This window comes from Chelonia mydas, chromosome 3, assembly GCF_015237465.2.
Source record: "Chelonia mydas isolate rCheMyd1 chromosome 3, rCheMyd1.pri.v2, whole genome shotgun sequence".
Taxonomy (NCBI): Eukaryota; Metazoa; Chordata; order Testudines; family Cheloniidae; genus Chelonia; species Chelonia mydas.
In genome coordinates this window covers 25,890,437-26,034,615 of record NC_057851.1, presented here as the reverse complement: position 1 = coordinate 26,034,615, position 144,179 = coordinate 25,890,437, and the positions used below count along the sequence as shown (strand labels likewise).

Sequence of the window (144,179 nt, the reverse complement as noted above, 5' to 3'; positions counted from 1 at the left end):
ATCCAGAAGCTAGATCACAGGACAATTTGATCAATTACTTACCTACCATTTCATCAAGGTCTCCTTCCCAGTGGAGATACGGTAGTCAACCCTTGTTACCTGTTTTCCAATTAATTAAATTAACACCAAGATCCTACTAACACTCCTAACTGTCTAACATAAACTCATATATCTATGACAAACTGTATAGGCTGAGTGCATTTCACAAAACTTGCACAATTTGTGTCACTAATGTCTGTATACACCTAGAACTCGAAAGGCGGTATGAAACCATTAGCTATGGTTGACACCTGTGTAGTGTTGTACAAGCTTAGTTAACAATAGTAACTCATTCAGTTTTAAAGCTACTTTACAACAATCTTGGTTGGAACCTGTTACAAAACAAGGACATACACAGTATCTGAAGAAATGGGTATTCACCTACGAAAGCTTATGCTCCAATACATCTGTGAGTCTATAAGGTGCCACAGGACTCTTTGCTGCTTTCATAGATCCAGACTGAAATGGCTGCCCCTCTGCTGCTTGACACAGTACTTGTGACAATCTTTAGAACCCATGCACATGCACACTTCCTTGTGAAATAGACACCCAGTTTCTGTAAGTGCTCAATTGACTGATTTAGGTCATCACCCCAGAAACAGTTTGTGTGATCTTTGATCTTTGCTCTGCCATCAGATTTCAGCTCAGAAGTTGTTCAGAGCAGGATTTGTCACTGCAAACACAGAAGGGAGCAAAGAATGGGCATGATTATAGTCTTTTCCTGGTGTGCTAGCAGACCACCTGAATTACTGGAAAACAGAAAGAGACAGTTAAACATGTTTGTCTGAGATAAGTAATTTGTGTCACCAGGTGTTCCCTTCCAGCTGTTCTTCAGCTTTTGGGAAGCAATGTGCTGAAAGAATCAGGCTGTTCTAGCCTATTTCTATTGGGTGGTCCAACTTGGTTCCTCTTCTTGAAGGTGCGTGGGTGGACCAATCAGATAATGATGCATACTTCTTCTGAAGATTTGAAATGTCCAAATATAATGAGTCATCCTCTGTCACCATCCAATCAGGGAACAGGACATCAGCTTTTGAGTTCTTGCAACTGGGACTGGAATTTTCCAGTCTCTTTGTGCAACATGTCTTATTACACCACCTTATGTAAGGTAAGTTAGGCCAAAATTGTTGGTACAACCTGTTTTTAGTGCTGCTGAGTGCTGCAGAGTTGTTAATGCTGCTTGTGCTGCTGTTCTTGGAGCTCCAGTGTTAGCTGCACTAGCAGAGAAGGCAGCTTGGCGATTCAGTAGACTTGAATATTGTTCTTAAAGAGAGACCATAGGCTCAGTTCAGTGTCTAAGGCTCTCAGGTTTATTCTCAGCAAAGCACAGTACTAGCACCCTGGTCAATGGATCACGGGGACACTAACACATGTATGCCCATGACAAGGTAAAGGCTAAGTCAACAAATCAGAATGCTGTCCCCTCAGCTGATACAAAGATACCATTCCTATGACTTCTCCTTTTATACATTGATACAAACAAGTTACATATTACACTTCAGATGTTGCTAGTTACCACTCTTATATTCTTGTACCTGTTAGTGTGAACAAAACATCCTCATCCATCATTCTGTCATTCCATCCTTATCTTACAAGGGGTCGGTGTGTTCCTCTATAATCTCTTGGGAATTTGTTTACATACTTACTTGAGAACTCTGGGTGTTCTTGTACCATCTCCTCCAGTCATAAATGTGCTTACTTGGTTAGTCAATACCCAATATGTTACTATTTTGCCAAGGCCAGGCCTACTTTGCTTCGCAGCCTTTGGTTCATACTGTCAGTTATGCATAGGGCTCCAGTAAGGCCAATATAACCACCTTAGGACATATCTTGAACACCAGCTGGTTTATTCCAGTTAGCAACTTACCTCTATAAGTTGCATTCCACAGGCTCCTTATGGTATATGCCTTGGCCAGCTTTGCAGTTATACTTGCTCAAGTTGCAGCTTCTCCATGAACTCTCTGCTAGCTGCTGAATTGTACAGCTTAAAGTTCAGATAAAAGTTTATACAAAGTTCCTCCTCATTCTTTAATGCTCTTTGAATTTGTTTTAACAGTCCATTGTACACACAAGGTCACTTTTTCTCCAGCAGGCCAAAACAGCTGTATAAATCTTCCATTTCTGTTCTCCCTGTTCTAACAATGGTGGGAGGGGCCTCGATACATATGGCTGAGCTGAGTCCATGCCTTATTAACCGAACAGTTGCATTTCTGATTGTTCCACTCTGTGGTCAAGCGTCCTTACAAACACATATTTGGTTTGAGTTCCTTTTATTTACTGCCTCACCTCTTTCAGCACAGGTGTATTTCACTAACTTGATAGCATAAGCATGTCTGATTGCAAACATTAAGTTTAATTCTTATCACTTAAACTAAAAGAAATCAGTATGAGTGCAACCCCTTTCTTTCCTAACAGGGTTTCCCAAAGCTGTATCATTTATAGTTGATTACCCTTTTACATACATTTTAATTATAATATTATATTCAATCATGTTCCCTCTTTTACAACTGTATCTGGCACATCACACAAAATCAATATTTGATATTAATTTGATATGATTTTTAATTCATTTACTTATTTACAGTTGGGGGGAAAAGCAAGTCTCTAGGTGCACCAGTGGTACACTGTTGTGAAAGGCAGTTTCCTAAGACCACTGAAGAAATCTAGCTGTTAGACCTGTGGTTTTTATTCTCTTAGCACTCTGTTCTATCTTTTCTAAAGGCCATGATGCCTGGGCAATTCTCAAATAGGAATAATTCATAACTTTGGGTCCTTAGTTACTACACAGTGTGATTAAGAAGGTCACAGAAAACCACAAGACCAGTGTATATATTAAAGCTACTCAAGGTTAGTTTAACTTAAGCTTTTGGTATTTTTCCAATTTGTTATTTTCCAGATGAATCAAATGCATGTAATTTGATTTCTGCATAAATTCTATGCCATCTTATATGTTGTTCTCTGACCCCTTTGAAAGATGTGCTGTCCCTTCTGCTATGCAACTCGAAATGTCACTGCGTCACATGTGTTTTCATGGCTGGCAGAATATTGATTTCTCACCACTGACTGAGATGTGTAACATAGCTCTAAATTACTTTTAAAGTTTCAGCTAACCATGAGAAGAAAGTGGCATACTTTACAGTACCATTGAATTGCTTGTTTAGCACATTAACTTTTTGTAACAATGCATCAGACTCTCTGGGTCTTGAACCTGGGTCTGTGCAAAATCATCACACTCCAATCCTTCACCTGTCAGCTCACAGATAGCACCTAGGACTGGGGTCCATGAAATCCAACTGGGGCACAAGCCCCACCCTTGCCCTCTGATCAGGCCGCAGCCCCTACTTAAGTCAGAGGAGAAGCCAGAAAGTTGTCCATAAAACTGGACTTCATACTGCTACAGTAGCATTAAAACTCAGCAACTGATCTGTCTTTCCTGGTGTCCCATAATACAGGCCTTCATGGCATCATGCAATGTGTCAAACCAAGACAATGTCAAACCAAGACAATGTGCCGCAAACCCTGTGGTCTATGCCAAACTTTAGACACTCCATCCTGACCATGGGCCGGTATTACATGGATTTTATCATGGAGCTCCCACAGTGCAACGGGTCCATGGAAATCTTGGCAGTGGTAGATCACTTCACTAACATGGACCGTATAGTTCATGTGTTTCATCTCCATGACCTACCAGATAGCATCACTGCCAGTCGAGGGTCACAATTAAGACTGATTCTGGCATGAGGCCCTAGGTCTTTTTGGGGTCTGCCCACACCTTTCCTCTGCCTACAACCCTCAGTCCAAAGGTCAGACAGAAAGGTCAATCTGATTTTAGAGCAATACCTATGTGATAAATGAAGGGGTGGGGTAGAGCTCCCTTTTATGGACACCCAGCCAGCCAGTTAGCGGTAAAATCCCTCTTGGTAGCTGTTCTCTGCTTGCTTTACCTATAAAGGATTAAAAAGTCCCCCAGGTAAAGAAAAGGAAGTGGGCACCTGACCAAAAGAGCGAAGGGGAAAGTAGAACTTTTTTAAAATTGGGAAAGAAAACTTTCCCTTTGTCTGTTGTTCTCCAGAGAAGGAGACATGGAGCAGCAATGCTATATGCTGTGTCAGGTTTGAACTAGGTATAAAAATTCATCTTCTATACCTAGAAGGAATCACTGGGTCAGGGAATGTTTAATTAGATGTGATCAGGTTTATTTCTTTATTTTGGCTTGTTGGTCTCCTCTGTGCTAACTCCCGGGTGCTTTTGTTTGCTTGTAACTTTTTCAGCTGGACCCCAAGAAAGCTATTAATTTTTGGAATTGCTCTTCTAAAATCTAGCAAAAACCTAAGTTCTAGATGTATTTTCTTCCTTTTTGTTTTGATAAAATTTGCCTTTTTTAAGAACAGGATTGGATTTTTGGTGTCCTAAGAGGTTTGTGCATATGTTGTTTAATTAACTGGTGGCAACAGCTCATTTCCTTTGTTTTCTTTCTCAGCTCTTCCCCGGAGGGGGTAGGGGTGAAAGGGCTTGAGGGTACCGCACAGGGAGGAATTCCCCAAGTGCTCCTTCCTGGGTTCAAGGGGGTTTTTATATTTGGGTGGTGGCAGCATTTACCAAGCCAAGATCAGAGAAAAGCTGTAACCTTGGGAGTTTAATACAAGCCTGGAGTGGCAAGTAATTTTTAAAATCCTTGCGGGCCCTCACCTTCTGCACTCGAAGTGCCAGAATGGGGAATCAGCCTTGACAACCTATGATGTAATATTAACCACCATCAAGATGATTGGTCTTTGCTATTGCCCAAGAGGAGTTTGTGTACAATAACGCAGCTCATGCTTCCACAGGAAAAAGCCCTTTCTTTGCTAACTGTGGGTACCTCCCCAATTCTACCTACAACCACCTATGATCTCTCCTTGCCTGACCACCTCAGACTTGGTGCAGAGGATTCATCAAGTCCAGGAAGAAGTAAGGGGCTACTTGGAAAAAGCAAAGGCCGACTACAAGTGACATGCAGACCACTATGATCAATCAGTCCTCACCTATTCAGTGGGATAAAAAGCATGGCTGTCGACAGAGCATCTCTGCACAAACAGATCCTTCCATAAGTTGGAATTCCAGTTTCTTGTCTGTTATTGGATCTGCCACCAAGTTAACCTGGTCACTGTTCAACTACATTTACCCCGATTGCTTAAGATCCACCTAGTATTCCATATATCCCTTCTGAAACCCTATATCAAGAACTTGTTTCCACACAGGACCAAACTACCTCCCCCACCAGTGTGTGTATAAGGCCACAGGAATACATTGTGCATGAAATCTTGGATTCCAAATGCCAATGGGGTAAACTTTTTTTTACCTGATCAACTGGAAAGGCTATTGATCTGAGGAGCGTATGTGGAAGCTAGCAGAAAAAAACATGCACAGTCCCTCCCCAGCGCAAGCCTTCAGTGAGAATCACCCTTAGAAGCCTGAACCCATGGGACCTAGAGGTAGCCACTTGGAGAGGGGGTGATGTCAGGCCCCATGGCCCCAAACCTGGGTCCAAGGGGGTGGTGGGAGCCATCACACTTCAATCCTCCATGTATCCGCTCACAGAGAGCATCTGGAACCAGGTTCAGGAAGCCCAAATAAGGCACAACTCTGAACCCTACACTCTGATAGGGACAGCTCCACAGCTCCTGATTGGGCCGCAGTCCCTATTTAAGCAAGAGAAAGAAGCAGGAAGTTGTCTGTGCAGCTGGGCTTCATTCTGTCATGTAGGGTGACCAGATGTCCTGATTTTACAGGCACCTATTTCTCCCCACCCCCTGTCCCAATTTTTCACACTTTCTATCTGGTCACCCTACTGCCATGGGTCACTGGTGTGATGTTTATTTGTTACTTCCTTCTTCTCCAAACCTCCTGGGATCCTGACCTTTGGTATCTGGCTCCTGGTTTCCTGCCCACTGGTTCCAGTGCCTGAACCTGACCTCCTGGTATGCTGACTTGGCCTGACTCTTGGTAACTGACTCTTGATCCCTGCCCTCCAGTTTTTCTCTCGATCCTGATTTTCTGGTGTTCCAGCCAGGCCTGAATCCTGGTAATTGTTTCATGGCCTTGACCCTCAGCCTGTGCCTGATGCTAATCCTTAAATCAGGCTGCCCACACCCTGGCATGACACAGCTGTTGTTAGAGCACATTAGCAGCCACCCGAGATTGATTGGGGTATCCTAGTATTTATGGTGCTGTCATCAGATGCCAATGTTAGCCAGCCAATTTTGGATTTCCAAGAGACTATGGCCCTGATCCAAAATCTACTGAAATCAAAATGGGAAAGCTCCATTGATTTCAAAGTGCTTTGGATCAGGCCCTCTGATGCTGTTTTAGAAAAACTCTTTGTAGGGGAGGGAACCAAAATACTACAGCACAGAGTGTGCTGAAAGCACTTGTTCTGCCTCAGTTACAAAATTAAAATGGATAAGTAGGGTCTAATTTTCCTGTTATCAGTCTATCCCTGATCCCAGACTTTTTGAATAGGTGTTTAATCAGTGAGAGTTTTGCATGCGGAAATAATTCAGAGCTTAAAGTAGCAAGTGTGTTGGGGCTGGACTGTTGCACATAGCAACCTCCTTGTATAAAACAAAATATAGCTTGTTCATATATTTTTCTCATAGTACTTACTTTGGGCTTTGTTCTGCCACCCTGATTCACACTGAGTATTACTCCATTATCCCCACTGAATTAACTGAAGCTACTTGAGTAGTAAAGTGCCACTCACTGTGAACGAGGGTGGCAGAATCTACCATTAACTGTCACTTTTGGGTTGAAAATAGCATAGACGTATAGATCCCTCAGAAGGCTATGGTGGTGATTATCCTACTGTGCGATGCTGTTATGTACCACAACCAGTTCACAGCGCTGTTATGTATATATGTAGCCACACCTTTGTGCCGGGATTCCAATGTGTGTCATCTCCCACATATCGAAAGCTGACTTTTTATAATTTTTTTAGTCTTAGCTCTTAAAGGATAAAGGAGTGTGGAAGGAGATTGGGTGTAGCTAGGTGGATCTTCCTACTCCACTACTGGAGGAAAACCTGGTGTACAGCAGCCATTTTGTACAGCCACAGCACTAATTAGATAAGCAGCAAGGGTGACTGACAGTGACCAGTCTATGACCAGGAGGGAGACCACTGCTTATGACTGAATCTGCCCTTCTGCACATGTCCACCCAGGGCTGGCTCCAGGCACCAGCTTTCCAAGCAGGTGTTTGGGGCGGCAATTAGAATAGGGTGGCAGTCCATGTCCTGTGGCGCCAATTCGGTGGCAGATCTGCTGCTTTTCCCGCCTTTTCCCGCCGCTGCGGCTTTTGGGTGGCAGCTCCATTGCTCTTTTGGGTGGAGCAATTCAGCGGCAAAATTGCTAGAGCTGCCCCTGTGTCCACCTCCCCACTGTTTTCAGTCATTGTGGGATCTGGACCACAGTAGGCAAATTCTGAATTGTGATGAGTTTTACCAGCTTGCCTTTTGATCTTCCACACAAGTTCCTCTTCAAGCTGGCCAGTGATGAAATTATCTTTTGTCTTAATTCCCTCCAAACCAGGAAGGCCCTAAATTTGTTCAGCTATCTGCCAAATCATTCGAACCTTATCTGATAGGAACATCTCTTTTGTTTTAATAAATACAATACCAGAAGGCTGTAAATGTTCTTTTCTTAAGGCCTATGCTCCCCACACTGAAATCTGTTGTTTTTATTATGATTGTTGTTTAATAATTATATCACAGCATATAATGTGGTAGACAATGCCTGACCTCAAGCAGCAGCTTTTCCAAGCCGAATTACAGTACAGCTATCCAGCTAAATGCAAAGATCACTCTTACACACTTTCCACATGCTCTGTTTTCTCTAATAGTAATAAAAGGAGTGGCACCTTAGAAACTAACAAATTTATTTGAGCATAAGCTTTCGTGAGCGACAGCTCACTTCATTGAAAGCCGCAGCGGCGGGAAAAGCGGCGGACCTGCCGCCGAATTGCCGCTGCGGGACATGGACTGCCACCCCGTTCTAATTGCCACCCCAAGCACCTGCTTGGAAAGCATGCATCCGATGAAGTGAGCTGTAGCTCACGAAAGCTTATGCTCAAATAAATTTGTGAGTCTCTAAGGTGCCACAAGTACTCCTGTTCTTTTTGTGGATATAGACTAACATGGCTGCTACTCTGAAATCTAATACGAATAGACGTCTCTTCCTAAATTAAAACCTGCTCCTGGGTGTTTTGAGCTGAAGCTTAATACAGCAGGGTGTATTTTGTCAATAAATAGCTCACAAACCCCAATGGAATTCTAACTGAAATGTAATGAGATATCTGATTTGGTGATCAGAAAACTTTCATCTATCTGAACAGCTGCTTTTGATGCAGCTTTCGCCTTCTGTGAACAGCAAGCAGTTGAGATATATGAACAATTAAACTTTTCCCCACAAGTTTCAAGATATGCGGGGGGGGGGGGGACGCGGAGGAAGCGTTTCTATAAATTACTTTATTTTCCCCATTTGAGGTTATGTTATTACATATTATTGTTACACTGGCAATGTATTGTGGTGTTTGATTAGACAACAGTATAATCTCAAATAGAATGGCACCATGTCAAAATGCTAGCTTCAAATACTGCAATATGCCTATGAGAAAAAAATCAGGGTGAGATGTATCCTGATCACGCAAACACCTGCATTTTCCTTGTGGGTGTGCGCTCCTCTTGCTATGCATGCAGAAATAACACATTATTGAGTATGTGCAGAATTATTGATCCCCAGGGAAAATTGCTATTGATTTCTATGGACGCTGAACTATTGGAATGATTCCAGGGTAATTCCCACATTTTGAAGGGATATTTTCAAAGTCTAATGTTCCAGAGATGCCACTAATGACTGAATTACATCATAACAAAGATTTAATAGCTACCATCTCCCAAACCAATCCAATGTATAGTCTTTTTGATACCCAACAACCAAAAATATTGCCGAATCAGCCTTGCACTAGTGTCTGGTGAGAACTGTATTTTGTAAAGTATCAGGGGGTAGCCGTGTTAGTCTGTATCCACAAAAACAACCAGGAGTCTGGTGGCCCCTTAAAGACTAACATATTTATTTGAGCATAAGCTTTCATGGGTAAAAGCTTCACTTCTTCCATGCATCTGAAGAAGTGAGGTTTTTACCCACGAAAGCTTATGCTCAGATAAATCTGTTCGTCTTTAAGGGGCCACCGGACTCCTTGTTATATTTTGTAAAGAGTTTCTAAAGGTAACTCTTACACACTTACTCATTCAGGAATTCTCCAAGATGCTGGTATTACATTGGTGTCACATATGTCCACCTATTTGTGGGACCTGTGATCGATTGGCCCGAAGGAGAAACTAATATACTCAGAGGACTGGAAAAAATATATATTGTTGTACCATGATTTTAAAAGGGTAAATATGATAACCTGGGTAACTATTGGCCAGCTAGCCTGACATAGATCCTAGGCAAAATCATGGAAAGTCTGACATGGGATGCAATAAGAAAAGAATTAAAAGGATGGTCATAGTTCCTCATGGCACTTATTTTGTACAGTGTTAATTTTTTTTAATAATGTCTGTATTAAATGGATTAAAATAGTTAACTGCTAGATCTCTAAAAGTAATTCATAGCTTCATAGACTCCAAGGCCAGAAGGGGTCATTGTGATCATGTAGCCTGACATCCTGAATAACACAGGCCATAGGTCTTCCCCAAAATAATTCCTAAAGCAGATCTCTTAAAAAAAATCCAATCTTTACTTAAAAATTTTCAGTGAAGAAGAGTCCATCATGGTTCTTGGTAAATTGTTCCAATGATTAATTCCCCTCACTGTGAAAAACTTACATCTCATTTCCAGTCTGAATTTGTCTAGCTTCAGCTTCCAGCCATTTGATTGCATTACACCCTTCTCTGTTTGACTAAAGATCCCATTATTAAATTTGATTCCGATGTAGATACTTTCAGATTGTAATCAAGTCATCCCTTTAAACTTCTCTTTGCTAAATTAATAGATTGAGCTCTTTAAGTCTACAACTATAAGCATGTTTTCTAATCCTTTAATCATTTTTGTGGCTCTTCTCTGAACCCTCTCCAATTAATCAACATTCTTCTTGAATTGCCGGCACCAGAACTAGACACGATACTCCAACAGCAGTCACACCAGTCACAAATACTGAATAATCTCTCTACTACTACTTGAGATTCTCCTGTTTATACATCTGTGACCTGATTGTGCCCTGCATTCTGATCACACTAATAGTAATTAGTTCCCCAGTAGGAAACTGACAAGGGTAATTACTCAGGCTGCCCAGCTGAGCCAATTACCCCATCAGCCCTGGGCTGATAAGAGGCAGCACAGGAAAGTTGTGGAAGGAAGGAGAGAGGGAGGAACAGGGTTAGCTGCTATTGGAGTTACAACAGTATAACCAGAACAACTCAACTAATGCCAGTGGAGTAACTCTGATTAAACAGCATGATTCTGAGAGCAGAATTTGGCCCCAAACTAGTCATTCAAAGGCTCTCTTTACAGCAGAAGCATGAATGCCTCTTTTATTTCCTTATTTCATTTGTTAGACTTACTGCCTTCCAGTCAGAGCAAGATCTCACTTAGCTGGAAAGAAGGGGCCTACAGGAAAGAATGATTAGGAATGATAAGACTAGCATAGTCCCTGGTGCCTATTTTTACCACCATTAAAATATAGAACATAGGTGGTGCTTCAAAATTAGAACGTAAGTGGAACAAAATGTTATTGGATGCCATTTCTCAAAATATTGCTTAGCGTGCACTTTATCATGGAGATGGGGGTGACTTGCTATGAAGATGCAGCTATATGCTGGCATTGTTATCTTGTATGGAGATGGTTCATCAAAACTTTTCCAGTGGCAGAAAGTTGGAACTGTTCATTTCAAAAGATGATATTCATCCTTTGAATGAAAGGTTACTGAGATATCTAAGTTTAATAAAAGCCATATGAAACACAAAGGTCAGGGATGATGCTATCTTTGCAGCACTGTATTGATTTTAGCTTACAGTGATAAGCTATACCATTATTTATTAAAGATTTAATAAACCACTGGCTAGCAGTAGGTTTATACATAACTACAGCTAGTTTAAAAAAGCAAACAAAACTCCTTATGCTACTATTAGAAAATAATAACAGCTACTTTTCTAAATTATCTCCTTTTAAAATTTACCTTCTGATTTCCCTTGCAGGAATTTTAAACTTTTGTGGTGGGCTGTAAAATGTATGGAATATATTTCATGCTTAAAATAAAATATGAGTAACTTAGCAGATGTTGAAGTTTTCCTTGCATTTTACTGTGCTCAAAGGAGCTGGATCCTGCAAACCCTTAGGTACATGCATAATTTTATTGTTTAAGGGCTAGATTCTGATATCCTTACGATGGGTTGCTCATATCTCCACAATTAGTCCCATTCAAGTCAATGGGATAAGTCATAAAATAAGGTGTTACTCAATGTAAGGGTGTCAGAAAGTAGACCTAAATTGCAGGATTATACCTTTCAAAATATCCTGGAAGAAAGAAGAATGTCCAAACACATTAGAAATTTAAAATCCTATCCCCCCCCAGCTGCAGTTGGGATGAAATGGAAAGTAATGCTTGCAGGAAGACTTTATGGAATTCTGGTCATGTAACTAGACCACTGCAGGGTGTTCTTACAATAAAAGTTAAATGGTGCACCTCTGTATTGGCACATACTTTGATTCATTTTTTTACACAGGAAAGCAGCAAACCTGTAATAACTTATTTAATTCCTTAATAAAAGCTACCAATATAGAACAGCCATAATGCTTGCTTGCAGCTCGGCATGTAAGTCCATATAAAAAGCAAACAACAAACCAAAGTGCCTGCGGATTGTTTCCCAGAAAAGCCATTTAATTTGGATAGAGATCTTCTGCTTCATGAACATGCCAAATAGAGGACTACCATGTGGATTTTAAGCAGGCCTCTTGTCCAGGGCCTGGGAGGTACAGGGAACTTGCCACACAAGCAGATAAACTGAGCTTGTAAAGTGAAAGCACAAGATTCTGGATGCCCCAGCACAGACATAAAAGTAGGATTCCTCAAATCTTCCTCACTTCCTGGCACACACAGCTGTACACGAGAAGCAAGACTTTTGTACTTTTGCATTTTCTGATACATTTTCGGTGGGTGAAATCCTGGCCCCATTGAAGTTGAAGAGAAAACTCCAGTTGACCTCACTAGTGCCAAGATTTCACCCCATTTTTACTTTGGTTGGGGAAATTACCTTTTTTCTCCAAAAAAGTTGTTTCCATTTCATAGGGTTTGAAACAGACTCAATTTCAATTTAGTGACTTTTTTTAAGTGAAAATATTATTGAAATTGTTCTCAAAAGATTTCATTTAGCAAATCCAGGGTTTGGTAAAATGTCAATAACCATATCAATAATGTTTTCAGTAAGTAATGTTTTTTGCTAAAAATTCCAACAACATTTTTGGGTCTCTAGGCAAACTCTTGAAGTACAGATCTTCCAGTTAGCACCCCTTTGTAAGAGCAGGGATTTCACAGCCCAACTGCTAAGGCCCTGAGACCAATGCCAGCTCCCCTCTACTCCCAAGTAGAGCTGGTCAGGAATTTTCTGAAGAAACTGTTTTGTTTTGTTGTCAGAAAATGCATATTTGTTGAAACTGAAACATTTTGTGGAAATGCATTGGTTTTGAGGAACTTACAACAAAACACAGGCAGGGTTCTCTTGGTCTGATTTCCTGCCAATTAACTTGCTGGGCTGCTGGCGATACCTGGGCTTCCAGGGTCCATAGTTCCAGGGCAGCTCTGCTACTTGAAGTGCCTCAAAGTCAGAGACCAGGGGGCTTCCAGGACTCATGGCTCCAAGGCACCTCTTATTCTGGGAGACCTGGCTATAGCCAGGGCTTAACTCTTTGCTCTACAGAAAGAACAGCTGCAGACCCTGGAGCCTAGAAGCATGGGCTGATCTGGAAGCTTTGGGGCTTGGGATCCCAGGCTCAATTTGGTTTCAAAAATTTCCATATGAAATGTTTGGATTATTTTAGAATGATTTATTTCAGATTTTCCCTTCCACAGGAACTTTCAAACATTCTACGTCTCATTTCAGAACAGAATGAAATTTCAGACTTTTGGAATTTCCTGACGAATGGAAATTCCAACTTTTGAACAGTCTGCACCTTACGCACACCCTGTCTCAGAGCTCCAACCTTATGGGCACTGTGGTTTAAAGTTTACCCCGTCAGAGACCTGTCATAGTTGAAGCAAAGAAGACACAGATTTTGCACAGGGTTTCTAAAACAACTACTCTTTACTGTAGACAGCACAAGAGATAAATAGATTGAGATAGAAAGAATAGAGCACCTGAATACCATTCCCTGCCTCAATTTCCTCCCCACTCTTGAGCATTGTTTGGAATTTGGTTCTGTACGGTGTCCAGGATCCCCTCGTGCAGCTAATGACTTCTTCTCTGACATACAGAGTTTCTCTCCACAGCCAATGTCCATCAGCCTTGCCTGGACTTGCAGTCAGAAAGTCCCCTCTGAGTCCAAAATCCTATCTTTGTTCCTCTCTTCTGCCCCAAGCTTTTTCTTTCTTTCTTTCTGACCTACCATGTCTCTGTATTTTTAAAAACAGGCTGTACTGACATCTCATCTCTTTGTTCCTTCTCCTTGGGAAACTTGGAAAACCCTAATGCTCTGCAGTGAAGTTAGAGAAATCTATTTATTTTTATCTAGGATGCAGTTATTCATGTGTTCTTTCTGGGCGATTTATATTAAGATGCCGATTGAGCCAGAAGCTATGGAGTATTGTTTAAAGTGGAGATAACCATAGATTTGCCCTCTTCCTTTGTCAGCAGCCTGATCTCCCTTCCCCAGCCCATGAGTCCTTACATCTACTCCCTCCAAATTTGAGCCAGGGGTAGTATGACCAGATGTCCCGTTTTTAAAGGGACAGCACCATATTTAAGCCCTTGAAAATGGGCAAATTGTCCTATATTTTCTGTCTCCTCACCACCGTCAGTACTGGCGGGTCCTGCTGCTGGCCAGATGCCTGCTTGCTAGCCACCCACCCACCAGCAATGAGTGGGGGTCCAGTGGCCAATAATGGGGGTGGGTGTGAAAGACTGGTGGCAGGGCCAAGATGCAGCACGTGGGGCCAGCCGCTCCGCTTGCTCGTCCGTCAGCACAGCCATTGCTGTGTGCCAGCTCTTGGCCAGAAGGTCCCCGCCCCCCGTCCCATTTCCGGATGGCACTGGCTGTGTGCTGTAAAGGCTGGTGTGTGCAGGCAGGTGCCAAGCAGTGACCGGTTATGTGTCACCTCTGCTGCCCACCCATTGGACCTTTATGTGCTCCCCCTCTTGCTGTCCTATCCCTGCTTTGCCCCTTCGCCCCCCTCAGACCCGCTGCAACTCCATATTCCCCCTGGTGGGGCGCGTCCCGCTCCCACCACTATGTGGAGAACCAGCCCCTGGCTGGAGCACTCAGCTCACCAGCAACCTGGCTGGCAGGCTCCTTCCTTCCTCCATTGCCTCTAGCTGGGCCAGTGACCTGGGAAAGCCCAAGACCCTCCGGCCTGGGGCGCTGGTTAGGAGGAACCGAACCCTGCATGTGCCAAAGCCCCGCACAGTGCTGGCACAGGGAAGCCTCTCCGCCCCTCAGCTAAGCTCTGGAGTGGTGGTGGGGGAAAGTGATTTACATCCTGTTCATGCCCTGAAACTGCATGGTCCACAGCAGCCCCCCGGACACGGGCTTAGCACCCTCTTCACCGTCCCCCCCGCTCTGGGTCCTGCCCCCAGGGAGCACGGGGCTGCTCTGTCCCTGAGGCACCCTCCTGTGATGAGCCACCTCTCTGGCCAGGTTTGCTGAAGCCCCTGCAGTCAGGTTCCCTGGGCCCTGGTGCACAATGCATCCTTAGGGCTTAACCCCTTCCTGCCTGCACTGTAGCCATGGGACAGGAGACGGCTGGGTTATGTCAGTGGCCAGCAGCATCCTGGAAGTGTTAGCTGCCTTTCAACTCTGTGTGGGCAGGAAGGGACAAGCTGCTTGCACCCACATGGGAGGCAGGGGTGGAGAAGAGATGAGGTCTGTAAAGATATGGACCAGGTCATCCCTTCCCCCATTTCTTCTCTCCTGAAGCTGGAATCAGGCCTCGTCCCTTCCCTCTCACACTTTGCTGAAAGCCTGCTGCTGGCCACATTCTGGTGTGAACCCTGACAGAAATCTGGGGAGGGGGACATGTGACCCTGTGTGCCTCCCACGTTGCCTCGGGAAGACACAGCACCAGGTACCAGGAGAGGGGTATGGGAGTGTGTGTGTGTGTCACCCCTCCCTGTGTGAACCATAAAGCCTTAAAGATAAGAAGGTAAATAAAAAGAACCCAACTAAGCAGTATTTCTTTTCAGCAGGGGCTCAGTCAACTTGATGTTAATTTGAATGTCTGTACTGCATAGTTCTGATTGATTGCTGTTAAGCTTGCTTGAACAAGAGTAATTTTACCAGCTGTCCCGTACTGAGCGTAGGGAAATATGGTCACCCTAGCAAGGGGTGTTGCAACCATTTAAGTATAGGGTGTTGCAACCTGGTGTGCAGTGTTGCAGCATCACTCATGTTTAGCTCAGCTAAAAAGTGGTTGGTCCATGGCCAGGTGGTGTCAGGAATTCAGCTGACTGTGGGCTTGGTCACCTAGCAACCCAATGAGCTCGGCAAGGCCCAATAAATCCTCACTAAGTGGCTGTGCTACCTGATTGGATGGAAGGCCCATCAGCTCACCATTTAAGCGTCTTAATACCAGCAACACAGCAGCTGGTCAATGCATTCTATGCCCACAGCTGTACCAGACCTGCTTCCTATATGGATCCTTGCGCCAACCCATTCCTGTGTCATCCCCAGCCCTGCACCCTACTTTCCTCTGAACTCCTGGCTCTGACCACTGGCTTGTTTCCTGACTATGATGCCAATTCTGCCTTTTGGTTCTGTTCTAACTCTGACCATTGGCTTGCCCCCTGACCATGCTTCTGGGTCTGTCTTCTAAATCTTCTCTGACCAGTAGGCCAGTCTCCTGCTCTGACCACTAGGTCACACTGCCTCTGCCCTGTTTTGTGACTGGTACCTCCTTGCCCCCTGGCTCTGCTGCCTATGGGCAAACCTATTCACGGACAGACGCTCTGGTGACACCCCCTACCAGTTAGTATAAGAAATTTGAGGTAAATATGCAGTAAAAGACAGCTATGGGAATGCAGCCAGTTCATAAAATAAAGTTGAATTTATGAACCAATTTCCCAGATCACAGTTTTTGATTGACAATATAATTGATAAAAATTCCAGTAACATTTCTGATTAAAAATATAGAAATAGATTGGAAAAATGAATACTTTTCATGATCTTTTTTGTTTTAAAAGACCATTTTGATCAAAAATATTAAAATATTTCAATCAGCTCTACTTTTAAAATAAGAGCTATGGTAAAACACTATAGCCATAAGTTAAATTTGACCAAAACTTTCTCTGGATTTTGCAGGAAAATGAACATGCTGAAAAATCTCATCTGTGGCACTAGATTAGAAAAAAAAACATTGTATTTTACCGGGTCAGGTGCATGTAAAACCTTCTCAAATTATCCCTGGCAAATTCTAAAACTCAAAAAGATTATATATATATATATATATATATATATATATATATATATATCTATAAAACTCCACATGCCTTGTAAACAATTAATGTCATTGTTATCTTAAGATGCACTGAATAACTAACACCTATTGATTTTGAAAGGCTTTGGATCAAGCCCCTACTAAAGATACACTTTTCACTAACTCTAGAGCTTTGAACAGGGTTTTTTTTTGTTTGTTTGTTTTTGAAAGCTGTGAAAGAGAGTCTCTAAAAGCTGCTCAGCAAATTTAAGCTACCACCTGTGACATAAATAAAACTCCTCCTCTTTTCACAGAAGTGCTATGGGGAAAATGTCTCTATCCTTCCAGGTCAGAATAGATTTTTTTAAAATAAAATGTGAGGCAATATTAAAAACACTGGGATTGTTCATCTTGGAAAAGGGATGACTAAAGGGGGATATGATACAAGAATGTTGTAAACAAAGTGAATAAAGAATTGTACACAGGTTTCAGAGTGGTAGCCGTGTTAGTCTGTATCAGCAAAAAAAAAGAGGAGTACTTGTGGCACCTTAGAGACTAACAAATTTATTTGGGCATAAGCTTTTGTGGGCTAAAACCCACTTCATCGGATGTATGCAGTAGAAAATACGGTAGGAAGATATATATATACACAGAGAACATGAAAAAATGGGTGTTGCCATACCAACTGTAACGGGACTAATCAATTAAGGTGGGATATTATCAGCAGGAGAAGAAGAAAAAAACTTTTGTAGTGATAATCAGGATGGCCCATTTCAAACAGTTGACAAGAAGATGTGAGTAACAGTAGGGGAAAAATTAGCATAGGAAATAGTTTTTATTTGTGTAATGACCCATCCACTCTCAGTCTTTATTCAAGCCTAATTTAATGGTGTCCAGTTTGCAAATTAATTCCAATTCTGCAGTTTCTCATTGGAGTCTGTTTTTGAAGTTTTTTTGTTGGAGAATTGTGACTTTTAGGTCTGAAATTGAGTGACCAGGGAGGTTAAAGTGTTCTCTGACTGGTTTTTGAATGTTATAATTCTTGACGTCTGATTTGTGTCCATTTATTTTTTTGTGTACAGACTGTCCGGTTTGGCCAATGTACATGGCGGAGGGGCACTGCTGACACATGATGGCATACATCACATTGGTAGATGTGCAGGTGAATGAGCCTCTTATGGTGTGGCTGATGTGATTAGGTCCTATGATGGTGTCCCCTGCATAGATATGTGGACAGAGTTGGCAACGGGCTTTGTTGCAAGGATAGGTTCCTGGGTTAGTGGTTCTGTTGTGTGGTATGTGGTTGCTGGTGAGTGTTTGCTTCAGGTTGGGGGGCTGTCTGTAAGCGAGGACTGGCCTGTCTCCCAAGATCTGTCAGAGTGAGGGACCATCCTTCAGGATAGGTTGTAGATCCTTGCTGATGCGCTGGAGAGGTTTTAGTTGGGGGGTGAAGGTGATGGCTAGTGGCGTTCTGTTACTTTCTTTGTTGGGCATGTCCTGGAGTAGGTGACTTCTGGGTCATCCTTTTGGCTCTCTCAATGTGTTTTTCACTTCAGCAGGTGGGTATTGTAGTTTTAAGAATGCTTGATAGAGATCTTATAGGTGTTTGTCTCTGACTCCAATGAGAAACTGCAGAATTTGAATTAATTTGCAAACTGGACACCATTAAATTAGGCTTGAATAAAGACTGGGAGTGGATGGGTCATTACACAAAGTAAAAACTATTTCCCCATGCTAATTTTTCCCCTACTGTTACTCACACCTTCTTGTCAACTGTCTGAAATGGGCCATCCTGATTATCACTACAAAAGTATAACTGGATGCAAAAAAGAATTGGATAAGTTAATGGAGGCTAGGTCCATCAAAGGCTATTAGTCAAGATGGTCAGGGATTCAACCCGATAGTCTGGATGTCCCTAAATCTCTGATAGCCAGATGCTGGGACTGGTCAGCAGCAGATGGATCACTTGATAATTACCCTGTTCTCTTAATTCCCTTTGAAGCATCTGGCATTGGGCACAGTTGAAAGACAGGACACTGTGCTAGATGGACCATTAGTGTGACCCAGTATGGCCATTTGTATGTTCTTATGTTCTTACTTTTCATTGGCTTCCAGTCAGGTGCCATAATCTCTTGAAACAGTTATAACTGGATGCTATTCTTCCCTAGCCTCTCAAAGTTAACACATTAAAAGCTTTGCACTCAAAGTCTTGTCAATGTAAAAAGAGAGAGTTTGTCTATCCATCATGGGTAAAATTCCTTTACCCAACATAAATTATGGTTTGGTTTTTTTAAAAAAAATCCGTTTCTTGAGGAAAAATTGGGAGAATTTAAAATGAGGGATGTTATTACTTGAACACTTGGTGATAATATTCTTTTTCCTATATCTCTGGAAGAGGTTCTAAGTTTCATGTTCAGTTGTCATTCCAGAAACATCTGAAGAGTCATCTTGACTTAATTCTTCAAGGACAAAATAAAGAGATGAGAGACATGGCTCCATGTCTAGTTGGCAGCCGGTATCAAGCGGAGTGCTCCAAGAGTTGGTCCTTGGGCCGTTTTTGTTCAGTGTCTTCATTAATGATCTGGAGGATAGCGTGGGTTGCACCCTCAGCAAGTTTGCAGATGACACTAAACTGGGAGTAGTAGTAGATATGCTGGAGGGTAGGGATAGGATACAGAGGGACCTAGACAAATTAGAGGATTGGGCCAAAAGAAATCTGATGAGATTCAACAAAGACAAGTGCAGAGTCCTGCACTTAGGACGGAAGAATCCCATGCACTGCTACAGACTAGGGACCAAATGGCTAGGCAGCAGTTCTGCAGAAAAGGACCTAGGAGTTACAGTGGACGAGAAACTGGATATGAGTCAACAGTGTGCCCTTGTTGCCAAGAAGGCTAACGCATTTTGGGCTGTATAAGTAGGGGCATTGCCAGCAGATCGAGGGACATGATCGTTCCCCTCTATTCGACATTGGTGAAGCCTCATCTGGAGTACTGTGTTCAATTTTGGGCCCCACATTACAAGAAGGATGTGGAAAAATTGGAAAGCGTCCAGCGGAGGGCAACAAAAATGATTAGGGGACTGGAACACATGAGTTATGAGGAGAGGCTGAGGGAACTGGGATTGTTTAGTCTGCAGAAGAGAAGAATGAGGAGGGATTTGATAGTTGCTTTCAACTACCTGAAAGGGGGTTCCAAAGAGGACGGATCTAGACTGTTCTCAGTGGTAGCAGATGACAGAACAAGGACTAATAGTCTCAAGTTGCAGTGGGGGAGGTTTAGGTTGGATATTAGGAAAAACTTTTTCTCTAGGAGAGTGGTGAAACACTGGAATGCGTTACCTAGGGAGGTGGTGGAATTTCCTTCCTTAAATATTTTTGACAAAGCCCTGGCTGGGATGATTTAGTTGGGGATTGGTCCTGCTCCTGAGGTCCCTTCCAACCTTGATATTCTATGATTTTATGATTCTGTGATTAAATGTAGTGTAACATCCTTTATTTTTTTGTAATTTCAGACTTGTTCAAAGTTTCTCTTTTTAGTTGAAAACTCTTTGGGCCAGGGATTGTGTTCTTGGCTGCTATTGGAATTCAAATAAAAATAATCTCTTAGAAGAAAGTTTGAAATTATCACACATATTATACCACACAGTCTAGAATCTGAGGTAGCCTTTCAGGGCTGATGATGAAATTTAGCTCATTTGTCCTCCCACAATCCATTGTCTCTTTATATTAGAGGGAGGTGAGTGAACCATTTTTATTTAACTTCTTGCAATTGAATTTTCTTTTCAAATACAGTACTGTTGATTGTCTGATAAGATACACCATTAAATCTATCCATTTACTCTTATTAGAGAAGTGTGACATTATTGTACTACGGTGATTTGAAAAAGTTATTGTACCCTATACCTGGTAACAATAAAGCATATTCTAGCTCTCTAGTTAAATATACATAACATTATAACCTGATTTTTCTTTCTTAAGCAGCATTTATATTTATTTTCTACTGAATATATGATACATAATACTTGCCAGGCAACACAACTTATAAATTTAAAAAGAATTGAATATTGTCACTTTACCCTTCACTTCACTTTCCAGAAATTTTGATCAGCTAGGTATTATTTGTTGTGATGAGCATTATCTTTCACATTTTTCTTTTGGAATTTCTTATCACCTTCTATATAAACACCTAAAATATTTACAGTTTTTCTTTCTTTCTTTTTTTTAAAGGCAGAGTAGATAGTGCCTTGTAGAAATCAGAAATATTTCAGACTTCTGAATGTTACTTTTGGCCTCAAGCAGAACTGTTGCATGTGAAGTGTGCAATGATTTCCATATCTATTCGGCATTCTAATTTGTTCACATAGTTTCAGTGACCTTTACTCTCTTTTTGTTAACAAGTGAAATGTATAATGTACATACCCCATTAAAATGCTTCTTTCTGATCAGTCCATTTTTCATTTCTTTGGTTGAAAAATGAGATTAACTTTGTTCATGTTTCCACTGGGAAGTGGATCACAACTTGCAAAGAACATGAGAGTGGTTTATAATGTCAATGATAGGGCAGACTGAATAATAAATTTGACCATTTTCCATTTCATGTCCATTGTGACATTTTAAAACGAACTGCAAGTATTTCCCCTGGGCATCATCAGGTTTCAATATACTTCTGGAATTCAGTCCCTCAGAATTGCCAGTCTCTCTCATACTCTCTCTTATTGCTTAATATCAAACTCAAGGTGGAACCTCACATATTGTTGCATTTATATATCTTTCTAACACAAGAAAGTCTCCCAAACAAAGTTTAAACATGTGTCTTCTAATAAATTCTTGAGTCCAGGTCACTCCAACTTTTTCTCAATGGGTTCCACTATCTGATTTGGTGGACTCAGCTAATTAATTGTGTTGGTGTTGAAACTTGGGCACTGCTGGTTAATGGACATGGTAAATAATATCTTGGTTGCCAGAACTGTGACAAAATCTTTATGTTTGTAGTTCATACAAATGTGTCCTACTGGCCTTGACAGTCAATCTGCTTTGGTGTATGTGGGCCCAGTATCAGTTCATAGCAAGTAATACAGATAAGTATTGCAAGATCAGTGATCTGAAGTGATTGTATCCTCAAACTATTGATTTCATAAAACTCATAACACTTATGTTGCATGTTTAACAATAATAATCAAATGGGTAGACAGTGTATCCTGGGAATGAGTACAAAAAATTGTCAGGTTGTTGCAGCTGTCAAAATCTCTCAACTGGAAATGGACATGCTTCACATTTTTCTGTGGATGTAAAACATTTTACTCTATGGAGGAGTCTTGTGAAATTAAATCATTTTACACAAGGGAGTGGCAGTTGCATATCTCACAGAAAGGAAAGATTCTTATTAGATTTCCTCTCATAAATGGGTTGCCTTCCTTGGAAGATTTTACCTCATGGTTCATTTATGGTGGTCTCCTTTTGAAGACTTCACTTCACATAGAGTCCTTCATATCAAAGTAAAGTAGCCCTCACCCCGATCCACCCACCCACACTTCTGTTTAACAACAGACACTGATGTGGTCTTACAGCCGGAGTTCAAAGATTGCATGTGAGGAAATAATAAAACAGAGAATTAGATATTGTTTGCAGTCTAGTGCTCAAAGAAGTGACAGAGTGACAGGTCAAAATATTTGGGACATATTAACAGACCTGTGAAGCCATGCTGCAGTCTGCAGCACATATTATGATGCACATCAGATGAACCCTGGAAGACAAAAATGTGGGGAAAATGCAAATCCTCGTGTATTTTTCCCCAACATAGTATATCAAGTGTGAAATGATATTTTCCACACTGGTGATCTAAAATATAATTTACAAGGAAAGTTGCCTGTAAGTGTGTAAGCCTCTTCTGCCCCTACCATATATCAGCTTCCTCTGATAATAGCCCTACTATTTAAGTATTTTAGATGGAGAGGCATTGAATAGAAGTAGGGCTGGATGGATGGTTCAGAAGAAAACTAATGACCAGAAAGGCCTTTTTTTCCTATCTGTGCCTGGACAGGACATTTTATCCCATATGTGGACTCTCCTATTGTGATCCATGTCTTTGTTACTCCAAGACTGGACTACTGCAAAACGTTCTGTCATGGGATACACCTCCTATTCAATCAGAAGCTGAAGCTAGTGCAGTGGCCTGCTTGTTAAGCAGCATAGGTCACCATGAGCACATGATGTCAGTATTCTATTAGTGCATGATCTACACCAGATGCCTATGGGCTTCTGGGTGGAGTTAAAAGTGCTGGTTTGGACAGATCCCTAAATGGCCTGGGAGCTGCCTTTCTGAGAAACTGTCTCTCAACTCATTGCCAAAGTGGTGCAGCCCTGATCAGAAGTGCCCTCGAGTGGGGCCTCTTTTGTTTGCAAGGGAAGGAGCTGCTGAATGAACGTTATCTATGAGGACTTGGAAATGTAGGAACCCATTTTCTCCCTCGGTCCTAAATACCCTGAAACTCAACAGATTTTGGCTATGCTGCAATTACTTTTATTTTATTTTAAGCATAGAACTGAAGTAGCTGAATCTGAGATATGAGGAGATGTTGTTGTGTAATGTTTCCCGATGACTGGCTGTTTTATATGGAGCATGTCGAGTAGGATCTGCTGGTCTCATTCACTTTTAATATTGTGGATCATATTTTTTCATGTATGGCAGGGTGCCCAAAGCCTGAAATTGGCTTCTTTCATGATCATTAAGTTGAAATAAATAAACAACACAATAAATAATGTTACTACAGCAATTTCTTGGCACAGTGTGCCAAGTCTTGGCACAGTCCCTCTCATTGTGTGACTTGGCAAGTCTTGAACAAGTGCCTCCTGCCAATCAGTCATGGGAAGCAGTATCTCTGAAAGAGCCAATTTGCACAGTGCAGGACCTGTTCAGTGATAGCAGCAAAAGAATTAGGAGGCAGATAGAAATCATAAAATGAAAACTACTTTTTATAGGTCAGCTTTCCCCAGCACCTCAATAATAACCTACCAGGAGTGGCTATGCTAATGTGGATGGTTTGTTTGTAGTCCATGAACTCTGCTGAGTTCCCAAACCAGGAGTGCAATAAACAGTGAGATGTACTGATTCCCCCAGGAGGCTATATGTATTACCACAGTGCTCCAGTCAAATTGTAGCAGCTTTTACTCCAGCCCCAGAGGCACAGGCACATAAGCAATAAACATCACACTTTAGGACCAACCCTTAAAAGGCAACTGATTTTTGCTGGTTCTTTGGGTGTTCACAGGTTTTACTGTATTAAAATAAGTATTTACATAATTATGACTTATGATTATAATCATATCATATGTCTTAGTAAGCATAAGAAAGGACCCTCTTCTATGTGACAATTTTCACTTTTCCAGTGTTCTCCCTTTTTTAATTTCTGAAACAATATTTACTGATTGATTTATTATTACTTATTTGTATTATGATTGATTTATTATTACTTATTTGTATTATGGTAGTGCCTAGAAATGTCAATGAAGATTAGGCCCTCATTGTGCTAGGCACTGTAGCTCATAACCTCACTTGAAAGATGGAACCCTTAGTGAATATATCCTGATTCCTAGAGTGGTATGTGTATGTTTTTCTACTTAAGTTTGCTATTCCCTCTTTAATGCACTGCTTTAAAAATAGTCTTTATGCCTTTTATTCTAGGGGGGTAAAATTACAGTAAGACATGTTATCAATCACAGTGCCATATACCAAAAGGACAAAGAGCAGATTTCTAGAAGAGCAGAAAGCAAATTCTTGTCTCTTTTGACATTTTATTTATGACCCTGTGATGGTGCTAAATTGTTTCCTGCCTCATAGTGAAAGAGAGAAGAGAAAAAGGTTAAAGGTGGAGAAAATCCTTGGATTTTCCTTTTGTGTCTCTGTGAAGTAACAACGTTGCTTTCGTCACCAAAGGACCATGTCCATATATATATAATATAAATGAGAAATGTACTGAGTCAAGAGACTATTTATGAGCAATTTACATTCTGGTCAACTTAAATTTTGGCACTCAGTTTCACTGAGCCAATGAGAGTTTTGATGAAGGACTCACACATTTTGCACATAGATGTTCTAGCAAGCTATACACATTTTGAGGAGGTAGCATTTCTGGGCATGATCAAGGCCAATATTTTTGAGTGTCCAGTGATTCTGGTTCCCTCCATTTTTTGGGTGCCCAGTTTAAGACTGCTAGATGCTACTTCTACTACTATTAATAATAATAATTTTTCTTATCACAGGTGTAGGACTATTTATGGTAGCAGAAAAAACAATAAGATAATAATTTAAAAAATCATATAGTGACTCATCCTGCAATGAAACTTTTGCCATTGATTTCAATGGGCACACAGTCAAACCCACAATTTGTTTATTTTCAGAATGGGCACCCAAAAATAGGGCTGCAAAAATGAGCAGATACTTCTGAAAATTTTGACCATCACTTACAATTTATGTGTGTGTGTGTGTGAGAAATCAAAATCAGCCCAAATATTAGTATGGTTATAACCTTCCTAAACTAACAGATTCCTATACCTATGATGCAACAAATCTATTTTATGCAAATAATCCCAAACCTGAATTTAACAGATTAGGTTACTCTATATGTAAGAGCAACAGGCTACTCCTTACAAAGGAACAAGCCAGCAAGAAGAATTTTATCTGCAAGCCAGAGATTCATGAGCAAAGAAAAATAATAAACTGGAACCATTTTTGGTTTAAAACTTGGAATATAAATTCAACCATTTCCATATATTTTGGGCTCAGTTCCGGGTCATACTTTGACTTTTTTGTGGTGCACTCTGGGAGGATCTAGCTGTAGAACTGTTGTGTCCAGCTGCAAGATGATCATCTCAGTGCATGTGAAATCATCTGATGGTGTAAAGCAGGCTCCTATGCCACCCTCTTCTAGGTTACCAGTGTGAAGATGCTCATGGTGGAACGCTGTATACCTTTCCAGTTGTATAAATTCTGCAGGATTCGGAGATGTTGGACTCTTAACAGGATGAGTTGGCCCTTTAAGAGAAGCTCCAATGTTTATTCTGACTGTGCCTAGCTTCAACTCTGGCACAAAGAATTCTGGGTCTTGTAGCCCACATGGAACATGTGACTATAGGCTACAGCAAAGCCTACTGGGAAATGGGGGCAGGACTAAGAAATTACTCCCTTAGAGTTAGTCAGAAACATAGTAAATTGCTGAGGAGGTGGCTCTTGAGGTAACGAGTAATATAGGAAAGAGAAATAATAGTTCCTTGCAGACAGGAAGCCAGGGAAGGTGTCTGAGGAGGATTTATTAAAGGACTGCTAGGGAGACAGCCTAACTAGAACTGGTATTGTATAAAACAGGTCTGGGAAACAATAAAGCAGGGCAGTTTGGGGTCTGTGTCTGTGCTCTCAGCTGCTTTATGATTTAGGGATTCTAGGGGGGGCTCCCTGAGAGCTCCACTGTGAGAAGTGGTGCTGAAATCTCTGCAAGACAGGGAGAAGAAATCTGTGAACTCTCAACAAGCTACAAAGTACTATTGGCACCCCTGAAGGCAAACGCACACAGACATAGAGGAAAGGGGCTGACCCTTCTCATAGGTAACCTGAAGATCTGTTGATGGAGTCCCTGCAATGAGGGTTGAAGTACTCTGCTTTATTATTATTATAGCCTTTGTGTACCCTGGAAGGGATGGACTCCTAATTTGACTGGAGTGCTAAAGCACCAAAGCATCTGATGAAAGAAACTAATCAGCTGTGCATCTCAACAAGGAGGGTAGGTAACTTGGAACTTAAACCTGGCTTAAACATTGCTTAGCTTCGGCTAGAGTAAGTTTGATTTTTTGGGGTGCATGTGGGTGGGGGAGCTGTAAATTGGGTTTTTTTTTAATTAAAAAAAAGGCAGCTCATGTTTGGAAGCCATCCCTGGGGACATGGATCAGAGAGTAGGGGGAGCAATCAAATGAGCATGATAAATTGCTGTGCTGAAATCTATTATGGAGTTATATAACTTGTCAGCAGACCAAACTGCTGACTGCTAAATGCTGTAAATTCACCTTCAATGTGATTGACTTCTGTGGTTTACTGCAAAGCTGAAATTACTTCTATAACGAGGGTGTAGCCAATAAACCAGTGAGCTTTTTCTTCCACTCTGCAAAGATGTGCCCCATTTCCTGTTATAGCTTTTGGGTAATGTAGTACAATGGACATTTTCTATCGTAAGCAGTTCCATAATTAGAACTACTACTGTAGGGCAAATACAAACTGTTCTTTTTCCTTGTGCTGCATAAACTTGTATAGAGCACACAGCATACTTCTTTGGCTGCAGTTTCTTGTGAAACCAGATTAGTGGGCAATTTTCTTTCATTTTTACATTCTCTACCGCAGCCTATCACTGTAACAGGGATGTGAAGGCATTTATTGGACACAATTTTCCCGGGTGAAATCCTGGTCTCAGTGAAGTCAATGAGAGTTTTGCCATTTATTTCAGCATGGTCAGGATTTTACCCCAGGAGCTTCTGTATGATTGTACCTGGAGCTCTTTGACCTTGATGAGTCTCCCATGGTCAGTAGGGGGTATGGGGAGAATGGGTTTTTTTGTCCAGATCGGTTAGATAGAATCAAAGAGGTGCTGAAGCTGTAAACTTATCAACTCACTGCCTGAAGTGGAAGGCGTTGTGCACAGGTGCTATGAATCCCAATATAAATGTAGGTAGTTAGGAGGTTTTGGGATGCCAGGACGGATCCAAGCAGCTTCCTCAGCAATTCTTCATTTCCTGACAAACTGGAATTTCTCTGACAAGGTTCTTCTCCTTGGTGCCCCCTCTGCATGCTTTTGAAGGTGTTCAGCTCTTACTACTTTGGTTGTTTAGTCTCCTTCAGGTAATGTGGAGGCTGTACTGTATCTCCTGTCAGGTGAAATTTAGAAGCCCATTTTAACTGCCTGAGAACCCTGAGCCATAAGGATAACTGCAGGAGACTCTTTCGTGTTCAGTGTGTGAAATTTCTCACTTTTTATTTTGTCTGTTGTGGCATTTTCCAACACTAAATAAATTATGCCAGGGATACAAATCCCTTTAAAATTATTAATAACCTTCACTATAGAACCTACGCTTCTTGGACTTTAGAGGCATCATTGTGTTCTTCAAATGGAGTGTAGAGACAAACAGCTGAGAAACAGTGTATCTGTGCTCTCCGTGCTCCTACTATGTTTCTGAGGTCCTATAAAAGAAGTGCGTTTTTCAGAGTGACTGTTACAAGGTAGGGCAGTACTTGAAGGGACAGTCTCTTTGTTCATTACATACAGTACCTAGCACAATGGAGACCTGGACCATGGGGAGGGCTCCTAGGTTTTATTGCAATACAAATAATAGTTGGAAGGGGCCATTTTCTTCAGCGCTGACTCTTGATCCAGTCTAAATGTAGGGAGAAAGGAGTAACTGGAGGATTTATCTGCTTGCCCTCAAATAAGGATGGGTATATTGCTACCAGAGACCATAGTGAGACTGGGTTTGTTTGTTTGTTTTTTTGACCACTTGTTTTGGGACAACTGTAGTATTGGGCAAAAGGAAGCTGCCCTGTCTTATTCTCACTTACAGTTCTGTGGCTAAGGGAAACCCATGAATACTTGTTTCCCAAAGTTTAGACTGGAACCATTATTGCTATCTTTTCATTGTTTGGACTAGACTTAGAGAGGCTTTGGCCCTAATACAGAAGGTCTTATAGATGGTCTACTTAGATGATCCTAGTCTTCTGTCGTCTTGGTACCTCCCAAAAATATGAATGCTAAAAGACAGACTGGATAATCTAATGGGCCTCTTTCTACTCTGCCTCTATGTTCCACCTCTACCTCTGTGCCAATCCAGGGTTGTTCTGTACAGCATATTATCAAGCATTTTTTTCACATCTAGTTTTGGAAGACATAATCAGTGAAGTCTCCACCACTTGCCCCACTGTCAGGAAGTGTATTCTGATATTCACCTTAAATTTTTCTCTTTATTCTTCAGTCCTATCACTCTTAGTTATCCTCTCCTGTAGAATACTAAATTCCTCTCTGGCTTTTGTACCCCTCAAATATCTAGATACTTTAGGGACTATTTTAACGTTAAGTGACTTAGGCTTCTATGTGCCTAAAGTCATGTTTGATGAAAGATTTAGTCTTTTAAATCACTTAGGCACTTGAACATATTACCTTTACTGACTTCATGGCAAGGTCACTGTTAATTAGGATGAAAGATGTCTTACAAAGTTTGTGTTTTTACCATCATCTTCCAGGGCACAGCCACGTCAATCTCCAGTTTGTATATAGAATCATAGGGTTAGAAGGGACTGCAGGGGTCATCTAGTCTACCCCCTAGTTGTGTCTAAACTAACATAAAACTAACACTGATCCAGATTTTGCCTCATAGGCACTGGCTGGTATTGGGGCAGTGAGGAGTCTCACGCTGTCAGGGGAGTGCTAGAAGAGATTGTACCATGAGACATAAGCCATCTAAGATTCCCCAGAACTCAGAAGACAGTGCACGTGTGGTTGCCTCTCCATGAGTGGCCAGTCGAGCTGGCTGGTGTGGTGATAGGGATGCAACCTATTGGATGGTTTGTACCCTTAGAGAGGTGCCCAGGATAAGTCCCTGCAGCCTCCCAAAGACAGGGACTGATTGTGCTGACCCCTGCTTTGTGGGGAGTGGAAGAGGCACACATAGATAAGGGAGGCTCTTTCCACTCATTCCATTCAAGGGCCAAGCACAATCCAGCCCAGGGTTAGAGGCAAGAACTGGTTGTTAATTAGGAATGTTTTGGGGCATGGAGAGAATGTCAGTTGGGTTGAGCATTATATGAATGGTCTTTCTCAAATTACTCTATGTGGATTTACTTTTTGTCAAAACTTGTTTTATAATCTGTGTATCTAACAATTGTCCTAGCTTTTTTCAAAAATTGAGAAAAACAAGTATGTTTCCTTAATAGCAGTTCCGTGCACTTACACAATGAAGAGGTATCAACCTCCATGATTGCATTTGCGAATCTTAAGCACAGTTGTTCACCCTTTCAAACAGAAGGTGGTTTCCCTACTCATGTCCCGTCAGTTATTGCAATCCCTTTGTGAGCTTTTTACGTAAATAACAGCCATCTCTGTTTTATAAACACAGCCGGGCCACGGCTGAATAAGGTGAAAGGATACTTATCAATGCCTTTATTTTCTGTGTAGGCCAGGGGTTGCTCAATCAGGTACAGTAACAGTACTCATGCTTCTTCCTAACCCTGGTGGCTGTGTGCACTGTACATCAATAGTTGAACAGAAAGACTGTTTTGTTTTGCTTTTTTCATATAAAAAAGCTTTTTGGAATAACTGTTCCTTTTCCCAAACCAGTCAAGAGTATTATTCATTAAGTGTGTCTCACTTGTAAAGACACATACAAGATTTTGCCTTGTGAATCTCAAGGCTTGCCTATGTTCAGATAAAATCTGCAGTTCAGATTTTGGGGTGTGATTCACAGCATTCACCAAAACACTGTGCTGTAACTTCCCTGTGTGAATACTGCAGGTGCAAGCTGAAAGATTCCTACTTCACATTAATATAGCCCTGTTTGAAGAGGACTACGTTATTGTGAAGTGGGAACCTTTTTGTTTGTGTTCACATTGTCCAAATGCAGGGAGTTACAGTGCAGCACTTTGGTATGTGCTGCTGTTCACACCCCTGTAGTCTGAACTGTAGGGCAGTATAGATGTTTCTCTGAGAGTGGAAAATAGACAGACATTGTACAAAAACAAGCAATGAACATACCAAGAGAAAAAATTAGATCAGAATAAGTTTCTTAGGAGGAAGTTGAGCTTGAATATTTTTACTCAAACATAGATCTTCTAAAATTGTCTTGATTTGTATATTGTTTTTAATTATGTGATTACATCTGACTTGGTCTTCACTTTGTGGTAACCATGTTGACTTTCTATCACAGCAGTATCTAAGACTGTCACAATTATTTACTCTGAGCATAGAAAGAAGCTATTGTTGACTTTGATTGTTTGATGTAGAGACCGCACTCCTCTACATGTACAAAGACTTTAAAAATCTGTTAAATTTATCACAAGAATAATCTTTCTACCATCAGGTCATAAGGCTGCACTTGGAAATTACCAATCCTCTATCATCGTCCCTACTAAGGCTACCCCTCAGAAAGACTCAGGCTCTGCTCCTGCAAATGCTTAAGCACACACTTAACTCTAAGTGCAAGATTAGTCTCAGTAGGATTACTCTAGGAATTAAGTTAATCATGTGTATGTGTAAAATCAGAGCCTTAGTGAAAAGAATAGCTATGTCCATCATGATGAGGCTCAGGTGTGGTTGTGGAGGGCAAAGGGGGTGGTGATGGTGAAGAGTAATGGCAATCTCACTGCAGTTACTGTCATTGGACTTTGCCTTGACATATCAGTTCTATTTCTCTCCTTAATTCCCTCCCCGCGCACACACCCCATAATCTCGTCTCATTTCTTTGTACTGAGAAGACCAACTTCTTAAAAACTGAGTGATGTGGGGCCTTTAGGCAGTACCATCATAAATCTTTACTTAATGGCAGCAGATTAATGTCAGTGCTTAAATATTATGTCAATTGGGAGCCAATTTTAGGACCTAGTTGGATAGATCACATCCTCTCCAGCACCTACAACAAAAGAACTGCAGGACCTATCTACTAACAGTTTTCAATTAACTGCAACATGATCCTCTACTAGATTTCTGCCTTCCAGCAAGTCTAGAAGCAGTATGTAAATCAGTGGTAGAAACTTTCTGCAAACAATTTACTAAACATCAGACTCTTCGCAGAGACATATTCCCCTGTCCTGTTGGGAGTAAGGCATTAATGTGACACCAGCGCCAGTGTAGATAAGTGGACACAATATATTCTCAAGTAGAGTGGCTGGAATTCTCAAACCGTGGTTCAGAGGAGAATTTTATAATTCCCTTCACTTGCCAGATAGGCAAGTGGCTTAATTAAATTTGGACACTTAGCCAGTGCTTAATTTGTGCCAGAACTTGCTCTAGGCTTGGCAGTTCATAGCCCTGGTGCCTGTGGGCTTTCCCCATCAGTTATGAAAGTAAAAAAAAAATTGCTGAAGCCCCAGCACCTCTTTCATTACAAATTAAACGCTGTACTTAGCTAAATTTTAGGTGAACCTCTTTTACCTAGAAACAGGGATGAAACTTTTGATAAGTCTCCCAAGATACCTCATGCTTCTAGATTTTAGCATCTCAAGGAATTTCCTTCCTCTTGCTCCAGTAAAGATGTGTAATGGAAACTAATATCCCTAATTAGTCATGTTGCCCTTTTGTGGGTAACTATTGCCCAATCAGTGAAAATTTGAGTCAGTTAGAAATAATCAGTAATTTATAGAGCAAAATATTAAATCTAACTCTAATTTATTTACTTGCACAAATCATTTAGTAGGTACTTTGGGTTTAACTTACATGTTGTGGTTAATTAACCAACTTTGTAACCATGTGTAAACAATGGAAAATTTCAGCTGATTTGATGAAACTTGTATTGACGTGACACATAAAAATATTAATACCACTTCTTTATGAGTACAACGAGTAACTCACTGACTCTGAAAGTGGATGTTATTACAGCATAGATGGAATTATGAGCAGAAATCTCTTCAAGTATTTGTTCTTTGATTTTGTATTGGGGATTGTCATATGCCAATTGTATACCCGGAGAGGACCATTTCATATCTAGGGAAATATGGAAATTAACATGACTAAAAGGCATTTTGGGGCTTTAACTGCAGAAATTCAAATCCATATTTTTGCTGGAAAACAGGAATTGTAATGTGGTCAGAGAGGTAATTTTAAAAAGAAAATTGCCTAACGGTACAGGGCAGGATTCTCTAACACTACTAACATTGTGTAGTATTTATGTGAGACTACTTGGGTGACTAAGGACTGCTAGAACTGACTAAGGCTTGAAGAATCAGGCTCATCATTATATCTGGATAGTAATCTGTATCTGGCATTTTTACTTTGCCCATTCAAAATCTGAATCTTCAAAGAAGGCTTTTTAAATACAGTATCTCAAACAACACTCTAAAAATTGACTTCTAGTAGCATCCATTTCCTTTACTTGTACAACATTGAGGCTGTGGTCTCACTGAAGCACCTATGTGCTGCTGCAGTGGGGACAGGGGTGCTTCAGAACTCTGTCAGCAAACAGTCAGGGGATCTCCACAGCTAGCAGAATTCCAGCCCTTAGATTGATAGCTGTCTGGTCCTCTCAGCTGCAGAAACAGAAATCTGCAGCCTGTATCCAAAGTGGAATCAGCATATCCATTTCCTAAATCTGTAAAGGGCTCTATTTTCTCCTCCATAAGCCCATCTAAGTCAGGCAAGATGTCACCAATCTTCACTTTAAGTGCTGCCCCATTATCTCTCTCTAACTGAGACACAATCCCATTTTAAAGTGGCAAACTGATAGCTCAGTGTATGTTTCACAGGGTCTGTAGTCTGAGGGGTAACAAATGCTTCCCTCCAGATCTCCTATTAGATCTATAAAAATGTGGCAGACCAAATATTAATCTAATGGATGGCTTCCTTAGTAAATAAAACTGGAGTAGCAGTTTTGGCCTGTATCCAAAGTGGTTCCGTTATTGGGATCTAACCCTCCCAGCAGACCCATCTCTTGGTCCTGAGGCAATCAGCCACTGCATCCACAGAGCTCTTTTTAGCACTTCTATTTACAAACTTTCTCCTCCTTGCTCTCTGACTGGTTCAGCTATAAGGGGGTAACTAGAGTGTGACCTCCCAGGTGGGTTGTCCACAATGAAAACTTCCTATAAAATCTCAGAAAAGCTAATGAGCATGTCAAGTAACTGAAAAACCCTGTTCTGAGAGACAAGATGAGGTAATATCTTTTACTGGACTGACGTCTGTTGGTGAAAGACACAAGCTTTTGAGCTCTATAGAGGTCTTTTTTCAGATCTGGGACATTTACTCAGTGTCACAGATAAATACGAAGTGGAACACATTCTTTAGCATAAATAGTTAGCATTAACACCTCTGCGGTCATAGGACAAAAAAGGGGAGTTAGTGAGTTACAGATTGTTGTAATAACACACAGATCCAGTGTTGTCTTTAAGATCATGATTTTTAGTGTCTAGCAAAGTTATAAGAAAAGGAGTACTTGTGGCACCTTAGAGACTAACCAATTTATTTGAGCATAAGCTTTCGTGAGCTACAGCTCACTTCATCGGATGCATACTGTGGAAAATACAGAAGATGTTTTTATACACACAACCATGAAAAAATGGGTGTTTATCACTACAAAAGGCTTTCTTTCCCCCCACCCCACTCTCCTGCTGGTAATAGCTTATCTAAAGTGATCACTCTCCTTACAATGTGTGTGATAATCAAGGTGGGCCATTTCCAGCACAAATCCAGGGTTTAACAAGAACGTCTGAAGAAGGAGGGGTGGGGTAGGAAAAAACAAGGGGAAATAGGTTATGAATTTAAGCTACCAGGCTCATCTTTTGAAGGTGCTGCACAGGTTACCTCTGAGGATGGGGACTGAGAGATCAGATATGGAGTGATCATTTTGTGAAAAGTTGTCGCACACAGGTTATATGGTGTTTTTGTCTTATCACTTTTCTGTGGGAGTTCATTCAAGAGTGTACTGGTTGTCTTGTTTCACCCATACAGTTGTTATTGGGGCATTTAGTGCTCTGGATGAGGTACACCACATATTGTGATAGGCATGTGTACTATCTATGCATATTGTATGGGGTTTTGATCATTGTAGCACTGGAGATATGTCTACAAGTTTTGCATCTCTTGTCACAGCACAATCTGGTGCTACTTTGAATTAGTGTCTCCTGGTCTTTGGGGAGCTTGCTTCTGATTATGAGGTTTTTTTGAAGGCCACAAGAGGGGGGATTCAGGAAAGATTTCTTTCAGGATATGGTCCCAATGAGACACCCTGTTCTGGAAATTTCTGGGTCTTTCTAACTGAGTTCTCCTACCCTAAGCTCTTTGCACATGAACAGAGACACAGAGTATCCAACTAAGATCTATGCTTCCTCTCTGCTGCTTCACTCCCCCTCTGCTGTGAAAACAAAGTCATATGCTGCAGTGTAAAGCATTTGGGTTACACTGGCTTGGGCATAACGTTCACAAAAAGCCCACTGCAGAATGACTTCTGGCATTCTGTATCTGGAGATGAGACTTGGAGATGTGAACTACACTCCCGCTTGATCAGCTAAAGGCAACGTAAGTCCTAACTACGGCTGGTAAGATATCTTTTGATGAAACAGGTTTGGGTTGTTGTGTTTTTTGGGTTTTTTTTAAACAAAATACAGATTTGTTGAAAGAGAACTTTTGGCAGCAACATATCTCTTTTGATTAAACTCTTGTCGGGAAGGTTTCTCAGGTCCAAGGTGGAATTTTTGGTTAAAATCAAAGGGTATGTCTACACTGCAGTTAAACACCTGTGGCTGGCCTATGTCAGCTGACTCAGGTTCGCAGGGCTCAGGCTAAGGGGCTGTTTAATGGTGGTGTAGGTGTTTGGGCTGGAGCCAGGGCTCTAGGACCCTGTGAAGTGTTACTGTTCAGAGTAACTGACCCATATTCTACTGCTGTGAACATGTAACCCTTCTCTATTTCAACCATGCTGAAATGGCTAATCCAAGAAATTGGGAACCAGAAGCATACTAGAATTTCTCTCTCTCCCAAGAAGGGGGGAAGCAGATTCTTTCTGAAGCAGTGCTTCCTGGGCTGCTCCTGCAGTTTAAGCTACTCCTTGGGTCAAGGCTATGCCTGAAGTTGCATTCTAGCCCCAGGTATATACTAATAATTTAGAGCCAGACTCTGCTAACCTTTATTCACATTGACTATTATCTTGCTCCACAAGGATTCTCATTGGAATTAATAGAAGCATAAAATACTGCTCAATGTGAATATGGCTGATACAATCAGGCTCTTAGCATAGTTCTTGCAGTGGAATCCATGTTTATTTAGGTTTATATCTTCTAAGGACTCCCTTAAAATTCATCTTTTCCCAACAGAGGATGATGACTCCTTGGAGCTATTGAAAGTGTTGACTCAATAACTAATAATTCCTTAGGCTCAATAATAGCATTCCATCATGTGAATGACTACTTAGGGACTCTCTAAGGCGAATTATTGCCATGTCGCACAGTAGGAGCTCCAGAGAAGCCATTATGATCTATTGTATCCATGTACATGAAATTAACTGTAAACATTTTCTTCCTCTCGTTTTTAGAAGTAATCGGAGGCATTATATTAATGTCTTTCCTGCAGCTATGAAGAATCATGACTTGATAAATGGCACTGGAAAAATTTGTCATAAGAAGTCTTTTAAACGTATCCCTTTCAGAGTTTTTGATCCATTTTTATTCATAGACGTATTGGGGGTGGGGGGAGGGAAGCATCAGCAATTATGCTCTTGATTATATTGAGATGGAGATTTTAATACAGTGCAAGCTCCCAATAAACCTTCCATATCACTGAAGCTCATCTAGACTATTAGTGTTTTCCTTTGCATACCCTATATCTGTGTGAAACAATTAACTTTTTATCTGTTGAAAATAGCTTTTCTTTATTACAAAACTTAAAATTAGAATGAAAACTTGCTTTCTTATGACCCATCAAAAATGTGATGTTCTCCCCATCCACATCATCAGTGTTAAGATAATCTTCTCATTGCTGTACCATGTCACAAGGCTAGTTCTAATATAAACCTGCTTTGCTTTAGATTCCAGTATTAACAGTCTGTGCGCTGCTTTATCCCTGTATTATTGGACTGGTTAGTGTAGATGTATACCGCTACATTCTATTGGATAGAATTGGAACAACTCAAATTTTTGTCACAGGCCTGGTCTACACAGAAAAATTAGATAAACCTAACTACAGTGTTCAGGGTGCAAAATTTTTCACAACCTTGAGTGACATAGCTAGGCTGACCTAACTCCCAGTGTAGATGCAGTGGCGCTGAAGGAAGAATTCTTCTGTTGATCTAGCTACTGCCTCTTACAGAGGTGGATTAACTACACTGATGGAAAACCCTCTTTCAATACCGTAGGAAACTTTTATGCTGTGGCGCTACAGCCATAGACATATCTATGGGTAAAGTAAATACACCCATAGGCCCTGTAATACTAAATGATTGTCCTTTAGACTAATGAAACAATAGACAATATTAACTAAATAAGCAAAAGCTGGAGGATGTGGTTTCTAATTAAAGCTGGTCAGGATCCTCACAAAAGGAAGAAAGGAGAGTAGCAAAATACAGACCCTGGACTTCAGAAAAGCAGACTTTGACTCCCTTAGGGAACTGATGGGCAGAATCCCGTGGGAGGCTAATATGAGGGCGAAAGGAGTCCAGGAGAGCTGTATTTTAAAGAAGTATTATTAACGACGCAGGAACAAATCATCCCAATGTGCAGAAAGAATAACAAATATGGCAGGCGACCAGCTTGGCTTAACAATGAAAACTTTGGTGAACTTAAACACAAAAAGGAAGCTTACAAGAAATGGAAACTTGGACAGATGACTAGGGAGGAGTATAAAAACTATTGCTCAAGCATGTAGGGGTGTAATCAGGAAGGCCAAAACACAACTGGAGTTGCAGCTAGCTAGGGATGTTAAGAGTAACAAGAAGGGTTTCTGCAGGTATGTTAGCAACAAGAAAAAGGTCAGGGAAAGTGTGGGACCCTTACTGAATGGGGGAGACAACCTAGTGACAGATGATGTGGAAAAAGCTGAATTACTCAATGCTTTTTTTGCCTCAGTCCTCAAAGACAAGGTCAGCTCACACACTGCTGTCCTGGGCAATACAGTATGGGGAGGAGGTGAGCAGCCCTTAGTGGTGAAAGAACAGGTTAAGGACTATTTAGAAAAGCTGGACATGCACAAGTCCATGGGTCCAGATCTAATGCATCCGAGGGTGCTGCGGGAGTTGGCTGATGTGATTGCAGAACCATTGGCTATTATCTCTGAAAACTGGGGGTGATCAGGAGAGGTCCTGGATGATTGTAAAAAGGCAAATATAGTGCCTATCTTTTAAAAAAAAAAAAAAAAGGAAGAAGGAGAACCTGGGGAACTACAGACCGGTCAGCCTCACCTCAGTCCCTGGAAAAATCATGGTGCAGGTCCTCAAGGAAACCATTTTGAAGCACTTGGAGAAAAGGAAGGTGATCAGGAAAAGTCAACATGGATTCACCAAGGGCAAGTCATGCCTGACCAACCTGATTGCCTTCTATTATGGGATAACTGGCTCTGTGGATATGGGGAAAGCAGTGGATGTGATATATCTTGACTTTAGCAAAGCTTTTGATACAGTCCGCCACAGTCTTCTTGCCAGTAGGTTGAAGAACTATGGATTGGATGAATGGACTATAAGGTGAATAGAAGGCTGGCTACATTGTCGGGCTCAATGGGTAGTGATCAACGGCTCAGTGTCTAGTTGGCAGCCGGTATCAAGTGGAGTGCCCCAGGGGTGAGTCCCAGGGCCAGTTTTGTTCAACATCTTGATTAATGATTGGGATGATGGGATGGATTGCACCTTCAGCAAGTTCGCAGATGACACTAAGCTGCGGGGAGAGGTAGATACACTGGAGGGTAAGTATAGGTTTCAGAGGGACCTAGACAAATTGGAGGATTGGGCCAAAAGAAAATCTGTTGAGGTTCAACAAGGACAAGTGCAGAGTCCTGCACTTAGGACGGAAGAATCCCATGCACCGCTACAGGGTGGGGACCAACTGGCTAAGCAGCAGTTCTGCAGAAAATGACCCGGGGATTATAGTGGATGAGAGGCTGGATATGAGTCAGCAGTGTGCCCTTGTTGCCAAGAAGGCTAATGACATATTGGGCTGCATTACTAGGAGTGTTGCCTCAGATTGAGGGAAGTGATTATTCCCCTCTACTCAGCACTGGTGAGGCCACATCTGGAGTATTGAATCCAGTTTTGGGCCCCCCACTACAGAAAGGATGTGTACAAATTGGAGCGAGTCCAGCAGAGGGCAACGAAAATGATCAGGGGGCTGGGGCACATTACTTATGAGGAGAAGCTGAGGGAACTGGGCTTGTTTAATCTGCAGAAGAGTGAGGGGGGATTTGATAGCAGCCTTCAACTACCTGAAGGGTGGGGGGAGGTTCCAAGGGGGATAGAGGTAGGCTGTTCTCAGTGGTGTCAGATGACAGAACAAGGAGCAATGGCCTCAAGTTGCAGTGAGGGAGGTCTAGATTGGATATTAGGAAACACTATTTCACTCGGAGAGTGGTGAAGCACTGGAATGGCTTACATAGGGAGGTGGTAGAATCTCCTTCCTTAGAGATTTTTAAGGCCCAGCTTGACAAAGCCCTGGCTGGGATGATTTAGTTGATGTTGATCCTGCTTTGAGAAGGGGGTTGGACTAGATGACCTCCTGAATTATCCTCCATACCTAATCTTCGATGATTCTATGAAACAGTTCATAGGAAACAAATTTCCCATTTGAAAATTTCAGAACATTTCAAAATTGTTTTCAAGTACTGTTTTAGCAGTTTTTTCTAATATAAGCTACATTTTTCAGGTCAAAATGACTGCTCATTTAAAAATTAATGTTAACTTTTAATGTTTAATTAAAAAAAAAAAAGCTCAAAACTGAAACAATGCTTTGACCTTATCCAAAATTTGTGAAGACTTGAGATTTTGACTTCTCATCCCAATTCAGGACATTCCTGGCAGAGCTCCACATGTGCATTGTGTGAAAAAAGCATGTTGTTTTGTTTGTTTTAAACCTGCTACCAATTAATTTCATTGGGTGACCCCTGGTTCTTGTGTTCTCTGAAGGAAAAAATAATACTTCCCTCTGAACTTTCTCCACACCAGTCAAGATTTTATAGACCTGTATCATATTGACCCTTAGTCATCTCTTTTCCAGTTTGAAAAGTCCCAGTCTTCTTAATCTCTCCTCATATGGAAACTGTTTTATACCCATAATCATTTGTTACCTTTCTCTGTGCTTTTTCCAATTCCAATATATCTTTTTTGAGATGGTGAGACCAGATCTGCATGCAGAATTCAAGATGTGGGGCTACCATGGATTTATATAGAGGCATTATGATATTTTCTGTATTATTATCTATCCCTTTCCTAATCATTCCTAAAATCATGTTAACTTTTTTGACCACTTCTGCACATTGAGTGGATGTTGTCAGTGAACTATCTACAATGACTCCAAGATCTCTTTCTTGAGTGGTAACAGCTAATAAAGACCCTATAACTTTGTATGTATAGTTGGGATTATGTTTTCCAACACTGATTACATTGCATTTATCAACATTGAATTTTATCCACTATTTTGTTGCCCAGTCACTCAGTTTTGTGAGCTCTCTTTGTAACTCTTTGCCATCTGCTTTGTATTTAACTAACTTGAGTAATTTTTCCACCTCGCTGTTTACCCCTTTTTTCCAGATCATACATGAATATTTTGAATCTCACTTGTCCCAGTGCAGACCCTTGGAGAACCCCACTATTCAGCGCTCTCCATTCTGAAAACTGACCATTTATTCCTACCCTTTGTTTCCTGTCTCTTAATCAGTTACTGATCTCTGAGAGGACTTTCCCTGTTATCCCATGACTGCTTATTTTAAGAGCCTTTGCTGAGGGACCTTGTCAAAGGCTTTCTGAAAATCCAAGTACGTTCTATCCATTGAATCACCCTTGTCCAAATGTTTGCTGACGCCCCTCAAAGAATTCAGATAGATTGTTGAGACATCATTTCCCTTTACAAAAAAGTGTTGACTCTTCTCCAACAAATCATGTTCATCTATGTGTCTGATAATTCTGTTCTTTACTATAGTTTCAACCAGTTTGCCTGGTACTGAAGTTAGGCTTACTGTCCTGTAATTGCTTTGATCACCTCTACAGCCTTTTTAAAAAAATGGTGTCACATTAGCTATCCTCCAGTTAGCTGATTTAAAATATAGGTTACATACCACAGTTAGTAGTTCTGCAATTTCATTTCTGAGTTCCTTCAGAACTCTTGGGTCAAAACCTTCTGGCCCTGGTGACTTATTACTCTTTAATTTATCAATTTGTTCCAAAACCTCCTCTAGTGACACCTCCAATCTGCAACAGTTCCTCAGATTTATCACCTAAAAAGAATGGCTCAGGTATGGGAATCTCCCTCACATTCTCTGCAGTGAAGGCTGATGCAAATAATTCATGTAGTTTCTCCACAATGGCCTTATCTTCCTTGAGTCCTCCTTTAGCACCTAGATTGTCCAGTGGCCCCACTGTTTGTTCAGCAGGCTTATGTACTTAATTTTTTTTGCTGTTACTTTGAGTCTTTGGCTAGTTGCTCTTCAGATTATTTTTTGGCCTGCCTAATTATACTTTTACACTTGACTTGCCGGAGTTTATGCATTTTTCTATTTTCCTCAATAGGAATTTAACTTCCAGTTTTTAAATGATGCCTTTTTTACTTTAAATGCTTCTTTTAGCTAGTTGTTTAGCCATGGTGGCACTTTTCTGGTCTTGTTACTATGTTTTTTTAGTTTGGGGTATACATTTAATTTGACAAAAAGAACAGGAGTACTTGTGGCACCTTAGAGACTAACAAATTTATTAGAGCATAAGCTTTCATGGGCTACAGCCCATTTCATCGGATGCATAGAATGGAACATATAGTAAGAAGATATAAATGTACTTACAGAGAAGGTGGAAGTTGCCATACAAACTGTAAGAGGCTAATTAAATAAGATGAGCTATTATCAGCAGGAGAAAAAAACTTTTGTAGTGATAATCAAGATGGCCCATATAGATAGTTGACAAGAAGGTGTGAGGATGCTTAACATAGGGAAATAGATTCAATATGTGTAATGACCCAGGCACTCCCAGTTTCTATTCAAAACCAAGTTAATGTTATCTAGTTTGCATATTAATTCAAGCTCAGCAGTTTCTCCTTGGAGTCTGTTTTTGAAGCTGTTGTGTTGCAAAATTGACACTCTTAAATCTTTTACTGAATGGCAAGAGAGGTTGAAGTGTTCTCCTACTGGTTTTTGAATGTTATGATTCCTGATGTCAGATTTGTGTCCATTTATTCTTTTGCGTAGAGACTGTCTGGTTTGGCCAATGCACATATGTCATAAAGGGAAGGCTAACCACCCTTAAATCCTTCCTGGCCAGAGGAAAAAAAAACCTTTCACCTGTAAAGGGTTAAGAAGCTAGGATAACCTCACTGGCACCTGACCAAAATGACCAATGAGGAGACAAGATACTTTCAAGAGCTGGGAAGAGGGAGAACATCAAAGGGTCTGTGTCTGTCTGGGTGAGGCTTTTGCAGGGGACAGAACAGGAATGGAGTCTTAGAACTTAGTAAGTAATCTAGCTAGATATGCGTTAGATTATGATTTCTTTAAATGGCTGAGAAAATAAGTTGTGCTGAATAGAATGAATATTCCTGTCTGTGTGTCTTTTTGTAACCTAAGGTTTTGCCTAGAGGGATTCTCTGTGTTTTGAATCTAATTAACCTGTAAGGTATTTACCATCCTGATCTTACAGAGGTGATCCTTTTCTTTTTACTGTTTCTTCTATTAAAATATTTCTTTTCAAGAACTGAATGCTTTTTTTTCATTGTTCTAAGATCCAAGGGCTTGGGTCTGTGGTCACCTATGCAAATTGGTGAGGATTTTTACCGAATATTCCCCAAGAAGTAGGGTGCAAGGGTTGGGAGGATTTTTGGGGGGAAAGATGTTTCCGAACAACGCTTTCTCAGGAACCTAGAGAAACGTTTGGTGGTGGCAGTGGAAAACCAAGGGCAAAGGGTAAAATAGTTTGTACCTTGGGGAAGTTTTAACCTAAGCTGGTAAAAGTAAGCTCAGGAGGTTTTCATGCAGGTCCCCACATTTGTACCCTAGAGTTCAAAGTGGGGAAGGAAACTTGACAACATGGCAGAGGGTCTGCTGGCACATGATGGCATATATCACATTGGTAGATGTGCAGGTGAATGAGCCCCTGATGGCGTGGCTAATTTGATTAGGTCCTATGATGGTATCACTTGAATAAATATGTGGACAGAGTTGGCATCGGGCTTTGTTGCAAGGATAGGTTCCTGGATTAGTGTTTTTGTTGTATGGTTGCTGGAGAGTATTTGCTTCAGGTTGGGGGGCTGTCTGAAAGTGAGGACTGGTCTGTCTCCCAAGATCTGTGAGAGTGAGGGATCATTTTTCAGGATAGATTGTAAATCTTTGATGATGCGCTGGAGAGGTTTTAGTTGGGGGCTGAAACTGACAGCTAGTGGCGTTCTGTTATTTTCTTTGTTGGGCCTGTCCTGTAGTAGGTGACTTCTGGGTACTCTTCTGGCTCTGTCAATCTGTTTTTTCACTTCAGCAGGTGGCTATTGTAGTTTTAAGAATGCTTGATAGAGATCTTGTAGGTGTTTGTCTGACGGATTGGAGCAAATGCAGTTGTATATTAGAGCTTGGCTGTAGACAATGGATCATGTGGTGTGTCTTGGATGGAAGCTGGAGGCATGTAGGTAAGTATAGCGGTCAGTAGGTTTCTGGTATAGGGTGGTGTTTATGTGACCATCGCTTATTACCACAGTCATGTCCAGGAAATGGACCGCTTGTGTCAATTGGTCTAGGCTGAAGTTGATGGTGGGATGGAAATTGTTGAAATCATGGTGGAATTCCTCAAGGTCCTTGGGTCCAGATGATGAAAATCCCATGCAGTTTGCAGGCATTTCAACTTTGGGACATGTAGACTTGTAAATTTCATTGAATGACATTCTTTTCAAACTTTTGTAATGTTTGTTAGAATGTTCTTACATTTCAGGAATGGAAGAAACCACTCTTCCATATAGTCTTGTACCAACATCCATAGAAGTTAGTTTGAAGGTTTTTGTTAACTTCAGTGGGTACAAATAACCCAACATTTATCTTTGAATTCAAATGAGTTTTAAGACCATCTAATGGAATTTTGGTGGCACCCTGGCTCTTGATTTTTGAACTCTTAACATTGGCAATCCTGGGTAACAAGCTTCTTCTGGATATCATCTCAAAGCACCTTTCCAAATACTAAAGGCTAAATATTTTTATTCAGTTTCCAACCCCTAGTGCCTTCAAGTGCAATGCAAAGAGACCAGAAAATGACCATCATAAAATTTTTCTTTTGTAGGGAAAGATGATGATGATGATGCAGATGTACCAGGTCCAGGCCCTTCACCTCCAATTTCTGCCACATACACTGTAGGGAGAGTGTAAGGGGATGCAGGAGGTGATTATGGTTGAATGGAAGAGTTCTGCTCCATCATGTAATCCTGCACCGGCTTAGAGTCCAGTTGTGCAATTTAAGTTGCCTGTCACTAGGTTTAAATTGTGTTGAGGCCAGCTCTGGTCCTGAGTTTGGGGAGCCCATACCATGACTTCTCTGCCCAGGTTTGCACAGTGCAGTACAGAACCTTAAGTCTCTTATCTCTGATGTAGGTGAAGAGAGTGAAACCTGTCAAGTGGCCAGCAAGAAAGGATTTTTAAGAGAGATCTAACTCAGCGTGGAGCAGTACTAATCGTTAATTTGGTGGGGGAGGGGACGAAGATGTTCTTCAAAGACGGGAGTTTGCCGGATAAGGTTAGTAACTTGTACAGGTTTCACTGTATTATAGTCATCTTACAAACTATAGAAGGAAAGACATTGTGAATGCTGAATTAATATTCTTGAATGCTGCAGAGTTTGAAGATTGTGCTACATGTAAAATGGCTAAAAGTTGTCTTGGAAATATTTCACAATGGAAACAAAGAGTGTGATGATTCAAAGGGGAGATAACATTTCAAACTATGCATCTTAGAAATGTGTCCTTCTAGTAACTGTTCTTATTAAACTTTGCCAGTGCAAAGTTTCTAAGACTTAAATGCAAGGAAACTATGGGGCAGTATGAAATTTGCTGTCAAGAGCCATTGTCTTGGTGATGTAAATGGCATGAATTCTCATTCCAGAATACAAGGCTACTCCTATACTTGGATGATGTCTTGATAGTTGCTTAGAAAGGAAACTGCTGCAAAGCTAACTACTAGATATATACTTTTTAGTGGTTACAGTAAATAATGGGTTCTTTATCAAGTCCCATGCACAACCAATTATCAAGTCCCATGCACAACAATCTAATGGGAGTGTGTTGCTTTCCTGTTAGTCAGAAATGCTCAAGTAATGCCTGTTGCCATGGATATGAGGGGTGTGCATATCCCAGAATGTGATCAAGTTAATTGCAACCATATTATGTTCACTCAGCCACCCTGAAGTAATGAAAGAGAACACCACATAGTTAAGGGTCAATTTGAAGACAGGCTTCCATAAGCAAGGTCAAAACTAGCTACAGTTTCTGCTAATCAGAATGGGAGGAGGGGACAGAGAAGTAAACTACTGAGACTGAAAATACTGATGGCTGGAAAACCTTGAGTCTTAATGCCTCTGATATTAAAAGTTTATTGAAAGTTAGAAAAGTGATGATCCAGGAGAGGTCATTATGACCTATGTTTTTTGTAGAAGTTAGTTATAAAAGATTTGCTAATAGAATGTACTTTGGAGCCATTTTAAGAGATGTTTTTCCTAACACCCTTTCTCCCCGGTGGGTGAGCAACTAGCCACTGTGAACCTGCTGTTAATTACTCAATACCATTCCAGGTGTTGGGAAAATATCTAGGATGTTCTAAACCTATTGTTTATGTTTGTGTGTGTGCTTAAATCTAATAAACTGCAGTGTTAGACAAGAGCACGCTTACTTGCATTACTCTTTGATCAGACAGAATCACTGAGTTCCTGTTGATTTATTCCTTACACCGCCTGGAGTGAAATAGTTAAGTTGTCCCTGTTGTGGGGTCTGAAAACCCGGGGTAATAATGCCCAAAGGGGATACTGTGTTGCAACTACATTTCTAACCAGCATCAGTTCTTCACTGCTGAGCAGCAGGTTGAGAATTGCAAGGGGAGAGCTTTCCAGGAACTGATAAGACTAGTTGTTTGGAACTCGAACTCTTCAAAATCTTCTGTCTCTAAAGGAAAACTAAGCATGCTGTTTATGTAAGCCAAGAAAGTGAATTGTGGATGTCTAGCACATAGTCCTCTGAATGCAATAAAATCTTGCATTATGTGGCACTTTTCATGTACACTTCTGTCCTGAGCTGGCAAGTCTTATGGATTTCAGTGGGGTTGTGTGCATGTATCTGTCCTTGTGGACATAGCGGCATATGGGTTTTTACTTAATATGATGGAAAGCTCTCCTTAATATCCATGGATACAGATAAGTTTTTTTGGGGGGTGGAAGAACTAAAACAAGCCAACTCAACTGAAAAAGGGCCTCTTACTTCAGTTGGAGGCCAGAATTTTGCCTACTGTATTTTAGAAGCCTTTGGTGGAAGGGGGACATCTCCTAATGAGAACTGAATTATGTGTCTGTACATATATGTGATAGATTGTATCTCCAATTTAGAACTGTGCAAACAATTGGCTCAAATATATTTGGCAAATTTAGCCCATTTTTAGCTCATGAATTATTATAGATGACGCTGGTAGAGATGCCTATAATTAAGGTTCCCTGACACTTTCTATTACAAGAGCATGTGATGATAGCAGTATAGACATTTCCATGAGGAAATAAAGAATTCTGTATTCAGTGCCGAGTTTGGATGATGTTCAGTAAATAATGTTTGAGGCCACACACAGAATGACTTAAGAAATATTGAATAGCTATCCATTTAGCAAGCACTGTCCCTCGTATGAGGCAGGGGTCTTGTGGAGAAAAAAACGTGATCATATAACTAAAAACTATAACATAAAGCCTATGCACCAGACATGCCAAACCCACGAAAAAAATGTGGAAATTGGCCTTGTTTTTGGCTTAATTGGCTTGTGAGTTGCTTGTTGGCTAGTTTTTGGCATGTAGCTTGTTGCTGCTGCGCTTTTTTGTGGGGGATCAGCTCCCAGCAAGCAGGGGCAAGTGGGGGAGAGAGTCAGGGGTGCACAGCAGGCCCACAACAGTCCCAGACTGCCTGCAGTCTAGTCATGTAGAGTGTTGGGGTTCTGAGGGATTGGCTTGTTTTGGCCTTGTTTTGAAATGGAATTAGCTTGATTTTTGGCTTATTGTGAAAGTCGGGGTGCTTATTTACCGCGTGAAAGTTGGCAACTGTGCTATGCACGTAAGGGTGGGCAACTGAAGGTTGCTGAAGCAACCTTAATTCTGTCGTTTTCTAAATCGCGAGCACTTGACTTTGCAACCTTAGCATTCTTTTAACATAGCTCTTTTGGGATGGATGTGTGTACAGACTAGAATTTGTTTTTTTGACAAATGTGTTTAAACACTGAATGTTTGCATATACATTTCTCATAACTATTGCTTGTGAACTGTCTGCACACATTCCTTTGGGTACTGAAACCATACATCTTTTTAAATCTAGAAGGGACCGTTGTTATGTTCTAGTTTGCCCAGCTGCATAACACAGATCAAAGTACCCCAGTCACAAAACCTGTAACATCTGTTTTAATGATATATTCAAACCGTGGGATTGGTCACTGAAATCACATAGTATTTCTAGGCTAATGGGATGCTTCTGTGTCTATAAAGTACTTCAGTCCAAATTTTACTTCATTTAATTATGAAGTGAGTTATTTCATGGCTAATCAAGAGTTGTCCATGTGAATTTTCTTTCCATGAACATTAGCATGAAGAAAACTTCATTTATAAAAACAGTAAAAAGAGGAGAGAACCCCCTCTAAGTGAACTTTCCATTGGAAGTATCTGAAAAGCCCACAACTTTTTCTCTGTCAGCATCCAGCTCTCTAATCCACTTGTTTATATAGATCTACTCTCTCATGAATCGGATTTGTTGTTAATGCATTCACATATATCTTTCAATTTTTCTGAGTAGCGAGTTCTCCAAAGATGTTCGGGGTGTACTTCTAATCTGAATAATCAGTTTATAAAATCAGAGTGGTGTCAGGAGGATACTGTCAATTAATAACAAACTAGAATTATTACCAATGTGGAAGTGCTTCACAAAGTAGCAATGACCACAAGGGAGATGTTCAGCTTTTAATGACAAATGAGACTAGAGTATTATTGCTTTATTATATTTGTTGCTTGTGGGGGGGTTTCTGAGAGCAAAGTGACTGTGTATATCCCAAGAAGAGGGGAAAATGGAACTATGAGTGTTTTGCTGTGAGAAAGAGCTTTAAGTGAAATTGACATTTCAAATGTTCTGTTAGTAAAAAGGCCAGATGTAGATCAATCTGTCAGTTAGTGAAACCACAAAGGACAGAAATTCTTTAGCAGATTCTCTTGTCAGTGGGTTTGAAAGAAGAGTTTCTTCTTTATCCTTTAACACAATGCTATTGACAAAGTCATCAAAAGATCTAACGGAGAGAACATTAGTGATTTTTTCCTCCACTAGCTGTCAAGACTGTGCTACTAGTCACTGATTTATCAGTCAATAGATATTGATAATTCTGGGGAAGCTGATCATCATAATGTTGCCTCACAGGGGGAAGGACTTTTTACTAATGAGAGACATATTGGCTGATGCTCGTCTGTTTAGGAATGTTTTTTTTCTAGGAGTTTTATGTGAGGGGATAGGAAGAAGTACTATGTTCGCTACAAAAGTATGGAAGGAGTTTAGCAGTAAAGTTTGCAGAAGATTACATACAGAGGATTTACTTCTGGCCTACATTTGTAACGTCCAAACTTGGAAACACAACTTTTATAACATAACCCACTTTATGCTTCAGTATGTTTTACTAAAGTTAGCTGTCAAGAATGTCAAATATTCCATAAAGTCAGACTCTTCTTACGAAAACCTAGAAAGCCTAACTTTGTGAAATTTGGGAGACTGAATTTTCTTTATCACACTTATCAAAGATAGATATTGCAGAATGTTGTGTCAGAGATACAGGTGTGAAATTGGCCTGTCTGCTTGCATTAGGATGGTCAGCAAGTATATCAGAATGACACATGTTGGGGGTTTCTGAACCTTGACTGAGAAAATCCTAAAGGGATATGAAATATTGGTAGATGGGCGGGCAAACAAACACAAATATCAAAAACTCCAAGTTGGTTATGATAGAAGGGATTAGAGAAAATACATGTTCCCTCTTGTTCATAGTAATGCCATTACCAGATCAACCAAGACTAGGGAAGAACAAAATGGTTTGTTTCCTGTATGCAATAGCCTTATTAAACCAGAATAAATACTCTTACAGTGTTTAAAGTGTTCAGTTGGAAAGGTGGTGAGAAAAGATAATTGTGCACTTATCTAGTCATTCTTCTTTCAATGAAATCCATGTCAAGTTTGTTTGCCTTTCAGTCAAAATAATTAATTTTTTCCCTAAGTGGCTAGCTCTGTAAGCTTTGGTCCTGAACAAACTCAAATCTCACAATTCTTAAAGAACTTGTAATCGGAATCGACATCGCTGCCTTGTTGATGTACAAAAGAGGATAGAATCCAGCTTGCTTGTATGTTGCTTTATTGGATCTGTAGTGTGAATTGTGAAAAATCAGCATACTTTTTTTTTTCCGGGAGGGGGCTATAGTTGCACATATAAGACAAAGCCCTGAATATTGGGAAGGTCCCATCTGGTCAGCCCAAGTTTGGTCAGCCTAAGTGCAAACAGTAGTAAAACCTGCCTTTCTTACTAGATAATACTAGTATCTTTATTAATGATCTAGATCTTTATTAGATCTTTATTAAAGACTAGATATTTATTAAGGTTCTGGATGTTGGGATGGATTCCACCCTCAGCAATTTTGCGGTGGACATTTAGCTGGGGGGAGAGTAAGATACACTGGAGGGTAGGGATAGGGTCCACGGTGACCTAGACAAATTGGAGGATTGGGCCAAAAGAAATCTGACGCTCAACAAGGACAAGTGCAGAGTCCTGCACTTAGGACGGAAGAATCCCATGGACCGCTATTGGCTGGGGACCGACTGGCTAATGCAGAAAAGGACCTGGGGATTACAGTGGATGAGAAGCTGGATATGAATCAGCAGTGTGCCCTTGTTGCCAAGAAGGCTAATGGCATATTGGGCTGCATTAGTAGGAGGATTGCCAATAGCTCGAGGGAAGTGATTATTCCCCTCTATTTGGCACTGGTGAGGCCACATCTGGAGTATTGTGTCCAGTTTTGGGGCCCCCACTACAGAAAGGATGTGGACAAATTGGAGACAGTTCAGCAGAGGGCAACGAAAATGATCAGGGGGCTGGGGCACATGACTTACAAGGAGAGGCTGAAGGAACTGGTCTTATTTAGTCTGAGGAGGGATTTGTTAGCAGCCTTCAACTACCTGAAGAGTATGGAGCTAGGCTGTTCTCAGTGGTGTCAGACAACAGAACAAGGAGCAATGGTCTCAAATTGCAGTGCGGGAGATCTAGGTTGGATATTAGGAAACACTGTTTGATTAGGAGGGTGGTGAAGCACTGGAATGGGTTGCCTAGGGAGGTGATGGAATCTCCATCCTTAGCGGTTTTTAAGGCCCAGCTTGACAAAGCCCTGTCTGGGAGGATTTAGTTGGTGTTGGTCCAGCTTTGAGCAGGGGGTTGGACTAGATGGCCACCTGATATCTCTTCCAACCCTAATCTTCTATGATTCTAAGACAGTTTGCTAAGAGATGGTGTGTAGAAGGTTGCCATTTTGTATAGTCTTCCTCTATGAAAATATGGTCAGATCACAGTGGTCCCTTTTGGCTTTATAATCTAGAAAATTGAAAATTATTTGGACTTGGTTAACATTCTGTACTAAAAAAAGCTCAACCAATATCACTCCAAACATATGGGCGTAGCTTTTCCAGAGCATAGACAATGGTGTAACACTCTTTTTCACTGACTGACCAGTTGCTTTCCCTCTCAGACAGCTTCCTACTGAGAAACACTACAGGGTGGAATTCTTGATCCGGTCCTTCCTGCATTAAAACTGCTCCCACACCACGCTCGGACGCATCTGCGGTTACTAGGAATGGTATGTCAAAGTCTGGGGCCCTTAGCACAGGGTCAGACATGAGTGTCTCTTTAAGCCTAGTGACAGAGGATGTGGAAAAAGCTAATGTGCTCAATGCTTTTTTTGCCTCTGTCTTCACTAACAAGGACAGCTTCCAGACTGCTGTGCTGGGCATCACAACATGGGGAGTAGATGGCCAGCCCTCTGTGGAGAAAGAGGTGGTTAGGGACTATTTAGAAAAGCTGGACGTGCACAAGTCCATGGGGCCAGACAAGTTGCATCCGAGAGAGCTAAAGGAATTGGCGGCTATGATTGCAGAGCCATTGGCCATTATCTTTGAAAACTCGTGGCGAACGGGGGAAGTCCCAGATGACTGAAAAAAGGCTAATGTAGTGCCAATCTTTAAAAAAGGGAAGAAAGAGGATCCTGGGAACTACAGGCCAGTCAGCCTCACCTCAGTTCCCGGAAAAATCATGGAGCAGGTCCTCAAAGAATCAATCCCTGATCACTTTCCTCTCATGTAAGTGCTTCAGAACAGTCAGCATGGATTCACCAAGGGTAGGTCATGCCTGACTAATCTAATTGCCTTCTATGATGAGATTACTGTTTCTGTGGATGAAGGGAAAGCAGTGGATGTATTGTTTCTTGACTTTAGCAAAGCTTTTGACACGGTCTCCCACAGTATTCTTGTCAGCAAGTTAAAGAAGTATGGGCTGGATGAATGCACTATAAGGTGGGTAGAAAGTTGGCTAGATTGTCGGGCTCAACGGGTAGTGATCAATGGCTCCATGTCTAGTTGGCAGCCGGTGTCAAGTGGAGTGCCCCAGGGGTCGGTCCTGGGGCCGGTTTTGTTCAATATCTTCATAAATGATCTGGAGGATGGTGTGGATTGCACTCTCAGCAAATTTGCGGACAATACTAAACTGGGAGGAGTGGTAGATACGCTGGAGGGCAGGGATAGGATACAGAGGGACCTAGACAAATTGGAGGATTGGGCCAAAAGAAATCTGATGAGGTTCAATAAGGATAAGTGCAGGGTCCTGCGCTTAGGACGGAAGAACCCAATGCACAGCTACAGACTAGGGACCGAATGGCTAGGCAGCAGTTCTGTGGAAAAGGACCTAGGGGTGACAGTGGACGAGAAGCTGGATATGAGTCAGCAGTGTGCCCTTGTTGCCAAGAAGGCCAATGGCATTTTGGGATATATAAGTAGGGGCATAGCCAGCAGATCGAGGGACGTGATCATTCCCCTCTATTCGACATTGGTGAGGCCTCATCTGGAGTACTGTGTCCAGTTTTGGGCCCCACACTACAAGAAGGATGTGGAAAAATTGGAGAGAGTCCAGCGAAGGGCAACACAGATGATTAGGGGTCTGGAACACATGACTTTGAGGAGAGGCTGAGGGAACTGGGATTGTTTAGTCTGCAGAAGAGAAGAATGAGGGGGGATTTGATAGCTGCTTTCAACTACCTGAGAGGTGGTTCCAAAGAGGATGGTTCTAGACTATTCTCAGTGGTGGAAGATGACAGGACAAGGAGTAATGGTCTCAAGTTGCAGTGGGGGAGGTTTAGGTTGGATATTAGGAAAAACTTTTTCACTAGGAGGGTGGTGAAACACTGGAATGCGTTACCTAGGGAGGTGGTGGAATCTCCTTCCTTAGAAGTTTTTAAGGTCAGGCTTGACAAAGCCCTGGATGGGATGATTTAATTGGGGATTGGTCCTGCTTTGAGCAGGGGGTTGGACTACATGACCTCCTGAGGTCCCTTCCAACCCTGATATTCTATGATTCTATGAAAGGCCTTCTGACACTCTTCGGTCCACTGAACGGCATTTGGCTGTTTCTTTTTGGTTAGGTCTGTCAGTGGGGCAGCGATTTGGCTGTATTGCGGTACAAATCGCCTGTAATAACCAGCGAAGCCTAAGAAGGATTGAACCTGTTTCTCTGACTTTGGGACAGGCCACTTTTGGATAGCATCCACTTTGGCCTGTAGGGGGTTGATAGTTCCTTGACCCACCTGGGATCCAAGGTACATCACTCTGTTTAGGCTGTTTTGACACTTCTTAGCCTTAACAGTTAGTCCTGCCTCCCTTATGCGCTCAAAGACTTTCTGTAGATGTTCCAGATGTTCTGCCCAGGAATCCGAACATATGGCCACATCGTCAAGGTAGGCGACTGCATATTCTCCTAATCCCGCTAGGAGACCATCTACAAGTCTTTGGAAGATGGCGGGTGCATTCTGCAGCCCGAAAGGGAGTACATTAAATTCATATCGCCCAAAATGGGTGGTGAAGGCTGACTTTTCCTTGGCGGATTCATCTAGCGGTACCTGCCAGTACCTTGGTTAAGTCCAAGGTAGAGATGAACTGGGCCCGTCCCAGTTTCTCTAATAGTTCACCTGTGCATGGCATTGGATAGTTGTCTTGGTGAGTTACAGCATTTAGTTTACGGTAGTCCACGCAAAAACGTATCTCCCCCTCTGGTTTGGGAACTAGAACCACTGGAGATGCCCATGCACTGCCAGAGGGGCGGATTACACCCATCTGTAACATATCCTGGATCTCCCATTCTACAGCAGTTTTAGCTTGAGGAGACACCTGGTAAGGTTGGACTTCAATTGCGTGAGCATTACCTGTGTCAATGGAGTGGTATGCCTGTTCAGTCAGTCCTGGGGTGGCTGAGAACGTTGGCGCGCAGCTAGTGCACAGCTCCTGGATCTGCTGTCGCTGCATACACCCAAGGGTCTTGGAAAGGTTCACCTCTTCCACGCCACCAGCACTTTTCCCTTCGTAGTAGACACCTTCAGGCCACTCAGCGTCATCTCCTCCCTGGGTTGTAAAGTGACAAACCTTTAATTCTCTGGAATAAAAGGGCTTTAGAGAATTAATATGGTATACCTTAGGCTTTCGGTTGGAGGTAGGGAATGCTATGAGATAATTAACAGCTCCCAGGCGCTCCTGGATCGTGAATGGCCCTTCCCACGACGCTTCTATTTTATGGGCCTGGAGCGCCTTTAAGACCATGACCTGGTCCCCTACTTTGAAGGAACGCTCTCTGGCATGTTTATCATACCAGGCTTTTTGCTCTTTTTGAGCATCCTGTAAGTTTTCTTTAGCAAGGGCTAAAGAGGTTCGGAGGGTATTTTGTAGGTTGGTTACAAAGTCCAGAATGTTAGTTCCTGGAGAAGGTGTAAATCCCTCCCATTGCTGCTTCACCAACTGTAATGGCCCCTTAACCTCACAGCCATATACAAGTTCAAATGGTGAAAACCCTACACTGGGATGTGGTACAGCTCTGTAGGCAAAAAGCAACTGCTGCAATGCTAGGTCCCAATGATTGGAGTGCTCATTTATGAATTTACATATCATGGCCCCCAAAGTTCCATTAAATTTCTCCACCAGGCCATTTGTTTGATGATGGTAAGGGGTGGCAACCAAGTGATTCACCCCATGAGCTTCCCAAAGGCTTTCCAACATATTTCCTGCCAGGAAATTAGTTCCTGCATCTGTGAGGATGTCGGAGGGCCAACCTACCCTGGCAAAAATGTCTGCTAGTGCCTGGCACACACTTTTAGCCCTGGTGTTGCTTAGAGCTACTGCTTCCGGCCATCGGGTGGCAAAATCCATGAAAGTCGGTATGTACTGCTTTCCTCTGGGTGTCTTTTTCGGAAAAGGACCCAGAATATCCACAGCTACTCACTGAAATGGAACTTCAATGATGGGGAGTGGCTGGAGAGGGGCTATGACCTGGTCTTGGGGTTTTCCCACTCTTTGGCACACCTCACAAGACTGGATATAGGTAGAAACATCCTTGCCCACTCCCTCCCAGTGGAACAACTTTCCCAAATGGTCTTTGGTTCTGTTCACCCCGGCATGGCCACTAGGATGATCGTGGGCTAAGCTCAAGAGCTTGACCCGGTACTTAGTTGGAACTACCAACTGTCTATGAGGATGCCAGTCTTCCTGGTGTCCACCAGAAAGAGTTTCCTTGTATAAAAGTCCTCTTTCTACAACAAACCTGGATCAATTAGAAGAGCTGAGAGGCGGTGGGTTGCTCCATGCCTCCGTCCAAGCTCTCTGGAGGCTTTCATCTGCTTCCTGTTCAGTCTGGAACTGTTCCTTGATGCTGGAGACATCAGTTCCTCATTGGATTGTGGACCTAGGCTTGGTCCCTCTGGAAGTGATGTAGGGGATGGGGCTGTTTCCATTGACTGTGAACCGCTCTCTGCTGGTGCACTATGTTGGGGTTCAGGCTCCGGCTGAGCCTCTTGTGTAGGGTTATCGGCTGCTGCCGGTTCAGGTTCGGTGGGTCCCTCTGGTGTTGGGGTTGCAAGTACTGGGTTCAGTGCTGGCAATGGGTCTGGTGCTAGTTGTTCCACCGGTTCCGGTTCTGGGACTGGCTCTGTCTGGGTCTCTGGGGACTGGATCCACTACTGCTGTTGCAGACATTGGCCTGGGGTCCGGGTCCATCACCTCTGACCGGGTCCTGGTAGAAGTTTCTGGAACAGAGCTAGGTGTCACGGCTTGTTTAGCCTGGCTGCGGGTGACCATTCCCACCCTCTTGGCTAGCTTCACGCAATTGGCCAAGTCTTCCCCCAACAGCATGGGGATGGGATAATCATCATAGACTGCAAAAGTCCACATTCCTGACCAGCGCTTGTACTGGACAGGCAACTTGGCTGTAGGCAAATTGAAAGAGTTGGACTTGAAGGGTTGAATCGTCACTTGGATCTCTGGGTTGATTAAATTGGGGTCCACTAAGGAAGCATGGATAGCCGACACTTGTGCTCTGGTGTCCCTCCACGTGGTGACTTTCCCGCCCACGCTCACAGTTTCCCTCCACTCCAAGGGTATCTGGGCCTGAGGACCTCTGGTGTGATTCCAGTGCAATGAACTGTAATCTGTTGGGGTTCTTGGGGCAGTTGGTCTTTACATGTCCCGGCTCATTACATTTAAAACATCGTCCAGCTGACGGGTCACTGGGGCGAGGTGGGTTGCTGGAGAATGATGTGGCGGGACGATAAGGTGGCTGCAGGGTTCCTTGGCAGTAGTTGGGGCCTTGGGCTGCCACCGGTAGTAGGGTATGGTCTGAGGTTGGCCCTTCTGGTATCCGCTCCAACTGCGACCAGGTTTTTTCTTTTCTGCCACCTCCACCCATTTGGCTCCAATCTCCCCTGCCTTGATTACAGTTTTGGGCTTCCCATCTAGGATGTATCTTTTTATTTCCTCAGGAACACCCTCTAAGAACTGCTCCATTTGCATTAGGAAGGGAAAATCTTCTGGAGATTTAACACTTGCTCCTGATATCCGGGCATCCCAATGTTTCACAATGTGGTAGGCATATCGGGTAAATGACACGTCTGGTTTCCACCTTAGGGCTCTGAACTGCCGACGGGACTGCTCGGGTGTTAGCCCCATTCTGACTCTCGCCTTGGTTTTAAACAGTTCATACTTGTTCATGTGTTCCTTAGGCATTTCAGCCGCCATCTCAGCTAAGGGTCCACTGAGCTGCGGCCTCAGCTCTACCATATATTGGTTGGTAGAGATGCTGTACTCAAGGCAGGCCCTTTCAAAGTTTTCTAAGAAGGCCTCGGTATCATCGCCTGCCTTGTAGGTGGGGAACTTTCTGGGATGGGAAGTGGTACCTGGAGAAGGATTGCTAGGGTTTGTTGGTATATTCTGCTGAGCCTTTGCCTTCTCCATCTCCAGGTCATGCTTCCTCTCTTTTTTTCTTCTCCTCCAGTTCTTTGGCCCTTGCCTCCATAGCTGTCCTGTGGGCAGCTTCTTGGTTCTTTTCTGCCTCCATAGCTCTCCTGTGAACCGCCTCTTGGTTTTGTTCTGCCTCTTTCGCTGCCTCCATTTCTTTGTCCTTTGCCTCCATTTCTCTCCTGTGGGCAGCTTCTAGGGCTTTTTCTGCCTCTTTCGCTACCTACAGTCTGGCTAACTCCACTTTGTGTTGTGTCTTGGTTTCTGCCATCTTTGCCTCTCTGTTTTTAACTAACTTTACACCCGAGAGTTTGAAATAAAACAAACAAAAAACTTGGCTTGTAAAATTTTGCTGTGCTGTAATATGATACCTATATTCTCTGATAGTGATTGTCAGCCTACAGAAAAATCCTAAAAAAATCCAAACCCTAACACCTTTGTCTCCAGGCAAATTGGCAGAAAACCCCTCTAGTTGCTCTTAGGTAAAAAAAAAAAAAAACTTCTTCAGGTCTGTGAAGACTTGTGAATTTCCCTGCAGGAGGTTAACTACCCTGACTTTAGGTAGAGAAAACTCCAGCTCACAAAAGACAATTCCCTTTTGTCTCTGCTCTGGCCTGCAAGCAGAGAAAAAAACAACAACTCTAACTGCTTTCAGCTTAAAACCTGCTTTGCAGCAGCCCAAAGGAAAAAAAAATCCTTTTAAAATCTGTGCTTCTGGTTCAAAAAATCTCAAATTGATCTCAAAATGATTTCAAGTTAATCCCACCGCCCTGCCACCATGTCAAGCTTCCTTCCCCACTCTGAACTCTAGGGTACAGATGTGGGGACCTCCATGAAAACCTCCTAAGCTTACTTTTACCAGCTTAGTTTGTACCTTGGGGAAGTTTTAACCTATTTTACCTTTTGCCGTGGTACTTTATCGCTGCCACAACCAAATGTCTAACAGATATATAACTGGGAAAGAGCCCGTTTGGAAACGTCTTTCCCCCCCCAAAATCCTCCCAAACCTTCCCCTTTCCTGGGGAAGGTTTGATAAAAATCCTCACCAATTTGCATAGGTGAACACAGACCCAAACCTTTGGATCTTAAGAACAATGAAAAAGCAATCAGATTCTTAAAAGAAGAATTTTAATAGAAGAAAAAGTAAAAGAATCACCTCTGTAAAATCAGGATGGTAAATACCTTACAGGGTAATTAGATTCAAAACATAGAGAATCCCTCTAGGCAAAACCTTAAGTTGCAAAAAGACACAAAAACAGGAATCTACATTCCATTCAGCACAGCTTATTTTGTCAGCCATTTAAAGAAAACAGAATCTAATGCATATCTAGCTAGATTACTTACTAAGTTCTAAGACTCCATTCCTGTTCTGTCCCCAGCAAAAGCATCACACAGACAGAGAGAGCCTTTGTTTCTCCCCCCTCCAGCTTTGAAAGTATCTTGTCTCCTCATTGGTCATTTTGGTCAGGTGCCAGCGAGGTTATCCTAGCTTCTTAACCCTTTACAGGTGAAAGGGTTTTTCCTCTGGCCAGGAGTGATTTTAAAGGTGTTTACCCTTCCCTTTATATTTATCACAATGGTACCTTTGCTTTTTAAGAATGATTTGGACTAGATATTTTGTGGCATTAATAAGGGCACATGCTGCCTTTCCTCTAGGCTAACAATTAAAATTCAGCCTAGGAGCCAAATTCATAGCTGGTGCAAATCTGATGACTTAAATTAAGGTGCACCTCTCACACCAATAGTGTGTTTGAACACTAGAACAAATCCACTGGCGAACATCTATTGTAACTTGCTGCAGAAAGACCAATGACTGTATACAGTAAATACTTCACTCACTTATTGCTTAGGGTGGTCACTTCAGGTGAGCATTGAGGCATTTTGTCTGGGTGGTAGAAGGAAACTGGATCTCATCACCCATGCTATGCCCATTCTAAAATTAAAACTGGGTGACTAGGCAACAAAATGGCAGAAGTTAATCAATGTTTGATAAATGCAAAGTAATACATATTGGAAAACATAATCCCAACTATACATACAAAATGATGGGGTCTAAATTAGTTGTTACCACTCAAGAAAGAGATCTGGGAATCCATGGTTGATAGTTCTCTGAAAACATCCACTTAGTGTGCTGTATCTGTCAAAATAAGCTATCAATGTTAGGAACTATTAGGAAAGGGATAGATACTAAAACAGTAAATACCATAATGCCATGGTATAAAATCACACTGACATACAAATTTTGAATACTGTGTGCAGTTCTGATTGCCCCATATAAAAAATATATGTTGGAAATGGAAAAAGGTACCGAGAAGGGAAACAAATGATTAAGGGTATGGAACAGCTTCCACTGAGGACAGTTTAAAAAGACTCTGACTGTTCAGCTTGGAAAAGAGATGACTGATGAGGGATATGATAGCTGTCTATAAAATCATGAATGGTGGGGAGAAAGTGAATAAGGAAGTGTTATTTATCCCTTCACGTGACCCAAGAACCAGGGGCATTAAGAAATCAATAGGGAGCAGGTTTAAAATATATAAAAGAAGTACTTCTTCACAGAACACTCAGTCAACCTGTGGAACTCATCACCAGGGTATGTTGTGAAGGCCAAACTATAACTGGATTAAAAAAAAAATAGATAAGTTCATGGAGGCTAGGTCCATCAAAAGCTATTAGCCAAGTTGGTCAGGGGCTCAACCCAATACTCTTGGATGTCCCTAAGCCTCTGACTGCCCAATGCTGGAACTGGATGAAATGGAAGAGATCAATTGATAATTACCCTGTGCTGTTCATTCCCTTTGAAGCAAGTGGGAATGGCCTATGTGGTAAAACAGGATACTGGGATAGATGGACCATTGGTCTGACCCAATATGGTCATTCTTACGTTGTTGTTATAAATAATAAATTTGATACTGACCACCTTCTACTGTTCACAAGCACCAAATACTCAATACTCAACAAACAACACATTTTGATCCATTAACACTGGTAATCATATATGTGACAAATGAAGGGGGAGGGCTCCCTTTTATGGACACCCAGCCAGCCAGTTAGCTACAAAATCCCTATTAATAGCTGTTCTCTACTTGCTTTACCTATAAAGGGTTAAAAAAGCCCATAGGTAAAAGGAAGGGAGTGGGCACCTGACCAAAAGAGCCAATGGGAGGGCTAGAACTTTTTAAAATTGGGGAAAAAAAACTCTCTCTTTGTCTGCCTGTTGTTGTACTCAGGAGAGAGGGGACAGAGCAGAGACTGGGCTGGAGCTATGCTGTGAAAAGCTGGGAACCAGGTATGAAAATCACCAGATCATACCTAGAAACTACTGAATTAAAAACCCCAGGTATGTAAGTAGATCAGGAATGTCTAGAAAGATGCAATTAGTTTTATCTCTTTTTATTTCTGTAAGTCTTGTGGACTCCTCTGTGTTAACCCCCCAAATGCTTTTGTTTTGCTTGTAACCATTAAGCTGGACCTCAAGAAAACCATTCTTGATGCTTAATTATTATAGTTGCTCTTTTTAAATCTAGCAATAGCCTAAGTTCCAGATGTATTTTTCTTTCTTTTTTTTGTTTGTTTTTAATAAAATTTACCTTTTTTAAGAACAGGATTGGGTTTTTTGTGTCCTAAGAGGTTTGTGCATAGAATCATAGAATAGAATCATAGAATATCAGGGTTGGGAGGGACCTCAGGAGGTCATCTAGTCCAACCCCCTGCTCAAAACTTATGTTGTTTCATCAGGTGATGGCAACAGCTGATTTCCTTTGTTTTCTTTCTCAGCTCTTCCCTGGAGGTGGGGTGAAAGGGCTTTGAGGGTACCCCACAGGGAGGAATTACGCCTTCCTGGGTTCAAAGGGCTTTTTTGCATTTGGGTGGTGGCAGCATCTACCCATCCAAGGTCAGAGACAGGCTGTAACCTTGAGAGTTTAATACAAGCCTGGAGTGGCCAGTATTAATTTTTAGAATCCTTGCAGCCCCCCACCTTCTGCATTCAAAGTGCCAGAGTGGGGAATCAGCCTTGACAATATACTATTGTCAAAAATCATATGAACCCTTTAAATGTAATGTATGTACTAGAGATCGTTATGTAGTGAAATGGCCTCTTCAAAGCATTTACAGTGTCTAGAAATAGACTAGGGCCCAGGCCCACAAAGGTATCCTCTGCCCATGCTTCGGTGGCTACTCTACTATTTTTAGCAGGCTAACTCAATGAGTGTATGTGTGTTTGAGCTGGGAATCACATCCCCCAGCTCTAAATGTAGATGTAACCTTAAAGTTATAAGGGATGCAACAATGGCAGCTTCTCCTCCAAACAGCTCTGGATTGCAAGATTAAACATGCTCAGTTTTTAAACAACCTTCCTTATATGCTTTTCTATACCTTTTATCATTTTTCTTCCTCTCCTATAGACTCTCCTCCAATTTGTCCACATCTTTCTTAAAGTGTCATGTCCAAAAATGAACACAGTACTCCAGCTGAGGCCTCACCAGTGCCCACTAGAGCAGGATGTTACCTCCTTTGTCTTACATACAACAGTCCTCCACAGAATGATACTCCACAGAATGATATTAGCCTTTTTGCAATTGCATCATATTGTTGATTCATTCCATTTGTGATCCACTATAACCCCTCCATCATTTTTCCACAGTATTACTACCCACCCATTTATTCCCATTTTGTAGTTGTGCATTTTGAATTTTTCCTTCCTAAGTTTAGTAGTCTGCACTTGTCTTTCATCTTATGGATTCAGACCTATTCTCCAATTTGTCAAGGTTGTTTTGAATTCTAATGCTGTCCTCCAAAGTGCTAGCAACCCTTCCCAGCATGGTGTCATGTGTAATTTTATATGCATACTCTCCACTCCATTATCCAAATTGTTAATGAAAATTAATGAATTAATTTTATAGTATCCTAGGTCCAGTACTATTAATGAATAGTACTGGACCTAGGATAGACACTTGCAGGACCCACCAAACATGTCCTCCCAGTTTGACAGCAAACCACTGATAATTACTCTCTGAGAACAGTTTTTAAACAGTTGTACACCCACCTTATAGTAATTTGATCTAGACAACATTTCCCTAGTTTGCTTATGAGAAACTCAGGGCAACTGTGACAAAAGCCTTACTAAAATAAAGGTATTTCACTTATCCGCTAGGCAGTAGCTCTGTCAAAGAAGGAAATTAAGTTAGTTTGTTCTTGACAATTTGTTCTTGACAAATCCATCTTGGATCTTACTTAACACCATTTTCTAGGAGCTTACAAACTGATTGTCTAATCATTTGTTCCAATACCTTTCCAGGTATTACAGTTAGGTTGACTGGTCTACAGTTAATTCCACAGGTCCTTTTTGCACCCTATTTTAAAGATAAATACTATATTTGTAAAAAGAAAAGGAGTACTTGTGGCACCTTAGAGACTAACCAATTTATTTGAGCATAAGCTTTTGTGAGCTACAGCTCACTTCATCGGATGCATAAAATGGAAAATGCAGTGAGGATGTTTTATACACACAGACCATGAAAAAATGGGTGTTTATCACTTCAAAAATAAACACCCATTTTTTCATGGTCTGTGTGTGTAAAACATCCTCACTGCATTTTCCACTTTTATGTAGCTGATGAAGTGAGCTGTAGCTCACAAAAGCTTATGCTCAGATAAATTGGTTAGTCTCTAAGGTGCCACAAGTACTCCTTTTTCTTTTTGCGAATGCAGACTAACACGGCTGCTACTCTGAAACCTACTATATTTGTCCTTCTCTAGTTTTCTGGGACCTCACCTGTCTTCCATCAGTTCATGAAGATAATTGCTAATGGTTCTGAGATTGCTTCAACTAATTCCTTAAGAAACCTGGGAAGAATTTCATCGGGGCCTGCTGTCTTGAATACATCTAACTTATCTAAATGTTCTTTAACCTGTTGTTTCCCTAGTTTTAGGTGTCTCCTGCAGTATCAATTTAGCCTGTGAAAAGGGAAGGGCTCGGAGTATGCCCTTCTCATTGGCATCTCCCATTAATGGTTCCTGGCTTTTGTAGATTGCGTTCTGAAGTGATAATCAAGATGGGCCACTACAAAAGGTGTGTTTTTTTTTCTCTCCTGCTGATAATAGCTCACCTTAACTGATCACTCTCATTATAGTGTGTATGGTAACATCCATTGTTTCATGTTCTCTGTGTATATAAAATCTTCCTACTGTATTTTCCACTGCATGCATCCGATGAAGTGGGCTGTAGCCCACGAAAGCTTATGCTTAAATTTGTTAGTTTCTAAGGTACCACAAGTACTCCTGTTCTTTTTGCGGATACAGACTAACACGGCTGCTACTCTGAAAACTGTAGTTGTTCCAGAGATTTCTAGCTGATTATAAGTTAGGTGTTGCAATGTTGAGTGGTACAAGGTCTCTTTGTGGATTTGGGCCAAGATGACTTTTCTGTTGTCCTGACAATGGATTCCCTAGTGTGCACTTACCAGTGTTTTTTTCTAAACTGATTCTAAAAATGCCAAGGTCTTCTATCTTGAGAGATTATACCACAACCTCATCAGTCTCTCAGTATAACTATTCTGTTTATTAAATGTGAACTTTATATTTCATTTTATTATTCTTGATTATTTCACTTTTTATTAGGCTAAATAATCCTGCCTTCTTGATGTTTATATCCTTAAATATTGGCAGGCCATTACCAGACCCACTTCTTTAGTTGTTGCTTAATCAAGGACATATTTATCTCTTTTTAATCTCTCCAGTCAACTTATCATTTGTATTATTATCTGAATTCCTTCTAGCTTGTCAGTATATTTCTGATGATGCTTGGAACTGAATGCAATATTCCAGGTGTGATCATAGCAGAGTTGTACAGTGTGCAGAGGAATAATTACCTCTTTATCCAGTAATGCCATACCTCTGCTTAGGCAGTTGTGGTTTGCATATTTTTCTCTGTTCTGTTTTACTAGGGATAGAAGTAGAATTTTCAGGATTGCAACTCCCAAAATTATACATTACTTTACTACAATTTTCTGATATCACTATAGTTTTTCCTTAAAGCTTAAAAAATAGATACCAGTAACATTGTATGTTCATTTCCTTAAGAATCTAATACATCCTAGTATATACTAGGATATATCTAATATATGCATCTGTATATACTCACACTTTCCAAATGTTTCCTTACCTGCTCTTTTTGTTAACAAGTAATTTTATGTGATCATTGTTATGTTCATCGAATACAGAGAAATTGGATAAAAACATAAAATATTCTTGCTGAAATTTGCAACATAATATTACTTTATTTCTTAGAATTCAGAATGATAACACACAAGAACCCCAAAAGAGAGAGAAAGTATTCCGGCTGCTCCCTATATTAAAGAGGCACACCTCACCCCACCTTATTCTTGGCTGGCTGTTTGCAAACTGACAGCTGCTAGGCCCAGATTGCAAGCTTCCCTACAGAGTCCCCGAGCCTGCAAGCAGAACCAGGAATGCCCTTGCCCCGGAAATTTTAAGTGATAGCCTAATTTTAACAGTTTTTAATACACCTCAATCTGTCTTCTAACTATAAAAAGATGTTCAGAATCTCAGTTATTTTTGTATCCCTAATTGACCCAACCTCATTGTTTAGTCTGCTACACTTTCATTACTATTACTTAGTAGAAATATTGATTCTCGGGTACTATTTCCCCTTGATACATTTAGAAAAGTCCTTTCTTCTTCCCTTAACCTCTCTTGGCAGCATTAACTCATTCTAGTTTTTGCTGTCCTTATTTATTTCCCTACAATCCTAAAATGACTCTGCACCTTATCCTGCCCCTCAAAGTTAGTAGTAGTTTTGCCATGGACGCAATGGGGACAAGATGGGAACTCTGTGGATTCTTGTCTAGTTGCTTTCCCGTCTTCCATTTTCACTGCAGGTATTTTATTTGATCTCAGACCTGGTGAGGCCACATTGACTGTTGTGTTGCTTATGGTCTTTATTTTCTGAATAATGGTAATTGAGGTAATACTGAGTTGTATTTATCTGTCTTGTTTCTTACATAGTACATTCCACAAACTCCCTAAGTAACTTCACGTACAGTTAGGAAGTTTTTCCTAATATCTAACCTAAATCTCTCTTGCTGCAATTTAAGCCCATTATTTCTTGTTCTGACTGTAGTGGATAAGGAGAATGATTTATTGCCCTCCTTTTATAACAACCATTTACTTACATGCAAACTGTTATCAGACTGTCTTCTCTTCTACAGACTAAACAAACCCAGTGTTTTCACGTTTTCCTTGTAGGTCATGTTTTCTAGAACTTTAATCATTTTTGTTGCTCTCCTCTGGACTTTATTCAATTTGTCTACATCTTCCCTCAAGTGTGGTACCCAGAATTGGTACTCCAGTTTAGGCCTGACCAGTGCTGAATGGAGTGGAAGAATTACTTCTCGTGTCTGTCTTGCAACACTCCTGCTAATGTATCCTTGAATTATGTTCACCTTTTTTTTTTTTTGCATCTGGCTGTATTTATAATTATCTAATCTCCCATAAATATAACATCCTATGTCTTTCAGTAGTTCGTCCAGGAACTCTCCTTCTCCTCAATTACTGAGACCCACAGTATTTTTTTCCTTTATTTCTTATAGCCTAATCCAAAATGTTTCAGAAGTACACTATTGATTCTCTAACTGTAGCTCATTGGCACTATAAATAGTCTTTACAGACAGCATAATGTCACTCTTCGAGTCTCTGTTTCTTCCCCTTAGCTGTATAGACTGTACTCCATTTACATTAATATTCATATATATTACATCCATGAAGCATTCTAGCTGTCCTTGCTTGTTTTCTGTGCTCTTTGCATTTAAGTACAGATCCTTTAGAACAAGAATATTTTTCCTAATTATAATCTCTCTTGATTCAGTTGAACTATACACATTATATGCCATAAATAAAACCAATGAGGAGTCGTGGCACCTTAGCGACTAACAAATTTATTTGGGCATAAGCTTTTGTGGGCTATAACCCACTTCATCAGCTGCATGGAGTGAAAAATACAGTAGGCAGGTATAAATATACAGCACATGAAAAGATGGGAGTTGCCTTACCAAGTGGGGGGGTCAGTGCTAACGAGGCAAATTCAGTCAGGATGGATGTGGCCCATTCCCAACAGTTGACAAGAAGGTGTGAGTATCAACAGAGGGAAAATTATGTTTGTAGTGACCCAGCCACTCCCAGTCTTTATTCAGGCCTAATTTGATGGTGTCAAGTATATTGAATAGCTGGTCAGATAAGGAAACTTATAAACCTGTTCCATGGAACCACAATGAAACTAACAAACCCTAATAATTTTAAATGGTACTTGTTCTAATTTTATGTAAAATCCATATGAACAGATAGCTTAAGAAACCATGCATTACCTTTATCAGCTAGGAAGGATATGAGTACACCTCACTGGCTGCAGTTAGAGTTCCCCCAGCACATTCAGAACATCAGTGAATATAACAGATTTTCTAAGTGAATTAATGATGTAGCAATGCATATTGAGAATTTATCAAATCTGTGGTATTTTCCCTTTTGCATCTATCTTTGTTTTTTATTTCTAAACAGACAATAAAGAGCACTAAAATATCCTTTACAAAATTGTGAAAGAAGCAAACCTTCCCATGCTCAGAGTAGAATACAACTAACTTAATGACAGGTTTCAGAGTAGCAGCCGTGTTAGTCTGTATCCTCAAAAAGAAAAGGAGTACTTGTGGCACCTTAGAGACTAACAAATTTATTTGAGCACCTTGATTATCACTACAAAAAGTCCTCCCCTCCCCCCTCTCCTGCTGGTAATAGCTCACCTTACCTGATCACTGTCATTACAGTGTGTATGGTAACACCCATTGTTTCATGTTCTCTATGTATATAAATCTCCCCACTGTATTGTCCACTGAATGCATCCGATGAAGTGAGCTGTAGCTCACGAAAGCTTATGCTCAAATAAATTTGTTAGTCTCTAAGGTGCCACAAGTACTCCTCAACTAACTTAATGTGACTCATACCAAAGAAAATGACCTATGTGACTACAACTGGTGAGGTGTTAAATGTCTTTCAATGATACTGCAGATGGCTTTGTCTATCTTCTTAAGAAGAATGGCTGAAGCAAAGCTAAGGGAGGAGCATGCTGGATCTCTACCCAGAAGATCATATGTCAACCATACGTCCACCTTAAGAGTAACTATCAAAAAGACAATCTAATGACACCCCCCGTGCCCCCCCAAAAAGGGAGGGGAAGGCCAAAATACTTATTGTCTTCATATATTTTAAGAAAGCATTTAACAGCTTCCATCTTGATTCACTCTGGAACATATTGAAGTGTTGTGGTATGCCAACAAACAGTGAATGTTTTTAAGGTGCAGCTTGCACAGTTAAAGTAAACATTGACTTGAGTGAGTAGTTTTAACAGACTCTAGCATCAAACAAGGATGCATTCTCCTGTTTGACATTACTATTGACTTCATTATGAGAGAAAGTGTAGGCAGATAAAACACAGGCATCACATAATTTAACAACATTAAACTAGAAGACTTAGATTTTGCTGACCACATCACTCTTCCATGTTACAGTTCTGCTTAATCTTAGTTAAGACTAAAAGACTGCCAAGTATAGCAAAAAAGATGGTTAATCATTTTATTATATTTTTAAAAAACAAATCTAATGAAAACCCCAGCAACTCCCAACTCAAGCATTATGTTAGAAAGCAAAGGAATACACAAGGAGAGTTAATTCATATACCTTGGCAGTAATTTACAAGTCAAAGGGCATGTCCAGAAGGAAAAGTCATGAATTGGCAGCTGTATTTGCCAGCATAATCACGATGTGGTCATCACAAATCTACAATTTGAAGAGCAAACTATTAATTTCAACTCAAATATTTCTGACCTGAGATATGAATGTGAAAGCAACAGGGAGATGTTGAAATGCCTTTGAAAGCAAATGCCTCAAGAAAATACTACATATTGAATGAATGGATTCATAACAAATTAAAATCTATGTGCGTCTCCTGTCTCTAAAATACCAAGTTGCTTAAGAAAAGAAAAATACTGGTGAAGTTTCATATGCAACTAACTGATTGGATAGGAGTTACTACCTGTTGTTCTGAAAAGGTAATTAAATCTATGGACTGCAGTCATGCAGGAGAAGGAGAACAAAGTATCGTTGTCTATGGATATTGTAAATAAAAGCACTACTGGGATATAGCATAGGAACAGATATGAAGTTTGTGTTTGACAGGTCATCTCACGTTCATTGTTCAGCAGCTTGGACCAATGGTACTGCAATAGCTACAAACCCTAGAACTTGAATCAATGATACTGCAACAGCATGAAATCTTAGTGTATCCAAAAGGCTATACCAACACTAGCTTTTGTGAGCTACAGCTCACTTCATCGGGTGCATAAAAAGAGTTCTTATGCATCCGATGAAGTGAGCTGTAGCTCACGAAAGCTTATGCTCAAATAAATTGGTTAGTCTCTAAGGTGCCACAAGTACTCCTTTTCTTTTTGTGAATACAGACTAACACGGCTGTTACTCTGAAACCTATACCAACACTGGGATTTAAAAGCCCATATAGCTGTGTTTAAAACATGGACAAGATGGAATAAAGAATTATTGCAGCTGCTTGTCCTAAGCAGGCTCTTAAAGTAGCTTGCAAAGTCTGAATGATGCTTGTTATACTGAAAATTACTTCCTCTAAACCTGATGATTTTTATTTTTGCTTATTTTTTTTAACACAACAAGCTTGAGAAGAGAAAAATAAACCAGAAAACCCACTAACTCTACCTCATTTTCCTTCTGTATTCTGACGCGGGTCTTTCATCACATGATCTCACAACATATAAAATCAAGAACTGTGTGCCCTATTGTTCAGAATATCTATTCTTGCACCTTCCTCTGAAGAATCTTGTACTACCAGATAGGATGTTGTACTCTAAGAAAGTGGTCCAATCTGATTGGGCAGGAACACAGGACTTGTTGGTCTCTAAAAATCAGATGATGATAGGGGTGGGGAGAAGAACGCTTCTTGTAGCTGATTCGCTGGCTGGTTATGTGGAGTTGAGTTACTTTGTTCTTCTTTGCATGCTGGGATTTTTTAATGGCTTCTGTTTATTGTGCTATTGTGAGATTAAGTGTTAGGATACCTAGAGCTGGATATTGGTTTCTTTCTTTCTTTTCTTTTGTCTCCTCTGATTACAATGGGCAGGGGAACCAGTCCCAGGAAATGTTTTGAAATCTCAAAACATTCTTGTTCCACATGCAGATGAAACTGAGACATCCTGAAGTTTTTTGTGAAAAGAGAGACTCCAGAATAGTCAGCTGGCCAGGCACTCGTGTGGGATGTAGGAGACCTGGGTTCAATTACCTGGTCTAAATCAGGCAGAATAGGAACTTGAACATGGGTGTCGCACATCTCAGATGCATGTCCTGACCATGCAGGTTCATGGATTCAATTGAACCCACAGAAATCATGAAACCAATGGTGCCAAACCTGAGTGGTGCTGCAACCCTGTGTGCCATGTCACAATGTCCAGAGTGGAGAGCCTGGGCCAGCCCCATGGGGTGAGTGCAGGGCAGGCTCACACTCCAGCCCCTACCTTGGGGCCTCCCCACTGGGCTAGGATTAGGGTTGCAGTGCCAGAGGGTGCTGCCATGGATGGTCAGTGCCCCCCTTGAGTACAAACCAAAATCACAGCCAAGAAAAAATTAGTATAGTGCATCTTCTGAATTGGAACGCTACACCTGCCCCTGCATGAACCTAAGAAACCGTTTCCTATGACTGTTTTATTTGGAACTGGTAAGTTCCTGTGGAAAGCTTCAGTTTCAATGGATCAGCAATTTCCAACAACAAAAAAGCTGTAAAACTTCTGACCGGTTCTACCTAGGATGCATGTGTGGATGCAATTATAGCATATTAGTTATACCTTTAACTTTAATCATGTGAAATCTGGTGATAAATTAGAAAGTTAGATGGCAGTTCTAGAGTGGGAATAACTTGAGGTATGAACTTGCTCATCTTCAGAAAGTTCCCATCACCAGGCCAAAATTGCAAATGTTAAATTCTATGTAAGTAATTCTCATACTCAAGTGAATCTAAGGAAATGTATACAGTGTACATGCCCAGTCAGACATTTGGAAAACAGCTATAACTTTGTAATTTTAAAATCACATATTTAAACTCACACAATTATGTCCTATTTCAAAATACTCTAGAATCTAGCCATGCATTTTTATTTAACGTTTTGGAAAATGATCTGTCGGCTAAGATAAATTAGGGTCAAGTTATGTCAGCACATTATTTGGATACTTGAGTGCTTTTTTTCTTTAGTCCTTTTGACGTGTAGAGATTTTGGCATGACTTTTAGAGAGGTTTGGAGCATTAGAAGAAGGAATAATCTGTTCGTTGGGGGCGGGGGGAGGCTTGTGTTAGTTTCTTTGTTTGTTTTCCTTAGTGCCCTGAATATAGAGTAAGCAGTCTTTAAAAAAAGTCGAGAGGTAAAAAGAATTCACACATTCTTGAGGAAATTTAAATCATGTATCTACCTAGTTAACCAAGCACAGGATAAACTTTGGCCACCTTTCCCAGGCTTTATGTATCTCATCCTTCACTCTTGATGAAGGCCAACCTCTCTCCCTGAGCGCAATGTTTCAGATAAAACTATCAAACCATCAGATGCACCATAAATACTACTTAAACAGAAGAAAAGTCTGGATACACTTAAGAATGATGTACTGAAAACTTCCATTACCCTCTCAGTGGTGAGTTGACAGATAGAGGCTAAATTTTTCATAAGTGCCTAAGGCTATGTCTCCACTAGGGACCTTACAGTGGCAGAGCTGTACTGGTACTGGTGCAGCTGCACTTCTGTAAGGTCTCCTGTGTAGCCACTCTTTGCTGATGGGAGAAAGCTCTCCCCTCAGCATAATTAAACCACCTCCAATGAGAGAGTCTCCTGCTGACATACCATCATCCACACTAGCACTTTTGGTGTTGGTTATGTTGGTTAGGGTGTGGTTTTTCTCACTGACAAAAGTTTTACTGACAAAAATGCTAGTGTAGACATAGTTTAAGTCACTCTTGAAATTGGGATTTTAGGAACCTAAGTCCCTCAGGACCATATTTTTAAAGATGTTTAGTTGGCTAAAGATGCCAGTGGACACCTACTAGGATTTTCAAAACCACATAACTCCCATTGATTTCAGTGTGCATTTGGCATCTAGGCTATTTTGAAAAATCCCACTAGACATCTAGCTGCATTTTTAGGCACTTAATAGCTTTAAAAATCTGGCACTTATGACAATAATCACAGGTATTATGAAGAAAAATAGTGAAGTTGAGCCATATCATCAACCTGTGAAGAACATGGTAAGTTAGTCATGTTTGTAAATAATAAATTATTAATGACAAGGAACATATTCAGCTGGTCAGATATTTAAATAAATGTATATGTGTATCTTTCAAGGAAGCTGATTATTTCAGACAGATGATATGTTCCTTTTAAAGAATTCCTAAATTGAGGGTTTTGTATCTTCTTTTACTTGCATGGACCTGAGCAATTATGGCATGGGGTGATTCGATATCTTTTTATACTTGTTGAATGGATTGTAATGGTTGTGAAAAATGCTGGCCTATGACAATCCTGGAAAATGAAATCCTCTATGCAGCATTAGTTCTGTTGCTTCCCATGGGTCTGATTCTCTTTTCACGCTACACCTTTTTGCATATGTAAGTAGGGTCTGAATGAATGCTTCCTTGACAGCTAGCAGGGAGGGAGAAAGACTTAGGGTGTGTTTATGTAAATACAGTTTGCTCCTGCTCTGCTTACATATTCAGCAGATAAAACGGTGTCAAAGTGATCAACTTTGGCTGGTGTTTGGTTACAAATCACCTTAGTACTGAATGCAGGGGTAGTGAAATATGGTTCCCAATGTTGTGATTATTGTAGCAATACAGGAAAGCCGGACTGTTCTTAACCTGTCCCAAACAATGGGGTCACCCTCAGTTGAAAGAACGTTGTTAAGCCAGGGGCTCGAATGCCAGAGCCCTGTGAAAGTAAGAGGGGTGGGGACAGATGTCCCAGACAGGAGGCTGAAAACCCTCACCAAGGGTCTTCCCTAGACTGATTTAATCTGCTCTTCCCTGCTGTTTAAAGAAAAGAGGTAAATAGGCTTCACTAGGAGCCTCATTGTTATTTTAATTGTTCAATCAGAGCTGAAACCAGTTGTGGTAGGACTGTGTTTCTGCCCTGCCTGTTAAGAGCTAAAAATCAATGAGAGCTGAAATCACTTGAGATGGGGCTGTGTTTCTGCCCTGCCTGATAAGAGCCAAAAATTAGTAAGAGACTGATGTGCAGAGGTCACAGCAGAGAGGCAGGTGGCCACAGAAGGTGACTGATAGCTGGCTGGTGAGGCAGAGTGGTGCAGCGTCTGGCCAGCAGAGCAGCTGGTGGAGAGGGGCGGCAGAGCAAGTAAAAAGCCTCTTTACCCCCTGCTCCACCCAGGATGGGAGACGAACTCTGCAGATGCACCTCTGCACTGTGGGTCTGCACTGATCAAGGACAGCAACTTTGAGTGGGGTGAAGAGAAGGGTCAGGCATGTGAAAGAGACCTGAGGGGAAAAGGACACTGCCCAACTTACTTGGGGGTGGGTCTTTTGCTCATGGTTTATGTTTATGAACCCTGTTTGCAGTGTTTTCTTGTATTAACACCGAGTTACTTCCCTCCTTTTATTAAAATGTTTCTTTTCTATACTCCGACTCTGTGCTTGCGAGTGGGGAAGAGGCGCCCAGGGGTAGTGTGTAATTTTCCCAGGTTACTGGGTGGGGGCTCGAGCCAGTTCTGTGTTGTATCGATGGAGAGGAACCCCTAGATATTGAACCTGGCCCTGGTTGCTGCTGGCTCCACCTGGCAGAAGGGTTACACGTAATTCAGGAATAAGTCCATTGAAGTCAATGGGTTTTTATATCTGTGAAACTAGTATAAGTGACAGGATAACCAGGTCATATGTAACTCTGCTATTTTGGAGGATTTTTACAACTTCAGAAGGAATGGCCTGGGATGGACACTTGTAATCTCAGGCCTAGGCAACCAGAAAGGTTTGTCTCAGTGCTCTAATAGAGGGACTTTAATTGGTTTCCATCATACGCATTTATATTGTAGGATTCTGTTCCATATAATCTCTGATTTAAAACTGGCTTTAACCTTTCTTAAACCATCTTTATGGACATTCTCTTTATATTCTCTCCTGAAATGGGTTTTCAGAGGTGTTGGGGAAAATGGCTGAGCAAAGTAAATGAGAGTGTCAAACTACATATCCTAGGTGATCGTATCCATGTGACAGAGATGAGAAACGTGTAACATGATATTTCTGGCCAAAACTGAGATGTGCTAATTACACCCCAAGAGCAAGATTCTGATCTCTGCTACACTGGAATTAACTGCTGTGGGCTTAGTCTGAATTGACAGTGGTTTAACCAAAATAAGAATCTGGTTCAGTGCCTCTGAGAAATAAACAAGCACTGCCTTTCTCAATTCTAAAAGATGTTTCAGCACGTAAAAATGGAATTCTAATCTTGCTCTCATATCTAGTTCAGCTGCTGACATAAAGATGTTTTCCTGAAGCTGATCTAATAGACAGCGAGCTTTGGTCAGAAGATCAGACTGTTTTAGTGTCTTGGCAGTGTCTGATAGTGGAAAACCAAGGACTTCTTACAGTAGTTACTTTTTTGACTCTGATGACCTTGACAATTTCACATCTGTCATCAGAAAAGGAAATCTAAGTTCTTAAACAGAGTGTTTAAAAGGTTCCTTGCCTTTGGAAAAGCAAACAGTTTCTGTGACACTCAGTCTGCTTGATTTAGTTTGGCAGCCAGCTTTAATGAAAGCTGCATTATGATTATACAAACTTTATATCCTGTAGTCATGGATAAAGCAGATCGTGTACAACAAAATAACCAAAAAACAAAACACTACTGCTGCTCTGCCCGCCCATCTAATGAAGAAAGTGATCAGTAATCAGAAGTATCAATATTAATTTAAGCAAGTGAAGTGTTTGTGTGGGGAGACTGACTCAGTGGCAGCAGGCAATGAAGAAGAACTTTAACTGGCTAGGAGGTAACAACAAATGGAACTGCCATTGCCTCTGCAGTAAGAAATATTCTGATGGTCCCATCTACCACTACATTAATTTCTTCTGTTCTTTCACATTGACTTTGGGCTGGTTGAATGGCAAGGAAATAGCATGACAATAAAGTATTTTTAGCAGCACTTTTGTCATGCAAGACTTTCACTGATATAAAATGTTTTGCACTGAATCAAATGATCTGATTTAGCCAAATTATTTCATTTTATTTGCTATATTCTTTTATCTCCCAGAATGTCCATTTTCTTCCTAAATCTTTTAACTCTGCCTGTGGAACAACAATAAGTTTTAAATATTTTTCTTTTGTATATTCTGATTAATTCTCCCTTTGCATCTCTCCTTCCCAGAGTCTTTCACATATTAATAATTATAATTCTGTCACTCCTGAATCTCCTTTTTAGCATGTTATAATGTGTGAAATGTTCAAGTTCAGTTCAGACCATCCAAATCCTCCCGAATTCTGGACCAGGGAATTGAATTTTTATGTAAATCCATGTACTGGATTTCAAGTTTTATACATTTGTCATACTTTAATGTATTCTTCAACCATCTGTACAATTACAGGGACTAACAAAGCACAGTTGTCCGAATAACTCTGGGATATTCTTAGAGCTAAAACAAGAATCACTGATGAAAAAAGAGTAGAGAATTGGGCCTCTAGAGTAAAATTAATATTTAATACTAGAAAAATGTGTGTCTGTTTAGGAAATGCCAGAATTTAGGTTATTCAGGCAACCTTCATTCTACCCTTGGTGTATATGTGTTATGATTGCATATTTTCTTCCTCAGGATCCCTGCTTTATTCACTGCACAGGACGGAGAGTGCCCAAGGACTGAGACAGCTATTTGAAATGTGTTCTTAGGCTTTGTCTACGCTGCCTCGCTTTTAGTGACACGGCTGTGCTGCCACAGCCTCCTGTTTGTACTGCCAAATGGGATGCTGCCAACAAAGAGCTATTCACACTGACGCTTTTTGTCAGTAAAACTTTTTTTTTGAACACCCCTGAACAACAAAAGTTTTGTCAACAAAGTTCTGGTGTAGACAAAGCCTTAGTTGTCCAGTGTGTGGCTCCTGCTTTATTCACTGCATATAATCTAAATGCTGCACTAAATAATGAATTATTCATTCCTAATGGAGCTTATCGTCGTAGTAGGAGTGTCTTAGAAAACTGTACTAATCTGTATGTCCTCTATGAGATAAAAATATTATTTCACAAATTAAGACAGACCTGACTGGGGCCACACAGCAAATGAGTAGCACAGCTAGGACTGAACTTGGGATCTACTGACTCCCTAACCATGTGCATTCCCCCAGACAATATTGCTCCTGGTAGAGGTGCTGAGTCCCTGGTTGACTTCAAGTGTGGTTTTGAGTGCTCCGCACTGCTACATGGCCTCAGGTCAAGCGCCCAGGCATTGAGGCTATCTGCCAAAAGTTTGGTTTTAAGTGATTTGCCAAGCATCACATAGGTAGATTGTGGCAAAAGCAGGGACTGACCCCCTCCCCCCCCACACACACTTATTTCAGAATAACTTTGTATAGCTATATCGGTTTAACTGGTAAAGCTTTCCCATGTACACAAGTCCAAAGTTAGATGGGCTTTTTTCTTAATTTACAGGAACACAACAGAACCAACTGACATTCTCAGCTAGGACATTCACCTGTCTATAACCACAGTAATTATTTGCTTTTCTTTCTGTAGACCCCTTCCTTATTCCCCCTGTATCTTTCAACTTCCAGAGCAAATGAGGCATAGATTCTACAACCTGCTTCATTTGTGACCTTGCTCTAATTCTTTACCTTATGCCCTCCATCCATTCACTGAATGACGCATGGGTGCTCTGGGTTAAAAGAGTATGAGATCATGTAATACATATGCACAAGGAGGTGAATCAAGATTACACAGACTGTTACCCAGGGTTTTCAGAACCCAATCAGTAGTAACTTAACTATTTCTCTCTAGGCAGTGTGAGGGGAAAAAATCAATGGGGACACAGCTCGTCCATCTGATAAATGATTGGCACAAACAAAAGTGCTTTTACCTAAAACTGGTTTTTGATTAGGTCTCAAACACACACACACATACACACATGTAGAAGTAGGTTCAGAGCATCCTAAACCTTTATATTTACCAAAGTTTAAAATGATTTTGAGGAATCAGCAGCCAGGCTTCCGGGGGCCCTCCTTCCATCCAGAGGCTGTCCGATCCTTGCCCAAAGAAAAGCTTCCCCAGACTGCTCCAAAGCACACTTTCTAACTTAACACTTCATAGATTTTCTCCAAACAAAGCACATAACTTATAATAGCCCCTAACAGAAGAACAATTTACCTAGCAACAGCCAATAACAATTCACTATTCTCCTTATTGGCAAAGCAGCTTCAGGAAAAAAAACCCTTATAAACAGACAACCAAAATCAAGGTCAGTTTTCCACGTTCCATACCCCCACCCCATCAATCTGTCCTTTCACTTTGTCTGTCCCATTCAGTAAAACTGATGCTTGTAGCGGTTTTTCTTCTGTCTGCCTAAGCAAAGCCAAATTATTCCTATGTGGTGTCCTCTCTTCCAGTTTATGGAAGCTAAGTGCACAAGATGGCTGCAAATTATGTCAAATACAGTTCTCTCACAACAAGACAACCCAAATTCTGGCATTTCAGAAACTTTACTTCATAACAGATAATATTCTTTTAACATAGAAAATTAAACACACAAAGGTGTTTACAATGAGAGAGAGAAAACAAACTGCATCTTGCACAGGAATACCACCCACCACCCTCACCTGTGCTTTTCTTTAATGACTAGTTACTATGAAAACAGCAGAGAGCTTTTGTGCAAACTTTATCGGCAAACACATTAATATAACTTTAAATTTTCTGTCAACAGTAAATGAAATAAAGCATTTGCTAAACCACACCATAAAGCAGCCATACTGGTAGCCATAAACCTATTTTATTGCCCAGTGTATATCCTATTTTTCTGTCATTTCACTTAGTTTATATCCACCCACCATAAAAATGCAGGTTAGAATTGCCGTGTTTCATAGTTTCTCTACCATAGCAACCCATCTAAAGGACTTTACATTTGATAGAACTACAGGTGCCTAGATGAACAGCTCCCATTAATCAGAGATAAACACACATACTAAAGGGTAAAGCAATTCCTTATGTTAGATATACTTACTATTTGAGGCTGTTTAAATAATTTTTTGTGAGCAAATTATCCAATAAAATTTAGTTCTTTTTTCTTCCTCTTTGCCAACTGCTCTTGTTTTCTGCACATGTGTTCTTTAATCATAAGTATTCAACAAGTTGCTTATATGGACAATTTTCAGTCTGTGGGTTGTTCACAAAATGTTTACTTCTATCCATGATATACTATTTGGCAGTCAGTACAGTATTATTTGCCCTTTTTTTCCTCCCAGCTTCCTGATTGGATGCCACGTTTTATAAAAAGAGGAGAATACTAAATAGCAAATGTTCATGTTCTCACTTGCATACCATTATCCACATGCCAATATGAATTTGTGTGGTGAATAGACATTCATCCAGGAATCAAAAAATCACACGAATGTTTATGATTATCAAATAAAATGTGGCACAAGGACTGTTTTTGTAGCATCAACAGTGGACAAATGCATATTAACTAGAGATAGAGGAGCCTCAGTATATTCAGAGATCTTTATGGTATGGTTTAGCAAACACTTTATTTCATATAGCTTTTCCAGAAATGTTTTATTATAAATATTAACTCAAGAAACAGCTTTTCAAAGGTTTAATTACATTAAAAATGGCATAAGCAGCTGAGGATATGTCAACTTAAAAGGAAAAAGAGACTTTAAAAAATCCTGCTTAGCAGAATGCATTTTTAGCTTTGTACTTCAGGTACACGACTGGAAGTTAGTTATGTTTCAGATTTCACCAAAGACTTCCTGGGTGACCTTGGGTAAATCATACAGATAACTAGATCTGGGTACTACTCTTCACTCTGACTACTATTATCTGACTTCATGATTAGCCCTCTTGAAGTTAAAGGGACACGTTGTAGCACAAAATACTACCCAATGTGAATAGAACTGGCAGCAGACATTTTGATGGAACCATATTCTGTTGCAATATGTAGTTCTGTCAGAATCAAAATACTTCACAAAATTAAGTTGATTTTACTGAAAGTTTAATTTGGAAGAAAAGCAGAAAAATATCAAGCGTCAAAACATCTCTTTAGACATTTTTGGAATGCAGTATCTTGATTTTTTTCTTGAAACTACTTCTCTTTTTTTAAATTTTGTATTATATTATAATATAAATATAGAAGTCAAAATCAAAACAATGTTTAGATTGCCCCAAAACATTTTTTAGGAATTTTCTTTTGTGGAGAATCTCTACTTCCTTTGGGAAATGGAACACTCTTCCTCAGTACAGCTTTAAAAAGGAATAAGTCTGGCAGACTTTGAGTCTAATCTTTGGGCCTGAGTTCCTTATCTATAAACACAGATGTTTAGCATAGCTCAAAGTGGTGTTGAGGCCTAATTAATAATTATAAAACACTGAGATCATTGGCTGAATGTTACTATAGAACTATAAGGTAGTATTGACCTATCTTAAAGTAGCAAGTATGAATTTTTCTGTTTCAATATCTAAAACTGCATACAAATTGTTTTTTGTTAGCTACAGTATAAAAACTCTAGTAAAACACCTTTCAAAATGCAAATGTCTATCTTGTAAGCTACCTCCCTCTGAGACAAACATGCAGGAACTAGGAATTTATCGCATATCCTTGGTGTGAAGCACATGTCCAGGTTATTAATCTCAGTCCAGCATTAGGAAATAAACAGCGAATGTGGAATGCTGCCTCTGAAGCCAAAGAGAGCAGCACCTCTGCACTTAATCATCTTCCATTTTAAAAATCTCTTATTTTCATTGCTTTTGGCTTTTAATTTTGGTTTTTACATTCCTTTCTGTTTTGCTTAATTGTTCTGATTCTCAATTAAGCAGAGATTGTGAATAATGTTGAATTATTCCCTATTGTCCAATGATTTATTTTATATAAACCAATGTCTGCTAGGGATCTGATCCAAGAGAAATTAGTCACACTCGCATTTGGCCTATCCAAACAACGAAACTGGAGAGGAGGTTAGTCCTGATCCTCGGTGTGAAAGCTCTTTCTGGTGACAATGAAATGCCTATATTTTCTCTCTTCCTTTCCCAGTGGTGCAGTCCACAGCTCCCCCACACAATAACAATTGGTTCTTCAAAGTGGTGAAAACCCTGAAATCCTTACTTAAATCCAGTGGGCATTTTGTCTGATTAGGGTCTGCATAAAAAGTGAGGGACAGATTGTCTCAGCTTTCAAGTGTGCAAGGTCAGGGCTCCAGAAGCCCTTCTACTGCAGTGTCCCTTTAAGCAGCACACTTGAATTCCCTAAGTATAGGGACTGCTCTTTGGCAGCTCACCTTGGAGTGCACGAAACCCCAAAGGTGATGGGGAGGAGGTATGGCATCAAACCAACCCACTCAGCATCAGCCATGGAGTCAAGATAGAATCCCCTGTGGCACTTCCAGAGAAGCAGTGTAATTCTGCACTGCTCACAGCATGGGTGATGCTTGTACAGCATGACTGGGTCCTGAGTAAGAGTTTCAGGATTTGGCTTGCTGATATGCCTGAGGATACAGCTGATGTCCTAATGAAGGAATGGATTATTTTCTAGCTCACTGTACATCGATATTCAAGTTCAAGGGGAAAATATTTTTTGTTTTTTTTCCCCTGGCCATGATGGAGTTCATTTACCCCTCTCAGGAGATTGTTAACCCAGTCCTGTCAAAAGACTCTTATCCTTGCCTCATTCTTCTGAAGAGCACACCTTGAATTATCCTGGAACCTATTGCTGTGTGTACAAAGAGAATACAATGGCCTTTTGCACACTAGCACAATTGTATGTGTTTATAAGTAATGAGAGAGGCTAAGAGAATAAAAAGCTATTAAAAAGATCTTGATGTAGGAGGAGAGCCCAGAGCAGTGGCAGCACGGCAGATAATAGGGACACGGGAGAGGGAGCTGTTCAAAAGAGCTGTAAAAGTTTCCCTCTTACTCGTTTTATGGCTGTGTTAAATATCTCAGCTGGTCTTGTTCTTCTGTTTGCCTTTATCTGTGCATTAATCTTTTTAGGATGTTGGTAGTTTAGTGCCTAATCATAGCCCTGAGATCTATGCAGATCATGGCTTTCTGCATGGAAGAACTGCTCAGCTGCTTCTGCAGCAGCATTCCCCTGTGCACTGTGCCAGAGTCTTTGTTGGGCCAGAAGGAAGAGACAGACAGTCAAGGGTTAGGGTCAGGAGAGGCGTACAGCATCTCCCTCATTGGTCCTGCAGTGCTTAGTGTATTGTGGCCCACTCTGCCTCTGCAGTGGGGATCCCTGTTAAGGGTGGGTCACTAAAGCAGGTGTCTTCAGAATCCATGTTGGCAGAGCCTCCCCGCCCTTGGAGCCAAGTTGCCATGGAGGGGATGCAAATGGAGCACCTTCCCGATCTTCATGGGCCAAGGAACTGGAAAACTGCCCTCAAACTTACCGACCCATTCCGTTGCTCCATCATTTGTTTTGGAAATGAGGGTGAGCAACATAAGAGAATTGAACATGCAGTTAATAAAGATCATCTCACCCATGCCTTTGTTCATTAATACCCCATATTTAAAGGTATACCCGTATTTTCACAAGGGGCAGGTATCATGTAGAGCTGGTCAGAATTTTCCAGCCAAACATGGTTACACTGGAAAACTCTGATTCGTTGAAGCAAAATGTTTCACCGAATCTATTACAGATTTGACAAAACCTTCATCGAAGCAAATGGAAACTGCTGGTGTTCGGGTAGGGAACCTCCCAGTTCTCAGATTCCCAGGTACAGCCAGGGCTCTGGGGGCGCTGGCAGGCTCCTGGTTCCACAACTGCAGGCCTAGGATTCCTTGCTGCAGGGGGGACTCTGGGAGCTGGCAGAGTACCTGCTTTCAGAATGAAAGCAAATTGCAAAATAGCAATATTCCTTGCAAACAACACGTCACCCCCCCCCCACCACACACACACACACAGCCCACCCTACTTTTGGCTGGCTCTAGTGTGACTTCAATTAAAACACAGTTATGGCCGTAGAAGAGGAGGCAAGGTAAAGACTGTCTCAATCTATTCCTAGCCCTTATATGGAAAAGTCAGCTCACCTTTATACCTAGCCATTCAGTCTCCACAAGCCAACCTTCATGCAGTGGTTTATTATATCTATTTTCTAAAATGATACTCCACTTTTCTGCACATGCATTACTCATAAATGTAGCTGGGAATACTCACAATGTGTCCCATACAGCAATGTTCACTGCTTTAGACAGCACCTTTTAATCTTCAGCCTCTGCCAGTTCTTGTTTGTTTGCTCTATAATTGAGACACGTCTGTGTATTACAAAATGTATTTTATAGTTGTGCCTTGGCAAAGAACTAGTGGACTTCAACAAATCCAAAGGAAGTACTTTTTTTAAACAAATATTTTCAACTGATAGCACATGTGTACCATTTACCTATCTCTGCATGTATTTACAAGGTTGTAAGCCAACCTGTGGCCTCATGAGAAATTGCCTAAGATCTTGCCAAGGTTACACCACTATAGCAAGTTACCAGTGTAAAGGAAGTTGTGCTGGAATAGATCTGGTTATTCTTATTATAATGAAATATCATAGGTTTCAGAGTAACAGCCGTGTTAGTCTGTATTCGCAAAAAAAAAAAAGGAGTACTTGTGGCACCTTAGAGACTAACCAATTTATTTGAGCGTAAGCTTTCGTGAGCTACAGCTCACTTCATCTGATGCATACTGTGAAAAATACAGAAGATATTTTTATACACACAAAGCATGAAAAAATACCTCCCCCCACCCCACTCTCCTGCTGGTAATAGCTTATCTAAAGTGATCACTCTCCTTACAATGTGTATGATAATCAAGGTGGGCCATTTCCAGCACAAATCCAGGTTTAACAAGAACGTCTGAGGGGGGCAGGGGGCGTAGGAAAAAGCAAGGGGAAATAGGTTACCTTGCATAATGACTTAACCACTCCCAGTCTCTATTCAAGCCTATTTCCCCTTGTTTTTTCCTACCCCCCCGCCCCCAGACGTTCTTGTTAAACCCTGGATTTGTGCTGGAAATGGCCCACCTTGATTATCATACACATTGTAAGGAGAGTGATCACTTTAGATAAGCTATTACCAGCAGGAGAGTGGGGTGGGGGGAGGTATTTCTTCATGCTTTGTGTGTATAAAAAGATCTTCTACACTTTCCACAGTATGGATCGGATGAAGTGAGCTGTAGCTTACGAAAGCTTATGCTCAAATAAATTGGTTAGTCTCTAAGGTGCCACAAGTACTCCTTTTCTTTTTTTAATGAAATATCATAGAATATTAGGGTTGTAAGAGACTTCAGAGGGTCATCTAGTCCAACCCCCTGCTCAAAGCACGACGAACATCAACTAAATCATCCCAGCCAGGGCTTTGTCAACCTGGGCTTTAAAAACCTCTAAGGAAAGAGATTCCACCACCTCCCGAGGTAACCAATTCCAGTGCTTCATCTCCTAGTGAAATAGTGTTTCCTAATATCCAACCTACACCTCCCCCACTGCAACTTGAGACCACCACTTCTTGTTCTGTCATCTGCCACCACTGAGAACAGCCTAGCTCCACCCCCCTTAAGGTTAAAGGTTGCTATCCAATCACCCCTCATTCTTTTCTTCTGCAGACTTAATAAGCCCAGTTCCCTCAGCCTCTCCTCGTAAGTCATGTGCCCCAGCCCTCTAATAATTTTCATTGCCATCCGCTGAATTCTCCCCATTTTGTCAACATCCTTTCTGTAGTGGGGGGGCCCAAAACTGGATGCAATACTCCAGATGTGGCCTCACCAGTGCCAAATAGAGGGAAATAGTCACTTCCCTTGATCTGCTGGCAATGCTCCTAATAATGCAGCCCAATATGCTGTTAGCCTTCTTGGCAACAAGGGCACACTGCTGACTCATATCCAGCTTCTTGTCCACTGTAATCCCCAGGTTCTTTTCTGCAGAACTGCCGCTTAGCCAGTTGGTCCCCAGCCTGTAGCGGTGCATGGGATTCTTCCATCCTAAGTGCAGGACTCTACATTTGTCCTTGTTGAACCTCATCAGATTTCTTTTGGCCCAATCCTCCAATTTGTCTAGGTCACTCTGGACCCTATCCCTACCCTCCAGAGTATCTACTTCTCCCCCCAAATTAGTGTCATCTGCGAACTTGCTGAGAATGCAATCCATCCCATCATCCAGATCAATAATGAAGATGTTGAACAAAACCAGCCCCAGGATCATTCCCTGGGGCACTCTGCTTGATACTGGCTGCCAACTAGACATCAAGCCGCTGATCACTCCCCGTTGAGCCCAACGACGAAGCCAGCTTTCTATCCACCTTATAGTCCATTCATCCAAACCATAGTTTAACTTCCTGGCAAGAATACTGTGGGAGACCATATCAAAAGTTTCTAATTTGACTCATTCTGCCCTTTGTCTGTACAAGTGGGATTTTTTATTACTCTCCCTCCTCCCCACACACTTCATTTTGGGATTTGCTTTTTATTCCCTGTTATAAAGAGGAGTTTTGTGTGGCCTTTGAAACTTCCCACAAGCATGATAACTAGTCATATAGTAACTTTTTGTTGATGTTCATGGCCCCACTAAACAAAAATTGTGCACATTTTTCTCTTAAACCTCTAAAAATATGTTCAGACGTACAACTGACTCACCTATTCAAAGTGGGATGGGACATGGGTTACCAAACTATATTGTTTCACAGGCACTTGTTGGAATATTAAGTTTGACTCTGGGCTCACTAGCCTATTATTAAACCTCTCTTGTCTGTAATGTTGTAATGTGTTTCAGTTCTGGTGCTACTTCAAAAAATGTGTTACCTTAATGTGTTAATTGCACATCCTCCTTATCACAGCCAAACAGGGCTGTGTTCAAATTGCAGGCTGATGCCTAAGGGATGTCCTTGTGGTAAGCACTACAGCACCACTGTGAAGTCAATTGTGACATTTCTTAAAGTCATATGAGTCAAAGGGATGAGGCCTAACTGAATGGATATGGGTATGATAGAGAAGAGGTATGTGGCACTGATTATCTTGATTGGTCAACAGATGTCTCCAGTCACCTCTACTGTTCCAAGGGTGACAAACAATCATGGAGAGGCTGTAGCTTCCTCTTAGAAAGAGCCACAACTAACTCCTATTCCATAATACCCTATATTTTACTATCCTGTAGCTTTGATTTGAAAAATGGATTAATCCTGAAAATGGCCAGATTGACTATGAGGGCCAATGAGAATGTATGCTTGTTTATTTCTTCAAATTTTGAAGAAAACCTTTCCATGATTTTTGAGCTTCAGGTCATTTAAAGTATCTTGATGTGAAAGATTGACTGTCTAAAGTTTCTTGTGTTTTACAGTAGCATCAACAGGGCCTGCCTCCATTGTGTTAAGAACTGTACAAATGCATAACTAAAGACAGAGCCCATACCTTTGTCTGCCTCTAGCTCAAAAATAATCTACATCTTCAAACTGTTAGTGAGTTGAATCTCCTTGAAATATCATATGCCAACTGGATTTGGCAGAAAAAATCATTCTAATTGAAGTTAATAAATTTTGGCGCACAAAGTGCATTCAAGGTAGAGTGGCCCATTAACACCTCTTCAGTCATTGGACAAAAACAGGGGGTTAGCGGGTTACAGATTGTTGTCATAAAACCATAAATCCAGTGTGTCTGTTCAGTCCATTATTTTTAGCATTTAGCAGAATTATGAATTTAAGCTCCAAGGTTCATCTTTTGAAAATGTTAGTGCAGGTTTCCTTTGAGGATGGGGACTGATAGGTCAGCTGTAGAGTGATTGCTTTGTGAAAAGCGTCCACTCATCAGTGATAGAATGTTTTTGTCTTTTATCATTTTCCTGTGAGAGTTCATTCGAGAGCGTAGTGATTGTCTGGTTTCACCCACATAGCTGTTGTTGGGACATGTATTGCAATGGCTTATGCCTGGGGCAGGGAGTTGCGGTATGGGAAGCCTGCCTGAGCCTCGGACCCCCAATGTGCTGCTGACAGGACTATTAATGGCCTGGTTGGTAGTGCTGACAAGTGCTGACTGTTGAAAACTGGACACCTGGCACCTGCAATCTTAGGCAAACATCTTGGTTTCTCTTCAGTTTTGCCACCTCTAAAATTAGGATAATGAGCCAGATGCACCACACAGGGCCCTTGGGAGTATAACTTGCACCATCTTTTACACGCTGGCACATATCTGCTTGAGGGGTTTTTAACTCCCACAATCGTTCTGTCATCGTCAAAGATGGTGGTGACAGAACTATCATTGGGAATGAAGGGGAGGAGAAGGAACAAGGACAGGAACCAGCAAAGGAGGGCAGCTTTACATTCCAGCAGTGGAATTTATAGGAAATTTAATGGAAGAGGTTGAAGACAAGATGTGGAGAATCAGCACTGTTCCTGGGTAGTTCCCCCAGGCCGGTCTTGCCCACTTCGTGGGCTAGGCTGGCTGGCCGGCCCAGATTACCTCAGCAAAACTGGGATTTCAAAGGACACGCACCACTGGCACTCCACTCCTAGCACTGGGAACCCAGAGTCTGAACCTTGGTCTACACTAGGGTGGGGGATCAATCTAAGTTACACAACTTCAGCTACGTGAATAACGTAGTTGAAGTCAACGTACTTAGATCGACTTACCGTGGTGTCTTCATCATGGTGGGTTGACTGCTGCCACTCCCCCGTCGACTCCGCCCACGCCTCTCAGGGCGGTAGAGTACAGGAGACGATGGGAGAGGACTCGGGGATCGATTTATCGTGTCTAGACTACATGCAATAAATCGACCCCCACTGGATGGATCACTGCCCACCAATCTGGCGGGTAGTCTCGACGTACTCTGAGTTCAACCCATGAATTAGGCCAAATGATGCCTGCTTAAATACTAAACAGTGGTGGTGGGAGGGTCAGCTAGTTGATATTGGTAAAGACTTGGAAGATGAAAATCATTGCATAAATGCTAAATATAGTTAACGGTGGTGAATTGTTGTTTTTATTTTATTTTATTTTACAGATGAGCCCTAGTGAACCTTGTGTTCCTCTTCAGAAAGCATTAAAAAGAAAAAATGTTGATCAAAACCAAACTAGCATCGTGTTTGAATCTGTATCTTTCTATCGGAAAGTGCAGCAGGATTCATCATCGCTTATTTAAATAATGAAAAGCAAAAGTGTTTGTGTATGTATGAGAGAGAGAGAAGTAATGAGAAGATAAGTAAGTGACTGTTCAAGCTTCATGAAGATTTAGATTAGTCTCATTGGGAACAGCATATACATTAATGACACCGCTAACTAATACCTCTCACATTTGAAGAGATGCATACTCATCTGGAAAAGCAGTAGAACTCATTTTTGAGTGAAAAGCTTCATGGACTAAAGAAAAGTCAAATCAAAATAGCAAATAAACTTCCTCAGGGAAGGAATCTTATGATAAAACGCTCTGCATTGGGATTTAGCTTTGCCCGAGGCTTCCTTTGTCACTTTAGGAAGGTCATTTAGGGTTGAATCAATGCCCATGGAAGTTGATGGGTATCTTTCCATTTATATTGATGGGTTTTGAATCAGGCCCACAATCTCTCCCTGCCTCAATTGCCCATCTATAAATCAGGTTCATACTTCTTTCCTATCTCATGACGATGTTGTGAGGATAAGTTCAGTAGTATATCTGAGGTGCTTGGATACTACAGTGATGAGGGCCATAAAAAAACAACCTGGGTTCATTTCAATAATACTCAAACTGAGAAAGGTGATTGGTATTCTGAACAGCATACAAATCATGTGGCTTACTGTTGCTGTTTTGATCATGACAATGCATTGCAACTCTCAGAAATGCATTTGAATTCTGCTAGAGCCAGAAGATGTGCCAAGCTCAGATGAAATCTGTTCCTTCCCAGCCTTAGAATTGTAGTTAGTTTCTTTAACAGTTCTGCGGTTGATGTAAACATTTTGACAGAAAAGACTTAGTCTTAGACTGCAGTCACCACCATCTGAGAATAAATGTACTGTGACTTGGAACACAAGATACAATTTTCTTTGCATAGAGGCAAAACGAAGTGATGACAGCGTTCACAAAACTTATTCTCCTCCTGAAATTGCATTTTGACCTTGCCTTTCAATGGGAGTCTTTCAAAAAGTTAAACGTGACAGTGCAAGAAGTGTCATAGACTTTTTGGTCTGTATACTGACAATCACAATACTATAGTCTCCTGTTCCTCCTTTACTTCCTTTCTGTTCATGAGAATATTAAAAAGAGATTCCTGGGATCTCCAGGCCATTAAGTTCAATTGTGATATGAAGCTCTATATTTTCAAGCTACTGTGCATCCTTTTCTTCAGATTCTTTCCTGACATAATGGCATTGCACATTCTACCACAGGAATAGCTATTTAGGACCTGATGAGAGCTTCAATGGGAGCTATGAGTGCTGAGTACCCTTCAGGATGAGGCCAGGAGCTGTTGAATCAAAAAGTTAATGTTGCCAACAGTGTGCTGCACTTCTGCTAGCCTTGTTGAAAGTGCTCAAAGCAGCCTGTATATAGGTGACTTTTTAGCCAGATATCTGCTAGAGAGGAATTTTCAAAGGGCCTTGCATGGAGGACCCCCATAGGGATTTATGTGTGCAGAAAACAAAGATTTTTCAAACTGGAATGTGGGTGATGCTAGTTCTTGAAATAGAACTGAGTTCCCAACCTGTCTGGGCACTTAGGCTCAGTTGGTGCCAACTCCCCAGAGCAATGAACTCCCACTTGAGTCTAAAAATGGGCACCCAAATGGCTATTTGCACCTTTTTTTGGTGAAGCTCATAACAAAATACATTGGGACAAAACAAATTGCATTACAAAGTCACAAGCAGGTCTAGATTTTCAAGGGAACATTGTATTCCAATGTTGTCTTCTAATTAAGGGTAGGATACTCAAAAGTGTGCAAGTGCTCTAACTGCAGTCATTAGTACAGCTTCCAGTGAAGTAAATGAGAGCAGATTTAGGTCAAAATTTTTTCAAAATCTCTTCCGAAGATTGTAATCATTCAGTTTATGTGACAGATAAACCAAATCTTCATATTATTAATTGCCAATTCTTATTTCCTTTTAGCATGGGTATGTAAAACAATGTACAAAAAAAGTACAGGCCAAGCACACTATGTGTGTTTAGCCACAGTTATATAATAATTCCTTTTAAAGTAGTATAAATAAAAGGTTGTGCTCCCACACATCATTGTGAGCTCTTTGTGACATTTAGATTGCATTCACACAGAGCAGGAACTTAGCACTGCAAATGTAAAGCACCGAAATATGGTGTGTTAATACATTTGCATCCCACAATAAGGTCATCTATATGCCTGGTAGCAGACTCAGGAAATAACAAGCAGGCCAAGCAGATTGCATTACAGAGCTGGATTATTCTAAATTAAACCACACGAACTATGGCCTGACAGAATGAAGCGTAACACTAAAACCTTACAATAGGTACGAAATATGGAGTTCAGGTTATACTCCATCTTTATCCAATGCTACTATGCACGTATATTACAAAATGTAGTGGGCCATATCCTCAACAGGTGTAAATCAGCATTGTTCCACTGAAATGAATAGATTATACCAATTGAAACAAGCAGAGATTTGGTCCACAGTATAAAATAAGTGTAGTCACTGTAAGGAGATCCATGAAATGCCTAGACTATATAAAAGGTAGGTTAAAGACAAATGTAAAATGCTATTGAGGAAATTAACTAGCCATGGAGTAAAAGTAAAGTACCCTCGTGAATTAGAACTAGCTAAGAAACAAACAACAAGAAATTAAAGATAAGATTAAATAGTTTATTTTCAACATGGCAAAAAAGTTAACAGTGGGGTGTCCCAAATATTTGTAGTAGGACTGGAACCACTTAATGTATGAATTAATAGTCTGGAAAAGTTCAGCGGTGTGGTGAGAATCTATTGATGACATATTTATTTAGTATAGTCAAGACTATACTGGAGAAAACTGTAAGGAACTCCAAAATCAGATGAATGAGCAATATAATAGCAGATGAAATTCAATAGCTACAAATTAAGGCACGTTGGGATGAATAATTTGAACTATTTAAACATGTTGGTGGAATGCTGTATTATGGGGAATATGCTGGCATAGCTATGTTGCTGTAGCTATACTGGCATAACCCCTTAGTGTAACATAAGAACGGTCATACTGGGTCAGACCAATGGTCCATCTCCCAGTGTTCTGTCTTCTGACAGTGGCTAATGCCAGGTGCCCCAGAGGGTGTTAGAGGGCTTTCCCTTCACCCTCTCCCCTGGTTCTTGTCACGCAGACAGAGAGCAAACGACCAGAAGTCCAAAGTGGAGGCAATGCAATGTTTATTGGGGTTAGCTTCCAGCAAGCATGTGTCCGGAACTCTGACGCCACAGAGCCATGTTTTCCAGTGTTCCCACTCCCACCTCCTCAACAGCATAATTATACCTGAAGTGCACGCCCACAGTCCCACCCCTTACAATTTACAGTCATGTTCCATTCTGGGGGGTTGTCAGGCTGGGGTCTTCATTTCCACCCCTTTTGTACCCCATGGGAGGGGTAAGCGTTGAGGTTGTACTTTGGTCAGGGGCAGGCATTTCTCTGGTCTTTTAGTGTTTTACCTTCCCACCCCCAATCCCTACTTGTCCCTTGTTAGGATATAGATATTCAGGCCTGTCTGTAAAGGCCTGTACTTTAAGAATTTAGGGGTATTCTTATCACTTGGCTAGTTCTAGAGGTATAAAAGAAAGAATCAAAATCACTGTCTGCTGGTGTAAGGGCCTTCTCTTACTGTGACAGTTTGAGGCCCTGTTCTTAGGCTAAGGCCTTTGGCTAAGCAGCAGAGGCAGCCATAAACCAGGAAGCGAACAGTCACATCCTCACATTCCAAACTAGTCACATTGAAAGAAGGTGCTATTGGGCTGTTAGGAATACAATCCTGTCCTGATAATTCCTATCACCTCCAGAGAAAGGGAAGTGCCTAGAAAATGTAAAAGGAAACTTAGTTTGATAGCATCCTGTCTGGCAAGAACTCACTTATCAATAGCTGGGATGTGAAATCCTCACTTCTGTATTGTTTTGTCATTAGAGTTCCCACTTTGCTATTGTTTGTCTGTATAATCTCTGTCTGGTTCTGTGATTGTTCCTGTCTGCTGTATAATTAATTTTGCTGGGTGTAATCTAATTAAGGTGGTGGGATATAATTGGTTAGCTAATCATGTTACAATATGTTAGGATTGGTTAGTTAAATTTCAGTAGAATGATTGGTTAAGGTATAGCTAAGAATATTACTATATAAATTAGGGGCAAACAGGAAGTAAGTTGGGATTCGAAAATAAGGAAAAAGGAACTTGTATTTAAGCTTGATGGAAGTTCACCCCAATAAACATCGAATTGTTTGCACCTTCGGACTTCGGGTATTGTTGCTCTCTGTTCATGCGAGAAGGACCAGGGAAGTGGGAGAGTGAAGGAATAAGCTCTCTAACATCCACGACCATTTGTGAAAGTACCACCCCCAACCCTACATCAGAGGCATCGGTTTGTAGGATAAACTCCTTCCCCCAGTCTGGGGCCACGAGTATGGGGTCAGTGCAGAGGGCCATCCGTAGATCTGAAAAAGCATCTTCAGCCATGGTCATCCATCTTACTATGTCTGGGCCTCGAGCTTTCATTAGGTCCATTAATGGGCATGCCCTGGTGGCAAAGTGGGGAATGAACTGTCTATAGTACCCCACTAGTCCCAGGAATGCCCTGACCTGTTTTTTTCAGAGTGGTCAGGGCCACTTCTGTATAGCTTCTACCTTGTTGAGTTGGGGCCTCACCACGCCTCTCCCCACTATATATCTAAGGTATTTGGCTTCAGCTAGCCCGAGCAAACATTTGGAGGGGTTTGCCATCAGCCCCGCCTTCCCCAGGGTATCCAGCACTGCCTCCACCTTCTCCAAGTGTGTCTCCCAGTCTGGGCTATATATGATAACGTCGTCAAGGTAGGCTGCCGTGTGCTTGCCAGGTGGTCACAACAGTTTGTCCATGAGCCTTTGGAAAGTAGCGGGCGCCCCATGCAACCCAAAGGGGAGGACAGTATGCTGATATAGTCCCTCTGGAGTTGCAAAGGCCATCTTCTCTTTGTCGGCCTTGGCCAGGGGGATCTGCCAATAGCCCTTGGTCAGGTCAACGGTAGATATAAACCGTGCTTTTTCCAATCTGTCAATTAGCGCATCTATCTGGGGTATAGGGTACGCATCAAACTGGGACACCTCATTCAGCTTTCGGAAGTCATTGCAGAACTTCACGCTGCTATCCAGCTTAGGCACTAAAACCACTGGACTTGACCATTGGCTATGAGATTCTTCAATGACTCCTAAGGCCAGCATTTTCCTGACCTCTGTCCTGATCTCCTCTCTTTTGGCCTCCGGGATCCGGTATGGCTTGACGTTCACCTTCACTCCAGGCTCTGTGAGGATGTGATGGTGAACCTCAGTAGTTCTGCCTGGCTTTTCTGAGAACACATCCTGGTTGTGTTTAATCAGGCTGATCACTTCAGATTGTCAACTCCGGGGATATTCCCACTTGATCAGGCTGGTTGCTTTTAGGGGATGGTGCCCCTAGCACAACCACATGCGCTTCTCTATCCTGCCATGGTTTCAGCAGGTTTATTTGGTAGATCTGCTCCAGCTTCTGGCTACCCAGCTTATAGGACCTTATAGTCGACTTCTCCTATGGCTTCTATTATCTCATATGGCCCCTGTCACCTGTCCAGGAGCTTGCTCTCTGCCGTGGATATGAGCACCATTACCCAGTCTCCCACCTGGAACTTCCAGGTCGTTGCTTGGTGATTGTAGTATGTCCATTGGGCTCTTTGGGCCTTCTCCAGGTGTTCGCGCATAAGGGGGGGGTGACTTGGGCTATACGGTCTTTCATTTGCAATACATGTTCAACGATGTTTCTCCCGGGGTTCGGCTGTTCTTCCCAGCCCTCTTTGGTCATGTCCAATATGCCCCTGGGGTGGCGACCATATAACAGCTCGAATGGGGAGAATCCAGTGGAAGCTTGGGGAACCTCCCGTACAGCAAACAGCAAGTAAGGCAGCAGGGCGTCCTAGTCTTTCCCGTCGTGACTAACCACTTTCTGTAGCATGTTCTTCAATGTTCTATTGAAGCGTTCTACAAGACCATCGGTCTGGGGATGATAGACTGATATCCTGAAGGTCCATATATGGAGCATTGTACATAGGTCTTTCGTTAACTTAGACACAGAGGGGGTCCCTTGGTCCGTCAGGATCTCTTTAGGTATCCCTGCTCTGGAAAAAATCCGGACTAATTCTTTGGCTATGGTCTTGGACATAGTGTTCCATAGGTGTACGGCCTCGGGATATCGGGTGGCATAATCTAGTACTACCAGAATGTACTGATGACCCCGGGCTGACTTCTCCAGTGGCCCTACTAGATCCATAGCTATTCGCTCGAATGGGATTTCAATAATTGGTAGAGGTACCAAAGGGGCCCTTAAGTGTGGTTAGGGCCCATGTAACTGACATTCCGGACAGGAGGTACAATATCGCTGGACTGCTGCATAAATGCAGGGCCAAAAAAACCTCTGCAGAATCCGATCAAGGGTCTTATCTACCCCTAGATGGCCCCCATACAGATGGCTGTGAGCCAGATCCATCACACCCCCTGATGATTCTGTGGGACCAAGAGCTGTTCTACGACTTGCTCTTGGACCTGGACTGCTCTGTATAGCAGATCACCCTTAATCACATAATATGGCCCTGGGCCCTTGACTCTCCCCTCCACGGGGACCCCATTTACCTCAACTACTACTTTATGAATATTGCTGTATATTGGATCATTGGCCTGATCCTGACCAAAATTCCTGAGTGAGGTCCCCATTTGTCCAAACTCAGGGGGATCTACCTCTGCCTCCCCCTTGGGGAAAACCCCTGGGGAACTAGGTCCGGCTATTGGGTCGTTGATCTCCTGCCCTGCCCCACTGTCCGTTGAGCCACGTCTTTCCCCTAAAGTGTAGATTTCTGGTACTGGGTCAAGATCCTCGTTCCCCTCCTTTTATCCGCCCTCTGTTCCCTCCGAGTCTTCCAGGGCTTTCCCGGTGGGGAGAACAAATCCTGGTCAAATTCGTGGAAGGGGGTTATCTATGTGGGCCACCTCCTGGATCCCGGGTTCATTATTTTCTTCCACCTTCTCCCCAGGGAGTAGGCTATCAAATCCCGGGAAGTCTCGTCCAGTAAGGACTGGGTAGGGGAGTTTTGGAACTACTCCCACCGTCACCTTAGTGGGGTTTCCAAGAACTTCTATTTTTACGGGGATGGTCGGGTAGTAACTGACATCCCCATGCACACAGGATATTCCTGAGCATTTGGCCTGGGATAGTCGGTCCTGCCCGACCAGCTTTCCCAAGACCAGCGTGATTGCACTTCGACTCTACTGACGCGGTGGTCTCTATGCCATTCATCTTAACGGGTCTAGTGTATCTATGAGGGACCATTGCAACCCCTACTTGACTTATTAGATCACATGGTCCCCCTATATCTCCCAGTTCACATTGCATGGACTCTTCTAGATTTGGGCATTGGGGAGCGATATACCCTAATTCACCACATGCATAACATTGGGGGCTGCCCCGAGCAGGGTACCAGTTTTTCAGGCTACTGGGCTTTATCCCCCGAGCCTTTCTCCCCCAGTCCTCAAGTCTCTCTGGGACCTCTGGCTGCTCTTCGCCCTCCTTCCTCCCCTCCATAGTCCGGCCTGGTATAGGACAAGCTGGGGCCTCGGCACAGAGACTTGTCTCCGATTCTGGCATCTTCCTTCCCTGGTGGTCCGTGAAAGTTCTTGGGCTGCTAGGTGTCTCTCTACGAGGGCAACTAGTTCATCATAGGAGGAGGGATCATTTTGGTGGACCCACCCCCTTATGTCCGGCGGCAACCCCCTCATGTACCTGTCCAACATGAGGATTTCCAGTATCTTCTCTGGCCCATGGGTCTCTGGGCAGAGCCACTTCCGGGCGAGATGGATTAAATCAAATAGCTGGGACCGCGGCAGTTTGCTGTCCTGGTATTTCCACTCATGGAAGCCCTGAGCCCGTATAGCTGACGTCACACTTGACCTTGCCAGAATTTCTGCCTTCAGCTGGGGATAATCCATATCTGTCTCTGTGATCATGTAGAAATAGGCCTTCTGGGGCTCCCCACACAGAAATGGAACCAGGATACCTGCCCACTGGTCTTGGGGCCAGGCCTCCCACAGTGCTGTCCTCTTGAAGGCGAGGAGATATGCCTCTATATCATCATCCGTATTAATCTTCTGTAAATAGTTGCTTGCCCACAGCGGCCAGATCACCTGCGGCCCGTGCATCAGCATGGTCAGGGCTTTTAACTGGTTCACTACTTCATTCAAGGTGGCTCGATCTTGGGCCACCTGATTCATCAGTAATTGGTTCGTCTCTTGTTGGACACGTGCAGACTCTTGCTGGGCAGCCATCTGCACCCTGGTAGCTTCTTGTGGGGCTGAGTGGCCTGTACCAACGCCTTCACTACATCCTCCATTTTTTTTTTTTTTTTTGTGATTTATCCTGTCCTGAGATGGCTTGCCACAGATCCTTAGTCACTCACCACATCCCACCTCTGACACCATGTGTGGCAAAATACCTTGTTTGCCTCAGCAGGCTCAGTCCTTTTTAGCCTTGGAGACTCAGGTTTGGAGCAAGGTGAATCCTTATAGGTGGCACAGGGTCCTGCTACTCCTCTCCTCAGTCAGTCCCTTGTGCATGTTTTCCTTCCCTTCTGGGGAGCGAGTGCAGCCTTCCTACCGGGAAGGTTTGGTGTCTTGCTGCAAACAGACTACTGGCAGCTTCCCTGCTCCGCTCACTCCTACCATCCAGGGGAGGGTTTAAAAAGGTCCTAAGTAGTTGGAGTCAGCTGAACCTAATTGGTTCCCTAGCAACCCCTTTTCCAGCTGAACCTTATTGCCCCATGGTTCTCTCCTCAGTGGATAGGGAGGGGCCTTTTATTCCCCTGGGACTAATTACTACCCCCCTTTTGTAGCTGTTTGTCATGGGTTTACCACACAAGCTCATTTGGTTTAGGCAAAAGCAACATTTACAGTGTCTGTCTTTGTTTTTTAGTAAGAATTGTTTGTTCACACACATTAGTAAAAATGTATATATATCAAAAACCAAAAAGGCAAGCAAAACTCAAAATACTGTCTCAGGCCTGAATCCTACATTACAAGCCTGAATCCTGCATTGACACTAATACTCCTAACAAAGGGAATGAAGCCTACACCTATGGGAACGGGTTTTTCAAATGATGGTTGGTAGATTGATGGAAGCATTTTCCATTGATCTAGCTGTGTCTACACTGTGGGTTAGGACGGCACAGCTATGGTGCTCAGAGGGATGGCTTTTTCACAGATCCTTACCAATGTAGTTATATCAACCGAACTTTTATGTGTGGATGAGGCTTCAGTTAACTGTCAATACTCAGAAAATGTCCTGGTATCATTGCGGACAGCTCAAATTGCAAAATGGCAGTCAGAAAAGCAAGCAAAATAGAAAGGGATAAAAAGCACTGAAAATTAGAGCTGGTTGAAAAATGGTAAGCATGTAAGCAGGGGGAGGGCCAAGGGGGTCTGAGGGGGAGGGAGGAGAGACTTCCCAGGAAGACACAATCCATCCTCCAAATACCCTGGTGCACAGTTGAATGTACATTCTTTATGCCAGCACAGCCTGCTGTTCACTGCGTGCTTGGCGTGGGCAAGGCTATGGCCCAGAATTCGTCCATCCCCTCTGAAGCTACTTATTCCACCAGGGGCACAGGAAAGTGCAGAGACTGCTGTTGCCGATGGCCTCTTATAAGGATGTGCAAAGCTGGAATCTCTTTGTGCCTTCCAGCACCGACTCCCTGCCATACCCTAACGCCCTATTAGTTACGCAAACAAGGATTTTTTTAAGAATATATTTTTTATCGGTGTTGCTTTGATGATTGCTACTCTTGGAGCATGTATTAACCATAGCCAATTTTGTTTTTAAGAGATCCATGCCACCCAGTGCTCATTAAAAATACCTTTCTACAAATGTGTGCATTATCTAGACTATTTACATTAATTATGTATCAGTTGTCCCATTAATTCCTATTGTCCTGCTGTCCTATTAATCTGCAACATTTTAAGTTTAAAACTTTGTTTTTTCACCCTAAGCATTAAAAATTGTAAGGAAGATGATTTGAAACTCAGTTTAAATAAAAAAAAATGTGTTATGGGCTGAAACCATATATGACAAATTCTAGCCTGAAGTGAATTTTTATGGCTGAGTTATAAACTTCTGTAGAAAGGGGGTTTTAATGGAAATACTGACAGGCATTTAACTATAGCAATGCTAGCAGGGCTGTTATAATAATTGGATTTGGGGTAGCAATACAAAGCTAAATTTACAGATTCTTTCTGCCGTAGGGAAAGCTCTTCATTTCTGTCTGAAATGGCTAAGACGAAACATAGCATCCGTGCAGGGAAAAGGGGAAAAAACACACTTAAAAAAAAATGAATGGTTCCATTTCTATTAGCTCTGAGAAAACAATCATTACTTGATAGATTTAGTGATGCATGAAATATTGGAACCTGCATCTGGGAATCATTTCAGAAAGAATACACTGTGATTTATATTGAACATCTTAATTTGTTGCTGTAAGTGAAAACGTTTATGCAGCCTTGTGTGTCTGACACAACTAGCCTGCTATTGGATAGTTCACTGGAGTGTTAAATTAAACAACACCCAAATAAAACTGAAGAAATAAAGGTTGAACAATTAAGCACTTAGTCTGCAGATCTCCGTTCTGTAGGCCCTGTGCCTTAATTCAATTAAAATTAAGATTTCCTTTTTCCCCCCCATTGTGTTTGACAGTACCCAGCTACAACTTAAAATTTGTGCAGGTGAAATCAATTGATTTGTTTTGTCACAGAGTCAGATTAATCAAGAAACTGAATAGTAATATTGATGATGTTGCACATGGTAACAAAGGTGACTTGCAGGGGTGCATTCACACTCCACAAAATTCCTGAATATACATACTTGTCAAACCCATAGTGCATGCACGCATCCAGTTGTCTCTCAAAAGCATCCATTATGCTGCATCCACAGTAACTTTTCTTTGCTTGATAAAGACTAACTTGCCGTAAAATTAGAAAGACATGCTGAGCCAAATTTATTCCTGATGTAACTCCCTGGAAAGATTTGCACCAGTGATGGATTTGGCTCAGTGTGTTTCTACTTTTAGGGCTAATGAGGTTTTTCAACTAAAGGAAACTCACTGAATTTGTAACACATCCACAATCCTTTATGGAACTCAGCTGGTGACATTCAGTATCATTTCCACTTCCAGTCACTGCTGATAATGCTCACTTGCTTACCGTGGAGGTATAGTTTGAGGATTAATTAATGAATAGGCCCAGATCAGCATTTGCTGAGACAAAACCGAATGAGAGTTTTTGCTGGACTAAGGACTGCATGTTCAAGCCCAGAATTAGGCCTCATCTATACCTAAAACTTAGGTCAAACTATCTATATCACTCCGGAGGTATGAAAAATTCACATCCCTCAGAGTTGTAGTTAAGATGACCTACACCCTGGTGTAGACACTGCTAGGTTGAAAGAAAAATTCTTCTGTCAATCTAGTTACCACCTCTCAAGGGGGTGGACTTACTACAGCAATGGAAAAATCCCTTCCCACACAGTAGTGTCTGCACTACAGTGGCATAGCTGCAGCTGTGTTGCTGTAGTTCTTGTAGGGTAGACATGTCCTTATGCAGGAGGATTAAGTGACCTAATGCTGTTTGGATGATATTCTGCCATCCTCGCTCACAGTGCATTGGTTTGGCACCTTCTAATTTAGCCTCAGTAATGGGTAGCACATAGCTATGCTGCCCAGGAGCTGTGAAGGGCCCAGACTATATCACAGCTCTTTCTCTGCTTCCCCCATGGGAGGGAATGAAGCTAAGATAGCCTTTCTCCTAATACTACTGTCTTCAGCTTCTGCCCTGGCTGCTTGGTTCACTCCCTGCCCTTATACACCATTCCCCAACCCGCTGCACAGGAGGGTCAGTAGCAGCCAGGCAGAGACTGCTTTCTTCCTTCACTCTCATGCAGGACCTTAGCAGTAGGGGCAGCCCACACAGAAGTATAGAGGGGCTGGCTTTCCTGCGTCTGGGCATCTAAACTCACAGTTGCGCCCATTGATTAGTATCTTACACGACAGACCTATATTGGAATAATTAAGTTGTTCAGGGGTGTGAAAAATCCATACCCCGAGCGACGTAGTTATACTGACCTAAGCCCCATATAGACAGCGCTATGTCAGTGGGAGAGCTTCTCCTGCTGACAACGCTACCGCCTGTCGGAGAGATGGATTTACTACACCAATGGAGAGCTCTCCTGTCGGCGTAGAGCGTCTTCATCAAAGCGCTACAGCAGCGCAGCTGCATCTGTGCAGGTGCCCATGCAGTATTTTAAGGGTAGACATGCCCTCAGAATGCAAGTATTCCCAATTAGCTAATGGGATTATCTGTGTGGTAAGGTTCCACCCCGGGTGAATAAGTGTGGCTAGGGTGACCAGATGTCCCGATATTAGGGACTTTGTCTTATATGGGCAACTATTACTCCCCCTCCCCATCCTGATTTTTCACACTTGCTACCTGGTCACCCTAAGCATGGCAGAGTTTGCCTTTTTATTAAGGTTATCAGAAACTAGCTAAAAGGAGTAATTCTGGGACAGCTTCTAAGCATGTTTGAAGAGGTACCTATAGGCTATATTGTGCCATAATATTTGCTCTGTAAAACCATGTTTTCTAAAATATTTTCTATATTTGTTATGCTTTCTCTTTATATCCTAAGGCTATATTTCAGCTAAGGTTTGTGGAGCTGTAAAGGGTTTTGTGGGGATGTGTACAAATAAGAAGTGAATATTCCCTAGGACTAAATCACTGAAGCTGATGCATGATTATTCATTAGACAAACACTGCTACAGGAAACCTAACTGCAGAATTCAGTCTGTGGCACTTGCCAATAGAAAACTGCTGACATGTTCAGCTAACCAATAAGGTACATGAAGATATGTTTCTGGTCTACTTAAATATTGAATATAAACAAAATATGAAATATGACAATCAGACTATTATCCTTTCCCCACTTTCTTGCCTCTTCTCTTTAATTCTGTGCTCCTTGTCTTCAACCCCACAGAGCCTCAGTGCTTGATTCTCTTTCCTGTCTCCCACCTCTGTTCTACAGTTCCCTAGCACTACCACTAGTGCACTCTCTCTCTCTCTCACACACATCTAATCCGCTTCCTCTGCTCTTATGCTGCTGAAACACCTGAAAGTCCAGGGACACGCAGACATTCTCCACTACACATTTATTCTTTCTTCCTTGCTCAATAAACCACTTCACCTCTCTCATCAGCTGTTGTACCTCTAGCCATTAGCACTTGTTTCTTACATCGGGATTCCTCAGCAGGCTCCCTGATCCAGTCTCAGAGGCTTGTCTACAAGACAAAATTAATGGGCATATTTATTCCAGTTCAGTTTAGCTATTCAGGAATAACTCCCCCATATAGGCATTCTATTCTAGAATTTCTCTGCTTTGCAAGAGAAATATTTTATTCTGGAATAAAGTCACTTTTTTTTCTGGAATAGTGTTTCCACATGGAGAGCTGTTTTGGAATAGTTATGCTGAAATAACCATTGCAGTCAACTTCTCTATGTAGACAAGCCCTTAGTCTGCATAACATCCTTTGTCTAGTAGTAAATTGTTCTGGATGGCAGTAGCTGAGGGAGCAAGAGTTGTGTGTTTGGGGGGGGGGGCAGTTGACTGGGATTTCTGAAGCCCTTGTGCTTTCCATGAAGAGAGCAAGCATAGTCTAAGAAACTATGCCTAATATGAAAAACAAATTCTTGTGACAGAGCTGGGAATAGAACACAACATCAATTTGTGTCCTTTCCTTAACCTCGCCAATTTATTGCTGCTTTCCCATCTGAAAAGATGGGATTCATACTTATTTCTCTACCTCACTTTACTAATGTTTCTACAGTGTTTTGAAGGTGTAAAATTCTAAGAGTTGTCCTTCTCTGAAATCCCTAAATATAGTCTTATCTGGTAGCCTTCCATAAATTTTCCATATCCAGTATACATTTTGATTGTAACCTAAGATCATAGAACATTGCTTGGTTGTGAAGACATATTGACTTCTGCTTGTTTCTTATAAATTATTTTTTTCACAGGAATTCTAGTCTGTTGTGCCTTCATTAGGGTGTTTCTCATTACATCACTTAATTCCCCAAAGCATGATCTCCTGACCTTGTATAAGTGAATTCTATAACCCGTTTCTTACTGCATTGAGTTCAAGAAGCTTTTGGTTACTGGTACCTTCTCATTAGTCTCACATTCTTGTTAATTTCTTTCCAGTTGGTAGTAAATGCATCATCCCTCATAGAAACCAGCAGCTATGTGGATCCCCTTTGTGGACTTCCCCTGTGGGACTGATCCTGGGATTAGCTGTCCCCAGGGTAAGCCCTGCCATCAGGAAGTTATGGAGGATTATGGAATCCAGGAGTTGAGGGGATGTATGGGTCTTGTCTCTAGTTAAAATCCCCTGATAGTCACAGGTCTTGAGGAGAGAGGGAATAAACCACTTGATGAAATGATCTGCTGGAAAGCCTATGAGTGGAACTTCCACAGAGCTGGTTTACCCTATGCAGAATTATGTTTCTAGGTTCATAATCTGGGCCATAATCATATGTGGGGAGCTATAGGAAAATAGTTTGTTTGTTTAGTTTCCTAAAGAGAAGGTCAATAAAAAAGAAGGGCCCAATAAAGAATTGTGATCAGAATGTCCTGGAATGGTTGGATGAGAGTTTATAGTTTGTATTAATCTGCATAGTACTAAAATCTAAGATGGTCCAAACTATTTCAAGCCCTCTTGACTCATTTCTTCCTGTTGTCTCTTAGTCCTTTTTACACAATGTTATTAGTATTGAATTGAACATTGGATTGAATATTGAACATTAATTCTGAATGCTATATTTAACATTGAGTCTAATAGTTTAGCATACTAAAGTACACTTGTGAAGTTGGTTTATTTCTTTCAGAGTTTGTATATTTCAATCTGCTTTGAGAAGTGATAAATAGACCCATTTTAATAGAGTAACCTACCATTAATAATACTGTGTATGTAATGTAAATTGTAACTTACTAGTGTATTTGGTCCTTTTGATATTTTATGAAAGGAAGGTCATGGAATTTGTGAGTTGTGACATAGCCTTGTGTAAAGGAAAACAGCACTAGTGATTATTTACAGAAGTATCATTATAAACAATTCCTATAAAAGACTATTCCAAAGAAATAGAGGATCCTGGTTACTCTAAGACGTGATTCCCAACATCTAGTTTCATTACTGTGCCCATCACTCTGATGTCTGAGGAAATGGCTTATTATATGGTGTTTCAGTCTGTATGGTAAATTATCAACAATTTCATAATAAACAAGCTTATTGCTGTACAATAAAGGAGAGTCCATGGAAATGATACATTGGACTTTGACTTAGACTTTCTGAAACTCTTAGAAAAGATTGCAAAAATATGCAAAAGTATTAAGTGAGGGTTGCAATGTTAAATTCAGCTTAATAAAGTATGTGTATTCTATTATATCAATGAGCCATATCATTCCATATCTGGGAAAAAATCATGCCTGGTATGACTATGTAACTCTTATGATTTTACATATATTGTACCGTTCAATTGCTAGAAATGTGCTCTCAGCAGATGCCATTTTTGAGGCAGAGTTGATGCAACATGTAACAGGGAAAACATCCACTGTTGGCTCACAGAAACATTGTTTTTGTTCTTTCTTGCTATGCTGTTTCCCTTAATTAGATATAAAGGTCACTAGAAGTATATAGCTGCTTCTCTTTGTATAGACAAAGAAAACAAGGATCACGGAACTCTCTTCATTAATTTGAACTCAAAAATTTCTTACAATTTGCTCTAGGATATTGGCATTTCCCTCCATCCAAAAGGCAATGGATTTGACCTGGATCTGTGGAAGCCCTGAGATTTAGATATCTGCAGAAGGCTTGGGCATTATTACCCTCCACATTACTGTACCTCCATCTGGTTGAGTGAGGATCAAAAATGAAAACACACCAAAATCTACTTTTATGAATGGCTATCTATGAAAATGTGAGTTGCAGAAAGTCATACCACCATAATGATGCTTTTTTTCTGTCCCATTGTTTGAATTATAGAATAGAAAATTGTTTGCACAACGTTGGCAAAATATAGATGTTGTTTTGTAATATCTGCTTTTGTAAATACTGTGCAATACAGTCAAGGGAGGGAAAAAAGGATCAGCTTTAGCATAAGACTAGGAGCTAGGAGTAAAGGGTAAATTGATTTTAAGCTATGGTCTGATGTGTAGAATTTGAAAGTTTTCCCAGTCTGAAAATCTCACTTAATATACCTGAAGAGCAGTAAGAGTTTGCAGAAATGTCTGTAATGGGAACTGATATTTAAAAGCAAAAGACCAGAGGGACTGATTGCTTTTCTAATTGGACAATAGCTCCAAATGAATAAAATAATGTGTCCCCCATATAAAGTTGTTTTCAAAGTTCATCAAATTTATGATATAATCTGGATAAATACCATGAAATAATCATTGCTCCATACAGAGTTGGACTCTAGAAGTATTTTAATCATATATTAATTTACAAAGAGCAACAACACTGCAGCAAAAATTTTTTACATATAATTATTATTACTAGAGGCATAAGTGAAAATATTCAGAACAACTTTCCCTACTGTTAAGATTTATAGGGCTACCAAAATCAATGCCGCCAATGGACTTTTCCACTTGATGCTATGTAGGACTTTCTCCATTAGCTTCCTCCTCTGAAGGAAGGTGGAAATCCCTTCTGCATGTTGCTAAGTGACAGTGTAGCTGAAAGATAAAAGCACTTATTAGCAAAGTGTACCATGTAAACTGTGACACACGTTTCTTATTGCTCACTCTGAAAACTGAACCCTGCAAGTCAGGGTTGATGATGATCAATCACTCAGACTAAATGATCATGATGGTCTCTTCTGACCCCATGATTTGAAGGGGTTAGGCAGCAGTAACTAACAGTAAGTGTAAATAAGTAAAATAACACTTCACACCTATATAGCATTGTTATGATTCACCAAATATACTGATCAAGTCAATGGCAGAGCTGGAGATATCTTGACTTCCAGGCTAGCACCCTATCCACAGGACCATTTCCTTAGATACTTTCAGGGTTGGTCCTGGAGCTTGTTGATGGAAATAGAAGACTGGCTGGAGAGACAGCTGAGTAATAGTGGTGGATATTCATTGAGCATGGTGCTGTACAATCACTAAATAGTTGCCGAATCAATAAGAGATGATGCCATTTTAAATTGGTGAATACTGAGGATCTTATAGAAGAACTGATTGTAGGAGACAACAGTAATTCGAGTGATCAGGAGCTAACTTAGTTTAAAGTAAGTGGAAGGATAAACAACAATAGATCTGTAACTAGGGTTCTTAATTTTTTTTAAAGTTTGCCCTTTTGAAATCAACGGAATTAATTAGGGAAGTGGACTGGACTGAAGAACTCAAGGATATGAATGTGGAGGAGGCTTGGAATTACTTTAAGTCAAAGCTGCAGAAACTATCTGCAGCCTGCATCCCAAGCAGGAAAAAAATTCCTAGGGAAGGGTTGCAGACCAAGATGGGTGAGAAAGCACCTGAAACAGGTTATTAAAAGAAAGCAGAAAGCCTACAAGGAATGGAAGATGGGATGGAACAGCAAGGAAAGCTTACAGCTAACTCTTGGAGATCAGAAAGTGTAGGGAAAAAAGTGAGACTTGCCAAAAGCCAAGCAGAGTTGGAAAGGAGATTAAAACCAATAGTAAAAGGCTCTATAGCCATATAAACAAAAAGAAAACAAGGAAAAAAGAAGTAGGACCACTAAACACTGAGAGATGGGGTGGAGATTAAAGATAATATATGCATGGCCCAACACCTAAACAAATACTTTGCCTCTGTTTTTAATAAGGGTAGTGAGGAAATTAGAGAGACTGTTATGGTGGCTCATGGAAATGAGGATATGGAAGTAGAAATTCCCACATACAAGGTGGAAGTGAAACTCAAACAGATTAATGGGACTAAACTGGGGAGGGGGAATAATCCCATCCAAAAATATTAAAGGAACTGGCACATGAAATTGCAAGCCCAATAGCAAGTATTTTAATGAAGCTGTAAACTTGGGGGGAGAATGACTGGAGAATTACTAATATAGTACCTATTGTTAAGAAAGGAAAAAATGGTGATCCAGGAAACTACAGGCCTGGTAGATTGACCTGAATTTTATGCAAGGTCTTGGAACAAATTTTGAATGAGAAAGTAGTTACAGACATAGAGATAAATGGTACCTGGGATAAAATACATGTTTTTACAAAAGGTAGATCATGCCAAATAAACCTTCTTTTCAGAAGATAACTGATTTTTTCAGGCAAAAGAACTGCAGTAGATCTAATCTACCCAGATTTCAATAAGGCATCTGATACAGTTGCACATGGGAAATTATTAGTTAAATTGGAGAAGGTGGGGATTAATATGAGAGCTGAAAGGTGGATCAGGAACTGCTTAAAGGGGAGACTTAAATGGCTCATACTGAATGGTGAACTGTCAAGCTGGAAGGAGGTTACTAGTGGAGTTTCTCAGGGATCTGTCTTGAAAGCAATCTTATTTAACATTTTTATTAATAGCCTTGACACACAAAGTGGGAGTGTGCTAATAAAATTTGCAGATGACACAAACTTGGGAGACATTGCCAATATGGAGGAGAACCGTAATATGATTCAAGAAGATCTGGATAACTTTGAAAACTGGAGTAATAGAAATGGGATAAAATTGAATAGTGCATAGTGCAGTCATGCACTTAGGGATTAACAACAAGAATTTTTGCTATATGCTGGGGACATATCAGTTGGAAGTGATAGAGGAGGAGAAAGACCTGGGTGTATCACAGGATGACTAAGAATCTGCAATGTGATGTGACTGTGAAAAAGATTAATATACTCCTAGGATGCATCAGGCAAGGTATTTCCAGTTGAGACAGGGAAGTGTTAGTACCATTATACAAGGCATTGGTGAGCCCTCATCTGGGATACTGTGTGCAATTCTGGTATCCCACGATTAAAAAAAATTAATTCAAACTGGAACAGGTGCAGAGAAGGGCTGGCTACTAGGATGATCAGAGGAATGGAAAACCTGTCTTATGAGAGGAGACTCAAAGAGCTTGGCCAAAAAAAAAAAAAAAAAAAAAAAGAAGACTGAGGAGAGATATGATTGTTTCCTTAAATACATTAGAGGGATAAATAAAGGGAGGATGAGGAGTTATTTAAGTTAAGTGCCAATGTTGACACCAAAACAAATGGATATAAACTAGCCATCAATAAGTTTAGGCTTGAAATTAGTCAAATGTTTCTAACCATCACAGGAGTGAAGTTCTGGAACAGCCTTCTAAGGGGAGCAGTGGGGGGCAAAAAACCGAATTGGCTTTAAGACTGAGTTTGATCATTTTATGGAAGGGATGGATTCTCTGTAGCCTGAAGTCTTTAAATCATGATTTGAGGACTTCAATAACTCAGCCATAGTATGGGTCTATTACAGTAGTGGGTGGGTGAGGTTGTGTGGCCTGCAATGTGCAGGTGGTGAGACTAGATGATCATTATGGTCCCTTCTGGCCTTAAAGTCTATGAGTCTATGACAAAGACTGCCCCAAGGATCTTCCAATCTGAGCTGGAAACAGGCAATCCCATTTAGACACATACAAGCTCCATGGGGCAGGGAGCATAGCTTACTCTTTTTTGTACATTGCAAAGGATACTGTTAGCGCCCAATAAATAATAAACTGTGACAACACAGTACCACGAATGATCCTCCTACCTTACCAGTTTATCCTCTGAAGCATGACTTTGGATTTCTCTGGTATCAGTAACTTATTTTGCACAACTACCAATGCTTTAATGCTTGTAAAAGTATTCAGCCCTTCATATAATTCTGCTAACTTATTTACTCTTCTCTGGCAGAGAATTTCTAAGGTTCAATATCTGCTACCTAAATATTTGCCATTTCTTGTTATGAGGCTTCTCGGTTTCATTGGGTATCATCTTGCACTTGTACAATAAAAAGGAGATGAGCCATGACAAACTATCCCTCCCTGAGGAGATCCAGTCCTGTCTGTGGGTTAGTCCTAAAAAAGCCACGACCAAGAGATCCTGTCATCTGTGGGGAGCAGAGAAGTAGTTTGTGATAGGCTGTTCCTTCCCAACATTCCCCATGCTGCTCAGATTACAACAGTTTGTATCTGTTGTATCTGTAGTGGCATAGACTATTCTGCCTATGGCTATAACTAATGGTCCATGTTCTGCATAGATGCTCATCAAGAAAAGTATAAAAAAAAGCATGTAAAACTTCACATCTTATTTCTTCTCAGAGGGTAAATGAATTTTATATCTAAGCTCAGTATAAAACTTCTTATTCAATTAGTGTGCCAGTGGATTCACCCATGGGGACATCTGTCTGATGTATATAATGAATAATATTATGGTCAGACAGGCAAAACATTGGCCAGAGCTGTACAGCTGTTCAGAAGCAGTCGACATTCTCCTGTGTAAGACAAAGATGCAGGATAGCAGCTACACAGATTAGTGGTCAGGGGGAAACAGGATAATTAAAAGATAACTAGAAGGATAATTAAAAGATAACAGCAACTAACCTTATGTACTCTAGGCTAAATGCAATAATTAAACTTGGTACATGCTCTACAATAAAGGCTTTCCAATACATTCCAGTATGCTTGCTGTTGTGAAATCACAGTTCTTGTAGGCAGGAAATAATAATTGGACCAAAATAAAATGTTCATGTTAGACTGGCTCTGTCACTAGAATAGTTAGTTCTGCCACCCAGACTGCATTTCATAAGCTATGCAAGAAGAAGAGAACAACCTCATTATCTGCTGGTATTTTTCATGTCCTATAAATATAGTTAAAGCATTTTTCTCTCAGTTCTCAGTGAATTTAGTACTTGAGAAAAGTGCCTGAGTGACGGCTGTGGAGATTCAAATCCCTTCTTCATCCACAGAATAGGCCGAGGACGGCTTGTGCAGGATGCTCACCCTCCTCATTGTGCCTTAATCCTATTCTGGGGAGGGAACAATCCGGAAGGTGAAGGAATAAAATTGGGGTGGCATGTTGGCAAATTTGTCAGCAATAGTGGAACAGGCTATCTGGGGCACTTTCACAATGGGGGAGGTGGAAGGGTCCTTTTTAATGTAACTAACAAAACTTACTTCTTTGGGACATTTACTTTGTATTTTACTTATCTATTTGTCTAAGTAGATTACAAATTCTTCAGGGTAAAAATCCACAATTTATTCAGTTTTTGTACAGTGCCGAGCACACGGTGTCAGTTTTGACTGGGTCTTCTTGGCACTACTGGAATACAAATGTTAAGTGATAATTTGTCCATTCTTTGCCTAGAGTTCCTGCTGAAACAGCCCAAAACTGTGTGTGTTTGTGTCAACTGCTGGCTTTTTCTAATATGAACTTATAAGAACTGAATTGAGATGACTGAATTTCTTTCCTATAGGCCACCAAAAATAGCTAACTTCTAATGACTGTACAGTTAGAAACTATTTAATGATGTAACCTTCCTTTATAAATTAAAACCTGAATGAAAGGCCCAACAGCTAGTAGAAGAACATCAGTAACATTTGTTTTCTGCTTTTAAATTTAAAATAAAACATTGCCATAAAACAACCAATGGGGAAGAGGAAGCTTCACTGTCTCCCAGAAAAATAGAAGGAAAGAAAAGGTGGGGCAGGGAGCAGGAAAAGCAGTTACTATGTTCACTTTAAAGACTATCCCGAAGAGCTAAATACTAAGGGTCGGAGCGCCAGATGGAGTAAATCAAAAGCCGATGCAGCTGTACCAATGTGCATAGGTGAAGATCGAGCTGTAAACTTGCAGGATTACTTTGATCATTTAGCTGAGAGTAGTTTGTCTAATGGTTATGGTGCTAGCCAGGGACTGGAGAGCCCTGGGTTAAATTTCCTGCTGTGTCACAGATTTCCTGTGTGACTTTTGGGCAAGTCACTTAGGTTCAGATCCTCAAAGGTATTTAGGCACCTAACTCCTATTGCTTTCAAAGTGCATCAGTTCCCCATCTGTGCTGTGGGGATAATACTTCACAGGAGCATGGTGAGGATCAATACCCTATGGCTACTTCTCCAATAGTGACTGTACACATATACATGTGCTACAGTGCAGTGTGGACGGGGTGGCTGGGGCGTGTGCCAGGTCCCAAGTTTCAATAGTCCTCCAGGCCCATTCCCATGGTGTGTTGAACCCTTTTCTGCTTGGCCCTTACCCAGTGTATAAAGGTCCATGACCCACCCTCATTAGCAGTAGAAGTGAGTTGCACTGGCCACTTCAGATCAGTTTTCCACTACATTCTGGTCAATATAGGTTAATAAGCTGTGATGTTACACCCCATCAATGCTTTATAGAAATATGCTTATGAATGTAAATATGGCATAACTGGAATATGTTTTATGCTAGATATGCCATGTAACATATCTTTGCAAAGGTTATGTTCTACTGAATGTATTCATCCTATTCGTATGCAACACTGCATTCCAGAAAATCTTCACTTTTCTTTTTAAAGTCATTTTGGCTCATTTAGCTGATAGAACTTCTTAAGATTGATGGAGCTCTGGGAAAAGTTTCTTTTCTGAGTTAGAAAACCATCTGCTGCAATTTCTTCCTTATTTGTGAAAAGGCTTTTAGTTTTAGATTTTTTTTTTAGACTGAAATTCAGTCAAGGAGGTGGAGTGGGAGGATGTATAGGACTCGAGAGAGTAGAGTATAGGTTGTATAGTATCATTGCTTTGGGGGGGGGGTCTTACATTAGCAATAGGGTTGCCAACCCTCCAGGACTGGCCTGGAGTCTCCAAGAATTAAAGATTAATCTTTAATTAAAGATTGTGTCATGTAATTACATTTCCAGCAATAAATCCAACCAAAACTGGCAACCCTAATTAGCAACCAGCACCATACTATAACTGTATCTTTGCTAGGGGGACAATTTTCAAAATCAGCAAGTGATTGACTGACTGTCTCATGGACTTTCAGTGGGATAGAGGTGCACTGAAGAATAGAACTTGAGCTGCTATGACACTCACATGCTTCTGAAACTGTTCTCCCTAGTTTCCATATTAATATGGATTCTGCTCACGCCACTGCTCACTTCACTTAAAACAGCCTTAAAGGTGAAAAGTCACACAGACTATAAGCTCTTTCTGATATGAGATCTTTGTGCAGCGGCTAGCACAATGGCGCCATTACCCTGAGTGGAGCCTTTGGAGGCTACTGTGATACAAATAATAAAGTAACTATGGTGATACGTTGCATGTTGAGAATCTTTTTGTCTAGTAAGTACTAAATATTATTTACAATGGTGATGCAAAGGATGGTCCAGTGATTAGGTTGCTATCCTGGGACTCATTAGACCTGGGTTCAGTTATGTCCTCTACCAAGGATTTCCTGTCTGAACTTGGGCAATTTTCCTAGTCTAAGTGTGCCTCAATTCCTCATCTGTAAAATGGCAATAATAACAGGGTTTTTTGGTTCAGATGTGTTGTGAGGATAAATATATTAAAAGATTGTGAGGCACTCAGATACTGGAGTGATGGGGCCATACAGGGGATCTATGTTAGATAGAATATTATTGTAAACGAGATTCTGCCATTTGTCTTTATACAAGAGTCAAACAATTTTTTGTTGGGGGATCGGGGGTGATGTTTGTTTTTGTTTATAAAATCTTTGCACTTTTCTTTGAGAAAGGAATCAAAGTTCTAATGATGATCAGCATAAGAGCTGTGATAAACTCTGACTCACAGGAACCAATGCAGCCCTAATAACCTAATAAAAGTAAATTTAATGAGTGATTTGCAGATTGTCACCACCTATGTTTGTTAATTAATTGTCCAATGCTGTAAACATGACTAACACTACACAAGTTCAAAGTATTCTTTGTCACGCATGTTGCAGACACTTAGGCAAAAGAGTTGGCTCAGCTGCTGATGCTACTTGAACGGAGGTTCTCAAACTGTGGTCCGTGGATAGTTCCCTCTAAGGTGCATGCCTGGGTGGCCTCACATGAGGGAATGAAGGGCCACCATAAAATAAAAGACCTACCTAATTAGTGGAGCCCACAGGCATGGCTCCACTAATTAGGTGCCTGTACACTGGAGAAGATAAACATGTAAGGTGAGGTGGTGCCCTTGGGGGGAATCGGGGGTAGATAGGAGGGGGCAGTGAGGTGAGAAGAGGGAGTGGGAGGAATTTGGGATGTGCAGGGCTGCGGCAGCCAGAGAAAGAGGCGACTTTTCCCAGCTCCGGGGCTGCAGCTGCCTGGAAGAGAGGAGACCCCCTTCCTTCCCAGGGGGAAGAGAGGAGATCCCGCTCCTTCCAAGCCCCAGCTTGGGGGCTGCTGCAATGGGTGACAGAGGGAGAGACCCCCCTCCTTCCCAGCCCCAGCTCGGGGGCTGCTGCAGCAGGGGAGAGAGGGCACACCCATCGCATTAGGAAGGTAAGACTACTGATATTAAAATATGAGTTGTGTTCTTTTATTTGTAGAACAAACAAACATTAATTAAGCTTTTTTTATACAGTGCTTTTATCCAAAGCACTTTACAATAGTTAGCTAATGGTACAAACAACATTTGGAAAGATCATTAAGTGGTCCACCAAGACCCTCAGCAATTTTCAAGTGGTCTGCGGAAAAAAATAGTTTGAGAACCACTGTACTAGAATACTGAAAAAAAAATCTTGAGTGAAGCAGATTATGTGCTGACACTGCTGGTTTTCCTCAGTGTGAAGATAAGTGTAAGATGTGAATCCTACTACACCTGCTATTTCATTTGTTGTTGTAATGTCCTGCCTGTACTACCCCTGTGAAACATTTGCTCCTGATGCTATTTGCTGCTGACTTTGTTTTATTCATATATATTTTTTTAAAAATCTACTTTAATTTTTAAGGCCAGAAGGAATCATTATGATAATCTAGTCTGACTTCCTGAATAACACAGGTCAAAAGAATTTCACCCAGAAATTCCTGCATTAAGCCCATATATTGTGGTTGAGCTACAGCATCTGTCCCTAACTTTAACTGCATGCTCTTAAATGCAAAGACACTTTTTTGTGAGGCTCAGATAATGACAATACAGTGCGTCTTCATGCTACTCTTTCTCGTCTGAACCATTTCATATTTTTATAGTGGCCATGATCAAAAGCCCACAACTCCCATTTGCTTCATCTGCCTCTTAAAATCAGCTGAGATGGAACATGCTCATTTTCCTTCCAATAACCAACAAATGAAAAAGAGCAATTGCAATATACAGACAGTGAGACTTATTCTCTTCTCATTTATACTGATGTAAATTAGGAGGCACTCTGAAGTCATTGCGAAAATGGTGTGAGTGGAAATTTGGGTGTAGTGGACTAAATTCTGCATTACAATGGTGTAAATCTAGGGTAATTACTTCAGTGAAGTTGCTCTGAATTGACACACTGTTTCTGAGAGCAGAATGTATTCCACAACTTTTAACTGCGAACCACCCCTCTTTTTCTTCGCTTCCAAAGAAGGAAGAGACAAGGATAAAGAGTTGGTTTTAAAAAATGATTTTTGGTTCTGTAAACCTCCCAGTTTTCAGAAACTGACTTATTAATGTTTAAAACAGCCCTGATAATGTCTTGGACAGGGTCACTAGTTTGTTTTTTTAAAATAATATATCTTGTTATCTGGCTAGATACATATCTCATTTTTGGTGTATATTACAAATGTAAATGATATTTTCTCCATAGCGGGGCCAATGCCGGAAGCATTGTATAGGTTCACCAGACAAAAGTGATATTACTCACTATCTCACAGACACTTTATGTGAAACGATTGTTATGTCTGGCATCTTTCTGAAAACACCTATCTTTACCCTCCCGCAAATGCTTACCCTGGTCTTATGAATAGCAATGTGATTATAGTGGACAAGACTTGATTATATTCTTGAAGCAGTACAGTGAAATATTGACTAACCTATACTGGAGAAAGCACATGGGAGCTTCTTGTTGAATTTCTGCCATCAAAGGAAGAACTGGGGATATTTCCCTGCTACTGAGGGAATTCATTGCTTCTGGGTAGGGCTAAATCATCCCTATCAGAGATAGGCATATATTTATTTTCTTTTGGAATGGGTGTCTAAAAATGTCCAAGCATTTACTGGGCCTCCCTAAAGACTTTTGTTGCTGCAACATAAAGTGAACACCCTACCATAATATATTCAGTACTCTTATCAGGAACAAAATACAAGCCTTTCCAGTGCATTGAACAGAAGTATCTTTGCTCAGTGATGGTGGTCCTTGTTTATGACAGCTTTCTTGTATAAAAGGGGTGGGGTTCTGGAAATTGATCGATTGCCCAGTCCTCTCTCCTGCAAGAGCATTCTTCCAGTGTGCCCAAGCAGTGTCATAGGCTAAAGGAGACTATGTCTGTTGGAGTCATTTGTTAATCTAGTTAATGGTTTACTTTCAATATTCCCCATCCTGAATTGAGGATTTTGTATATTTAAATGTCACTGCAGATAGGAGAGAAATGATATAATAAAATCTGCAGGGACTCACTCCTTTTGTGAACTTGAAACACATCATTATTATCTCTGCAGTTGACTTAATTGGCTATGTTTCTTCTAGTGAAGGCAACAACATCAATTTACCACATTACACAAATGTTTTCCTAGCTTGGCATGGGCCTATTTGTGCTCGTTTTTATCCAACACAGACAGCTGGTTTTCTCTTCACTCATCTCAGGCTGGTAATTTCAAGATACCTAGAACCAAAGGCTGACAGTGGGAGGTAGTCATCGGGTTTGCAGCCTGAAATAGCTGGGATAAGCGTAACTGTCCCACTGAAATGGCCCCCAATGTTGTCTGGTTTTAAGAAACTTTTTACCTCTTACGTTAAGCTTTGTCAAAATAAACAAAACATAAATAGTCACTTCTCGTGTTGTCTACTACCTTCATTTAGACTGAATATCCTGCATTATATTGCTGTACGATTAGATCATACAAATGGCATACATCGGTATGGCTGTTATTCCTCAGGGGTCCCCAGGAAAATGAAATGTTTCTGTTATGAGATGGTAGAAGTTAATAACTTGCCATTTCTGTTATAGTCAATTGACAACAGCATGAAGGATGCAGGCAAAATTGAAGAAGAAAGAAGAATATAGATTTACTGGGCCCGATTCTGTTTTCAAATACATAAGTGTTAAGTCAGAGTAACTCCTCAGTTTCTTGGGCCCACTGTAGTTAGCAGTTTGCTATGGGCCTGATTCTCCTAGGCCAGGTACTTTGTGTAGTCATTTACACGTGTGTTAACTGAGTGTATGCTTAATGTAAAATGTTATGTTTCTAAGCTGGTAGCACATTGCACAGGTGTAAATGACTGCAGTAGGTGCAAGGCACTGGGTGGAGAATCAGGCCCTAAATCTAGGGCATTATCCTAGAGAGTCCTTTTAAGGGAGTCATGGATTCAATCCCACCTGTGTTAAGGTTACCTCTCAGTCTAGGGGGTGACATGATGGGTGCATGTGACTAGGAATCAGGCCTGGTGGGGGATATGAGGGTAATTAGTGAACAGACACAGGAGCAGGAGGGCTGTGCAGTCTTCCTTCCCACCCCCGCCCCCAACTTTCCTTAGCTCCCAGGCACAGGCTGAAATCAAAGAGAGCCCAGTTGGAAGAACAACCGGGCTCAGGGAGGAAGCAGTACTCCCTGGCTGCCAGGGAAAAGCTGGAGCGCAACTTAAAGAATCTGGAGGGCCAGATCAGATTGGGGCAAAGCAGTTAACTAGCTCTACAGTTTTGTAGGAACAGATGGAAGATTGTGCAAGAGCTGGATGAAACATGCTCCTCCTGGATTAAGACTGAGACACAAGCTGTAAAGGAGGAACTGGAACTGCTCCATCTAAAGACAGAGATGGAAATGAGGGGCAGCAGCCCTGCTGTTGGAGGATGAACTAGCTAAGCTCTGTGCTGAGGTGGAAATGAAGCCTGGGATGCTGGACTTAGAGAAGCAGAGATCCAGTGACAAGGCTGAGTCATGGGAACAAGGAATACACAGAGCTGTGTGATGAATGACACTTGGAAGGGCCAGTGTCAGAGGATCTCCAAGCTGCAAGCAATGCACAGCTTGCATTGGAGCCGCTGTTGGCTGAAAGGAGGAACAGTTCTGCCCGTCATACTGAGGAGCAGGAGGGCAAGAGATGCTGATCCTGTCCAGGACAAGGGATGTGCAAGGGGAATTAGACTAATCAATGGAGAGGCTCAGTAAAGGGGTGGAGGAGAATGAAGCACAACTTGAAGGAGGAGGAGGCCAGGAAGCTAAGTGAGCGCATCGAAGAAGTAGAGTCGTTGCAGGCTCAGGCAGGGGCTGCGGAGTAGCAGAGAAAGATGGCCACAGGAATGAGCATGGGAGAATCTTCTGGAATGTGTGATGAATCTGGCATGAGTACAGAGGCTACAGAAAAACACCCACTCTGCAGTCATTGTAGTGCCTCTTACAGCTGCCAAGCTAACCAATACGGCAGTGCGGGACCTGACCGCCTTGGCCAATAGCTACTGGGAGGCACTTGCAGCCTCCGAGCAAGCCAGCGAGAAAGACTTTGAAGGAAGGACTGCAGACAAGCAAGGCTTAGCGTTCCAATTATAGATGCTGGATGCCAGGGAGAGAGCGACAGAATTTATCTCCAGCTGCATGATATGAAGGGAGTACTCCTGCAGAGGGACCAACTACTTTCTGAGCCTAATGAGCTGAAAAGAAAGCTGGAGGGACTGAGGACAGAAAAACAGACTATCTGGTCTTGACAGAAGAAATGTGGCTCATGTAACATGGAGAGCCTGCCTGTAGATGGGCAAGGCTCTGAGGAGCAAATGTGACAGAGACTGAGCTGTCCCTTTGAAACAGTCCTGGGTTCAGGCTAACCTGTGCCTAGGAACCAGACCTCTGGGGGATGTGAGGGCAGCCTGAGATCAGTCCTTGAGTTCAGGGAAGAGACTCATCAGAGCAAGAGGATTGACTCCACACTGAGGACACTCCTTAGTTCCCGGGCACAAGGCCTGGGAAGTGCAAACCTGGAGGGAGCAGGGGCCAGCTAGGAAGGCTGGAGGGGAAGCTGGGGAGATAGTCCCCACTGAGGCTTTCCTCCTAGCAGGCAAGACTAACAACCCTGTGGCAGAGGTGGTGAGGTAATTAGGAAATCAGGGTGGAAGACTTGTGTGTCAAACTTTATGTTAATGAATCAGTCTCCTGAAAGGAGAGAGCTATTGAGAGAACACCTGCAGTGTGACATGTAATGAACTGCGGAAGAAGATGAAACAGAGCCATCAGCAGGGCCTGAAGCTGAATTGGGTAAAGCTCTGCTACAGGGGTTGATATTACTTACCTTAGGGAACCAGTAATAACTGTCTTGAAACTAAAACAAAACAAACCAACCAACAAAAACCTGGACATCTTATTAGCTGGATCAACTGATATTTCCAGCTTGACTTCTGTTCCAAAGAGGGTTACATCAGTCTCAGATAAGCTTCTGAATGTTCAGAGGCTAATCCAATCTCTTAGGACTTCTGTGGGTGCTCACTACTTCCATTAGATTGGATCAGCATGGGGAAGTGGTTGGGTTGACTGTAGTAGATGAGATGGTAAATTAGAGCCTCCTTTTGTATTCTCTGGGTCAGAGTCTCGATTATGTTCTAACTCCTTTGAGTCACTTAGGCAGCACAAAGTGGCTCGATTTTTGCTGTAACTGATCAACAGAGATTACTGCTTGTGGAGGAGGGGAACCTGGCAGGCTCCATTGCTCCCACTCCCCTCCACTGATCTGTTTCTTTACCCTTGGCTTGACTTGTTGTTTTTGCAGACTGTCATACTAAATCAAAGCAACTTTTTGGTCTGGATCACATTGAAATCTTTATTGAGAGAGAGAGAGATTTAAGCTGTCATCCTCTTCCACTCATAACTCCAGCTAACTATTGTCAGAATGTAGCTGTGATGCTGGTAGGCCAGGTGCCAGCTCATGCTGAGGCCCCAGACCTCAAGGAACACTTACACATGCACAGCTGGAAACCAGTCTTGCTTACCTGTTTGTTTGCATTTTCAAAATAGGTATTAGATGTTAAGTTGATAAGAAAGTGTTCAGACTTTATAAAATACTTGTCGGATGCTGCATGTATTGATCTTGCATGTAAGCTCGAAAGCCCATGGTATAAAGTTATATTGAGTGTTTGCATTGTAAACTTCTGTAATTGTGTAATTCACCAAACAGGAAAAGTAGTGTTAATTAAGGTAAAATGCTCGAGATGGCCCATTGAAGGCAAATAACATATTGTGTAGCATCAGAGGAGAGAGGCCCTGTTAGTTGCATTGCTAACTCCCCCTAGGAGACCTAAGGATGAAATCATCCCATCAGTTTGGACTCTGGAGTTGAGGGGATAAAAATCCCTGAGAAGGAGAAACTCAGTCTTTCATGCCATCTGAGGGGCAAAGACGCTAAACATAAGCAGCATGGGGAGCTCTTTTCTTGGCATGGGTTAGCCCTGAAAAGACTTTCAGTACTGACAGATTGCTACATCTCTGTCACCTTTTGGAGCCATAGACTGAACTCATTTGTGTATATATCTTGCCTGCTTTAACCTGTGAATTACTCTCTGATTTCTTTTTCCTAGTTAATAAATCCTTAATTAGCTTACAATAGGATTGGCTACCAGCGTTGTCTTTGGTGTGAGATCTAAGGTACAAATTGATTTGAAGTAAGTGACTAGTCTCTTGGGACTGGGAGCAACCTGAATATTTTGTGATTTTTTTTTTTTTAGTGTAAGTGACCATTTATCACTAAATCCACCTTGCCTGGGTGGCAAGATAGACTGGAGAGGCCAAGGGGACTGTCTGTGACTCCATGGTAAGATTGTTACAGTGATCTAGGAGTTAACATTTGTTACTGGGTTGATGAAATCTAATTATAGACCATAGCACTGGTTTGAGGTGTTTGCCCTGAGGTAGGCACTCATGGTCGTGAACTACTCCAGACAGTGTAACCGTAGTTAATCCTCGCTTCCCCACCCGTCTTTCTGAGCCTAAAGACAATTAAGGAATCTGGAAATTGTCAGAGTTGAGTCATTCATATCAGGCCCTTTCCATCTCTCCTCATGATTTTGTTTCTATCTTCAACACTAATAAGTACAACTTTGGCATTTCTTACAGTCCAAATTGTTCCTTGAACCTGGAAGTCAGTACCTAATTATGACAAGGGTAGATGCTTTTAGCAGCTAGGTCTAAAACTGTGTATTTCAGGTTTCACTTTGAGTTTTATGTATTGATGATCAAGATTGTTTCAAGTCTACTCCTGCTCACTTAGGTGAACCTGTTGAATCAAGCTTAGTGGCTAAACTGGTACACATGCACACTTCTTGGACAGATAAGAGTAGCAGGCAGTAGTTGGGCAGAGCCTGTCCTTTCCATTTCTCTCAATTCTATTAAGCATGCAAACCATATTCTGCAGTGAGTGTTTTTTGCAATCATAGTCTGAGTACAATCCCAAAAGAACTCTAGCTTTTATTTCAGTTAAACAAGACATTTTCCTAGTGCCACAATAATGAGGATTTGGGATGTACACTCCTGAAAAGACTCCTACATCAGTTGCTTCTCAGCTTTGCATTTTCTTCTTGGGAGCCTCTGTGTACAGAATCATTATAATTCTAGAACTACATTGTTATGAATCAAGTATATGTAATGAGTGTAAGTGACATGGATGGGCTTGGCACTTAGTACCACCACAGACTTCCTAGATTATTTTTGGCAAATGACTTAAACTCTCTGTGCCTCAGTTCATCAACTGAAAAAAGAGGTAACTGCTTCCTTTCACCATCCCTCATTTTGTCTATTTAGACTGTAGACTATTCAGGGCAGGGCCTATCTCTTACTATATGTTTTATACCGTGCCTAGCATAATGAGCCATGATCTGTGATACCTCTAGGTTCTATTATAATATAAACAGTTAATAGATCCATGTGCTTTCAATTGATATTTCCAATAGAGATGAGTCTGAACTGCAAAATATCAATTCTGTTTTATTTAGGTTCTTGTACCTCATTCATCACCATGGTTTCTGAACTTGGAAGATACCTCAAACAAGCCAACGTTTTGGGGTGATTAAATACAGAGTTTTCATTCAGGCTAATATCTAATTTTATAATCAACTAAATGCAGTGATATAACACATCACACATACTGCAAAGCCAGCTATTGTTTATTTTGCAATAAACATTTGTTTGTTTTTTTTAAAGGGAGTTGTTATGTTTTTCCCTGCAATAAGTAAACCTTTGCCAAGTATTTAGGTACACATGCTGCTTTCTAAATCACTTGATAAGTAGGATTCCTTATAAATACAAAGTGTAAATTTGCAGTAAAAGGGGTTATTGTATTTTTCAGTTGATTTGCTGTTGCTCCCCCTGGGTCTAAGACATGCAAATTGATGGCTTTTAAGAAACAATCTGGACGCCTTGATTTAAGACTTGTGGATGATACTTGTAGATCAAAGAACACTTCCTGGGGAAAGCTCTGGGAAATGCTATATTAGTTAATATGCTACATTAACTTTCTAATAATGGTGTAGTAACACATCTCCTTGGCCTGGCAGCTGTATCATCTTTAGATTTTGAAGTATACGAGGATCCTATTTTATTTGTTATGCATTATTTTCCTTTAGGCATGATGTCTGAAGATTTAATTTGCATTGTTATGGCCCAGTTGTGGAACCCTTACTCATCTTGATGGACACTTACACACAAGAGTATGCCTTTTCATATCAGTGGAACTACTTGCCTGAGTAGCTGCTGACCAACGTAAGTAACAAATCCACAATTTGGCTCAAGCAAATGGTGGTACAAGTTGCTAGTGCAGAAGTGCACTAGATGGCAAAAGTCCACTAGTGGGTAAAAGGAGACCGTTCCTTCAAACAGTGTCACCTTTTCCTCCTGTAATGTTCCAGCTAAGTGGTAATGGGTTAACAATTGGCCATTTGTTCTCATAAGCCTTATTGCACACTGTGGCTGTGTAGCGGGGTGGACACCCACTCGGGCTCAGAGGGGTTTAGAACAGTCCTGGGAGAGGGCTGTTATAGAAGGAAGGCAGAGGGGCTGATTGGGGAAGCAGCCTCAGCTGGGGGCCACGCCCTAATCAGGGCCCAGCTGGATCTAGAAAGACTGTGAGCCAGAAGCCCAGGGAGAGTGTCTCCCTCTGCCTCTAGAGAGAGAAGGGCCTGGCTGCAAGGTGCTGAGCACGACCTAGTTTGGATCAGGGCTGGGGAAAGGCCAAGGGAGCCGGGGAGCTCTGGCCTAGGAAAGCCCCAGGCTGCGGGCCTGGTAAGGCCTATTAGTTATGGGGATTACAGGGGCAGCCACAGGTAGGCAGAGGCAGCAGGTCCAAACCCAACCTTGCCAGTGATGAGTGGCTCATACTGCAGTCTGCCCCAGGCCGCGGGGGCTACCTGGTGACTGGCAGGAGCCTACGACTGAGGCGAGGTAGGGATAGTGGGGGGGTTCCCCTTGGAGGGGGAGATCTGGAATTGTGGGGTACTGCTAGGAGGCACCCAGAGAAAGGGGCACCGGGGTCCTGGGAGGGACATAGGAGCCAGCAGCAAGGCAAGTCACCATCCTGAAGAGGGCGCTCTGGAGGCTGGTGAGCTAATTCCCTGAGATGACCAGCAGGAGGTGCCGCCGGTCAGTCTGCACACAGTTGCAGGCTGAATATAGTATAGAACGCTGCATAGCTGTGGGTCTCAGTCTGCAGTACACAGAGGATTTAGAGGTAGAGGAGGAACTGATCATATGGTGCAGTATTTCCAGTTTCTAAATTGCATTAACAGAAGCTTAAACGCATACATAACATTACTCTTCCACATAAGTAACTGCTGTAATTTCCACTGGGAAGTTATGAAAGTAAAAATGGTAGGGGAGACAGGTCCACGAGACAATTGTGCTAGTAAGATATAGTCCACGCTATGGGGAAAAAACAACAGAGAATCTCTCCTTATCAGTGCATGTTATAAACCTCCTTCTTTACGTAATCTAATAAAATTTGAACCAGCTCAACCTTCCTAATGCAGAATGGTCTGGCATGTTATTTACATGGTATTATAGCGTATTACTACATGTAGAATGCAAGCCTCAGTACTATTACTATAGACTCAATACATTTTTCTGTTTTTGTCATTGTAATGGTGTCTAAAGGAGTAGGTGACCGTCTACAATAATATGGTCACCATTATGACAAAATTGTCATAAATCTTGTACAAAGTATGGCTTTTGAGAAGTTGTAATCTGCTGAATATTATGATTTTGTTATACTGTGTATATTGACATGTTATTAAATTTTGCTATGTGTTTGTAACTCAAACATGCTCTGGGTATGAAAAGCCCACAGGTTGGCTCTTTAGAAATAACAAAGGCACTCTAATCAAGGGGTCTGCACATCATCCCCAAAGTCACCTCAAATGGCACATATGCAAAGGTGCGAGCTAGAATTTGCAATTCATATGAGGAACTGATGGCCAAGCACATAGGCCATGAAACTGCCTGACCCATTATGCAGCCAGGATTTTTCCAGCAAAAATGGTCAAGATATAAAAAGGGAGAACCAAAGGCCCTGGCCACCTCTTTCCTATTCCATCTCTAGACTGTGAATTCCGACAGGAAGTTTTGAACAAAAGGACTGAGGTCGCCAATGCTACTTAGGTAACATAGACAGACTTATAGAAAACTAGCAGATTTAACTTCCCTGCTAACATTTTGGATTACATATTCTGATCCATCTGTAATGTGTTTTACCTGCCTTAACCTTTCAATAGCTCTCATTTCTTTTCTTAGCTAAAAAATCTTTAGTTAGTTTACTAAGGATTTGCTACGGCATTGTTTTTGGTGTAAGGTCCTGAGTATCCTTTGACCTGGGTAAGAGACAGGCCCCTGTGTCTGGAGGAACCTAATGTGTGATGAGTTTTTGATTTTAATAACCGTTCATCACAGAAATTCAGCTTGTCTGGGTTAATGTGGACTGAGCCTGTGGCTCCATATTAAGATAGTATAGCAATCCAGAAGCGCACATTTTTTGCTGGTTTGGTTAAATCTGATTATAGAATAGACCACCACTGTGGGAGTGTCTGCCCAGTTTTTGTCAGTTTGACCTGAAATTGGCTCTCTCAGCTGTGATCTCAGCAGGCACAGTGACAGTCATGTTGTCATTATATTGCCACAGGAACATCTGTACACAGATGCTGACAAATTTTATAAAGCAGTCATGTATTTTAAAGCTTGATTAAAACTGCAGCAACAATGGAAGCCTCTACACAGTATGAAGTCTGAATTCTATTTTATAAAGTCTTCCTTCTGTAAGAACTGCCAACACTGGGAATACCATGTTTATTGGTTAGTTGGCTGCAGCCCACAGCACGTACCTAGGCCTCCAAATTACTCAAACAGACAAGTCATGGCAACGCAGAGGAGTGAGAGGAACAGGATGCTGCAAGGGGAGATAATGTGGCAGTCGTGCGTTCCAAATCAGTCTCGCTAGAGGCTGAGGAGGAATGATGTATACCATCCTGACAGAAATCCTCCAGGTGATGCAGCTTGATTCCAGCACACTGTCTGAGGACAACAACTTCTTTGATAGATAACCCTGAAGTGGAAACTTCAGTTATAGGGTGAAATCCCTCAAGGGCAAAACAAGTTTAGGGCTATAATCTGTGAGGGATTGAACAGAAGAAGTTGGAGTTGTTCTGTGCATGCACCATTTTACTTTTTAGAGAATGACAAGGAATCTGTATGAGGGACTGAAGACCTGTATGATAGACAACACTTGCAATAATCCGCCATGCACCACAGCAGACCCTATGGAACCAGTGTAAGAACTTACATTGCTCAGTACTGTCTGGCTCATGTTCATTCAAGGAAAAGACAGCAACTGCTCTAGAGCAGGATAACGAGTAAATGTTTTGGTGTTTTCATAGTCTGCACTTTGGTTCCCCAAAACACCTGCTTTCTTAGAGTGTATGCACTGCATAAACTATAGGTTCTACCCAAAGTCACAGAAGTCAGGAGCAGTCTTCCCACTGACTTCAGTGGCCTTTAGATCAGGCCTATAAATCCAGATGTAAATGGGATCATCTGGGCAAATACCTATGAGAAGAGCATGGGGTGTGATGGCAATTTTTTTTCCTAAAAAGATTCTGAATGGAATGTATTCCAGTTTTCCTAAACTGGATTGGTAGGAAAACCAATCCAACACTCTGTATGTAACTGGACTGGTAGCGGGCACAATGTACAGAGGAGTTCCAGTGCTCGTCATCAGTGTGAACACGGTTGTATTTTCAATGTTAAGGTATCACATTTCTAATGTGTTTTATTTTATTGGACTAGCTGGCATATTTTATTAGCTAATTTTGTTGTAGGTGCATAATGTGAATATAGTAAAAATAATCCCCCTAAAAATAATTGTAACACCTCCTGTCAAATGCTGTGGCTGACACTAATCTTTTAATAGCCAAATTTAATTGTAGCCTTTCTTAAACCAAGTTTATCCACCTGTCTTTTATCCTTATTGGCCTGTTATTCTTCACCCTCACTGACCTAAATGATCCTGTTCCTGGACTATTACTGGCTACAGTGATTTCAACAGGCAGTTTTACCTGGACGAGTTCTGTGATGCTTTCTGCCACTTGCCTGTGTGTCTTCTAGCTTTCTAGTTGTTGAAGCAGAAGGCTGATGACCCTCTTGACTAACAAAAGCACAAATGACAAATCAACTTTCATGTTGGCAGTGCACTTGGTGGCTTGTATTGGAGATTCATGCATTCACAAATAGCTCCATTCAACCTGTATCCTTATTTAGAAATTATGCTGGTCAAGTGACACAAGAAGTGATTGGTAAATATATTTTGCAAATAAACATTTTCATTAACCAAAGTGATTTTGTGGTATTTCTTAAGGCCACAAAATGTTTGTACAAAAGTGCAAACGTGCAAGTTTAATAAATATATGTCAGTGTTCCTATTGTCAGATACTGACTTGCAATGACAGACATTTCTTGGATGGAAAGATGATCTTGTTGTTGTTTATTTTATTAACTGGTGGTGTAGTGGAGTAGGACCCCATTATGTTGTGCATGGCAGAAACACATAACACAAAGTTGGTCTCTGTCCTGAAAGGCTTAGAGTCTAAAGTTCTGAATCAGTTTTTTCCTGAACAGCTGAATAAGTGTCAGTAGCTTTCAGCTTTGAATAACTTTGATAATGTCTGTCTTTTTTTACCAGGAGTGTATTTGTTCGCTGTTCTGCTTATTTAAAAAAAAAATCAGGAATCTATTCAGGAAGAAGAAGCAGTACCATATGTTTTGAATGATCAGTCATATGCAACAAATAGTCATAGAATCTTAAAAATGTAGGGCTGGAACAGACTCAGGAAATCGAGTCCAGCCCTCTGCACTGCGGCAAGACCAAGTAAAAGACCGTCTCTGATGGGTGTTCTAACTTGTTTTTAAAAGCTTCCAGTGATGGATACTCTACAACCTACCTTAGAAGCCTATTAAAGAGCTTAACTACCCATATAGTTAGAAGGTTTTTCCTAATATCTAACCTAAATCTCCCTTGCTGCAGATTAAGCCTATTACTTCTTGTCCTACCTTCAGTGAGCATGGAGAACAATTGATCACTGTCCTCTATTACAGCCCTTAACATATTGGAAGACTTATCAGGTTTCCATCTGAGTCTTCTTTTCTCAAGACCAAACTTGCCCAGCTTTTTTAGCCTTCCCTCACAGGTTTTCTAAACCTTTTATCATTTTTGTGGTTCTCCTCTGGATTCTTTCCAATTTGTCCACCTCTTTCCTAAAGTGTGGTTCCCAGAACTGGGCACAGTACTCCAGCTGGGGCCTCACCAGTGCAGAGTAGAGTGGGACAATTACCTTCTGTATCTTATGTACATCACTCCTCTTAATATACCCCAGAATCATCTCTGTGTTTTTTGTAGCTGCATCACACTCGTTCAGTTTGTGGTCCACTATAAACCCCAGATCCTCTTTAGTAGTACCACCACCTAGACAGTTATTCCCCATTTTGTAGTTGTGCATTTGATTTTTCCTTCCTGAATAAAATACTTTACACTTGTCTTAAATTTCATCTTGTTGAATTCAGACCAAATCTCTAATTTTTCAAGGTCATTTTGATTTTTAAATCTGTACTCCGAAGTACTTGCAACCCTACTTTCTGCTCTATTTATCCAAGTCATATAGTGAAAATATTGAATAGTCCTGGGCTGAGGGCTGACCCTCTGGGACCCCACTAGATACACCCTCCCAATTTGACAGCAAATCATTGATAACTACTCTTTCAGTATGGCCTTTCAACCAGTTGTGCACCCACCTTATAGTAATTTCAGCTAGACCAAGAGGAATAGCTGTGGTAAGGTCCATAGTGTAGTCATAGCCGAAGGCCCCGCTGCCTTATTGTAAAGTTATCAACGACTTTATGCAGCTCATGTGTAAGATGCTCTCCCTTCTGATTCTGCATATTGCAATGTCCCCATTGACTGTTTAGTCTCATAGATAAGGGAAAACATGAAGTATTTTTGAAACTCCCTACTCAAAATTCAAAACAGAAATTGTTTCTGTATATTTCTAGCCTTATTAGAATAATTCTGCATTGTCACCTTCATTGCCACATTCACCACAAACAAAGAGCAAACACAATAAGAGCAGGACTCATCAAAATACTTGGCCCTTATATCATGCTGTCTGCGTTCAAGCACTGTCCTAACATCTCATCTGACTAATCTATATTAATGGCAGACTAATGTGGGGTGACTCTGAAAGGATTATTTTTCAAAACCTTGCACAGAATTTTTAACCACGTGACTTCCAACTTTAATGAGAGACAAAAGGCTAAAACCTAAGGCAACATTCTGAGTCATACTTTGTTGTTCCCCTTCTGCACCCAGAGTGTACTTGTGTTGTAACAAATTCTAGGGTTTCATTTGTATTTGTTGTGTGCTACTTGTATTTAAAGGTATTTCATCCTGAAGTGAAGTATTTGAACATATGCTTAACCTAAACACTTGCTTAAGTGCATCGCCATTGAGCAAAACACTTATGCACATACTTATGTCACATTGAAACCAATAGGACCTACATATCTGCTTAAGTGATTTGCTGAATCAGGGCCTTAAGCAAGACAATGAGTGAAATACAGAAGAGGGGAAAATGGGCAGCTACAGAACATTGAACACATAGAAAGGGCATAAAAGTTTTCATAGTTAACGTACCTCTGCTTTACAATATAGCTTCACTTATACCATCATATGCTGTCACATGCCAGAAATAACCATGCTTTTGCTAGCCTTTTGGATAATCCTGGAGCTAGTCAAATATAGTCTTAATGTTAAAGTCAGAGGCTGCTTCCTAGCAAGTTAGTATCCTTCTGTTGCAGCCGTGACAAGGCTGAGAAATCTCAGAGGATGCAAGCAAAGGAATTCTTGCAGGCTACTGCACTTTGAAAAGGCATAACATTGTTTGTTTCCTCAAGTGTATTTAAAAGGCCAATGTCAAATCAAAACCACAGATTTTTTTTAACTTATAAGGGAGGGTCGCACTCAGAGGCTTGCTATGTGAAAGGGGTCACGTGCAAAAAAGTTTGAGAGCCACTGCTCTAGAATGATGGCTGAAACATGAAGAGGCATATGAATCTTTAACACATCTGGCACATAAATATCTTGCAATGCTGGCGACAACGGTGCCATGCGAACACCTGTTCTCACTTTCAGGTGACATTGTAAACAAGAAGCAGGCAGCATTATTGTGACATTCTCTTGGTGTTATCCAGACTGGTGATCTGCTAGGTCACTCCAAGCCTTGAGTCTGGGAGCCAGCCTTACCCTGCTCTGCTGTGAGAACCCCCACTCCTGGGCTGTTCATGCACAGCCTCTGGCATGTAAGCTGCTCCTTGGATGGTGCAACCGAATGACACTAGCCAATATCTCCAGTCCCGGAGACAACCCTAGGAACCTCCATCCTGCAGTGTCCAGTTATGGCCACCGGATGCTGCAAGGGTATATGAGTTCATCAATTTAACAAAGAAATTGATACGTACCAGGCTTGTTATCCCAAGGCAAGTCTCTGACACACTTCAAACCAAATGCATTGCTTCAAGTAGAATAAACAAACAGATTTATTAACTGCAAAAGATAGATTTTAAGTGATAAGTCAAAGCACAACAAGTCAGATTTGGTCAAATGAAATAAAAGCAAAACACATTCTAAGCTGATCTTAACACTTTCAGTGCCCTTACAAACTTAGATGCTTCTCACCACAGACTGGCTGGTTGCTCTTCAGCCAGGCTGTCCCCTTTGATCAGCGCTTCAGTCACATGGTGGTGATGTCTGTAAATGGAGGTGGAAGAGAGAGAGGAAGAGCATGGCAAACTCCCTTTTATCATGTTCTTTCTTCCCTCTTGTCTTTGCCCACCCCCCTTTAGAGTCAGGTGAGCATTACCTCCTCGTAGTCCCAAACTGATGAAAGGAAGGGGGGTGACTCACTCAAGAGTCTAACAGATCCTTTGTTGCTGCCTAGGACAGTGTCCTTTGTTCCTATGAGGCTGGGCTGGGTTTGTCTCATACATGCCCTGATGAGGTGTGAAGTGCCCCTCTGCTCTTGGAGAGAGTTGCCTGGGTCTGTTTTAAGCCATGAGGACACATTTGCAGCCTCGTAACTGTATACATGAGATTACAACCTGTAACATTACTATAACAACAATGCTCAGTGCATGATGAGCCTTCCAAAGTCACCCGACATGACAAACTTTGCATTGGATACCATACAATCATATTATAAGGATGGACATGAGGGTGCAGAGTATTCCTCTGAGGTACAGAACGTCACAATTATCTCCTGCAAATTGAAACCAAAGTTGTTTGAGCAATTGGTTGAACAAGAAATAGGACTGAGTGGACTTGTAGGTTCTAATGTTTTAGATTGTTTTATTTTTGAGTGCAGTTATGTAACAAAAAATACATTTGTAAGTTGCACTTTCATGATAGTGATTGCACTACAGTACTTGTATGAGGTAAATTGAAAAATCAAATTTATTTTGTTTATCATCTTTATAGTACAAATATTTAATCACAAATAATATAAAGTGAGCATTATACACTTTGTATTCTGTATTGTAATTGAAATCGATATATTTGAAAATGTAGAAAAATATCCAAAAATTTAATAAATTTCAATTGGTATTCTATTTTCAGTGTGATTGAGATTAATTTTGTAATCGAGATTATTTTTTTGAGTTAATCGCATGAGTTAACTGCAATTAATTGACAGCCCTAGTTATAATCACACAGCTCGAAGGCAGGAATGCTGGTAAGGAACACATTTTTGGCTAGTATATTTATCTCTGAGGGTGTACAGTAATTGGCCAAATTGAATAAGCTGTAGTAATAGTCTTTACAATAATGTCATTGTGATATTTTATTAGAAGAGAGGGCCTTTATGCTGGAGTTAATTTTATTTTATTATCATGGGAAAATGGCATCTTAAATTATGTGGCCAGATCTTGCTTCCGGTCCATACAGTTGTTTCCCACTCAAGTTAATGCTAGGTACATGGGTATATTAGAGGGCAATATTTTGTTTTTCCATTGTAGAGTTTATGCACACCCAACATGGGATTGCTTCAGTATTGAGAGTGTAGGGCTTTTTTTTTTTTTGGTTAATAAATGAATTTTATCCAACATTTACAAGAGGGAACATTTGCGACATTTTATACAACATTTGCAAATAAGGAAAAGCCATGTATTGTGCATCTGTTCATCATTCAAGACTTGATCCTGCCAGCAGCTCAGAGCCCTGGCTTGGCTCCAGCAAATCACTTAAGCATGTGCTTATCTTTAAGCATCAGAGTAGACCCAATGATGTCAGTGGGACTACTTACCTGGTTAAAGTTAAGCATGTGGTCTGCTGGATTCAAGCCAGGGTTCTCAGCGCCTAACAGGATCAAGCCCTCTAGCATGTTGTGATGCAAAACACTATGGATGCCAAAAATAGCTCAACATCAACTGCTCAAGGTGACCGCAGGAAGAACGATATCTTGCTGTACTTTGAACAGTATAGATAAAGCCTCACAGAGCTGAGTTTTGAATGACTGCCCTGTTATGGGTCAATGTGTTTCTTTTAGTATTGGACCTCAGGCTAGACGCTAATTACAGTCCAAGTAGTATTTATTCGTTAACCTACTCAATAATCCTCCGGTTACCTAAAGCTTAGCTTACAAGAGAAAATGTTAGTTTCACTTTTAGCCCTGTGCTTGAATACTTCAGATATAGTTGTTATAATCTGTGTCACTTGCTCTTTTCTGAAGCAGACAAACCAGAGGAGGAGGGGATTCAGAATTGCAGAACAAGCCACAATCTGTTTTATTTATCCCTGAAGTTACTGTGAATCGGGGAGAGTTTTCTGACATCTGAGAGACTGGAGGAAGCATCTTTCAACCTCTGCTGACCCAGGCACCAGAGCACACAGGAGTTCTCCATAGTACCCAACGCCAGAGTATGCATTTTAGGGTGAAATTCAGCACTACAAAAAGACTGGCACATTAGAGGGCTTAAGTCGTGTCAGTCCATTGCACAAGGATGAATTTCATGCTTTCAGACATAGCAATCTTCTACCATATAGGATGCACTGTAAGATACTGACTTGGGTGCCCTACTAACTGTCTCTAAGACTAAGTGTCTCTTCTTTGGTGAAACCCTTTTATTACTCTGGGTGAAACTGCTAGCAATAAAACATATTTATTCAGTTTGAACTGACAAAGAGAGCTGCAGTTTAGATATTATTAAGTGGGGAGGAAGGAGAGCCCAATGGATTAATACTTCTAGAGTGCTGTAAGATAAAGTTACATTCCCGATACCTGGACCAGTCAGTGTGGAAATATGTATGTGCCTAACACCTATAAAAGTTAATGAAAACAGAGCAACTATGTTTTATGGATGAGCTCTGAATGTTTGAAAGTATTTTATGCAAAGCAAAAAGTGGGAAAATTAAGGAATTGTGAAATAGCTCTCTCTTCAACCATGAATAATGGCTGGTTCCATCTGCTGTTAATTTCATTGAAAGTCTCAAGTCAGATTCATCAGTATGCCCAGTCTATCTTGCATAGCTTTGGTGACACAAAAGCAGCTGTACACCTGGTTTAACTAGTGATATTGAATAAATTATTGCCAATTAATAATTTGGCCACTGGTACCAAAATTTTGCCCTAAGGGAGCTGAGAACTGTTTTCATTAATAGAACAGTGTTTTAATCATTTAGCCATTGGCAAATTAATGAGAACTGAGATCTTCTCACCATTCTTTAACTAAAGTTTACCTGTTTCAATAAACACTAATGAAAAGACAACATGCAACTTCCTGAAAAGACTGATTTCTCATGTATTCTAATGGTGAGCTACCTTTACTGCATCCTAATCAGCACCAGACAACTCACAATGATATCACTAAACTAACTATCACTTTTTCTCCTCTCTTTATATATGACCTGTTCTGCTCTTCCTTTAATCAGATGTAAGGAGAAGAATATATATTTTAATTATTTTGCATTTTGCCTTTAAAAAATTTCATGAGGAGAATGGCAATGTCATAATAAAAATTAAAATTAAACATTCAATATAAAATCTGTCTTCACACAGATCTTTGAGTATGGAGCTTCACCAAAGTTTGTTGATTTAACTGAAATTCAGTCTTAGAGATCCCTATGTAAATATTCTCTCTCCTGGACAGGTAGACTAATGCATTTATATTACTTCTCACTCAGTTCAAGGCAGTGAATTTATTCTTTTGTATATTTTCAAATGTATGGTGTTTTCTCCAATTGTCTGACATTTTCATTATTATAGCTCGTGTAACATGTTTTTCAAATTTTTAGACAAAATGAAAAAGCTAAAGAATGAAGATGTCTATTCTTTGTGACTAGCATGAGCAGCATTCTCTCAAGGAAGGGAGCTGTGGGTGTGACTACTGGATTATAGCAATCTGCAGCCAATATGATGGTCTCTTGGGGGAAGTCACCAGCCATCATGCATTAGAGCAGGCTAAGGACTGTTCCAACTTCTACAGATGCTCAAGACAGCCCTGGCAGCCCCAGGGATTTTGATTGTGTTTAGGTGGCACCTTTGATTCCCTCATTTTGGTCCTATTCCATGCAGACCTCAGTCACCTCTGAGGATAGGGACCTCTGTTCACATTTGAAATCAATGGGACTATTCACATGGTTAAAGCTACCCAGATTAGGGTTGCCAACTTTCTAATTGCACAAAACCAAACACCCTTGCCCCACCCCTTCCCTGAGGCCCCGCCCCACACTCACTCCAAACCCCCTCCCCCCCCCCCCATCAGTGGCTACTCCCCACCCTCATTCACTTTCACTGGGCTGGAGCAGGGGGTTGGGATGCAGGAGGAGGTAAGGGCTCCATCTGGGGGTACAGGCTCTGGTGTGGGGCTGCAGGGATGTGCTGGTTGCTTCAGGGAGCCTGCCTTAGCCCCGCTGCACCGCTGACTGGCCTTTTAACGGCCTGGTCAGCAGTGCTGACCAGAGCCGCCAGGGTCCCTTTTCAACCGGGCGTTCCAGTAGAAAACCAGATGCCTGGCAACCCTAACCCAGATGTGTACGAATTTCCAGGATCTAGGCCTTAGATTTTAATGGTCTCCACTAAAATATTTGCAATTGCTATTTGCAAGTAATTCGTATTATGTTGATGTTAAACCAAAGAAATATCAATATCTTAATGTCAACCACTATCATCTTTTCAGGGCATGGACTACGGCTATTTGTTTATAAAGCACTTGCATGCCTATGGTACCCAGAAATAATTACACATAAAAATACCAATTAAAACAACATTATTAAGGTTGCAAAGTCAAGCACTCAAAAAATAGGAAATGCCAGAAATGAGGTTGTCTGTGCAACCTTAATTTGGCCCCCTAGTGGAAATACATTATGACAGTCTTTAATTACATGATCACTGCAATTTTTTTCACAGGGCAGCTGCCTTATTTTGTGCACAGATTGGATAGTGTTCACGTAATGAGCAACTATTCAATATTTTGTTTTCTTATCATTCTTAAATGTGTGCCCTGTGCCTTATTTAGTGCTCTGAAGATAAAATTATTAATTTCCTCATGGACTTCTCTATGGTGTTTATCGCTATGATAGCTGAGTACTTCAAACACTAATTTTCGCAACACTGCTGTGAGATGAGGGAGTATTACTGCCATTTCATACATGGGAAACTGAGGCACAAACAGATTAAGGTCAAAAGTATCCCGTAATTTTAGGTGGACAATGTGAGACATGTAGGACCTGATTTTTCAAATTACTTAGCATTAAATAGCACTTTATACATTCAAAGCACAGCTCCTATTGACTAACAGTTGTGGTGGTGAGGATTCAGCACTTCTACCAATCAAACTCCAGGGTCTCAAAGCCAGCACCCAGAAAATGAGGAACACACAATTTGTGACCACTTGTGAAAAATTTCATTTAAGTCACTTGCTTAGCTTCACATAGGAACTCTGCAGCAAGGGGGGGGATAGAAACCAATTCTCCAAGGCAGCTCTAACTGCCTTAATCATGAGACTATCCCTTCTCTTCCCACAGTCCCCCAGGGTGGGAACTTTACGATAGACTTAACAGACCTTTGCCACTTGAGCTATTGGAGTAACTGATTGCAATTCTACCATGAGAATGGCTGAGATGGTGAGCAGTGAAGGGCTTTAGGGCTCAGTGTTGTGCTGTTTTGATTTTACTTCTCAAGCAGATTAGATGAGAGTTTATTGCAGCAGTAGATTCCAGCCTAGGAGACTTCTGCTTCTGTCTGTCCCTGTCTATTACTGCCTAAAATTTATGGGATTGAGGAAGGAGCTTCAGAAAAGGCAACGCTCTTAGCGAAAAGAAGCAATAAGACTAAAACTAGAGTGATGGGACCAGGCAAGAAACCTGTTCAATTCACTTTCCTTCAGATTTGCTTGCCAATCCACACTTCAGTTCTCAGGAATAAATAAATCCATATGTCTGCAGCCAGCTTTCAACGGCAAGTACAGAAAAAAAATAACAAAATGGAGTGAGCCCTCTTTTCATTTTTTAATTGAGAATAGAAAGTGACAGTTCATCTGAGAACATATTAAGCCACAAATAAGATGATGATAAAGATTCAGTTACTGAAAACAGCTGGGAAAACTGTCTGCTGCAGACTCAGGCGTTTTAAAATATCAGATGGCTCTCAGTATTGTCTCTGCTTTAGATGAAGTCACATCAGAAAAACAACAACATTATCATTTTATTACTCATCTCCGCTGCTTATTCAGTTTTCTGCATTGCGAGTACAGGTATTCTGCATTTCAGATCCTTTCTGTCAGCATGCAATGATGTATCGGAATCTAATAAGGCAATGACACTGTAAGACAGCAAATAAAGAAACAACATAAATATTGCTGGTTCTTACATGTTCCCATTTTAGAGTCAGATTAAAATAATCTTCTCTGGAGTAGGGCACAGATCATATTTGTTATTAACCATTCCTTAGGCTGTAATCTCCACAGGCAGCAAACTATGGTCCCTGTACTGGATGTACTCTGTAAGCACTGGGAGCCCTATCCTGATTTGAGCCAGTGAGCACTGATATGTTATAAATATTTAGTAATAATAATCATTATCGATTGAGCACTGACTTTGGTGAAACACTTATTTTCTCTTTGATTTAGGATCAATTAGATGCAGCCCTTGGGAAGAATAAAGAGACTCTCTTTGGATCTCAGACTGTCTCTAAATGACTCAGAAAAATACTGCCTTAGTCTAAATGTTACCGACGCCTTTTTTGGTGCAGACTTGTTCACGGTTGTGGGCCAGGGTTCTACACTATCGGTATTTAATTTAAATGGAAGTCGCCAGTCCAATAGTATTAAGTAAGTTAAGATCTTGCTCTGTTAATTTGTCTGACTCTAATTGGATGTAGAACAAAACTCTCTAGGAGTCTTCCTGATATCCACACTGACATTTTATACTGGCTTCCCATTTGGTTTCAGGTGCAATTCAAAGTGTTAATGATGATTTTTAAAGCTCGGCATAGCCTGGAGTTTGGTTTTCTGAGAGGCCACTTCCACTCCATCTACTACTTCCCTTCATAGATTGTAAGGCCAGAAGGGACCATTATGATCATCTAGTCTGACTTTCTGTATAGCACAGGCCATGGAACTTCCCCAAAATAATTCCTAGAACAGATCTTTTAGAAAAACACCCAATCTTGATTTTAAAATATCCAGTGATATAGATAGAAAAACACCACAACCCTTGGTAAATTGCTCCAATGGTTAATTATTCTCACTGTTAAAAAATATATGCATTGTTTTGAGTCTGAATTTTTCCAGCTTGAACTTCCAACTATTGGATCATGTTATACCTTTCTCTTTTAGACTGAAGAGCCCATTAGCAAATATTTGTCCCCCCATAGATACTTATAGACTGTAATCAAGTCACCTCTTAACCTTCTCTTTCTTATGCTAAACAGATTGACAGACTCAAGGAGCTCAATATAAGGCAGGTTTTCTAACCCTTTAATCATTCTCATGGCTCTTCTCTGAACTCTCTTCAATTTATCAACAACCTTTCTGAACTGCACACAGTATTCCAGCATTGGTCACACTACTGTCAAATACAGAGGTGAAATAACCTGTCTACTGCGACTCAAAATCCCCTGTTTATGCATCCCAGGATCACATTAGTCCAGGGATCTCAAACTCAAATCACCACAAGGGCCACATGAGAACTAGTACATTAGCCCGAGGGCCGCATCACTGACCCCCGCACCCCACTGCCCCTGGCCCCACAACCGCTCCACCCCTTCCATGAGGCCCCGCCCCTGCCTCACCTCTTCCCATCCCTTCCCCACCCCAATTCCAAACCCTTCCCTAAAGTCCCCACCCCAACTCTGTCCCCTCCCTGCCCCTATTCCAACCCCTTCCCCAAATCCCCACCCCGGCCCCGGGCCTGCCTCTTCTCCGCCTCCTCCCCTGAGCATGTGGCTCCCCGCTCCTCCCAGAAAGCGCTAAGCGCTGCCAAACAGCTGTTTGGCAGTGGAAAGTGTCTGGAGGTAGGCAGAGAAGCGGGGACACAGCGCGCTGGGGAGGAGTGGGGGTGGCGGTTTAGGGGAGCTTGGCAGCCGCAGGAAATAACTCCATGGGCCACGTGTTTGAGACCCCTGCATTAGTCCCTTTGGTCACGCATCATAATCATGGTCAGCTGATTATCCACCATGACCCCAAATCTTTTTCAAAGGCATGGCTCCCCAGGATAGAGTTCCCTATCGCATATGTATGACCTACTTTCTTTGTTGTAAATGTATGTATTTACATTTAGCTGTATTAAAACATGCAGTTACAAATCGCTTTGTATCAGTGATCTGTCCTCTTTGTTTTTTCCCCGTCCCCCAATTTTTGTGTCATCTGCAAACTTTATCGGTGATGATTTTATGGTTTTTTTCCAGGTCATTCATAAAAGTGTTAACTACTGTAGGACCATGAACCAAATCCTGTGGAAATCCCACTAGACACCCCCACTCAATGTTAAAGAGGCATCATCAATTCTATTTTGGGACCTATCAATTAGCCATCTATTTAATATGTGCCATTGTAACAGGGTCAGCACCCACCTCTCATGAGTGCCCCCTCTGGTTGGGTGTGTCTGCAGTCTTTAAACCAGTCCTATCCCTGCTTTTGGGCCATACCCCCAGGGCTTCCTACCTGGACACAATGGTTTTGCCCTCTTAGTCTGTTTTGGCCCAGTCTTCAGCTGGGACTCCTGACAGTTCAGTCCCCTTCTAGGGGTTTACTGATGTCCAGTTGTAGGCCCTTCCCCTATGGGGATGGGGTCAGAATCCAGGCCCGCACACTACTCTGGGCCCCAGCCTTCACCGTTGCCTTACCCTCAACTCAGGGCTCTCCTAAGCTCAGGCCCAGTAGCCAGCCAGGAGCTCTTCCTTGCTCCCCCAGTCTCTACTAAGCACTTGGCTGTCCGTTGTGCTGCAGTTCCCTCAGCCAGCCACACCATCCACACTCCTCCAGCTCTAGTGAGGAACTGTACTGTCTCTGACTCTGTAGCTCCTTTTTATAGGGCCTTCTTGAGCCCTGATTGGCTGCTTCTCCTGCAGCCATTCTAGCCTGCTTGGAGGACCTCTTCAATGGTCCTTTCCTGGGATGGGTGTGGCAGAATTCTGAGGCCTCAAGCAGGGGATCTTTGGGCTTAGTCCACCCCATCACAGGCATATTAATTTTGTATTCTACTTTTTAAATCAAAATGTTATGTGGTACCAAGTCAAATGACTTACAGAAGTCTAAGTATATTACATCAGCAGTATTACTTTTATCGGCCAAATTTGTAATCTCATAAAAAAAGATATTAAGTTGGTTGACAAGGTCTATTTACCATAAACCCATGTTGCTTGGCATTAATTATGTTACCCCTCTTTAATTCTTGGTTAATAAAGTCTCATATCAGCTGCTCCATTATCTTGCCTAGGACTGATGTCAGGCCTAAAGCTACCTGTGTCATCCCGTTTAAACTTATTTAAATATTGGCACAACAATAGTTTTTTTTTCAGCCTTCTGGAACTTCTCCAGTGTTCCAAGACTTACTGAAAATCAACCTTAATTGTCCAGCTATTTTAAAACTCTTAGATGCAAGTTATCCACACCTGGTGATCTAAAAATATCCAACTTTAGTAGCTTCTCCTTTACATCCTCCTGAGATACTAGTTGAATAGAAAGAGTGTTATCATATGATATTACTACATCATCTGTTTTTCCCCCAAGGGCAGAACAGAGGTATTTATTGAACAATTCTGCCTTTTCAGCATTATTATTGGTAATTCTCCTGGTCAATAGACTAATACCATTGTTAGGATTCTTTTTGTTCCTAATATATTTAAAAAAACTATTACTTATTGTCCTTAACTCAACTGGCCATAGATTTCTCATTGTGTTCTTTTACTTCCCTTATCATTTGTTTACAATTCCTAGCTTATCACTTATATTCATTACGATCAACTTACCCTTTCTTTGTTAAATATTATTTATTTATTTTATAGCTGCCTTCACTACCCCACTGAAGTAGTTCTTGTTTTAACCAATACATCCTTCTTCCTTGATTGTGGGATTGTGTTGTGCACATCTAGTAAAGTGTTCTTAAACAATTCCCAATTATCATTCATGTTTTTCTGATTAAATTCTTCCTACCATCTAATTAGGCTCATAATTGTTTATAGTTTTGTGAAACTGGATCTTTTAAAGACCAAGTCTCTCTCTCTCTCTCTCTCTCTCTCTCTCTCTCTCTCTATATATATATATATATATGGGCTTTATTCTCTTTGTAAAATATAAATATGATCAAGTCATGATCATCATAACTAAGCTATCATTAGTTTTCAGTTCTGTGATCATAAGAATGGCCATACTGGGTTAGACCAAAGATCCATCTAGCCCAGTATCCTGTCTTCTGACAGTGGCCAATGCCAGCTGCCCCAAAGGGAATGAACACAACAGGTAATCATCAAATGATCTATTTCCTGTCACTCATTCCCAGCTTCTGGCAAACAGAGGCTAGGGACACCATCCCTGCCCATCGTGGCTAATAGCCATTGATGGACCTATCCTCCATGAATTTATTTGGTTCTTTTTTTATCCCTGTTATAGTCTTGGTCCTCACAACATCCTCTGGCAAAGAGTTCCACAGGTTGACTGTGCATTGTGTGAAGAAATACTTCCTTTTGTTGGTTTTAAACCTGCAGCCTATTAATTTCATTTAGTGACCCCTAGTCTTGTGCTAAAAGAAGGAGTAAATAACACTTCCTTATTTACTTTCTCCACACCAGTCATGATTTTATTGACCTGTATCATATTCCCCCTTAGTCGTCTCTTTTCCAAGCTGAAAAGTTCCAGTCTTATTAATCTCGCCTTATACAGAGACTGTTCCATACCCCAATCATTTCTGTTGCCCTTTTCTGAAACTTTTCCAATTCCAATATATCTTTTTTGAGATGGGGCGACCACCTCTGCACATAGTATTCAAGATGGATTTATATAGAAGCAATATGATATTTTCTGTCTTATTATCTATCCCTTTCTTAATGATGCCTAACATTCTGTTCACTTTTTGACTGATGCTGCAGTGGATGTTTTCAGAGTACTATCCATAATTACTCTAAGAACTCTTTCTTGAGTGGTAACAGCTAATTTTAGGTGCCATCATTTTATATGTACAGTTGGGGATATGTTTTCCAGTGTACATTAATTTGCATTTATCAACATTAAATTTTATCTGCCATTTTGTTGTCCAGTCACCTAGCTTTGAGAGATCCTTTTGTAGCTCTTCACAGTCTGAAAACTGATCATTTATTCTTACCCTTTGTTTTCTATATTTTAACCAGTTACCAATCCATGGGAGGACCTTTCCTCTTATCTCATGACAGCTTAATTTGCTTAAGAGCCTTTGGTGAGGGATCTTTTCAAAGGCTTTTTGAAAATCTAAGTACACTATATCCACTAGATCCCCCTTGTCCACATGCTTGTTGACCCCCTCAAAGAATTCTAGTAGATTGGTGAGGCATGATTTCCCTTTACAAAAACCATGTTGACTCTTCCTCAACAGATTATGTTCTTCTATGTGTCTGACAATTTTGTTCTTTATTATAGTTTCAACCAGTTTCCCGGTACTGAAGTCCGGCTTACCGCCTGTAATTGCTGGGATCACCTCTGGAGCCCTTTTTAAAAATTAGTATCACATTAGCTATCCTCCAGTCATTCGGTACAGAAGCTGATTTAAATGGTAGGTTACAGACTACAGTTAGTAGTTCTGCAGTTTCACATTTGAGTTCCTTCAGAACTCTTGGTGAATTCTATCTGGTCCTGGTGACTTATCACTGTTTAGTTTGTCAATTTGTTCCAAAACCTCCTCTAATGACACCTCAATCAGACAGTTCCTAGATTTGCCCCCTAAAAGAATGGCTCAGGTTTGGGAACCTCCCTCACATCCTCAACCGTGAAGGCCGATGCAAAGAATTCATTTAGTTTCTCCGCAATGTCCTTATCGTCCTTGAGTGCTCAGTTAGCATCTCAATTGTCCAGTGGCCCCCTTGGTTGTTTAGCAGGCTTCCTGCTTCTGATGTACTTAAAAAAAATTGCTATTACTTTTTGAGTCTTTGGCTAGCTGTTCTTCAAATTCTTTTTTGGCCTTTCTAATTATATTTTTTATATTTTTATTTATATTTATATTTTTATATTTCATTTGCCAGAGTTTATGCTCCTTTCTATTTTCCTCACTATGATTTAACTTCCACTTTTTAACAGATGCCTTTTTGCCTTTCACTGCTTCTTTTACTTTGTTGTTAAGCCACAGTGGCACTTTTTTGGTTCTCTTACTATGCTTTTAATTTGGGGAATACATTTAAGTTGAGCTTCTATTATGGTGTCTTTAGAAATTTTCCACGCAGCTTGCAGGGATTTCAATTTTTGTGCTGTACCTTTTAATTTCTGTTTCACTAACTTCCTCATTTTTGTGTAGTCCCCCTTTCTGAAATTAAATGCTGTAGTTTTGGGCTGCTGTGGTGGTTTCCCTGCCGCAGGAATGTTAAATTTAATTATATTATGGTCACTAATACCAAGGGGTGCAGCTATATTCACCTCTTGGATCAGATTCTGTGCCCCACTTAGGACTAAATCAAGAACTGCCTCCCCCTCTTTTGGGTTCCAGGACTAGTTGCTCCAAGAAGCAGTCATTTAGGGCAGTGTTTCTCAGACTATTGTACTGGTGACCCCTTTCACATAACAAGCCTCTGAGTGCGACCCCCCTTATAAATTAAAAACACTTGTTTATATATTTAACACCATTATAAATGCTGGAGGCAAAGTGGTGTTTGGGGTGGAGGCAGACAGCTCGCAACCCCCCTTGTGACTCCCTGAGGGGTCTCAACCCCCAGTTTGAGAACCCTTGATTTAGGGTGTCAAGAAACTTTATCTCTGCATTCTGTCCTTAGGTGACGTGTACCCAGTCAATATGGGGATAGTTGAAATCTCCCATTATTATTGAGTTTTTTATTTTAATAGCCTCTCTATTCTCCCTGAGCATTTCATAGTCACTATCACCATCCTGGTCAGGTGGTCGGTAATATATCCCTATTGCTATATTCTAATTATTAGAGCATGGAATTACTATCCATAGAGATTCTATGGTACAGTTTGGTTCATTTAAGATTTTTTACTTCATGTGATTCTATGCTTTTTTTCACATAAAGTGCCACTCCCCACCCCCACCACGACCTCTTCTGTCCTCTGATATTTTTTTTTTTACCCTGGTATTACTGTGTCCCATTGATTATCCTCATTTTACCAAGTTTCTGTGATGCCTCATTTAATACAAGGCCATCTAGTTCACCCATTGTATTACCGAGACTCCTAGCATTGGTAAATAAGCACTTTAAAAAACTGTCACTGTTTAATTGCCTGCCATTACATGCTGTAATCGAATGGGACTTTTTTTCATTTGACTGTATCTCATCAGATCCTACCTGTATTTTATCATCTTCCATTCTCTCCTCCTTACTAGGACATAGAGAATCTCCATTCATGGATCCTTCCCAAAGGGATGTCTCTGTCTGGACCACGTGCTCTTCTGCACCTGTCAGCTTTCCTCTAGCTCTTAGTTTAAAACCTGCTCAACTACCTTTTTAATTTTAAGTGCCAGCAATCTGGTTCCATTTTGGTTTAGGTGGAGCCCATCCTTCCTGTATAGGCTCCCTCTTTCCCAAAAGTTTCCCCAGTTCCTAATAAATCTAAACCCCTCTTCCCTACACTATCATCTCATCCACGCATTGAGACCCTGCAGTTCTGCCTGTCTAACTGGTCCTGCTCGTGGAACTGGAAGCATTTCAGAGAGTGCTACCATTGAGGTCCTGGACTTCAATTTCTTACCTAGCAGCCTAAATTTGGCCTCCAGGACCTCTCTCCTATCCTTCCCTATGTCATTGGTAGCTACATTTACCACAACCACTGGTTTCTTCCCAGCACTACACATAAGTCTATCTAGATGTCTCGAGAGATCCACAACCTTCAAACCAGGCAGGCAAGTGACTGTGTGGTTCTTCCAGTCATTGCAAATCCAGCTATCTATGTTTCTAATGATCCAGTCACCCATTACTAATATCTGTCTCTTCCTAATAACTGGAGTTCCCTCAGTGCTAGAGGATACCACAGCATCATCTGGAAGAAGAATCCCAACTATGGAATTGTTTACCTCTACTCCAGTTGGATGTTCTCCTTCCCTGAGACTTTCGTCCTCCTCAACAGCAAAGAGGATGTCAGACCAAGTGTGGGATCTTTCTCCTGTGTCCAGGAAAGTCTCATCTATGTACCTCTAGCTTCTCCAGTTCAGCCAATCTGATCTCCAAAGCCCGTACATGGTCTCGGAGGTCCATAAGGTCCTTGTACTGAATGTATACACATGCCATGGGGCAGGTAATCATGCAGGTTGCATTGGGTGTAATAAACTGGATAGTCTCCATTCTGTTGCTGGAGTTCTGCCTGCATTATCCTTTTACTCCTGAAGCTTATTCCTTTGTTGTTTTGTTTTTATGGGGGGGGGGTGTTTCTGGCTCTAAGTTTACAGAATGTTAAGTGTATCTGCCTAGCCCCCTCCCCCCCCGCACACTGTCTCCTCCAAACTCCTTCGCAAAACTCCCCTGTTAGCCACTCCTGTTCACTGATCAGGTCCCCTTTATCTGATCTGTCCAGACAAAGTCTAATACAGAATTCCCCCATGTTGGATACAACATTTTTTGAATTTGGAAATTGTCATCTGTATATAAAATTTAGTAGTTCAAAGGATGTTTTAGTACTGGCAGCATGAGACCTCCAGCATATGTCACTCACATTGAAGTCCCCATGGTTATACAGCTTCCTCGGCCCCTGTGCATTATAGATAGATACGTAAGAAGCTGATCATTCTGTTCACTAATGTGATCTGGTGGTCTTAGCAGGCACCAACTAGTAGCCCATCTTGTGTTTGATCTGTCAGGACATTGATCCATATGCATTCAAGATAATTTTCTGCTGAGTTATCAGTGATTGAAACAGGTAATATAATTTTTCACACAGAGTTCCATTCTCCATCTCCCTTTGCCCACTTGATTGTTTCTAAATAGTTATAAACATTGATTTTAACTTCCCAATTGTGTCAATTATCCCACCAGGTTTCAGTAATACCAGCTAGATTGAATTTATGCTTGTAAATGAGCAATTCAAATTCTTTTTTGCATGGTACCCAGGCTCCTAACATTGGTGTAAAGGCAATGAAAGAATGTCTTCTTTTCATGTCCTTTGGTTCCTTGATTAATTTTGTTCTCAACATCCAGATTTTGTGCTAAGTGCTCATATCTTCCCTCTGTTTACCCTCCTTTTTGTAATTACTTTAATGTCTTCCTGACTATTCTATCCAGTCTGTCCTCAAGGTGATTGGTTCCCTGTGTACTGAGTGGAGGCCATCCAAACCATTGCCCTCTTTCCCCATTTAACATGGACTAATGTTGCACAAAACCAAAACCCTCTGCCCTACACCACTTACCTAGCCAGCAGTTCACTCTTCAATAATGGGACAGGACATGGGACAGGAACTCAGACAAGATCTCATGGGCATTCTTCTTCTTCTGCATGCTTCTGAGTTCCCTGAAGTCATCTATTGTCTGTGAGATATTGTGATGTTCTGTACCTCGGGGGAACACCCAGCACCCCCATGTTCATCCTTATAATATGATTGTGTGGTATCTAATGCAAAGTTTGTCATGTTGGGTGTATTCGGAAGGCTCATGATGCACTGAGCACTGTTGTTATAGTGATGTTATAGTAATCATTGTTATAGTAATGTTATAGGTTGTAATTTCTTGTATATTTTTATGAGGCTGAGAATGTGTCCTCATGGCTTAAAACAAGCCCAAGCAAAAACTCTCCAAGAACAGAGGGGCAGTTCACACCTCATCAGGGCACGTATGGGACAAACCCAGTCAAGCCTCACAGGAACAAAGGACACTGGCCTAGGCAACAACAAATGGTCTATTGGACTCTCGAGTGAGTCACCCTGTAACGATGCTGGTTCTGGTGGGACCCAACTGAGAGTGCCAATTCAGGACAAATTGCTTAAAGCAGGGCAGTTACAGCCCCAGGCTGGGGTTTCTGTGCACACCAAGGCACACCAAACCAGCCAAACAGAAAAGACTTTGGTTTTACCCCACTGGCTAACCAAAAGTCACACAAGCAATTCCCTTAGACACCCCAGTTTCCCGGTATCACCACCAGTGCCGCTCGTTATGGGGACAAATGGTTATGAAAACCAATACCCCAATACCAGTAAAAGACAAAAGGTTCTCTCGATCCCAAAGGACCAAGCCCCAGACCCAGGTCAATATACAAATCAGATCTTACCCACAAATCATGCTATTGCCAATCCTTTAGAATCTAAAATCTAAAAGTTTATTCATAAAAGGAAAAGATACAGATGAGAGCTAGAATTGGTTAAATGGAATCAATTACACACAGTAATGGCAATGTTCTTGGTTCAGGCTTGCAGCAGTGATAGAATAAACTGCAGGTTCAAATCAAGTCTCTGGAGTACATCCACAGTCCTTAGTTCAAAGCTTCCGTGTAGCAAAGTTCCTCCAGAGGTATGAAGCAGAATTGAAGACAAGATGGAGGAGCTGTGGCAGCTTTTTATATTCTCTTGCCATGTGGTCTTTCTTTCTTTGTTCCAAAGACAAGCTGTCCATCACATGGCATGGAAAAACCTCAGAGTTCTGTCCATAGGCATGTCCCTGCATACTTTGCTGAGTCACAAATGTCTGCCTTCTCTCAATGGGTCAGTTGTATAGCTGATGGTCCTTAATGGGCCATCAAGTAGGCTAGGCAGAGCTGACACCAACTTGTCTGGGGTGTCACCCAGAAGCATAGCATAACTTTGAAATACAGACAGTATAGAGCCAATATTCATAACTTCAACTACAAAAATGATACACACATATAGAAAGCATAATCATCAGCAAACCATAACCTTGTCTTAGACACCTCATTTGACCCCATTTATATAAGATTTGGTGCCACTACAGGACCTTGATTGATCTATACTGACCCAGATTATGTCAATAACATCACATCTCCCCCCCTTCCTTTAGTCAGTTTGGGACAGCAATGAGGTAATGCTCATCTGACTCTGAAGGGGGGGCAAAGCCAAGGGGGAAGAAAGAACATGATAAAAGGGAGAGATGTTTGCCATGCTCTTCCTCTCTCTTCCACATCCATCTACAGACATCTCCACCAAGCGACTGAAGCACTGATCAAAGGGGAGAGCCTGGCTGAAGGGCAACCAGCCAGCTTGTGTTGAGAAGCATCTAAGTTTGTAAGGGCACTGAAAGTGTTAAGATCAGTTTAGAATGTGTTTTGCTTTTAATTCATTTGACCAAATCTGACTTGTTGTGCTTTGACTTATAATCACTTAAAATCTATCTTTGTTGTTAATAAATCTGTTTGTTTAATTTACCTGAAGCAGTGTGTTTGGTTTGAGGTGTGTCAGAGACTCCCCTTGGGATAACAAGACTGGTGCATATCAATTTCTTTGTTAAATGTTTTTCATATAAGTTTACAGCATCCAGCGGGCATAACTGGACATTGCAAGATGGAGGTTCCTAGGGTTGTCTGTGGGACTGGAAATATTGGCTAGTGTCATTCGGTTGCACAATCCAAGGAGCAGCTTACATGCCAGAGGCTGTGCGTGAACAGCCCAGGAGTGGGAGTTCTCACAGCAGAGCAGGGTAAGGTTGGCTCCCAGAGTCGAGTATTGGAATGACCTAGCAGATCACTAGTCCAGATAACACCAGGGGAACGTCACAGATATCCCACAACTGAGTGTCATTAATGCCATCATGAACTACCACCAATGGATTCTTGAACATCAACTTCAGAAAGGTATCCAATCTTAGAGTGACATCTCAAGTCTTGGCTACAGGAAGGCAACAAACCATCCTGTTTTCTACCTGTCCCTTGCAGAGTGTTCTTTAGATTTTTTCTGAGTATTGAATCTCCACAAGCATTGTCTGTCTCCTGTGTACGGTTGGAGAACTCTTTCTGGATCAGCTTGATTTCTTACAGGTTGGACCAAATTGCCATCCATAGATACTTGGATGGCATTAGACTTCTCTCCA

The 144,179-nt window shown here is 41.4% G+C and overlaps 1 long non-coding RNA gene across 5 annotated transcripts; it reads left to right on the top strand.

Moving 5' to 3' along the window:
* The first annotated feature begins 25,793 nt into the window (after positions 1–25,793).
* On the top strand, positions 25,794–129,835 carry LOC122464921. Of its 5 annotated transcripts, none has more exons than XR_006289360.1 (4): positions 25,794–26,467; positions 44,165–44,306; positions 118,572–118,707; positions 128,259–129,835. It is a non-coding gene; the product is annotated as an uncharacterized LOC122464921 (long non-coding RNA). The 5 variants fall into 5 exon arrangements; XR_006289359.1 differs by having other exon boundaries at positions 128,262–129,709; XR_006289357.1 differs by lacking the exons at positions 118,572–118,707; positions 128,259–129,835 and adding an exon at positions 101,682–102,078.
* Positions 129,836–144,179: the final 14,344 nt, after the last annotated feature.